Here is a 144,179-nt window from a genome sequence, read left to right as displayed (position 1 = left end):
TTCGCAGTCAATGTATAGGTCTGTTTGCAAGCAAATAGTTTTTACATGGATTTTAAGAATTATCAAATATCAAGACAGATAACTCTGTATCCCAATACAAACAATGACATTCAATTGATTAGTTTTAAAATGCTTATGTTCACCAAACAATGATTTTACATCATAAATTATATAGAAATAGCAATTACAAAGAGAGAAAAAAGTTAAATAAGCCTCAGCATAGTACAAGAAAATGCTGATTATACTGTATATTACCTGTTATAAGGATTTATTTCATATGATATGGACATTTTCTTATTTATTTACTTTTTAACTATGAATATATGAATTTTTCTTTTTTTATAGGTCTACTACATAGTTGATACTGTAGGACAGGCTACAGAAATAAGAAAACTGGTCTCTCTCATCAGCAATAGTGTGGCAATTCTAAAATTTCAACATGCGGCCTACACAGCTAGCTCATGGGGAGTAGAGATATGAGACTGATTGCGAATAAATGTACACTTAGTTTAGTGCATCATGGATCTACAAAGTGAAACATATGTACCAAAAATACTAGTTTATTCATAACTAAGCCTTTTTCAGCACTGCAGTCAACAGAACAATGGTAGTGACAAGAATTGAGACTATTTAATACCTCAAACAATGGGAAAATACTTCTTGAGATCAGTTGTAAGTGGTTTTATATCATGCATGAAACAATAAATCTAAGTAGTTTTAAAAACTGTTGGATAATTCATACACTGTACCAGAAAACTCACACAATAAAATTTATTAAATATGAACACAATCATTTTTTTATATTTTTTTTGCATTTAAAGCAGTTTGACGTCAAAAGACGCAAATAATGCTTTAAAAAATTTGGTCTTACAAAGCCTATTAATGTTTTCTTTTGTGCTGTAACCATATAAAATGCATGTATTTTTAATGGTAAATGACTATAGAACTCAATCAGACTAAAAAAATGGAAATATATTGTTTTCAATGAGTGGTTAAAGGTGGCAGGTACCAGTTTTGGTGTACCAGAGCATGTGTCCCACGCAGAAATTTTGTTATAGTTAAGTATTGAGGTATATAATTGCATCATGTGGACTGAAAAAATAAATGAATGTAAATTCTAGGCTACTGTACTACACAAGTAAGTAGTTGCATACACAGGTTGGGGATTTCCTTCACATATAGGTCCAATCAGATGTCAAAATTGTGGTCTCCTCACTTGACGGCATCCAATCAAAGTGGGGAAAAAATTCAGTTTTATGTAAACAAAAATATCTTGAGATTTTGATGGTAAGGATAGGTTCGGACAAGGCTCTAATTCACTGAATATCCTTTCTCTCTTGATTTTTGGCTAAAATTCTTGTCGGCTTTTAGCAGGATTCTGTAGGTGAGGATTAGATTGGTATCAGAGCATCACATTTTTTGCCTTATTTGCAATGCATTTATAAAATTTTAAATCTCCATGCTGGACAGACACCCAAATTTAAAGGTTTTCTATATATTTACACAAGCACGCACACATCTTAGTTCCTTGAAACCATACATTTTATTTGTATATAAGCATGAATGAATTTTCAAGAAAATAAAATCAAAAATCCATGAAATTCTAAAGATTTATTGTAAAATAACTGGTTTCTGCCACCTTAAGCCTAAACATGATTTTAATATATCACAAAATGTGCCTTTTTAAGAGTTTTACAGGTGTGTGGTATTATATTTCTTTTATTCGCAGTCAATGTATAGGTCTGTTTGCAAGCAAATAGTTTTTACATGGATTTTAAGAATTATCAAATATCAAGACAGATAACTCTGTATCCCAATACAAACAATGACATTCAATTGATTAGTTTTAAAATGCTTATGTTCACCAAACAATGATTTTACATCATAAATTATATAGAAATAGCAATTACAAAGAGAGAAAAAAGTTAAATAAGCCTCAGCATAGTACAAGAAAATGCTGATTATACTGTATATTACCTGTTATAAGGATTTATTTCATATGATATGGACATTTTCTTATTTATTTACTTTTTAACTATGAATATATGAATTTTTCTTTTTTTATAGGTCTACTACATAGTTGATACTGTAGGACAGGCTACAGAAATAAGAAAACTGGTCTCTCTCATCAGCAATAGTGTGGCAATTCTAAAATTTCAACATGCGGCCTACACAGCTAGCTCATGGGGAGTAGAGATATGAGACTGATTGCGAATAAATGTACACTTAGTTTAGTGCATCATGGATCTACAAAGTGAAACATATGTACCAAAAATACTAGTTTATTCATAACTAAGCCTTTTTCAGCACTGCAGTCAACAGAACAATGGTAGTGACAAGAATTGAGACTATTTAATACCTCAAACAATGGGAAAATACTTCTTGAGATCAGTTGTAAGTGGTTTTATATCATGCATGAAACAATAAATCTAAGTAGTTTTAAAAACTGTTGGATAATTCATACACTGTACCAGAAAACTCACACAATAAAATTTATTAAATATGAACACAATCATTTTTTTATATTTTTTTTGCATTTAAAGCAGTTTGACGTCAAAAGACGCAAATAATGCTTTAAAAAATTTGGTCTTACAAAGCCTATTAATGTTTTCTTTTGTGCTGTAACCATATAAAATGCATGTATTTTTAATGGTAAATGACTATAGAACTCAATCAGACTAAAAAAATGGAAATATATTGTTTTCAATGAGTGGTTAAAGGTGGCAGGTACCAGTTTTGGTGTACCAGAGCATGTGTCCCACGCAGAAATTTTGTTATAGTTAAGTATTGAGGTATATAATTGCATCATGTGGACTGAAAAAATAAATGAATGTAAATTCTAGGCTACTGTACTACACAAGTAAGTAGTTGCATACACAGGTTGGGGATTTCCTTCACATATAGGTCCAATCAGATGTCAAAATTGTGGTCTCCTCACTTGACGGCATCCAATCAAAGTGGGGAAAAAATTCAGTTTTATGTAAACAAAAATATCTTGAGATTTTGATGGTAAGGATAGGTTCGGACAAGGCTCTAATTCACTGAATATCCTTTCTCTCTTGATTTTTGGCTAAAATTCTTGTCGGCTTTTAGCAGGATTCTGTAGGTGAGGATTAGATTGGTATCAGAGCATCACATTTTTTGCCTTATTTGCAATGCATTTATAAAATTTTAAATCTCCATGCTGGACAGACACCCAAATTTAAAGGTTTTCTATATATTTACACAAGCACGCACACATCTTAGTTCCTTGAAACCATACATTTTATTTGTATATAAGCATGAATGAATTTTCAAGAAAATAAAATCAAAAATCCATGAAATTCTAAAGATTTATTGTAAAATAACTGGTTTCTGCCACCTTAAGCCTAAACATGATTTTAATATATCACAAAATGTGCCTTTTTAAGAGTTTTACAGGTGTGTGGTATTATATTTCTTTTATTCGCAGTCAATGTATAGGTCTGTTTGCAAGCAAATAGTTTTTACATGGATTTTAAGAATTATCAAATATCAAGACAGATAACTCTGTATCCCAATACAAACAATGACATTCAATTGATTAGTTTTAAAATGCTTATGTTCACCAAACAATGATTTTACATCATAAATTATATAGAAATAGCAATTACAAAGAGAGAAAAAAGTTAAATAAGCCTCAGCATAGTACAAGAAAATGCTGATTATACTGTATATTACCTGTTATAAGGATTTATTTCATATGATATGGACATTTTCTTATTTATTTACTTTTTAACTATGAATATATGAATTTTTCTTTTTTTATAGGTCTACTACATAGTTGATACTGTAGGACAGGCTACAGAAATAAGAAAACTGGTCTCTCTCATCAGCAATAGTGTGGCAATTCTAAAATTTCAACATGCGGCCTACACAGCTAGCTCATGGGGAGTAGAGATATGAGACTGATTGCGAATAAATGTACACTTAGTTTAGTGCATCATGGATCTACAAAGTGAAACATATGTACCAAAAATACTAGTTTATTCATAACTAAGCCTTTTTCAGCACTGCAGTCAACAGAACAATGGTAGTGACAAGAATTGAGACTATTTAATACCTCAAACAATGGGAAAATACTTCTTGAGATCAGTTGTAAGTGGTTTTATATCATGCATGAAACAATAAATCTAAGTAGTTTTAAAAACTGTTGGATAATTCATACACTGTACCAGAAAACTCACACAATAAAATTTATTAAATATGAACACAATCATTTTTTTATATTTTTTTTGCATTTAAAGCAGTTTGACGTCAAAAGACGCAAATAATGCTTTAAAAAATTTGGTCTTACAAAGCCTATTAATGTTTTCTTTTGTGCTGTAACCATATAAAATGCATGTATTTTTAATGGTAAATGACTATAGAACTCAATCAGACTAAAAAAATGGAAATATATTGTTTTCAATGAGTGGTTAAAGGTGGCAGGTACCAGTTTTGGTGTACCAGAGCATGTGTCCCACGCAGAAATTTTGTTATAGTTAAGTATTGAGGTATATAATTGCATCATGTGGACTGAAAAAATAAATGAATGTAAATTCTAGGCTACTGTACTACACAAGTAAGTAGTTGCATACACAGGTTGGGGATTTCCTTCACATATAGGTCCAATCAGATGTCAAAATTGTGGTCTCCTCACTTGACGGCATCCAATCAAAGTGGGGAAAAAATTCAGTTTTATGTAAACAAAAATATCTTGAGATTTTGATGGTAAGGATAGGTTCGGACAAGGCTCTAATTCACTGAATATCCTTTCTCTCTTGATTTTTGGCTAAAATTCTTGTCGGCTTTTAGCAGGATTCTGTAGGTGAGGATTAGATTGGTATCAGAGCATCACATTTTTTGCCTTATTTGCAATGCATTTATAAAATTTTAAATCTCCATGCTGGACAGACACCCAAATTTAAAGGTTTTCTATATATTTACACAAGCACGCACACATCTTAGTTCCTTGAAACCATACATTTTATTTGTATATAAGCATGAATGAATTTTCAAGAAAATAAAATCAAAAATCCATGAAATTCTAAAGATTTATTGTAAAATAACTGGTTTCTGCCACCTTAAGCCTAAACATGATTTTAATATATCACAAAATGTGCCTTTTTAAGAGTTTTACAGGTGTGTGGTATTATATTTCTTTTATTCGCAGTCAATGTATAGGTCTGTTTGCAAGCAAATAGTTTTTACATGGATTTTAAGAATTATCAAATATCAAGACAGATAACTCTGTATCCCAATACAAACAATGACATTCAATTGATTAGTTTTAAAATGCTTATGTTCACCAAACAATGATTTTACATCATAAATTATATAGAAATAGCAATTACAAAGAGAGAAAAAAGTTAAATAAGCCTCAGCATAGTACAAGAAAATGCTGATTATACTGTATATTACCTGTTATAAGGATTTATTTCATATGATATGGACATTTTCTTATTTATTTACTTTTTAACTATGAATATATGAATTTTTCTTTTTTTATAGGTCTACTACATAGTTGATACTGTAGGACAGGCTACAGAAATAAGAAAACTGGTCTCTCTCATCAGCAATAGTGTGGCAATTCTAAAATTTCAACATGCGGCCTACACAGCTAGCTCATGGGGAGTAGAGATATGAGACTGATTGCGAATAAATGTACACTTAGTTTAGTGCATCATGGATCTACAAAGTGAAACATATGTACCAAAAATACTAGTTTATTCATAACTAAGCCTTTTTCAGCACTGCAGTCAACAGAACAATGGTAGTGACAAGAATTGAGACTATTTAATACCTCAAACAATGGGAAAATACTTCTTGAGATCAGTTGTAAGTGGTTTTATATCATGCATGAAACAATAAATCTAAGTAGTTTTAAAAACTGTTGGATAATTCATACACTGTACCAGAAAACTCACACAATAAAATTTATTAAATATGAACACAATCATTTTTTTATATTTTTTTTGCATTTAAAGCAGTTTGACGTCAAAAGACGCAAATAATGCTTTAAAAAATTTGGTCTTACAAAGCCTATTAATGTTTTCTTTTGTGCTGTAACCATATAAAATGCATGTATTTTTAATGGTAAATGACTATAGAACTCAATCAGACTAAAAAAATGGAAATATATTGTTTTCAATGAGTGGTTAAGCCTAAACATGATTTTAATATATCACAAAATGTGCCTTTTTAAGAGTTTTACAGGTGTGTGGTATTATATTTCTTTTATTCGCAGTCAATGTATAGGTCTGTTTGCAAGCAAATAGTTTTTACATGGATTTTAAGAATTATCAAATATCAAGACAGATAACTCTGTATCCCAATACAAACAATGACATTCAATTGATTAGTTTTAAAATGCTTATGTTCACCAAACAATGATTTTACATCATAAATTATATAGAAATAGCAATTACAAAGAGAGAAAAAAGTTAAATAAGCCTCAGCATAGTACAAGAAAATGCTGATTATACTGTATATTACCTGTTATAAGGATTTATTTCATATGATATGGACATTTTCTTATTTATTTACTTTTTAACTATGAATATATGAATTTTTCTTTTTTTATAGGTCTACTACATAGTTGATACTGTAGGACAGGCTACAGAAATAAGAAAACTGGTCTCTCTCATCAGCAATAGTGTGGCAATTCTAAAATTTCAACATGCGGCCTACACAGCTAGCTCATGGGGAGTAGAGATATGAGACTGATTGCGAATAAATGTACACTTAGTTTAGTGCATCATGGATCTACAAAGTGAAACATATGTACCAAAAATACTAGTTTATTCATAACTAAGCCTTTTTCAGCACTGCAGTCAACAGAACAATGGTAGTGACAAGAATTGAGACTATTTAATACCTCAAACAATGGGAAAATACTTCTTGAGATCAGTTGTAAGTGGTTTTATATCATGCATGAAACAATAAATCTAAGTAGTTTTAAAAACTGTTGGATAATTCATACACTGTACCAGAAAACTCACACAATAAAATTTATTAAATATGAACACAATCATTTTTTTATATTTTTTTTGCATTTAAAGCAGTTTGACGTCAAAAGACGCAAATAATGCTTTAAAAAATTTGGTCTTACAAAGCCTATTAATGTTTTCTTTTGTGCTGTAACCATATAAAATGCATGTATTTTTAATGGTAAATGACTATAGAACTCAATCAGACTAAAAAAATGGAAATATATTGTTTTCAATGAGTGGTTAAAGGTGGCAGGTACCAGTTTTGGTGTACCAGAGCATGTGTCCCACGCAGAAATTTTGTTATAGTTAAGTATTGAGGTATATAATTGCATCATGTGGACTGAAAAAATAAATGAATGTAAATTCTAGGCTACTGTACTACACAAGTAAGTAGTTGCATACACAGGTTGGGGATTTCCTTCACATATAGGTCCAATCAGATGTCAAAATTGTGGTCTCCTCACTTGACGGCATCCAATCAAAGTGGGGAAAAAATTCAGTTTTATGTAAACAAAAATATCTTGAGATTTTGATGGTAAGGATAGGTTCGGACAAGGCTCTAATTCACTGAATATCCTTTCTCTCTTGATTTTTGGCTAAAATTCTTGTCGGCTTTTAGCAGGATTCTGTAGGTGAGGATTAGATTGGTATCAGAGCATCACATTTTTTGCCTTATTTGCAATGCATTTATAAAATTTTAAATCTCCATGCTGGACAGACACCCAAATTTAAAGGTTTTCTATATATTTACACAAGCACGCACACATCTTAGTTCCTTGAAACCATACATTTTATTTGTATATAAGCATGAATGAATTTTCAAGAAAATAAAATCAAAAATCCATGAAATTCTAAAGATTTATTGTAAAATAACTGGTTTCTGCCACCTTAAGCCTAAACATGATTTTAATATATCACAAAATGTGCCTTTTTAAGAGTTTTACAGGTGTGTGGTATTATATTTCTTTTATTCGCAGTCAATGTATAGGTCTGTTTGCAAGCAAATAGTTTTTACATGGATTTTAAGAATTATCAAATATCAAGACAGATAACTCTGTATCCCAATACAAACAATGACATTCAATTGATTAGTTTTAAAATGCTTATGTTCACCAAACAATGATTTTACATCATAAATTATATAGAAATAGCAATTACAAAGAGAGAAAAAAGTTAAATAAGCCTCAGCATAGTACAAGAAAATGCTGATTATACTGTATATTACCTGTTATAAGGATTTATTTCATATGATATGGACATTTTCTTATTTATTTACTTTTTAACTATGAATATATGAATTTTTCTTTTTTTATAGGTCTACTACATAGTTGATACTGTAGGACAGGCTACAGAAATAAGAAAACTGGTCTCTCTCATCAGCAATAGTGTGGCAATTCTAAAATTTCAACATGCGGCCTACACAGCTAGCTCATGGGGAGTAGAGATATGAGACTGATTGCGAATAAATGTACACTTAGTTTAGTGCATCATGGATCTACAAAGTGAAACATATGTACCAAAAATACTAGTTTATTCATAACTAAGCCTTTTTCAGCACTGCAGTCAACAGAACAATGGTAGTGACAAGAATTGAGACTATTTAATACCTCAAACAATGGGAAAATACTTCTTGAGATCAGTTGTAAGTGGTTTTATATCATGCATGAAACAATAAATCTAAGTAGTTTTAAAAACTGTTGGATAATTCATACACTGTACCAGAAAACTCACACAATAAAATTTATTAAATATGAACACAATCATTTTTTTATATTTTTTTTGCATTTAAAGCAGTTTGACGTCAAAAGACGCAAATAATGCTTTAAAAAATTTGGTCTTACAAAGCCTATTAATGTTTTCTTTTGTGCTGTAACCATATAAAATGCATGTATTTTTAATGGTAAATGACTATAGAACTCAATCAGACTAAAAAAATGGAAATATATTGTTTTCAATGAGTGGTTAAAGGTGGCAGGTACCAGTTTTGGTGTACCAGAGCATGTGTCCCACGCAGAAATTTTGTTATAGTTAAGTATTGAGGTATATAATTGCATCATGTGGACTGAAAAAATAAATGAATGTAAATTCTAGGCTACTGTACTACACAAGTAAGTAGTTGCATACACAGGTTGGGGATTTCCTTCACATATAGGTCCAATCAGATGTCAAAATTGTGGTCTCCTCACTTGACGGCATCCAATCAAAGTGGGGAAAAAATTCAGTTTTATGTAAACAAAAATATCTTGAGATTTTGATGGTAAGGATAGGTTCGGACAAGGCTCTAATTCACTGAATATCCTTTCTCTCTTGATTTTTGGCTAAAATTCTTGTCGGCTTTTAGCAGGATTCTGTAGGTGAGGATTAGATTGGTATCAGAGCATCACATTTTTTGCCTTATTTGCAATGCATTTATAAAATTTTAAATCTCCATGCTGGACAGACACCCAAATTTAAAGGTTTTCTATATATTTACACAAGCACGCACACATCTTAGTTCCTTGAAACCATACATTTTATTTGTATATAAGCATGAATGAATTTTCAAGAAAATAAAATCAAAAATCCATGAAATTCTAAAGATTTATTGTAAAATAACTGGTTTCTGCCACCTTAAGCCTAAACATGATTTTAATATATCACAAAATGTGCCTTTTTAAGAGTTTTACAGGTGTGTGGTATTATATTTCTTTTATTCGCAGTCAATGTATAGGTCTGTTTGCAAGCAAATAGTTTTTACATGGATTTTAAGAATTATCAAATATCAAGACAGATAACTCTGTATCCCAATACAAACAATGACATTCAATTGATTAGTTTTAAAATGCTTATGTTCACCAAACAATGATTTTACATCATAAATTATATAGAAATAGCAATTACAAAGAGAGAAAAAAGTTAAATAAGCCTCAGCATAGTACAAGAAAATGCTGATTATACTGTATATTACCTGTTATAAGGATTTATTTCATATGATATGGACATTTTCTTATTTATTTACTTTTTAACTATGAATATATGAATTTTTCTTTTTTTATAGGTCTACTACATAGTTGATACTGTAGGACAGGCTACAGAAATAAGAAAACTGGTCTCTCTCATCAGCAATAGTGTGGCAATTCTAAAATTTCAACATGCGGCCTACACAGCTAGCTCATGGGGAGTAGAGATATGAGACTGATTGCGAATAAATGTACACTTAGTTTAGTGCATCATGGATCTACAAAGTGAAACATATGTACCAAAAATACTAGTTTATTCATAACTAAGCCTTTTTCAGCACTGCAGTCAACAGAACAATGGTAGTGACAAGAATTGAGACTATTTAATACCTCAAACAATGGGAAAATACTTCTTGAGATCAGTTGTAAGTGGTTTTATATCATGCATGAAACAATAAATCTAAGTAGTTTTAAAAACTGTTGGATAATTCATACACTGTACCAGAAAACTCACACAATAAAATTTATTAAATATGAACACAATCATTTTTTTATATTTTTTTTGCATTTAAAGCAGTTTGACGTCAAAAGACGCAAATAATGCTTTAAAAAATTTGGTCTTACAAAGCCTATTAATGTTTTCTTTTGTGCTGTAACCATATAAAATGCATGTATTTTTAATGGTAAATGACTATAGAACTCAATCAGACTAAAAAAATGGAAATATATTGTTTTCAATGAGTGGTTAAAGGTGGCAGGTACCAGTTTTGGTGTACCAGAGCATGTGTCCCACGCAGAAATTTTGTTATAGTTAAGTATTGAGGTATATAATTGCATCATGTGGACTGAAAAAATAAATGAATGTAAATTCTAGGCTACTGTACTACACAAGTAAGTAGTTGCATACACAGGTTGGGGATTTCCTTCACATATAGGTCCAATCAGATGTCAAAATTGTGGTCTCCTCACTTGACGGCATCCAATCAAAGTGGGGAAAAAATTCAGTTTTATGTAAACAAAAATATCTTGAGATTTTGATGGTAAGGATAGGTTCGGACAAGGCTCTAATTCACTGAATATCCTTTCTCTCTTGATTTTTGGCTAAAATTCTTGTCGGCTTTTAGCAGGATTCTGTAGGTGAGGATTAGATTGGTATCAGAGCATCACATTTTTTGCCTTATTTGCAATGCATTTATAAAATTTTAAATCTCCATGCTGGACAGACACCCAAATTTAAAGGTTTTCTATATATTTACACAAGCACGCACACATCTTAGTTCCTTGAAACCATACATTTTATTTGTATATAAGCATGAATGAATTTTCAAGAAAATAAAATCAAAAATCCATGAAATTCTAAAGATTTATTGTAAAATAACTGGTTTCTGCCACCTTAAGCCTAAACATGATTTTAATATATCACAAAATGTGCCTTTTTAAGAGTTTTACAGGTGTGTGGTATTATATTTCTTTTATTCGCAGTCAATGTATAGGTCTGTTTGCAAGCAAATAGTTTTTACATGGATTTTAAGAATTATCAAATATCAAGACAGATAACTCTGTATCCCAATACAAACAATGACATTCAATTGATTAGTTTTAAAATGCTTATGTTCACCAAACAATGATTTTACATCATAAATTATATAGAAATAGCAATTACAAAGAGAGAAAAAAGTTAAATAAGCCTCAGCATAGTACAAGAAAATGCTGATTATACTGTATATTACCTGTTATAAGGATTTATTTCATATGATATGGACATTTTCTTATTTATTTACTTTTTAACTATGAATATATGAATTTTTCTTTTTTTATAGGTCTACTACATAGTTGATACTGTAGGACAGGCTACAGAAATAAGAAAACTGGTCTCTCTCATCAGCAATAGTGTGGCAATTCTAAAATTTCAACATGCGGCCTACACAGCTAGCTCATGGGGAGTAGAGATATGAGACTGATTGCGAATAAATGTACACTTAGTTTAGTGCATCATGGATCTACAAAGTGAAACATATGTACCAAAAATACTAGTTTATTCATAACTAAGCCTTTTTCAGCACTGCAGTCAACAGAACAATGGTAGTGACAAGAATTGAGACTATTTAATACCTCAAACAATGGGAAAATACTTCTTGAGATCAGTTGTAAGTGGTTTTATATCATGCATGAAACAATAAATCTAAGTAGTTTTAAAAACTGTTGGATAATTCATACACTGTACCAGAAAACTCACACAATAAAATTTATTAAATATGAACACAATCATTTTTTTATATTTTTTTTGCATTTAAAGCAGTTTGACGTCAAAAGACGCAAATAATGCTTTAAAAAATTTGGTCTTACAAAGCCTATTAATGTTTTCTTTTGTGCTGTAACCATATAAAATGCATGTATTTTTAATGGTAAATGACTATAGAACTCAATCAGACTAAAAAAATGGAAATATATTGTTTTCAATGAGTGGTTAAAGGTGGCAGGTACCAGTTTTGGTGTACCAGAGCATGTGTCCCACGCAGAAATTTTGTTATAGTTAAGTATTGAGGTATATAATTGCATCATGTGGACTGAAAAAATAAATGAATGTAAATTCTAGGCTACTGTACTACACAAGTAAGTAGTTGCATACACAGGTTGGGGATTTCCTTCACATATAGGTCCAATCAGATGTCAAAATTGTGGTCTCCTCACTTGACGGCATCCAATCAAAGTGGGGAAAAAATTCAGTTTTATGTAAACAAAAATATCTTGAGATTTTGATGGTAAGGATAGGTTCGGACAAGGCTCTAATTCACTGAATATCCTTTCTCTCTTGATTTTTGGCTAAAATTCTTGTCGGCTTTTAGCAGGATTCTGTAGGTGAGGATTAGATTGGTATCAGAGCATCACATTTTTTGCCTTATTTGCAATGCATTTATAAAATTTTAAATCTCCATGCTGGACAGACACCCAAATTTAAAGGTTTTCTATATATTTACACAAGCACGCACACATCTTAGTTCCTTGAAACCATACATTTTATTTGTATATAAGCATGAATGAATTTTCAAGAAAATAAAATCAAAAATCCATGAAATTCTAAAGATTTATTGTAAAATAACTGGTTTCTGCCACCTTAAGCCTAAACATGATTTTAATATATCACAAAATGTGCCTTTTTAAGAGTTTTACAGGTGTGTGGTATTATATTTCTTTTATTCGCAGTCAATGTATAGGTCTGTTTGCAAGCAAATAGTTTTTACATGGATTTTAAGAATTATCAAATATCAAGACAGATAACTCTGTATCCCAATACAAACAATGACATTCAATTGATTAGTTTTAAAATGCTTATGTTCACCAAACAATGATTTTACATCATAAATTATATAGAAATAGCAATTACAAAGAGAGAAAAAAGTTAAATAAGCCTCAGCATAGTACAAGAAAATGCTGATTATACTGTATATTACCTGTTATAAGGATTTATTTCATATGATATGGACATTTTCTTATTTATTTACTTTTTAACTATGAATATATGAATTTTTCTTTTTTTATAGGTCTACTACATAGTTGATACTGTAGGACAGGCTACAGAAATAAGAAAACTGGTCTCTCTCATCAGCAATAGTGTGGCAATTCTAAAATTTCAACATGCGGCCTACACAGCTAGCTCATGGGGAGTAGAGATATGAGACTGATTGCGAATAAATGTACACTTAGTTTAGTGCATCATGGATCTACAAAGTGAAACATATGTACCAAAAATACTAGTTTATTCATAACTAAGCCTTTTTCAGCACTGCAGTCAACAGAACAATGGTAGTGACAAGAATTGAGACTATTTAATACCTCAAACAATGGGAAAATACTTCTTGAGATCAGTTGTAAGTGGTTTTATATCATGCATGAAACAATAAATCTAAGTAGTTTTAAAAACTGTTGGATAATTCATACACTGTACCAGAAAACTCACACAATAAAATTTATTAAATATGAACACAATCATTTTTTTATATTTTTTTTGCATTTAAAGCAGTTTGACGTCAAAAGACGCAAATAATGCTTTAAAAAATTTGGTCTTACAAAGCCTATTAATGTTTTCTTTTGTGCTGTAACCATATAAAATGCATGTATTTTTAATGGTAAATGACTATAGAACTCAATCAGACTAAAAAAATGGAAATATATTGTTTTCAATGAGTGGTTAAAGGTGGCAGGTACCAGTTTTGGTGTACCAGAGCATGTGTCCCACGCAGAAATTTTGTTATAGTTAAGTATTGAGGTATATAATTGCATCATGTGGACTGAAAAAATAAATGAATGTAAATTCTAGGCTACTGTACTACACAAGTAAGTAGTTGCATACACAGGTTGGGGATTTCCTTCACATATAGGTCCAATCAGATGTCAAAATTGTGGTCTCCTCACTTGACGGCATCCAATCAAAGTGGGGAAAAAATTCAGTTTTATGTAAACAAAAATATCTTGAGATTTTGATGGTAAGGATAGGTTCGGACAAGGCTCTAATTCACTGAATATCCTTTCTCTCTTGATTTTTGGCTAAAATTCTTGTCGGCTTTTAGCAGGATTCTGTAGGTGAGGATTAGATTGGTATCAGAGCATCACATTTTTTGCCTTATTTGCAATGCATTTATAAAATTTTAAATCTCCATGCTGGACAGACACCCAAATTTAAAGGTTTTCTATATATTTACACAAGCACGCACACATCTTAGTTCCTTGAAACCATACATTTTATTTGTATATAAGCATGAATGAATTTTCAAGAAAATAAAATCAAAAATCCATGAAATTCTAAAGATTTATTGTAAAATAACTGGTTTCTGCCACCTTAAGCCTAAACATGATTTTAATATATCACAAAATGTGCCTTTTTAAGAGTTTTACAGGTGTGTGGTATTATATTTCTTTTATTCGCAGTCAATGTATAGGTCTGTTTGCAAGCAAATAGTTTTTACATGGATTTTAAGAATTATCAAATATCAAGACAGATAACTCTGTATCCCAATACAAACAATGACATTCAATTGATTAGTTTTAAAATGCTTATGTTCACCAAACAATGATTTTACATCATAAATTATATAGAAATAGCAATTACAAAGAGAGAAAAAAGTTAAATAAGCCTCAGCATAGTACAAGAAAATGCTGATTATACTGTATATTACCTGTTATAAGGATTTATTTCATATGATATGGACATTTTCTTATTTATTTACTTTTTAACTATGAATATATGAATTTTTCTTTTTTTATAGGTCTACTACATAGTTGATACTGTAGGACAGGCTACAGAAATAAGAAAACTGGTCTCTCTCATCAGCAATAGTGTGGCAATTCTAAAATTTCAACATGCGGCCTACACAGCTAGCTCATGGGGAGTAGAGATATGAGACTGATTGCGAATAAATGTACACTTAGTTTAGTGCATCATGGATCTACAAAGTGAAACATATGTACCAAAAATACTAGTTTATTCATAACTAAGCCTTTTTCAGCACTGCAGTCAACAGAACAATGGTAGTGACAAGAATTGAGACTATTTAATACCTCAAACAATGGGAAAATACTTCTTGAGATCAGTTGTAAGTGGTTTTATATCATGCATGAAACAATAAATCTAAGTAGTTTTAAAAACTGTTGGATAATTCATACACTGTACCAGAAAACTCACACAATAAAATTTATTAAATATGAACACAATCATTTTTTTATATTTTTTTTGCATTTAAAGCAGTTTGACGTCAAAAGACGCAAATAATGCTTTAAAAAATTTGGTCTTACAAAGCCTATTAATGTTTTCTTTTGTGCTGTAACCATATAAAATGCATGTATTTTTAATGGTAAATGACTATAGAACTCAATCAGACTAAAAAAATGGAAATATATTGTTTTCAATGAGTGGTTAAAGGTGGCAGGTACCAGTTTTGGTGTACCAGAGCATGTGTCCCACGCAGAAATTTTGTTATAGTTAAGTATTGAGGTATATAATTGCATCATGTGGACTGAAAAAATAAATGAATGTAAATTCTAGGCTACTGTACTACACAAGTAAGTAGTTGCATACACAGGTTGGGGATTTCCTTCACATATAGGTCCAATCAGATGTCAAAATTGTGGTCTCCTCACTTGACGGCATCCAATCAAAGTGGGGAAAAAATTCAGTTTTATGTAAACAAAAATATCTTGAGATTTTGATGGTAAGGATAGGTTCGGACAAGGCTCTAATTCACTGAATATCCTTTCTCTCTTGATTTTTGGCTAAAATTCTTGTCGGCTTTTAGCAGGATTCTGTAGGTGAGGATTAGATTGGTATCAGAGCATCACATTTTTTGCCTTATTTGCAATGCATTTATAAAATTTTAAATCTCCATGCTGGACAGACACCCAAATTTAAAGGTTTTCTATATATTTACACAAGCACGCACACATCTTAGTTCCTTGAAACCATACATTTTATTTGTATATAAGCATGAATGAATTTTCAAGAAAATAAAATCAAAAATCCATGAAATTCTAAAGATTTATTGTAAAATAACTGGTTTCTGCCACCTTAAGCCTAAACATGATTTTAATATATCACAAAATGTGCCTTTTTAAGAGTTTTACAGGTGTGTGGTATTATATTTCTTTTATTCGCAGTCAATGTATAGGTCTGTTTGCAAGCAAATAGTTTTTACATGGATTTTAAGAATTATCAAATATCAAGACAGATAACTCTGTATCCCAATACAAACAATGACATTCAATTGATTAGTTTTAAAATGCTTATGTTCACCAAACAATGATTTTACATCATAAATTATATAGAAATAGCAATTACAAAGAGAGAAAAAAGTTAAATAAGCCTCAGCATAGTACAAGAAAATGCTGATTATACTGTATATTACCTGTTATAAGGATTTATTTCATATGATATGGACATTTTCTTATTTATTTACTTTTTAACTATGAATATATGAATTTTTCTTTTTTTATAGGTCTACTACATAGTTGATACTGTAGGACAGGCTACAGAAATAAGAAAACTGGTCTCTCTCATCAGCAATAGTGTGGCAATTCTAAAATTTCAACATGCGGCCTACACAGCTAGCTCATGGGGAGTAGAGATATGAGACTGATTGCGAATAAATGTACACTTAGTTTAGTGCATCATGGATCTACAAAGTGAAACATATGTACCAAAAATACTAGTTTATTCATAACTAAGCCTTTTTCAGCACTGCAGTCAACAGAACAATGGTAGTGACAAGAATTGAGACTATTTAATACCTCAAACAATGGGAAAATACTTCTTGAGATCAGTTGTAAGTGGTTTTATATCATGCATGAAACAATAAATCTAAGTAGTTTTAAAAACTGTTGGATAATTCATACACTGTACCAGAAAACTCACACAATAAAATTTATTAAATATGAACACAATCATTTTTTTATATTTTTTTTGCATTTAAAGCAGTTTGACGTCAAAAGACGCAAATAATGCTTTAAAAAATTTGGTCTTACAAAGCCTATTAATGTTTTCTTTTGTGCTGTAACCATATAAAATGCATGTATTTTTAATGGTAAATGACTATAGAACTCAATCAGACTAAAAAAATGGAAATATATTGTTTTCAATGAGTGGTTAAAGGTGGCAGGTACCAGTTTTGGTGTACCAGAGCATGTGTCCCACGCAGAAATTTTGTTATAGTTAAGTATTGAGGTATATAATTGCATCATGTGGACTGAAAAAATAAATGAATGTAAATTCTAGGCTACTGTACTACACAAGTAAGTAGTTGCATACACAGGTTGGGGATTTCCTTCACATATAGGTCCAATCAGATGTCAAAATTGTGGTCTCCTCACTTGACGGCATCCAATCAAAGTGGGGAAAAAATTCAGTTTTATGTAAACAAAAATATCTTGAGATTTTGATGGTAAGGATAGGTTCGGACAAGGCTCTAATTCACTGAATATCCTTTCTCTCTTGATTTTTGGCTAAAATTCTTGTCGGCTTTTAGCAGGATTCTGTAGGTGAGGATTAGATTGGTATCAGAGCATCACATTTTTTGCCTTATTTGCAATGCATTTATAAAATTTTAAATCTCCATGCTGGACAGACACCCAAATTTAAAGGTTTTCTATATATTTACACAAGCACGCACACATCTTAGTTCCTTGAAACCATACATTTTATTTGTATATAAGCATGAATGAATTTTCAAGAAAATAAAATCAAAAATCCATGAAATTCTAAAGATTTATTGTAAAATAACTGGTTTCTGCCACCTTAAGCCTAAACATGATTTTAATATATCACAAAATGTGCCTTTTTAAGAGTTTTACAGGTGTGTGGTATTATATTTCTTTTATTCGCAGTCAATGTATAGGTCTGTTTGCAAGCAAATAGTTTTTACATGGATTTTAAGAATTATCAAATATCAAGACAGATAACTCTGTATCCCAATACAAACAATGACATTCAATTGATTAGTTTTAAAATGCTTATGTTCACCAAACAATGATTTTACATCATAAATTATATAGAAATAGCAATTACAAAGAGAGAAAAAAGTTAAATAAGCCTCAGCATAGTACAAGAAAATGCTGATTATACTGTATATTACCTGTTATAAGGATTTATTTCATATGATATGGACATTTTCTTATTTATTTACTTTTTAACTATGAATATATGAATTTTTCTTTTTTTATAGGTCTACTACATAGTTGATACTGTAGGACAGGCTACAGAAATAAGAAAACTGGTCTCTCTCATCAGCAATAGTGTGGCAATTCTAAAATTTCAACATGCGGCCTACACAGCTAGCTCATGGGGAGTAGAGATATGAGACTGATTGCGAATAAATGTACACTTAGTTTAGTGCATCATGGATCTACAAAGTGAAACATATGTACCAAAAATACTAGTTTATTCATAACTAAGCCTTTTTCAGCACTGCAGTCAACAGAACAATGGTAGTGACAAGAATTGAGACTATTTAATACCTCAAACAATGGGAAAATACTTCTTGAGATCAGTTGTAAGTGGTTTTATATCATGCATGAAACAATAAATCTAAGTAGTTTTAAAAACTGTTGGATAATTCATACACTGTACCAGAAAACTCACACAATAAAATTTATTAAATATGAACACAATCATTTTTTTATATTTTTTTTGCATTTAAAGCAGTTTGACGTCAAAAGACGCAAATAATGCTTTAAAAAATTTGGTCTTACAAAGCCTATTAATGTTTTCTTTTGTGCTGTAACCATATAAAATGCATGTATTTTTAATGGTAAATGACTATAGAACTCAATCAGACTAAAAAAATGGAAATATATTGTTTTCAATGAGTGGTTAAAGGTGGCAGGTACCAGTTTTGGTGTACCAGAGCATGTGTCCCACGCAGAAATTTTGTTATAGTTAAGTATTGAGGTATATAATTGCATCATGTGGACTGAAAAAATAAATGAATGTAAATTCTAGGCTACTGTACTACACAAGTAAGTAGTTGCATACACAGGTTGGGGATTTCCTTCACATATAGGTCCAATCAGATGTCAAAATTGTGGTCTCCTCACTTGACGGCATCCAATCAAAGTGGGGAAAAAATTCAGTTTTATGTAAACAAAAATATCTTGAGATTTTGATGGTAAGGATAGGTTCGGACAAGGCTCTAATTCACTGAATATCCTTTCTCTCTTGATTTTTGGCTAAAATTCTTGTCGGCTTTTAGCAGGATTCTGTAGGTGAGGATTAGATTGGTATCAGAGCATCACATTTTTTGCCTTATTTGCAATGCATTTATAAAATTTTAAATCTCCATGCTGGACAGACACCCAAATTTAAAGGTTTTCTATATATTTACACAAGCACGCACACATCTTAGTTCCTTGAAACCATACATTTTATTTGTATATAAGCATGAATGAATTTTCAAGAAAATAAAATCAAAAATCCATGAAATTCTAAAGATTTATTGTAAAATAACTGGTTTCTGCCACCTTAAGCCTAAACATGATTTTAATATATCACAAAATGTGCCTTTTTAAGAGTTTTACAGGTGTGTGGTATTATATTTCTTTTATTCGCAGTCAATGTATAGGTCTGTTTGCAAGCAAATAGTTTTTACATGGATTTTAAGAATTATCAAATATCAAGACAGATAACTCTGTATCCCAATACAAACAATGACATTCAATTGATTAGTTTTAAAATGCTTATGTTCACCAAACAATGATTTTACATCATAAATTATATAGAAATAGCAATTACAAAGAGAGAAAAAAGTTAAATAAGCCTCAGCATAGTACAAGAAAATGCTGATTATACTGTATATTACCTGTTATAAGGATTTATTTCATATGATATGGACATTTTCTTATTTATTTACTTTTTAACTATGAATATATGAATTTTTCTTTTTTTATAGGTCTACTACATAGTTGATACTGTAGGACAGGCTACAGAAATAAGAAAACTGGTCTCTCTCATCAGCAATAGTGTGGCAATTCTAAAATTTCAACATGCGGCCTACACAGCTAGCTCATGGGGAGTAGAGATATGAGACTGATTGCGAATAAATGTACACTTAGTTTAGTGCATCATGGATCTACAAAGTGAAACATATGTACCAAAAATACTAGTTTATTCATAACTAAGCCTTTTTCAGCACTGCAGTCAACAGAACAATGGTAGTGACAAGAATTGAGACTATTTAATACCTCAAACAATGGGAAAATACTTCTTGAGATCAGTTGTAAGTGGTTTTATATCATGCATGAAACAATAAATCTAAGTAGTTTTAAAAACTGTTGGATAATTCATACACTGTACCAGAAAACTCACACAATAAAATTTATTAAATATGAACACAATCATTTTTTTATATTTTTTTTGCATTTAAAGCAGTTTGACGTCAAAAGACGCAAATAATGCTTTAAAAAATTTGGTCTTACAAAGCCTATTAATGTTTTCTTTTGTGCTGTAACCATATAAAATGCATGTATTTTTAATGGTAAATGACTATAGAACTCAATCAGACTAAAAAAATGGAAATATATTGTTTTCAATGAGTGGTTAAAGGTGGCAGGTACCAGTTTTGGTGTACCAGAGCATGTGTCCCACGCAGAAATTTTGTTATAGTTAAGTATTGAGGTATATAATTGCATCATGTGGACTGAAAAAATAAATGAATGTAAATTCTAGGCTACTGTACTACACAAGTAAGTAGTTGCATACACAGGTTGGGGATTTCCTTCACATATAGGTCCAATCAGATGTCAAAATTGTGGTCTCCTCACTTGACGGCATCCAATCAAAGTGGGGAAAAAATTCAGTTTTATGTAAACAAAAATATCTTGAGATTTTGATGGTAAGGATAGGTTCGGACAAGGCTCTAATTCACTGAATATCCTTTCTCTCTTGATTTTTGGCTAAAATTCTTGTCGGCTTTTAGCAGGATTCTGTAGGTGAGGATTAGATTGGTATCAGAGCATCACATTTTTTGCCTTATTTGCAATGCATTTATAAAATTTTAAATCTCCATGCTGGACAGACACCCAAATTTAAAGGTTTTCTATATATTTACACAAGCACGCACACATCTTAGTTCCTTGAAACCATACATTTTATTTGTATATAAGCATGAATGAATTTTCAAGAAAATAAAATCAAAAATCCATGAAATTCTAAAGATTTATTGTAAAATAACTGGTTTCTGCCACCTTAAGCCTAAACATGATTTTAATATATCACAAAATGTGCCTTTTTAAGAGTTTTACAGGTGTGTGGTATTATATTTCTTTTATTCGCAGTCAATGTATAGGTCTGTTTGCAAGCAAATAGTTTTTACATGGATTTTAAGAATTATCAAATATCAAGACAGATAACTCTGTATCCCAATACAAACAATGACATTCAATTGATTAGTTTTAAAATGCTTATGTTCACCAAACAATGATTTTACATCATAAATTATATAGAAATAGCAATTACAAAGAGAGAAAAAAGTTAAATAAGCCTCAGCATAGTACAAGAAAATGCTGATTATACTGTATATTACCTGTTATAAGGATTTATTTCATATGATATGGACATTTTCTTATTTATTTACTTTTTAACTATGAATATATGAATTTTTCTTTTTTTATAGGTCTACTACATAGTTGATACTGTAGGACAGGCTACAGAAATAAGAAAACTGGTCTCTCTCATCAGCAATAGTGTGGCAATTCTAAAATTTCAACATGCGGCCTACACAGCTAGCTCATGGGGAGTAGAGATATGAGACTGATTGCGAATAAATGTACACTTAGTTTAGTGCATCATGGATCTACAAAGTGAAACATATGTACCAAAAATACTAGTTTATTCATAACTAAGCCTTTTTCAGCACTGCAGTCAACAGAACAATGGTAGTGACAAGAATTGAGACTATTTAATACCTCAAACAATGGGAAAATACTTCTTGAGATCAGTTGTAAGTGGTTTTATATCATGCATGAAACAATAAATCTAAGTAGTTTTAAAAACTGTTGGATAATTCATACACTGTACCAGAAAACTCACACAATAAAATTTATTAAATATGAACACAATCATTTTTTTATATTTTTTTTGCATTTAAAGCAGTTTGACGTCAAAAGACGCAAATAATGCTTTAAAAAATTTGGTCTTACAAAGCCTATTAATGTTTTCTTTTGTGCTGTAACCATATAAAATGCATGTATTTTTAATGGTAAATGACTATAGAACTCAATCAGACTAAAAAAATGGAAATATATTGTTTTCAATGAGTGGTTAAAGGTGGCAGGTACCAGTTTTGGTGTACCAGAGCATGTGTCCCACGCAGAAATTTTGTTATAGTTAAGTATTGAGGTATATAATTGCATCATGTGGACTGAAAAAATAAATGAATGTAAATTCTAGGCTACTGTACTACACAAGTAAGTAGTTGCATACACAGGTTGGGGATTTCCTTCACATATAGGTCCAATCAGATGTCAAAATTGTGGTCTCCTCACTTGACGGCATCCAATCAAAGTGGGGAAAAAATTCAGTTTTATGTAAACAAAAATATCTTGAGATTTTGATGGTAAGGATAGGTTCGGACAAGGCTCTAATTCACTGAATATCCTTTCTCTCTTGATTTTTGGCTAAAATTCTTGTCGGCTTTTAGCAGGATTCTGTAGGTGAGGATTAGATTGGTATCAGAGCATCACATTTTTTGCCTTATTTGCAATGCATTTATAAAATTTTAAATCTCCATGCTGGACAGACACCCAAATTTAAAGGTTTTCTATATATTTACACAAGCACGCACACATCTTAGTTCCTTGAAACCATACATTTTATTTGTATATAAGCATGAATGAATTTTCAAGAAAATAAAATCAAAAATCCATGAAATTCTAAAGATTTATTGTAAAATAACTGGTTTCTGCCACCTGAAGAATCGAGAAACGCCTAATAATAAACACCGAGAATCCGAATACTCTAGTCGTTTCGAGTTATCCCGTACATTATCGATCGCTCAAGTTCTAATGTATTAGTAGATTTCAATACGTGTAGGAAGTTGACAATTTAAACTATTTGTTTACAAACAGAAATGTCGCGTGTTTGTGTGTCACTATATATATGATTCAACGCTTTTTTTTTTATAATAGTACATATTTTTAATTTGTTAATACTTTAGTATTAAAAAATAACGTCGGTTGAATCGTTACTAATATTATTACAACTATCAATCAGATATTAACTGTAGAGTAAAGTTTTATAAAGTATATATATACAATGTTCACTGCTCAGATCTGTTCAGCCGAAATACTTGTCAACACAATTATATATCAACATCCTCTTCGTACATTACAATCTTAAATAATTTTAATCTTTTGCAAAACTATTTAAAACTAGTATGTGTTCTCAGAGCCAGGACATGACAATTGTTTTAGCCCTCCCCCTTTTTTCCAAAATCAATTCTATTAATTTCAATCTTTTGAATTTGTATCATATGAAAATAATTTAATTTTGGATGTAACGCGTCTTCTGATTGGCTGACGTTATTTTGTTATGAGCCCATAGACATAATTTAGTCATGTGACCGTGACGTCATCAACGTTTTTTCACGGTTTAAAATGGAATTTAGAATTAAATTATAAGAAATGACTGTAATATTTCTTCTGTCTATTCGAAATAACATAAAAAAAAATGTGGTGCACACTGTTAAATTACCCGCTACGCGTTATTCAGTGTGCACCAATTTTTTTATGTTATTTCTTCATAGACAGAAAAAAATATTACAGTCATTCCTTAAATGAATTTTAGTCAAGGAAATAACTTGAATTGTATCAACACCCGTCAATCTCTATATGATATATCAATGACAGCTGTTTATAAACATAGTAAAATTGGAGTTGATAAAAATTTTTTAGCAAACACAACTTATTTCTAATACATTTATTGCAACAGACTCAGTGGTGTTACAGTACAAGATAATTATTATAAGAGCAAACTAGATGGATAAGAGTACTTAGTATGTATATCCACACAAACACACAACAGAAAGACAATAAGTGCAGATCTTGAGAGTACTCAAAGTTACCGACAGGTACATGTAGTTCAATGAATACCATAAATAAACAGGAGTTGAAAGTGGTAAAGTAATATATGTGAAGAATAGTAGGAAATTTCTGAATTAATTTTACTTGATTAATTGCTCTTTCTAGGGATCCACTCAAACCTTTTGATTTGAGAAACGATTTCTATGTAAATGTTGGTTAACCAAAAATAAACAAAAATATGAATAGAATAACCGTCGATGGACATGTGTGTTTATAAGAGAAGCTATCTATATTTATAGATTGTGATCAATATAAATATCGATCAAGATTTCTATTGGATTACCTTGCATTGTGCAATAACACTTCGATATATTAAATGTTTATAACTATAAAGATTATGTAGGATCCCTGAAATTTTTAGGGATTACGTTTTTCAACTGCAATTTTATTGATTATGTTTATATATAATCACTCAGATTTTCAGGAATTCAGCTAAATTTCTAGAAATCATGTCAGGGAGTACACATAATAGCTGGAATTATGAGACAATGTAACTCTTTCCATAAAACCCTGTTTAAACAACCATTTAACTTTCAGGTAGGGGGATTCTTTTTGGTAAACAAATTTATTCTAATCCCCATTTTGTTGGAAAAGAAATATTCTGGCTACCCCCCCCCCCTCTTTTGTAGAGTTAACTATTGGAAAAAAAATCTGATTGTTAGTATCGAAAAACTTTGTTTGCACCATGCGGGGGAAACTTAAACCCCAAACCCATTAAAAAGTTAAATGGTTGCTCCCTAAACATAATTATTAAAATTTTAATCACAATTATACTCTAAAACATATCACTTCTTTTCACAAACTGTAAAGGAGTAGGTCCGGTAAGGGCCGGTTTTGGCCTCCAAGATCATCTGAGGAGATATTTTGGACACTTTTTAAACGCTTAAATGTCTATTTCAATTGATTCAATTATTTTTTGTGAAATATTTTAACTGATTCACTCATTAAAAACGCTCCGATTCAAGTTTAAATATGAAAAATATATCAAATATGCCAAAAAATGTCACTTTTCACATGGTTTTTGTCAAAAATAAAAGTGGCCGCATCCGTGTTCATCCTCGACCTTTATATATCTTATGTATTATCATTAAACACAACTTACATTTCAATATCAAGAATGAACACGAATGCGGTCACATTCATTTAAGACGGAAACCGTCTGAAATTTAACTAAAATGCTGAAATTGTGAAGATTTCAGTAATTTAGTATGGCTTATTGATGCAAGTAGCTAGGCGATATATGTGCATTGTAATGCCAAAAACAAACCATATTTATGTAGCAAAGGCATTATACCTTCCAAAAAATAACTAAACGTTTACATTTAAACAATTTTGTAAAACTGCTTTATTTTGGGGTATGGGTTAAACTCATCACCATAGGTCGTACAGTTGTTAATTTCTGTGTCATATAGTCTCCTGCGGAGAATGGTCTTATTGGCAATCATACCACTTTTGAATCTTATATTGAACAACAAACATGCATGCAAATCCAAAAATTATCATTAAAGTCTACTTATATTAATCAAATAAGAACTTAAGTTACACTTAATGAATTATTAACTGACGGAAACATGAATTTCAATTCTTTGAAATAATTAGTTAATAATCAAGAAATTTAATTTTACAAGTGTTTTTTTTCCGGTGAAATCAGCCCACTATCGTCGACAATCCTATACAGTTATGTATTTGCAGGATTTTTGTTTCGTTTTGTATTCAATACGTGAAAATTTTAAACCCTCGTATTTTTTAGTAAAACTAATTGACTGCTATTTTATGCGATATTCAAAATTTACAAAATAAGGGAGAGGCTGCTGATGTTAATATGCTTAATGCACTAATATAAAGGTAACTTGTGACACATGAAGCAGGAAAACATATTTAAATAGCTTAAGGTGGTACCTAACACTTTTACTAAAATTAATTTGGCTCGTTTAATTTTCATAAAATTTTGACAAAGTATTTACTTTTGACCATTTAACAAAAATATCAAAATATCAAAAATTTTGAACCAACCATTTTATCAGAAAAATTACACTGGTTATATAGCAGTTTGACAAATACCAATTTTGATCATTGAGAAACTTAATGTTCCCTTTACAACGCAACGTAATAAAAACGTTTAGCTGACTTTACAGAGTTATCTCCCTGTAGTGTTAGGTACCACCTTAAGCAGACAATTTACACAATGAAATTTATTTTCCAAGAAACAACCTAAAGATGAAATTTTAAAACGGCCTTGCACGGTCGGTATAGTTTTTTAAAAGACGTTTAGATGAATTTGGCTATCAATTTTAGGTATTTTTGTCATATAGCTCTTCAACGGTTTCGGTACTTATATATCCTCGGATTTTAAATGTTTTGGCTTTGAGCGTTCCTGTTGAAAAAAAGCGCGTCAGACGCATTCAAATTATTATACGTGTTGTTTTTAATTTTTTAGCATCTTTTAAATTTACAACTTCAACAGCGTCATTAGATCTCTGTAGCCATTTTAGTCGACTTTTCTAGATTTGCAACAATTTATTAAGAAGTCAATCTATGTATGTTATCGTTTTGTGTCTACGGAACAGAGAAAAATGGGGAAATAAAGGTGCAGAATATCACTGGGGGGTCTCTTCCTATATAAAGGTATATACATATGTGCCGCTGGAATGGGTCCCTTTTTTGATCCGTCAAATATATCAATGGGGTGCAATTTTACCGAGGAAATATATCAATAGGTAGTAATTGACCGATTGTGGGTAATATTTGAGCTGATAAATATATGAATGGGTTATGATTTCGCTGTGAAATATATGTATAGGTAGGGATTTCACAATTATTCAATATATGAATGGGGGGTGTTTTTAAAATCCCAGCTGCACACCTGTACCCAAAATCCCATGTTGAGACCCCCCTGTGCAGAATAAAGGGCAAAAAAATAGAGAAAAAGGAACTAAATATGAAGAATACAGAATAATTGTATTTGGAAAAAAAGAATGATAAAAATTGCTATTCATTAGTATTATCTAGTACTTACTTGTCTAAGATAAGAAATACATTTGAAAATTGATAAGCTTTCCTAGAAAACCACTTTCAATTGATAATTTTCGATTTACATTTGCTAAACATAAAGCGACAATTTTTCAAGTATAATTAATCAAGACAAGACTTTCCGGGAAAGTTTGGACTGGAAACAAATTGCACGAGGATTAAAAAGAAACCCTACAAATTTTGCCCTGACAACTTTACTCGTTTTCCAACCAAAAAAATTTGGAAAAATAGTTCTCTTGTCCGTTAAAGAAAAAAAAACAGTTATATCAGATTGTTCATTTGTTGATCAATTATTATCAGATATTTGACTAATGAATTCCATGTATCTCTTTCAGCTGGTGCCTAGTTTTTTTTAAAGTATCTTATCTCTAATACATGTCCTACGATGGTCTTAGGACATGACATTTAACAGAATTCTTCATGATATTGGTGCCTTGTTTTTTTAAATGAAGTGGCGCAGATAAAGCATAGGCGCAAAAAAGTTGTGGTTTAAATGAGTTCAAATAAAAGATTTTTCAGTATACGGATATGGATAATAAACTGCACATTACTAGAAAACAAAGAAATAGTGATGGCATCAGGCCAATGTTAAATACGATAATAATGTAATAAAAACCACGGCCGACACTCGGCTAACCGAGAGATTGGTCGGTTAATCTATATTGAGTATGCGGCTATATGGGCGATTGGTCTGTTAATCGGGTTGGTTATACGTCTGTTAAGAGTAAAACGCTTTATTTAATGTTAAACTCTATTAAATATACAGATTTTTGGCATGTTATAAGAACCAAATCAAAAAAAGAAAAGTGTCTGACAAAATGATATCTATCATAGAACATTTTGCATTTGTAAAAACATTTCTTAGTCTGCGCAGTTTTCAGTAAAACCAAAAGGCGTCGCGCAAGTATGTAGTATTTATGCTTATACGCATAGCAATTTTTTGAATAAAAGGCGAAACAAACAAATTTAGATATCATTTAAAGGACAAAAAATAGTATTGTGGTTCTAAAAAATAAATTGACATTAGTAAATATTTCATAATTGTAAAATAATGTGAATAATACCACGTTTTAGTGTAAATTATGGGAATAAAGTCTGTTAATGGGTTGGACAATTGAAATTGTGTCAGTTAAGAGTTATTTAGCCACGACAAATTAAAGAATGAGATGTTCCTGAGTAAACACAAATGACAATACGGTGCCACAGTATCCTAGAAAGAGCATTTTTATTTTGACTTTCTTTGAATTTTATTGAAGGATGTGTCACTTCAATATAGCGTGATATGTATTGGCCTCTGGAATATGCATGAATTTTTTTATTGACGTTTTCAATCAGCCTTAATTTTTGTGTCTGTTTGAAGTAGCACGTTCTCAATTCCGACTGAAAGTGTCTTTCTAATACAACACAGGGTACATATAACGTGTTCTCGTTCACATATGAACATGATATTTGTTACTGGACGTTAAACCCTAATTTGTCAGCATCATCCAATTGGTTCTTTTCTTCTATTACTTAATCATATGTTGTTTACAAATCACTCTAAAGAAGTAAACGGAAAGCTACATTTGGTTATTTTAAGTTTCAATTAATTTTATTCCGTTTAGTTCCTTTCTACATAAGTGCAGAGGAGAACTACAGTTATCTATGGTGGCCGGGGAAGTCTATTTCGCGTTTTCGCGATTTCGCCTTTCATATTCTATAGGGCGAAAATGCGAAATAGCGAAAAGGCGAAATCGCAAAGTCGAAAACGCGAAAACGCGAAGTCGAAAACGAGAAATCGGTTTCGCATTTTCGCGTTTTCGACTTCGCAATTTCGCGTTTCCGCCATATAGAATATGTAAGGCGAAAACGCTAAAGCGCTAAACGCAAAATGGCATTAACCTGCCACCATAGTTGTCCGCATGTAAACTTCTAGAATTTGTCACCAATATAAGTACATCGCAATCCGTTACTGTTTCAATAGCCATCGGTGTTTCATGTATTGCAAGTATTATTTTTCTCTCGTTTTTAGCAATGTATCACTCTCTACTGTCCTTATATATTATTCTATATTCTGCGTTTCCATCCAGATCCTCGTGTATACCATGAGGGTCCGGATTGGGATTTTTGTTGATTTCTGTACTCTTTAAATTGTTATGTCATTTTTTTCTACATTTTGTTTATCTTACTCATTATTCTTTCTTTCTTTTCATATTTTGTCATCCCAATATATTTTACTTACTGATGTTTAGTTACATTACGACGTTTATCTCTGATTTATGTATATTGGTTACCAATGTAGATGACAAATTTGTGTCATGCATGACAATTAAGCAGAATCAACATGATATATGCGATCATTCTTGGATGAAATTAATATTACTTTAATATTACACTTTTTGAAACCATTTTTATAAATTTTCAATTTCATGTGTTGTTTCCGTATTTGCTATGTTTCATTGCTCATGTGGTGTTTTCGTATATTTTAGCCGCTCGTCTTGAGCCTACTCATTTGATCCGATAACACCCCATATAGCAATAAAATTATACTTTTATTGCCATTCATAACTCTTAACAGACCAATTAACAGACCGAGTTTTATACATCCGACCCATTAACAGACCAGGTTTTAAATAAAGATTGATTTATGTCACCAAAATACAGATTTTCGTGTAGATTTTTCACACAATGATATCAATATGGTTAACAAACATAATGCCTTTCTTTTTTCGATGTTCAAAATATTGAATGGAAGTAAATTTAACCAATGTGTCATTTTGTGTACATTTTATGTGTGTAAAATGTGTATAAATTTATTGATGAGTAACCCGCCTTTTCATTTTATAGATCGTACATCGAAGCTAGAAAAATAATAATTACACCACTGAATTCAGTACATTGAATTGTTTTGTTAGACATGAATACTTGTTATGATGAAAATATATTTAGAAAGTTATACTATGAAACATGCTGAACTTTCAATGATTTTCTCGATAACACCTGATTAACAGACTTTAGCCAACCCGATTAACAGACCAACCGCCGATATAGCCGCATACTCAATGTATATTAACAGACCAATCTCTCGGTTAGCCGAGTGTCGGCCGTGAAAACGGACAGAAAATACGAAACAAATATTTAAAAAACATAGATAAACAAAATGTTCATTTTCTAACCGAGTCCCTGTGTTTATTACAACCTCTTTATTTCAGAAAAGTGTTATCTCGATTCGTTGAAAATCCCTTGGTGGACTTTGGCAGTTATCTACACTTTAGTCGGGTTGTAGTCTCTTTGACATTTTCCCCATTTTCATTCTCAATTTCATATACTAGTGTACATGTGTATTATTACATGTTACACAGGTGAATGACCTAGTTTGTAATGCAGTTTGTTTACAAAACTTGAACTTAGGTAAGAGATTGTCGTATCATTTACATTTATTATACATGTTTTATTTTCTTAACATAAAGTAAATCTGGATAAAGGTGATTGACAAACTGAATTTGTATATACGTCAAGTTAAAACGTTTTAGGGGTAAGTCAATACCTCAGGTACACTTAAATAAGTAAAGTCAATGGTGCATGAGGACATGATTTTGATATTTATAAGATACCCATAGTCCCTCCCCCTTTTTGTCATAAATTCTAGATGTTGGCTTAAAAAGACAATACGACGGACGACTGACGGCAAGTGATGATATAAGCTCGCTTGGCCAGGTGAACTTTTCTAATCAATTGTCGTCCGTCGTCGTCGACCGCTGTTAACTTTTACAAACATTTTCTCTTCTGAAACTACTTGGCCAAATTTTACCAAACTTTGCAAAAATAAAAATAGGCAGATTGCAATTTATGTACAAAAGAAAAGTCAGGATAAACTAATAAAAAAGGCTGGTCTGAGGATAGAATAGAGTAAAAAAGTAAAAAGGCAAGACAAAGATAACAACTAAAATAAAAAGCAAGTATTCATCCTAGACCCCCCCCCCCCCCCCCTAAAACAAATTGTAACTCCATTCTATCATATAACATAACCTTTCGTGTGACATTAACGTATCATAAGACCCTAGTGGAGCAGGATCTACGTGGTTCTACACTTTCAGAACATTTCAGTTCAACCATGTCCATGGTGGAGTCCGTTTTTACTTTAGTATTAGTTATATGTTAAGTGGACTGATGTTTCTCTTTTCATCTGTTTTATTTTAGTTATGGTTATGTCTGTGTTAGACTTACTTTAAAGCGGGTATTTTCTTGAAGTTTGAATTTTGCGATTTTTCTGACTACATGTACACCCGTTTGTTTCATTTAAAACATTTCGCGTTTTTTCCTGTCGCTGAATCATCATACCGTGAGATTAAAACTTTGCAATTGAAAATAAGTCCTTCGCACAGCTTTTCCAGTTTACAATATGATTTGCCACTGCTTCTTTTGTATCTTTTATTATAATGTGAATTTCCGCAGTCTGGCCCACCATTTAGCAGTCTTTATTACTCACGAAACATGCAATATGATTAGGAAGCTACCATTTGATTTTTATGGGGAAGGGCTAGGGTGAAAAATGATATCCTGCATTTTGTTTTGCAAAGTGTTTCTCATCCTGTCTTTTTATTTGCTGAAAACCCCTCACCTCAAAATCGTCATTCTTGAACCCCCCCCCCCCCCTAAAAAGCAAATGGTAACTCCCTTATATTCTTTTCTTCAACAGAATAATGAGCTCAGACAGAACTGATGGACTGTTTCCTGTTCGGAGGTACCAGTATAAGAACGGTGACCTCGAGATCGATAATCCATGTGTGGACAAAATAGCACTACACCCCTTTATGACATTCTGGGGAGATAACTCAAAAATTGCTGAAAGGTTACAATCCATTCGGAACATGGAATTAAAAGAAGATGACATTTTGATAGCAGCTTATCCTAAATGTGGTGAGATTTCTTTTTTACCACTTTATATGCGTTACGCACGTTATTGCGTCAATACCGTGTAATCAACCAGTCCATACTAATAAACAGCTTTTCTATAAAATCATAACAGTTAAGTTATATAAAATTTATATATCCATAGACGTCACTAGACAAGTAAATACTATTCTGAAAAAAATAAAAATTGTTTTATCATATTTTACAATTCTAAAATAAGGACATCACATTGACAAAACGTCAAAAATATGCGTGTCAGACATAACAGACTATACGCATAAAAATTTTAGCAGGGGTGTTTGTGTTCTTCAAAACAGTGTTATAACCGCGAAAATTTGAATGAATGATATGCTTTTTATATAAAGAATTACAATATTATAAAAATATAGCCTTTGTATGAGGTCGATACAAGGATATATTGACCTGAAAGAAGTATATTGACTGAGGACGAATTTCGAGGTCGAAATACTTCTTTTGGTCGATATATCCTGTATTGACCTCATACAAAGGCTATACTTCAACAGGTTAATTTCCGCCCATATTTGTATTAAAATCGTCATTTGATTTTGTTGGAATTTTATAGATATCATATTGTTTCCTTGACAATAACAACATATTAGTTGTTATTTCAAATGCTTTTTTGTTTGTTTGTTTGTCCTCCTATGATTTGGAGATTCATGTTTTCGTCAAATAATTGATCACAGATATCATTTGTTTCAAAACGACAATACCCTGAAATTCATTACATGACGTCACACAAAGTATATCGGTTTTTAAAATAACCGTGCAATATGCTTTTTGCTATCCGCCGTTTTCTCTCTACTTTCGAAAATATAGTTTAAATTGTGACTACATGTATCCCTAAACGAATAACATTTGTTAAAATATACGAATTAATAATATTACTGAATATGCGTTCCTGTAACGACCAACGCTATTGTGCCTGAATAAAAAAAAGTGTTCATGATGGTCAGATTTAGGAAAATGTTACGTTATCAAAATTTATTGGTTTTAAAATTCTTAGATTATATGAAATTTCGTTTGTGTAAATATGCTTACAAATTAAAGTACATAGATAGACTATATCAACATCGAATGTTTCCAGCACTCAAACCACATATACAAATGCAACGTTCGGCTTCTGGCAAATGTTTTGCAAGATGTCCAATGTCGGATTTCGCCGCTTTTTACAAATAAACTGTCATTTGCGACGTAATGTATTGAAAATTTAGAGCATGTCAATGGGGAAAGATACTAGAGTGACATTCAAACTCATAGATCAAACACAAACTGACAACGCCATGCTTTAAAAACAAAAATGACAAACAGACAAATAATACTTCAAAAGACACAACAAAGAAAACTAAAGACTATATGTATATAAGCAGAGCGAATGTTACCAAAAACTGTGGGTGATCTTAACAAGTGCTTCGGAATGGTAGATCCTGCTGCACACGTGGCACCCGTCGTTATTAATTAAGAATTGAATGCTTCTTTTTGTATATTCATTGGGGTGTAAAAGCGTTGACCGAAGTACATGTTTTGGCTATGATCATGAAAAAACGATTACTTTCAAGATTTTCTAATATTTACCTGTACACTTTATTGTAGAAGCTCGTGTCATCATGTATATATGTTACAATTAATTTTGAAATGAAGGTTGATTTCAGAATGACGCGAGATTACTGTTAGCCAATCAGAATAACGTATTAAAATGAAACATTCATCTAATGTAATTATTCAGGCACACACTGGGTTTGGGAGATTGTGAGCATGCTAATGAAAGGAAAGGCCGATTACCAAAGAGATATAAAAGAAGAATTAATGATTGAAGGGAAAATTGACCTGAGTTCAGTTAGCAGGAGTGAATCTTCGCGGATACTGAATACTCATTTCCCATACAGATTTTTACCACGAAAGCTGATTGAAAATGGCGGGAAAATTATCCATGTTACTCGGAATCCTAAAGATATGTATGTTTCACTGTACCACCATGCTATCAATTCGGGACTCTTCGGACCAAAATGTGAAAATCTTACATGGAACCAATACTTTAGCGATTACGTTTTCGGCGAAGGTATGATTTTATTATCATGATAATGATTCCGTGCATGCCTCTTTTAAAATAGTCCTTGTAATGTGAACATACACGATTTGGGAAATAGGGCATGTCAGCTACTGAGAAAGGAAAGTTGATAATGGGAAAGCTGCATATTTTGCCATGTGTAGTCTATGATCTTTCTCGGGGTTTACCATTTCTCGACCAGTAGGATCGGTCGCCTTCTTGATATCTTAAAAGTGTTTTAAAAAATTATGTAATTGGTATATAGTCATGTCTCAGTATTTCAAAAATAATTTCTAGGACTCTATATTTCTTTTTTAATTTAATTATGGTATTGTATAGTTGTTACCTTAATTTGATATCCACAATGTTATATTATCAACTTGAAAGATTAAACACACAGGTCATATTTATTTCTATGTGCAAATGTTTAAATGAATGCCAAATAAAAGTTTGCCCTATATTTCACGGTTCACAGAACATAGAAATGGAGGTTAATCGGGGCGTTATTCAATCTGGTTTGTTGTTACTAGAATTGGTTAAAGAAACATATTTGATATGACTGTGTAATTTTAATAAAAGACATTGATTTGCACATTGCTTTATATTTAGGCCAAATAAAAAAGTATGTGTGGTTCCAGTTACATCTGAAAAAAAGTTAGGGTAGGTAGGTAGGGATTTTTTTTTATTTTATGTTTTTTTTTTACATTGAGTCTATGGAAGCAACATTCTGACTTTAACAGTGCTTAATGAAAAATGACAATAAAATCTTTAGGGTAGGCTATTTTTAAGCCGAAAAAGTAGGGACGGTAGGGTTACTGGAACCACTCATATATTTTTATTTGGCCTTACAGTACAGTTTTATGGTACATGGTTTGCTTATGAGAGGGAAATGTCGAGGGCGAAGAAAGAAAACAATAACATTCTCACTGTACATTTTGAAAAATTAAAATCGGTAAGTGACGTTCTTTAATATGCTAGTGTCTACTCTTTTTTATCGACTGTCCGAAAATATATGAACACTATTGAAATGACGCAAACGAGTGCATGAATCCTGGCAATTTTATTTCTGTTTTGTCATTACAATTTCAGCAAATATGCTGGAATATGACGAAATAAACATCGATTGATTTCAGTGCGTTACTTTGTTCTTTGAATTTCCAATGACATCAATGTGTTTTCTCGTATAATCTTTTATTATCAACCAAATTTTTCACAGAAAAGGGGGGGGGGTGCGGCCTCTGGGCCCCCTCTAAACCGCCTCTGGTAAGATGTCTTAGAGTCTTGCAATTCCGAAGAGTTTTGTTTTAACGTCAATTAACTAACTATTAATTCGTGTGTTGAAATCTTCTATTAACCCCCCGTAGTAACTAATACACATTTAACACGTTAAGACCATATTATAAACTAATAATGAATATAAATTTTTAACTTAAATTTTAACAGGATCCGGCTACAGAAATACACAGAATAGCAGATTTTCTTAATATTCACGTGACTGACAATTTAGTAAAAGACATTGTTAACAAATGTGATTTTAAAAACCTAAAAAAGGCGGACAAAGATGTAAAAACAATGGGCCATGAAATGAAAGTCCTACTAGAGTCTTCAACCAAAGAGAATCCGAGTATCAAACTTCCAGAAATTTACAGGAAAGGTAATGATCTTTATTTTCAATTTTATCAGGTATACTTATACATACTTGTTTTTCGTTCATTTTTTTATATAAATACGGCCGTTCATTTTTCGTTTGAATTGTTTTACATTGTCATTTCGGGGCCTTTTATAGCTGACTATGCGGTATGAGCTTTGCTCATTGTTGAAGGCAAATACGATGACCTATAGTTGTTAATTTCTTTTTAGTTTCATTTTGGTCTCTTGTGGAAAGTTGTCTCATTGGCAATCATACCACATCATTTTTTTTATATTTAGTAAAGGATAGTTGATATTCTTTTTACAGCCGATTTCAATGAGTATGTAGCTAAAGGTTATATATTTGGTTAGCATGCTTTCTAGCTATTAAAACCATGAAGTCACTGTTAGGTAAGGAATACTTCCCTCCTTTCAAAGTAGCCTAGTCCTATACAGACAGATAGATTGGTTATCTGTCGGACTAGTCTACTCTTAAAAAATGGTAGTTTACCTAACCTAACAATGATTTCACGGTTCAGCTAGCAAGCACGCTAATCAAAGATATTACCTTAAGCTACATACTCATTGAAATCGGCTGTAAAAGTAATAAGATTTTAAACGACTGTTATAAATTGATAGGGCATATAACTAAACTAAGAAAGCAGGACAAAATTAAGGTCTGTGTTCTTGTTTTTGAGATGTACGCCGTTGTTAATTTGGCGGGAACAGATTTTCTCTTGACTTTCCATACATGTAATACTAACATATTAAAGGAGTTCATGGACCCCTTTTTTAAAAATGACATTTGATTTGATTACGTATGAAGATTATTTGTACCAATTTTCATGAAAAAGTCAACAATGCATTTTTTTTTTAAATTTGATAAATATACAGCAAAAAATGAAGTTTTTTTCTACATTCATTTAACATTTGATAAAAATGAGTTATTTGTAAAACTAATGCATAAATTTATAGGACAATCATATGAAACAGAAATTATAAATAACTTAACAAAAAGCAGCTTGTGTTTATCTTTTAAAACAAAAAGTTATGTAATTCTATCGAAAGGACAAAAAATACGACCACAAATCCAAATTTGAGAAAATGAATGAAAATTTAGACCTCATTTATCCCAAAAAGTAGCACACGAAGGTATATTTGTATTGCATATTTGATTTTATCAGGTAAAAAATACCCTGTATGCAATTTTCATCAAAATTTCGTAATGTAATCAAAACTGTATCGTATGTCCAAATAGTATCATTTTAAATTTAAAGTTAATGATAGTACTTTACTTTTTCTAGGTTCCGTTGCTGACTGGAAGAATCATTTTACAGTGGCGCAGAATGAAAAGTTTGATGCCTTAATTGAGACCGAGATGAAAGATATTGACTTAGATGTTTTCTATGAGATTACAACTACGTAGCATTTGTCAGAATATACTTTTTTGTCGTAAATTTTCAATAAATAAAACATCTATGTCCAATAAGCATCCAACTCAGTCATTTTCGTGCATCATATTGGTAATTTTTATTTTACTTATTTGCATGTTTGCAGCTCATTTATACCAGTATATCATGTTTCGTGTAAATTGTTGTAATGCAAACTGTAAGCTTTTTTTTTATTTTTCGTTTATGTTAAAATTATTAATTTATTTCCCGTCCGTCCGTGTACGATTTATTTTGAAACACAATTTCAGATAAAATGAGATAAAAATTGAAAATAGAAATAGGGAATGTGTCAAAGAGACAATAACCAGACCAAAGAGCAAAATGTATAACAGCCGAAGTCCACCAATGAGTCTTCAATGCAGCGAAAAAATTCCGCACCCGGGGGTGTGCTTCAGCAGGCCCCTAAAAAAGGTATACTAGTTAAGTGATAATGGACGTCAAACATAACTCCAGAGGCTCCTGACTTGGGACAGGCGCGAAAATGTGGCAACAATTTAATAATTAATTAATTTTATTTTGTAAAAAAAATCTTATACATCCCGTTATTGTGATATAGTAAAAAAAAATATATTCTTGTCTTTCATTTGTGCTTATGTGCTTTGTCTATATATGCCTTTTTATGTAGCCTTATACATATATGACGTGGCCATGTACTTATACATCACGTCATTGTGTCACTGTACTATTGTAAATTTTTGTATTATTGTATTTAACTTTTGCTAATATACTTGGTTTATATGCCATTTTGTGCTTCTTTCTAAAGAAAGCTTTCAAAATACAGTTATAAAAATATATAAGCGTGTTTTTTGAAACTTTTAACCAAGACACTTCTTTGCAACTACCAAAATTAAACTTGTTTGTTTTCCATTTAAGGAATGACTGTAATATTTTTTCTTTCTATGACGAAATAACATCAAAAATGTGGTGCGTACTTAATAACCCGCATAACGGGTTATTTTACAGTGTGCACCACTTTTTTGATGTTATTTCGAATAGACATCAAGTTGATTGACGTTTTCATCTTACTCCGGGTTTAAAAGTATCTTTTGTTAATGGATTAATTTCCCTGAAACTGCTTCATGACCAGCGGCAAATATTACAGTCATAATGAAAAGGATATAGTAACAAGTATGTGATGCAAAACATTGTTCCAAACAAAATAGATCCTTGTTATCCGAACACATCTGAAATAAACTATGATGGATTTATTGATTTTTAAGTGTCTTAAATGTCACTTTTCATCAGTATTAACTTCCGCATGCGAACAGTAATTTTTATTATCGGAAAATACCAAAAAATTGAGAAAAAAAATAAATATTTGTAGCATGAGTCAAGTGCGTAGTTCATTCATACATATATTTTGTCGCTGGGATGCTGTCTAATTGAGGGAACCTCACATCTCTTTTTAACGTCAAATTTGCACATGTCTTTTGGTTATATTTGTCGCCAAATGTATGAAGCCAAAAAAATGTCTTCACTGGGAACTCCAGAGCTGAAACATGAAGACTTCAGTTTAGCAGGGACTTAACTCTAATGCTAGTTTCGGAAGATTACCCTCAATTTTATACATTAGGTTTTTTTCAGATGGCATTGTGGATTTAAGTGTCAGATTTGTATGGATGGCAAATCTGTCTATTTAACAAATGAAATAGAACATCGTAGGTTAAAAATTTGCGACTTTTTCAATGTGTCTATTGACGCCATTTAAATATTTAAGCAGTTCAAATATGTTAACAGTCGAGCATATGTCAATATGTTCCAGAGATTTTCATCTTTTTCATCATTCAGTAACTGTATACCTCAAATGTATGAAGCCAAAAAAATGTCTTCACTGGGAACTCCAGAGCTGAAACATAAAGACTTCAGTTTAGCAGGGACTTAACTCTAATGCTAGTTTTGGTCAATTTTGCCCATATTAACTTTACAGAAACAGTTAGTGTAAAACAGTTGTGCTACACGACGACATGTCTTCTTAACTACAGAATGATGCATTGAAATAGAGACTGCGCGATACATTCACAGAATTTTGGAAATTCTTTGACATATAAAATACCCTGTCATTTTGAAAATAAAAATTCTATATATAATGGTGTCGACCTGAAGTTGTATGACAAGTTTACTTTAACTTACAAAAAGTTTAACATAGTATAGACTTACAAACAAAAGGTCACCACACATTATTTGTGATGGACACAAAGACCTTAAAAATCAGATCCTACCTATATTGTTTTATTCTTCCAACCCTTTATACTTTTTTCTTCATATATCCTTTTTTTTTCTTTCCATAAAGTTGATTGACGTGTTCATCATACTCCGGGTTTAAAAGTATCTTTCGTTAGAAATATACAAGACATCGTTGATTTCCACGAAACTGCTTCATGACCAGCGGCAAATATTACAGTCATAATGCAAAAGTGAAGTGACAAGTATGTGATGCAAAACATTGCTCTAGTGAAATAACAATTCCAGTTAATAGATTCTTGTTTACCAAACCAATGATCGGTGTAGAACACGTCTGAAATAAACAATGATGGATTTATCGATTTGAAGTGTTTAATGCCACTTTTCATCAGTATTAACTATTGCATGCGAACAGTAATTTTAATTATTGGAAAATACCAAACAATTGAGAGAGAAAACAAATATTTGTAGCATGAGTCAAGTGAATAGTTCATTCATACATATATTTTGTCGCTGGGATGCTGTCTTATTGAGGGAAACTCACATCTCTTTTTAACGTCAAACTTGCACATGTCTTTTGGTTATATTTGTCGCTAGGTTGCGGCTCATTGACGTTTACACCAAACTTGTTTTTGATGGACATTGTCCATTTTCAAACATGCAGTTCAAGCTAGTGTTATTTCGTATCTGATAAAAGATGAAGAGAAGATAAAAAGACCTTATACAAAAAAGAAGAAATGGTCTTATTTAAAAAAATGAAAAAAAGAATGACTTGTTTTGTCGCTCGTATTTCGGTTGTCTATAAATATAGTTCCTGTCATGTTTATGAATGTAAACTATAAGTACTGTGTCTTTTAGGGGGACACCAATGGCTTAAAATGATTAGTTATACTATTTCTTTTATAGGGAAGATTACCCTCAATTTTAAACATTAGCTTTTTTTTCAGATGGCATTGTGGATTCAAGTGTCAGATTTGTATGGATGGCAAATCTGACTATTTAACAAATGAAATAGAACATCGTAGGTTAAAAATTTGCGACTTTTCCAATGTGTCTATTGACGCCATTTAAATATTTAAGCAGTTCAAATATGTTAACAGTCGAGTATATGTCAATATGTTCCAGAGATTTTCATCTTTTTCTTCATTCGGTAACTGTATACCTCAAATGTATGAAGCCAAAAAAATGTCTTCACTGGGAACTCCAGAGCTGAAACATAAAGACTTCAGTTTAGCAGGGACTTAACTCTAATGCTAGTTTTGGTCAATTTTGCCCATATTAACTTTACAGAAACAGTTAGTGTAAAACAGTTGTGTTACACGACGACATTTCTTACCTACAGAATGATGCATTGAAATAGAGACTGCGCGATACATTCACAGAATTTTGGAAATTCTTTGACATATAAAATACCCTGTCATTTTGAAAATAAAAATTCTATATATAATGGTGTCGACCTGAAGTTGTATGACAAGATGACATTGTGGATTTAAGTGTCAGATTTGTAAGGATAGCAAATCTTTATTTCATTCAAAACAATTAGTTTTTCGTTAAAAATGAATAAATCAGTGCAAACGATAACGGGTATTTGGCATGTGTGATCTAATTTATTCATCTCGCTTTCAAAGACGAGACCTATTTTCCTTGTTAGGGGTAGACAGTATTCGTTGATAATATCTATAGTATTCCGTAAGACCAGTTTTATTATATATATACACAAATTACCTGCGCCTGTTGACGTTTCTTTGGGCTGCTCCATCCTAAATTGCCATTTTATTTCGAATAGCAACCGTAAAAGTTTCGGATAGCAACAGTGGACGCGTTTTTTTTTCGAATAGCAACCGTCAACGTACTACACCGTGAAATCTGTTTATTTAACATGTTTAACAAATGAAATAGAAAATCGTAGGTTAATCATTTGCCATATCTACAACGTATCTATTGACTCCATTTAAATATTTAAGCAGTTCAAATATGTTAACAGTCGAGTATATGTCAATATGCTCCAGAGATTTTCATCTTTTTCATCATTTAGTAACTGTATACCTCAGATGTATGAAGCCAAAAGAATGTCTTCACTGGGGACTCCAGAGCTGAAAATCAGTTAAACAGGGACTGAACTCTAATACTAGTTTTTGGTCATTTTAGCCCGTAGGGACTTTACAGAGGCAGTAAGTGTGAAATAGTTGTGCTACACGACGACATGTCTTCTTAATTACAGAATGATGCATTGAAATAGAGACTGCGCGATACATTCACAGAATTTTGGAAATTCTTCGACATATAAATCACCCTTTCAATTGGAAAATAAAAATTCTATATATAATGGTGTCGACCTGAAGTTGTATGACAAGTTTACTTTAACTTACAAAAAGTTTAACATAGTATAGACTTACAAACAAAAGGTCACCACACATTCATTGTGATGGACACAAAGACCTTAAAAAGCAGGCCCTACCTATATTGTGTTTTTCTTGCCACCCTTTATACTTTTTTTTTATGTACTGTTTTTTTCTTTATAGAAAGTTGATTGACGTTTACATCATACTCCGGGTTTTAAAGTATCTTTTGTTAGAGGTTTGAAGAAATCATTAATTTCAATGAAACTGCTTCGTGACCAGCGGCAAATATTACAGTCATAGTGCAAACCACAGAGTAACAAGTGTGTGATGAAAAACATTGCTCTAGTGAAATAACAATTGCAGGTAATAGATTCTTGTTTACCACTGGTACGATTTTCTAGTGACCTGACACGATATATATTGGTTTAGTAAATTCCAGACAGCAAAGTAATACGATATGTATGAAGTCATTGAATGCAATATGGGGTGAGAGCAAAGCTAGAATTTCATATGGAATTTACTGATCCCATATTTATCGTGTCAGTTTTAGGAAATTAATACACTGTGAATATTGCTATTTTTAAATCTGTTCATAAATATATCAGTGACACTCAACGTTTTGTTTGAAACTAACTTATTTTTTGTTTCATTTAGTTTTATTTTTTTATTTTTTTTCCTCCACTTAAACATTAATTCATTTAATCCACTAAGCAAGTTTTCGATTTTAACGAGAGAACTTTATGTATTACTGAAAAATTATTACACCAGGGTTTTCGATATCACAAACTAGTCAAAACATTTACTAAATTTTATCATCGGTATAAAGACATCATTCGTAAATATAGCTCAACATGCAGACTTCTAATACGTTCAGGTATTTCACATCCAATTTTTTATGGTAATATTCTTTATAAAGCACAAAGGTGTCAGTATTCACCTCAGAAACTTACAAAACCTTTGAATAGACTTATTAAGAAGGGATATAATTACGATACTGTTGTCAAGTCATTAAAGATTGCATATTTTGGCGTTAATATTGAGTCACTGATAAGGTCTTTGCATCGGAACTAACCACATTTATTCTAAAAACAGTTGTTGGCATGACACGGGTGATGTTCTTCTCATATATGTTATGATGGTATGATACTAAACCCCTAACGGGAAGGATTGTGCCTGATGTTCATATGATGAAATCATAATCTTTCAGTCAGTTTAATTGAAGTCTGGAGCTGGCATGTCAGTTAACTGCTAGTAGTCTGTTGTTATTTATGTATTATTGTCATTTTGTTTATTTTCTTTGGTTACATCTTCTGACATCAGACTCGGATTTCTCTTGAACTGAATTTTAATGTGCGTATTGTTATGCGTTTACTTTACTACATTGGTTAGAGGTATAGGGGGAGGGTTGAGATCTCACAAACATGTTTAACCCCGCCGCATTTTTGCGCCTGTCCCAAGTCAGGAGCCTCTGGCCTTTGTTAGTCTTGTATTATTTCAATTTTAGTTTCTTGTGTACAATTTGGAAATTAGTATGGCGTTCATTATCACTGGACTAGTATATATTTGTTTAGGGGCCAGCTGAAGGACGCCTCCGGGTGCGGGAATTTCTCGCTACATTGAAGACCTGTTGGTGACCCTCTGCTGTTGTTTTTTTATTTGGTCGGGTTGTTGTCTCTTTGACACATTCCCCATTTCCATTCTCAATTTTATTAGTGTCTCTTTCAAGCCATATATATATATTTCTAATGACTTATAAAGGATATTTACATGTTTCAAGGTTCTTAAATACATGATGAGTAATTGCCTATATACTTAAATATACTTTGCATTTAGTAAGTAACACTGTAAACATATATTTGCTCGTGTGTGCTCATAAGTAGCATGCATGTTCCACTACATGTATATTGCATTATTTTAATACAGTTGTTATAATTCAATTATACCTTGAACATGTAATATGGAGAGAGCTTTTATAGGCTGTGCCTGTTGCTCAATCCTTTTCATATCTTAATGAATAAAATATGTTTAAAATCAAAAACACTGTGAACATGGTGAAACAAATTGATCTAATTGTCTGTCTTAATAAGTGATATTTTATACTAGGGGCGTAACAAAGTGATCATGTCTTCAATATTAAATATCATGTTACTTCCTTTGGTTTATAAAAAAAAATAAATGCCAACAATAACAACTTGTTAGCTTTTATGTGTTTTCTGCATTTATTCAACAGCGGTACGGTATATTTGGAAACATGGTCGATCAACATTACATACCTAATTTGTTATCGTCCTGAATATGCATGCTACTTGACGTTATGTATTGAAAATGGGTCCAATTAAATATGTCATACATTTGCACAAGTGAAAAAAGTAAATCTAATTAAAATCAAATCCTTGAATTGCTCCCGTTCTGGTATGATGCGCGACGGGAGCAGTTCAGAGATTTGATTTTAATTAGATTGAAAAAATGGAAATCTGTAAAAAAAAATGTTTTTTTTTAAAATAGACAAGAGCATTGTTTTTAATAACCTTTAGTTTGTAAATCTTTGGTGAGGCTTGAATTAGTAAATGTGTCTTTTTAGTTTTATATTAGAATTCTTTGATATTTCCCTAAGTTGAATTGGTTCTGACATGAATCATTAAATTTACGTTTTAGGCATAATATAACATATATATATCGAAATTCTGGTGTTAGCATGCCAAAAGTGCCATGTTCCTGGCTTCTATAAACGTGATAAATTTAAAATGTTTAAGTGACAATTATTTTTTGTAAGTTCCAAATTTAAAATTCAAAACAAATACAAAAGATCGGAGATAAAAAAAAATTGATTTTAAAAAACTATATTTATGATTTAAATTACCTGAAACTATAAAAAGCTATTATTAGTGCATGCGCATTAAATTGAAAAGTTCACATTCAGGAAGTAGTGATAACCTATTTATATAGTGACCGTTCTGTAACAAGCGAATTGAAGTGTAATACAAGCCTATGGTAAGCTCTTCTTGTATTGTATTGTTTTAATAGAACGTAAAGCTGAAAGTATACTATATATATATACAATGTATATTTAATAAAACATGTCTAAATTTAAATTTAGATAAGAAATAATGTACTCCATTTATCATGTGATCGTCTGTTCTTTTCCAACCCTAGGGTTCACTATGATCAAAAAGGCTTCTCCCATCCGGCAGTTCTACCAACATTTTGACCAATACAAAGATAGTCATCCGTTTGACTACGCAGGATGTATAAATTCACATTCACTTAATTGCTTTTATAATAATGACGTTTAACGGCAGAAACTTCTTGAAACATGTGTAACTTTCTACAAATCAGCAGTAATCTGTATATCAATGGTCAGTTGCAAAAACAAAATACATGTCCTTACCCAACGACTCATAAGTGGCTGTCTGAATTATCGCCATTTTAAAGACGTACATAATGTCTATTCGTTCTTACTCGGAATAGTATTGCCATCGGATTCAGAGTAAACAGAAAGAAATTTCTTTGATATGATTATTAATCGTTGATCCAAACATCTTTGGAGAAGAATTTGGATGGATACATTTTATATTTTTGATTCACGACGGAAGGAATAGTGCTTACACACGTACAAGAAAAAGAGTGGGTACTCACACATATACATGAAAAAGAGTGGGTACTCACACATATACATGCATGAGAATGGACGCTTGCACAAATACACGAATGAGAGTTAGTAAACACATATACATGAAAAAGAGTGGGTACTCACACATATACATGAATGAGATTTAGTTCTCACACATATACATGACAAAGAATGAGTACTCACACAAATACGTGCATGAGAATGGACGCTTGCACATATACATGAATGAGAGTTAGTGCACACATACATATGAATGATGTGGTGCTCACACATCGAATGAATGAGAATAGGTGCTCTCACATATACATGAATAAGAATTTGTGAGCAAACCAATCATGACTAAACGTTAGTGATCACACATCTAATGAATTGGAATTGGTGCGCACACATATGCTTAAATGATAATTGGTGCTCACACATTTATAATTAATGAGAATTGGTGCTCACACATATACATGAATGAGAGTTTGTGCTCACACATATACATGAATGAGAGTTTTCGCTCACACAAATGCATGAATGAGAATTGGTGCTCACACATATACTAAGAATTGCATTTTTATCTTGAAAAGGTACCATTTAATTGTTTCTCTGATGACTATTTCAAATTCAAATTTCAGGGTTGAAAGAAAAAAATCTTCACCACGAACAGAAAACATGTCGTCAGAACCGTCAGAACCGCAATCTAAACCAAGAGAGACATTCATGATGAAGATCAGTGATTTAGAAATATTTCTCAAATTTCATGCTGATACACATAACACAGTTTTGAATTTCCAGAATATTACTCCAGAAAACTTCGACTTAAAGAAACAAGCGCAATGTGAAAAAATATTCTCAAACAAATTTCGGAATGCTCTACAAAAAGTTGCCGAAGAAAGTAAAATGAAAGATGAGCTTCATTCGTTTGTTACGAAAATCCGAAAGAAAATAAGAACACGTGACATGCATACTGTCAGTACAAAAAAATGGCGCCCATGGCTAAGGATACAAGAAGACGAAGCGACCGCCGAAAAAAAGATTAAAGATGACAATGCTTGCACAGACGACACCAGTGTTTTATTGCTGTACTCACGAACCTCTACATCAGATATTAATGATAAAAGTCGTCTTGAAGAAATGAACCTGTCTAAGGAAGAAATACCTAGATCTTCAGATACAGGTTTAAGCGACGACTCGCGTGTTTGGCTAACTGTTCCATTGAACGCTGTTCGCCAAAACAGATTAGACGTCTTAGATTTGTGCATTAATACAGGAATAGATATAGGAATATTTCGCGACATTCGTGGTTTATCACTTTTACACGAAGCCTTATTAAGTGCCACAGACAATGAGATGATAGAAAAGCTATTAACGCATATCAATAAGAGTTCTTTATCTGACAGCAATTTTCCTCCAATGAAAGTGCTTTTGTCCAATGAAAAGTTATCTTGTAAGCAAAAAATAGAACTAATGAGAAAACTCATTTCGTATGGTGTGCCACTGCTTTATGACAATTCTACTGAGGGAGGTGCCGTTCAAAATATCATCTCAGCGATGAGTAGTGTTCGTGACGAGTCAATGATTGAAGACTGGAAATTATTGTTAGATGAAATTTTGTCACTCGGAGTTAGCATAAATAGTACAGACTGGTTTAAACACACGGCTCTGTTGGTTGCCATCAACAGCATTCCACCTCATGGGTTTGAAGACATGCATGATGAAGACAATTCAGTTCAAAATTTGAAAGTTATACGAAAGCACAAAATGAAAATAGTCGAATATTTGCTAGAAAATGGAGCTAATCCTGATATAACCGATGCATCCGGTAGAACATGCCTACACAATGCGGCTCTGTCTCAGAACGTGGATGTGGTCGACTTGATAATCAAACATGGCGCATGCGTTAATTCCTTAAATCATTTAGGAATGACTCCTATTTACTGTATGTGTACTCAGGGTGATTGGACTGAGGAGGAGGATGACGTCAATGACATACTGTTCCCTATTCTACGCTTACTGATAAAATCTGGTTGTGACGTCAACACACAAGGAAAAGATCTTTCAAGCGTCCTTCATTTTTCAGCAGCAAAACTGAATTATGTCATTTGCAACTTTTTATTAGAATCGGGAGCCGATGTAGCAGTTTGTGATCACTTAAGGCGTACGCCATTACATCTTTCAGTTCGAAATAATGACACGTCTGTAATAGATTTACTACTTCAATATGGCGCCAATTTAAATGCAAGAGACATCCATACTGATTCCCCGTTACACCACGCATGTTTGTTTGAAAACACAACAGCTGTTCAAGTCCTTCTAGACAAGGGTGCTGATGTATCAATAGTAGGGGATTTAGGGATCCAGCCTATTCATATTGCCGCAGAAAATGGTAACTTTTCCATGATTAAATTATTTATCGAGAGTAATGCAGATTTCAATGTCAAAGATAATGTTGGCGCTACTCCACTACATTATGCAGCGGCAGACGGAAATCCCGATTCTATTCCATGTCTGCTCGATAATGGAGCCGATAAAATGATCGCCGACAACATGGGGAGAAAGCCTCTTGATCTTGCAAAAAAAATGGGACAGTTCAAAGCATCATCCTTACTAGCTGAAAACGAGTCTGATGTTAAATTTGGCTATTTTCCAGAAGGATTATTTCCGAACAGACCTCTTGTTAAAATGTCGAATGTAGATGAATATTTCAATAACCTTGTAAGTAAACTACAAGCTATGCGAAATAGTGAACGAGACATAGGAGAAACTATTCTAAATACTCCAGGACTCGGCAAAGTCGATTTTGCTAAGGGAGAGAATGCAGACATTTTTAAGCTCATTCAACAATTTATAGACAAGGTACTAGTAAGAGTCGGTGAATTAGATCCATTATTTAAAGGTTGCTTGCTAAATGCGGGAAGTACATTAGAAGGCGTTAAGATAGGATATCCGGATGAATTCGATTTTCTAGTCCATCTTGAACATTTCAGTTCTATTGTAGAGAGAATTGAAACATCTGACATTCCTGGATTTTCAAAAATATTCGTGAAGTCACCACTGCCAAAAGAGTATGATACGTTTTGTGAGCGTTCGAGTAATTATTTAAACGCGGGTTGTATCCTGAGGCGCTTCAATCAGCTTCTAAGAATGGCTAAGTATGATGTTCTTCAAGAACATGTTGAACATATATATACTGGATATATGATTCTACGGGATAGTGAAACCGTCATGAGTACCCTTCCCATTCCACTCGGTAATCTTGTTGCTTTGTCCGTAACATGGAGAGGTAGAGAGTTTAAGTTTTTGGACATATCCATTGATGTCAATCCTGTAGTGTTCACAACAAATTGGCCACGTGATGTAGTTAATGGCTGTTCCTTGATGCAAAATCTCACAGACAAAGGAATGTACTTGATTCCTAAAATGTGTGAAGCAGTTTCTAGTTGGCCAGGAGAACTGAGTTCCGAAAGCACTGATTTATGGCGGTTTTCGTTTGCGCATATAGAGTCTGAAATTATTCAGTCACTTCCGCCGGAAGGTAGGGATTGTTATATGTTGTGTAAGACCTTCCGAATGGAACCTCTTTGCTGTAGTGTCGAACTTGAAAGAAAGGGTATAAATGACCCGGAGTCTGCATTCTTCTCCCGTTTTAACCAAAATGTTTCTTCATCCGACGACAACCCGAATGTCGATGATGAAGACGAAGATGATGAAGATGACGATGATGACGACGACGACGATGATGATGATGATGATGATGATGATGATGATGATGATGATCAAATGAAGCAAAATTTTGAAACCGCAATGAAAAATAATGAGCTGGATCTAAATGAAATGATGGACTATGAAGAAGAATTTGGGAAAGATGACATGACAGCAGAAAAGTTAGTTCCTTCATACTATATCAAGACCATTTTTCTGAAAGAGGTTGAACTCATTTATAAGGAAAATAAGAAACTTTCGAAAAAAGATCTAAAAACAATGCCAAGGAAAGTGTATGACAAAATGCTAACTGCCATAGAAACTGAGTATCTATCAACATTGTTTGTTCCAAAGCAGAATATTTACCACTCAGCAAAACATCATGAAAACGAAGATGGCGCAGTGGAATTGAGACATAAGTTCTGTGAAAACATAGTGAAACTCTTAGACAACCTTGATTTTAAGGCCTATTAAATATTGAACTTATATTATGGCAAACTTACATAGAAAAAATTGAAGGAGATAACTTCAATAACCTTTTGGTAAAATTGTGTTTTAATTTTTTTGTGGCAGATTTTGATGAAAATCGTGAATTGCATTTTATTTGGTATTACAACAAAACAAATGTTTATATACATTGTAACTAGATTGCTGTTAATAATTTGTTGTCGAGGTAATATACTACATACATGACAGAAAGAGATATTCACCGAAAAGCAACAGAAATCTAATTTAGTCAAAGTTGAATATATAGATGATTATGCTATGGTTTTTATGTCCTTTGTGGTACATGTATAAGAACTTCGGTTCGTATGCATTCTTGACTTTCAATTTTTGGCTTTAACCCTTTATGATGATGGCTAATCATTGTATCTATAGCCTCGTTAGTGGAGAACAAAACAGGTTAAATACAATTTCAAATGAAGAGCATTAAGTTTATAAGAATCGTTGGTTTTATAGCTAACAAATCTATTCTTAGGGTAGAAAATCGGTAGTGTTTCGAAAAATTCGAAGTGTTTGGTATAAAAAATACACTAAGAATATCTTTGAGTTTAAGATCAACCATGGGTAATTGAGATCGATCAATTTTAGACATCGCATTTGAAAATGGTCTTCATGTCTTCAGAATGAACTTACAATTGTACTATCAAGTTAGGTGTCGTATGATTGACAAATACGAAAGAACGGTGAGAATACTGGCAAGTAATTGTACGGGCAAATTCAATGAGCAAAACAGTACCGTAAAGACTAGTAGGCTAATTTATACCGCAGTATACGGAAACCTAATGAACTAATTTATACCGCAGTATACGGAAACAGTTATTGCAGACACCATCATAACCTGGATTCGACTACTTGCCTTGGGCATGGATTTAGAATAAAATTGTGTTAAACATGTTTATGAGGTATCTGTTTCCCCAAATATATTTGAATAGCAGTGTTGTACTTAACATACGAACAAACAGAGACAGCGAGGAATGGCTTAACTATATAAAATCGATACTTAGCATAAAATGAATTCCAAAAAGACGCTAAAGAGAGACAAAAGATACCGAATGAACACTAACAACGCCATGGCTAAACAAGAAAGGGCCTTTATCAGAGGGGTGAAAGATGCCAGAGGTACATTCAAACTAATAAAACGAAAATAAACTGAGAAAGCTATGGCTAAAAAGGAAAAAAAACAAACAATAGTACACAAAGTGAAACATAGAAAAATAAAGACTAAGCAACACTGGGTACACTCTTATGTACTCCGGAAAGGTACTCAAATCCTGCTCCACGTGCGGAACCCGTCATGTTGCTTATATTAGTACAAACCAAGTAAAGTATATATCTAAACGTATTAGCAGTTTCTTGAATATGCCTTTTTGTGTTTCTTTGCTACATATGACACTTCTCTGTACCCATGCATCCCGTCATTGTTTTATTTTGTTGTTGTAGATATTTGTATTCCTGTTTTTCATTTTTGCTTATGTGATTTAATTTTGTTTTTGTTTTGTTCACACATCCTAGTCAATAGTGGAATTTGATGCGACTAGTATATAGTTGAGAGGTTCAGCTAGCTACAAAACCAGGTTTAACCCACCATTTTCTACATAAGAAAATGCCTGTGTCAAGTTAGGAATATGACACTTGTAACCAATTCGTGTAATGTGTTTGTGCTTTTGATTTTGCCATTTAATTAGGAACTTTCCGTTTTGAAGTTTCGGTATTTTTGTGATTTTACTTTTTAACTATCTCAAAGCCTCATTGGAACTAATTATTTTCGAAGAATAAAATATCAACCAGTATACCTCCGATGGATAAAGTATAAAGACGCCATAAGCAGTGTGCAAAACATATGAGTATCGATAGGATGTGCACGCATGTCCAAAAGTGAAAATATGTATTGAAAGCAACATATAAGTACCAGAAAAATACCAATATGTATTGCATGTTTTATGGGGTTTTCTTGGAAATTCGTCAGATAAACCATACCAATAAAGTATAATTCAATTCTGAATTAACGAATAATTCCATTTTGCCATTTATATATATATTGTTATTGAAATGACATAATCGTGTTGAAATACCAACAAGAAAAAGAGTATACACGCTGAAATGTCTCGCCTTATTTACTGATAATTTATGACCGAAGTTATAAAGATTGATTTTTTTCTACAAGTATTACACGTACGTTACACTCACTTTATCAATTCAATTCAAATAAGACAGAAATGAAGCCTACCAAACAGACAGTTATAATGTACAATCATTTCATGGACCAAATTTAAGTTACCCATTGATATTACAGTATCTATGGAAAAAAGAGAGTTCATCATGAACGCTTTTAAAACAGTTATTGTTTGGTTGATTGCGTGGTGTTTAACGTCACTTTCATCACTAGTATGCTATTTTGTCGCGGTCGGCTTTTATTGGAGAAGGCCGGTGTGCCATGGAGAGAACCACCGACCTTCGTTAGAAAATCTAACAATCCTAGTCAATTAACATTAGAGACAATTGCACTTACCACGTGCAGGATTCAAACTTACAATAGTTGATTAATCGGACCACTAGGCCTCTTTCACAATAATTAATTTCTCATAGTAGATGACATATGGTAACATGACCTTACCGAGAAATAAAATTGAGAATGGAAATGGGGAATGTGTCAAAGAGACAACAACCCGACCATAGAGAAGACAACAGCAGAAAGTCACCAACAGGTCTTCAATGCAGCGAGAAATTCCCGTACCCGGAGGCGGTCTTCAGCTGACCCCTAAACAAATATATATACTAGTTCAGTGATAATGAACGCCATACTAAACTCCAAATTGTACACAAGAAACTAAAATTAAAAATAATACAAGACTAACAAAGACCAGAGGCTCCTGACTTGGGACAGGCGCAAAAATGCGGCGGGGTTAAACATGTTTATGAGATCTCAATCCTCTCCCTATACCTCTAGCCAATGCAGAAAAGTAAACGCATAAAAAACCTTTATTCCTGATACATGAAATTAGAACAACGTCAGTTTAATCCCGTTTTGAAGACATGAAAACCTTGCAAGGATTCTATCCACCAATTATTATAACTTGCAATTTGTTTAGATAAATAAAGGCAACAGTAGTATACCCATGTTTAATAGTCATAATTCGATTGAGCGAAAACATAACACGTAATTTCGATTTTGTTGTATGTTTCAATAATATACTTTCCACAGGAAAGATGCCTTACCACATGTACAATGCATAATGAACACATATTTGTTGAGATAAAACCAGGCATTGTCTACAACAAAAGGAGACGGATCTTAGTCTGTAGGGAAAGTTATGTAAGCAAATTTAGTTTGTCTTTATTGTTTAAGCATAAATCATGCCTTAAATGTTTTATCGTTTAAATTGTTTTACATCTCGTCATGTCATGGTCTCCTACAGTTGACTATATAGTATGATTTTTTTCTGTTGTTTATTTTTTTGACGTTAGGTGACCTATAGTTGCTTAAATCCACACCATCTAGACTCTTATTCGCAATCATTCCATGGACATCTGATGTTTTAAATGAAGGGAAACAACTTTTACTTTAAATGGTATAATATATGAAGCAAGGCAATATCTTGTAATTATGGTTTCAGAAGCCTCAAATTTGATTTATTAATAATTTACAAATATATTGGAGGCTTTTACTGTGACCTGTGTAAATCTATATAAAATATATGGTGTCCCTTCTAAGAGAAGAAAGGATGTTAGAGGGATATAAAGAAAACACAAATCCCATGAAATGATTGAAATATATTATGTATCATATATACGATCCGTACATTTATTGTCATTAGACAATTGCTGAATGACATCGACGGGTACCATATATGTGCAGGAGGTCTGCTTACCTTTTCGTAACACCTGAAATCACCGCCAGTTATTGGTAGAATTCTTGCTAAGGATGAAGTTTTCTATGTTGAGTTTTATGTATACTATATATAAGTTTGAATGAGCCTCTGGTATCTTTCGCACCTCTTCTACAGGCAAACAAAAGATTTCAAACCTTATAAACGAATACATTAGCAAAACTGGATGAATTTTAATTCTAGTTTGTGCCCTTCCAAAGAATTTAAAGGAATCATATGGTATTAAGTTGTAAACATATCCGAGATTATCCAACATACAGGACAAATAAAAAACTATTTAAAAAGAGGAAATAACTAATATATATTATTCTCTTCTTATATTATAGCATTTTAAATAACTCTTTTATATAAGTGCTATAAATAACACTGAAACCTATGGCTCTTTAAAGTAAAGAGCAAGGACAAAATAAAACAGATTCTAAAGTAGAGCAACATTTTAAAAATATCTTAATATACTTTTACCTTTTAAATTCCTACTGATTAAATACTTTCAATAGTTCTACAAATTATAAGTCATTTTCTTCAAAACACTATGCTTTAGATATAATTTACTTGAAGTAGACTTTACTTAATATGAAATAAACTTTGTGCAACTTGAAGTACATAATGTGTATAACTTAAAGTAGAATATGTGTAACTTAAAGAAGACTCTGTATAACTTGAAGTAGACTATTTGTAACTTGAAGTAGAGTATGCGTAACTTGCAGTAGACTATGTACAACTTAAAGTATGCTATGTGTAACTCAGAGAAAACTGTGCAACTCATAGACTGAGTGAATTACCAAACATGACTCTACAAAGAACAATAGGTACATCATGGAGTCTTATGATAGGTATGTATATGATCTATTTTCATGGGGCAAGACTCTCCATTCAGGGCCGTAACTAGCCCCTTTTAATATTGAGGCAAAATATATTCGCCGAGCGTAGCGAGGCGAAAAAAATTTTGGCGAGGGGTCTTAGGGCCGCTTAAGGCCCCAGAAGCTCTGAAAAAAATAACGCAAAATCGTGCATTCTGAGAGTTTCCCAGACTCTTTCTTACATAGAAACACAAATCATTTTTAGCTTTTTTTTCGACAATATTCTGGTCTAAAAGCAAAAACATAGTTCATTGTTATTTAAGACTTCAAAATTTTAGGGAAATTCAAAACATTAAAAGACCGATATGTAGGATAAAGCAAAAATCGTAATTCTCATAATCATTAATACCGGATCTGTCTGTCTAGCTGTTCTTGTCTTGTATTGTGCTGACTTGAGATTTTTTATGACTAGATTTAAATATAGTGACAGTCATTAGTGCAGTAATATACGTTAAATACTAGTACTGCTCAAGTCGACACTAGGGACCATATTACCTTTGTTTTACGGTATTTATGATTCTTTCATTATTGAAGACCCTCCAGCAACTATCAAGATGAAGAACAGGAATAAAAACTTTTACCATTGATCATTTGTATTTTTAGCTCACCTGGCCCGAAGGGCCAAGTGAGCTTTTCTCATCACTTGGCGTCCGGCGTCCGGCGTCCGTCGTCCGTCGTCGTTAACTTTTACAAAAATCTTCTCCTCTGAAACTACTGGGCCAAATTTAACCAAACTTGGTCACAATCATCATTGGAGTATCTAGTTTAAAAAATGTGTTCGGTTACCCGGCCAACCAACCAAGATGGCCGCCATGGCTAAAAATAGAACATAGGGGTCAAATGCAGTTTTTGGCTTATAACTCTGAAACCGAAGCATTTAGAGCAAATATGACATGGGGTTAAATTCTTTATCAAGTCAAAATCTATCTGCCTTGAAATTTTCAGACGAATCGGACAACCGGTTGTTGGGTTGCTGCCCCTGAATTGGCAATTTTAAGGAAATTTTGCCGTTATATGGTTATTATCTTGAATATTATTATAGATAGAGATAAACTGTAAACAGCAATAATGTTCAGCAAAGTAAGATTTACAAATAAGTTAACATGACCGAAATGGTCAGTTGACCCCTTTAGGAGTTATTGCCCTTTATAGTCAATTTTTAACCATTTTTCGTAAATCTTAGTAATCTTTTACAAAAATCTTCTCCCCTGAAACTACTGGGCCAAATTAATCCAACCTTGGCCACAATCATCATTGGGGTATTTAGTTTTAAAAATGTGTCCGTTGACCCGGCCATCCAACCAAGATGGCTGCCATGGCTAAAAATAGAACATAGGGGTAACATGCAGTTTTTGGCTTATAACTCAAACACCAAAGCATTAAGAGCAAATCTGACATGAGTAAAATTGTTTATCAGGTCAGGATCTATCTGCCCTGAAACTTTCAGATGAATCGGACAACCCGTTGTTAGGTTGCTGCCCCTAAATTGGTAATTTTAAGGAAATTTTACTGTTTTTGGTTATTATCTTGAATATTATTGTAGATAGAGATAAACTGTAAACAGCAATAATGTTCAGCAAAGTTAGATTTACAAATAAGTCAACATGACCAAAATGGTCAGTTGACCCCTTTAGGCGTTATTGCCCTTTATAGTCAATTTTTAACCATTTTTCGTAAATCTTAGTAATCTTTTACAAAAATCTAATCCTCTGAAACTACTAGACCAAATTAATCCAAACTTGGCCACAATCATCTTTGGGGTATCTAGTTTAAAAAATGTGTCCGTTGACCCGGCCATCCAACCAAGATGGCTGCCATGGCTAAAAATAGAACATAGGGGTAAAATGCAGTTTTTGGCTTATAACTCAAAAACCAAAGCATTTAGAGCAAATCTGTCATTGGTAAAATTGTTTATCAGGTCAAGATCTATCTGCCCTGAAATTTTCAGATGAATCGGACAACCCGTTGTTAGGTTGCTGCCCCTAAATTGGTAATTTTAAGGGAATTTTACTGTTTTGGGTTATTATCTTGAATATTATTATAGATAGACATAAACTTTAAACAGCAATAATGTACAGCAAAGTAAGATTTACAAATAAGTCAACATGACTGAAATGGTCAATTGACCCCCTAAGGAGTTATTGTCCTTTATAGTCAATTTTTAACAATTTTTATAAAATTTGTAAATTTTTACTAACATTTTCCACTGAAACTACTGGGCAAAGTTCATTATAGATAGAGATAACTGTAAGCAGCAAGAATGTTCAGTAAAGTAAGACGTACAAACACATCACCATCACCAAATCACAATTTTGTCATGAATCCATCTGCTTCCTTTGTTTAATATTCACATAGACCAAGGTGAGCGACACAGGCTCTTTAGAGCCTCTAGTTTTTTCTATACATTGACATGTGTGCAATTAGCTCCCGTGCACGTGTACTTCATATTCCTTTATTTTCTGTTAAAGCGTCTGAACACGACTTAATCATTGTTAATGCAAATTTAACCCTTGAATGTAAAAGGTCATATGGCAATACATTGATGTTTTTTCAACAAATGATTTGATACCGGGAAATTGGTGGTCTTACTTTAATTTAAACCATGTCAGTTCTGAGCATGTCAGCTATCTAGTTTTATCCACTGGCGCTTGGGTATATGATGCAGTTATTTTTTTTATTTTTTTTGTTGATTAAGATATTCAATTTTCTATATTTATAATACATATCTATCACTTCTGTGCATATCTCACCTACAGAAAATACCTAATTTTGCAATCCATACTAAGAAAAATTGGGTATGGTTTTATATAGAAGGAAGGCAGTTTCGTATTCTTTGATATCAAGTTCAATTCTCTATGCAGAAACGACCACTTTTTTCTGTGTCCAGTAGCATCGTATATTCTTAAAATATTTTCTCGTATAATGCCTAGACATCGGTGGACATGCAACATTACACAGTGTGACACGTTTACAAACGAAAATCAACACTCAGACTAATCATTAAGTAGGACAATAAATGAACAAAAGACAAAGCCAGGACACAGAAGTACAAACAATAGACCATCAACTCTGAAAACCAACAGTAAAATAGAAACATGGATTACGAAAAATATGCAGGGGCGACATCAGAGAGTGAAGAGAACTTGCTTCTTGCAAGACACTTTCAGTGAAAACAATTTGATATGAGGACAATCATATGAAGACAATCTTTTTTTTAATTTTTTTAAAATTTAAAACATGAGGCATTTGCCTCAATGTAGTTACGGCCCTGGCATTGACTCCCTTTGTAGACTAACAACTGGGCTAACTAAATCAGAAGTGTCACTTTGACTCACTAGGTGGTCAAATGTAAAAGGAATCCTTGTACATTGCTCCTAAAATGATACTGTATGTTGAAGTTTTCAGTAAGGCAAGCTATCACTGAGGGGGGCAAGGGGTTTAACTGTTATGCTGTTATGGGGCATTTTAATTCTTTGTTATCTGTTATTCTGAAAATATATTTACTGTTAGCTGTTATTGTCTTATTCTTTGTTAGCTGTTATAGGACTATTATCTATTTTGTTATCTGTTATTGTGAGAATCTATTTGCTGTTAACTGTTATTGAAAATTGGAATATTAGCATTTTGACAGCCAATCTTCCGTCGAAATTGAAGATAATTGAAAATTGTGATTTGAATGGATAATAGTCTCATTGGCACGCTTACCGCATCTTCTTACAATGTATATCTATTGGGGTCTTTCTACCGGTTATATCGGGTGGCCCTGTATTTGCAGAAAAATTTCAGTATTATACATCACATAAACATATAAAATCAATTAGACCCAGGACCATTCCAGTATATATTATTATTATCCTTTGTAATAAATTACATTGTCTGTGAACATGTAGCAGTTTGTACAAATTATAATTCACTTATTACTTGTACAATAACTTATAGTATGGATTTTGTTATAAAAAAGGCATTGGTACACCCTATAGACTGTTTTATTCAATGACCACATAATAATCTTTATGTTGTACTATTACACCACTGTCCCTGATTAGGGGAGGATTGGACACCAACTAGCATGCTAAAGTTGACGCAGTCACATTCTGTATGTGCCTATTTCCAAGTCAGGAGCCTGGATTCAGTGGTTGTAGTTTGTTACTGTTGTTACTAAGTTTCTCGTTCACTATTTTGTGGATAAATTAGGCAGTTAGCTTTCTCCTTTGAATTGTTTTATATTACTAAGTGGTGTGGGTTTGAATTATGGCTTTTGGAATTACACAACATCTTTTTCTTTTAGCATTTATATTATAAGTGTTACTCCCTCTCTTTTCATTTACATGAAAGAGAACCCTGATCACCATATTTTTAAAAGCTTTTTAGCTGCTTCACATGGCGAAAGTGAAGCTCAGAAACCATTGATGCAAATACAGATGTGTCTTCAGTTTAATTTTTCGACAAATACCCTTTTTAAAATCCTACAGCTTCTCCAATGCTGTACCCAAATTTTCCATATTCTATAATTTCACATAAGATACATGATTGGTGTTTCACTTGGTGTCATCCAAATTTTCACTAGGTCCAATTTCTATTATACTATCAGAATTCTCACTTGAGTCAATTTCTATTATCAGAATAACCACAACTGGCATACGTGTTTCAGTTACAAGTCCTGTTTCCAATGATCTGGGTATTTTTGTATTTTATAAGTAAGTTTTATCATGAGGTCATTAAATTAAAAAAATATATTGTGCATCAATGTATTTTTTATTACTTGTAAAGTATATATTGCTTTTCAGAATTTTTTTTATCTAAAAATCAAATTGATAATAAAGTGTCACTGGCTGCAATACTTTCAAAAATTAAATAAAAAAACCTAAATCATTAAAAATTGATCCCTCAAATGCCCTAGATTAAAAATATCCCTATATCAAAAACAGAAACTAGTAATTTCGTTCAGAAAAATTCAACATCCATACTATAACTTATTGTACAAGTTACGGAAAAAAATAGACCAAGGCAGAACTGCCTCAACGGCCGAAACGTCTTGTTTATACAAATTTTCTAGGTCCATACCACAAGTTATATACTAAGATCTACGAGTCATCTACTGGATTGGTCCTGGACAGATTCATTTTCATATTTCATTACTGTTATCTGTTATTATCCCTTTTCAATTCCTTGTTATCTGTTTTTCACCAAACCAATTCACTGTTTTGCTGTTATGGGGCCCCCCTTGCCCCCCCTCATCACTACGTTTGCAGTGGTAATTTTTCCCCACATATACTACACAGAAATGTATAAAAGAGGGACGAACGATATCAGAGAGGTAGTCAAACTCATAGATCGAAAATAAATTGACAACGCCATGGCTTAAAATGAAAAGACAAACAGACAAATAATAGTACAGAAAACACAACATAGTAAACTAAAGACTAAGCAACACGAACCCCACCAAAAACTGTGGGTGATCTCAGGTGCTCCGGAAGGGTAAGCAGATCCTGCTCCACATGTGGCATCCATGTATACCTTATATTTCAAGAATTAATACTGTTTCAATACTGGGTACATGGTATTGAGACAGAAATTCTGATATCCAATTAAGAAAAAAAGACTTTTTTTATTGCCTTTTCCCTCAGGTTGAGTATTTAGATGACTAAATAACAATATTACTTGTTTGACTGATCCAAAGACAACACTACTTTTTACAATGTATCGACATTACATGTATAAAATATTTTTTGTCTTAGACATTCAGTGCTCCTTTAAGAGCAGGGAAACGGCAAACACCAATTTTCTTATTTTTGATTTGAACTGGTCTGAGATAGCACCCATCACTTCGTGCACTTGAGTGTGAGAAAACGTTATCCACTGAAGCAGTTAACATTTATTTAAAATAAAGTTGACTAAAATAGTCTTTTAAATCAACTCAATTATTTTCAAAGGTTTAATTCTTGTATACATGTATTTTCTGCACATATCTAAAATATATAAATAAAAACACATTTTAATTTACAAATTGAAAGCACCTTACAATAAATATCACAAATATCATCCATTTATACAATACTGAGGGCCACAATTTGTAATGTGGCCAGTTATGGTCATGATGTAACTCTTAGCAATCTTTTACTCAAATGTACAACATCTGGACAACACAAAATCTTAAATATTTATAAAAATCAACAAACAATATCATAAGGCATAGTTTTTAACACATGTTTTTGTGTAATTTACATTGTGGAGAAAAAAAGAGGAATAAAAATCATGATTTTTTTTCTTTAAATGCAAATCAGAATGAGTTCTTATATATATTATAATAAGATACATGTTATGACAAACTACATGATATTGATCTTCTCTAAATCTTACCCACTTTATCCTTTTCCTTAACATGTGATTTCTTTGATCTCAGTTCCTCATTGGTCAAAATTTGATTATGACATCAGGTTTTCTTGCCTTTCTCTGAAAATCCTATTGTGCTGTCATGAAAAAAAGGTGACCATACCTGATTAAGTCACATATTAAGAGTGTTGGCAGATCATTCCAATCAAAGGATCAAGTTTGTCTGCATGATGTCTAACTATTATTAGAGAAACTGATTACACCACCATATATCATGCAATACGATATTTATACGAGCCTTACGCTTAAAATTAGAAATTTAACTATCTCGACTGGATAAATATTGTATCACACTTGATGCAGTGATCTTTATTTTATACATCTCTGTATACATAACTTTGCTTTAGACTCTTTATTACATTCAATCAAAGAAAAACATTGAATTGCAATACAAGAAAAAAAATAGGTTTATCGAAAATATCAAAACAAACCTGACAAGTCTTTTATAAAAATTAAAAATCTATTTTGATGAGTTAAAATTTTTCAGAAACAATAAATTATGAGTAAAAAATGTTTATAAGCTATAATATTCATATTTTCCTCATATACATTGATATAATCTTTTCTACTATTCCCATCCCTAGATTTTCCATGCAGTTCAACTTTTTCCATGATAAAATGATGGAAAATGATGGAAATTTCGTTTTTTTCCATGAATTTCCATGGAATTTCATGGAAAAATAATTCATCTCAGATGGAAAACTTATATGTGTTACTTATTCCATCATTTTCCATGATAAGATGGAAAACTTTCCATGGAATTCCATGGAAAAAATACTTTTTGGATGGAAAATGGGATGGAAAGTAGACTAATAAAACTTTGTAGATGGAAAAGAGGATGGAAAGTGGACTTAAAATATTTTTGAGATGGAAAAGAGGATGGAATCTTGACTTAGAATATTTTTAACATGGAAAAATTATAGAATCTTAACTTAGAATATTTTTGAGATGGAAAGTCATGGAAAAAATGTACACACATTACATACATTAATTCTTTATCATCAATTAGACAGTGAAAGAAATGTAAAGTGCCATCTGGTTTTCAATTTTCTTTGTGTAGAAGACAGGAAACGATATGACCATACAGTGTGAGGCCAAATGTAGGGTAGAACATGGATTTATACATTTTTGTGCAATTATTATTACTAAAAACATAAAAATGGTAAATAAACAATAATTGGACAATCTTTTATTAAAATATATATAAAATATCCAAGATTTTGGTAAATAACAGTATTCAATTGTGGCTCTTTGAAAAGAAATCAGATAACTCCTCATACATCCCCCAACACATTGAAAATTTGAACTTGCAATGGATATGCAGGCAACAAATAAAGATGTCTTCTCTCCTGGACAAAATGCAAAATTTATATTGGACTTAGATTAAATAGTTCCAAATAGTTCTTGACATCGAATAGTGCAGATTTATTCTCTGATGACTTGCATTGACTGTTGGATTTAGGAGCATATTTTTTGGTAAGTACACTGAATTAGATTCTACCATTTTAAGTGTGTGCAAGCTCCTTTAGTTCAACATAACAACATCATGAAAACACCTATAGTAGATTTTTCACTTATAATTATAAATTTATAATGATTGGGTATTAAGACAAGACAAACTGTATATGGTGTTTTATAATAACTAATAATCCACTAATGAATTAATTTGGTTATAAAATTTAAGATCCTTTGAAATTGGCCATGGTTGCCAATGAAAAATAGATCCATAAAAGTAAAAAAAAAAGTGTATCTTTACAGCAAACTGCAGATCAACACTAAGTTCTAAATATATGGAAAATACCAATGAAGACATTTATATATAATAATTATGAAAAAAAATATTTAGGACAAGACTAAAGTTGTTAACCATTATTAATAATGTCATTAATTAAAGAATATCTCTTTATTTATAACAGTAAAATTATTTTCAGGTATCATGAGGAAGAAATGAAACACCAAACTAATGGTTAATGCTGTTCTACAAGATGGATCTACTGAAGCCTGGTGCTGACATAAGTGACATTTATAACCTTAATTTCTTGATATAAAGGCAGTGCAAACATATACCAGTATGGAAAGTTTTTTCTTGTTTGTTGTATTTATTATAATACATCAAATGAGTTTGAATTAAAGGTTAAAATGATGTTTGAGTCTATTGCTTATTACTGACCATTGTAAGACTCAAAAGACCTTACCAAACCGAAAAAAGCATGGCACCTAGTTTTTATTATCTTCATTATTACAGATATTGTTAAACAGGGTATATTGTCAAAAGGTTAATTTGAGCAATTCATTTTAAATGGAAATGATGGAAATATTTCCATGGAATTCCATGGAAAAAGAAATTCTATGTAATATATTTCCATGGAATTCCATGGAAAAACATCATGGAAAATATTTTCCATGGAATTCCATGGAAAATGTTTCAGATGGAAATATTATTAATTCCTTTTTTTCTCTTTTTATTTTCCATGGATTTCCATGGAAAACAGGTTCCAATACTCCATGGAATTCCATGGAAAAATATTCCATGAAATTCCATGAAGTTTTCCATGATAGATGATGGAAAATCTAGGGATGGGTTATCTTATTTAAAAAAATAATATTCAGACTAGTTGAAATCTACTTAAAGTACTTTTACAAATACAATTTGATAAATTAGCAATGTTTAATGACAATGATTGTTTTCTTTGAAAGAATACATTATAATTTACAACCTTTAAACTCTGAAAATAACAAATTAAATAATCAACTTTTGTTGCCACTTTCTAGACTACTGTGAATTCATTCATTTTCTTAGGTAACAATTTCTATGGATTGAGACACGTTCAGAAAAAAATTGTATTTTCATTGATTTTTGATTTATAGATTTAACTAAAATATATGAAAGATCATGTTAGCCTACACAATAAAATATTAAGTGTGCCTTTGTTGAAAATTTAAATTTTGTGGTTCATGTCCCACAAAATTCACAGAAATTAGTTTCCCATGAATAATAATGAATTCAGTTTTATAAATGACTATATTGACTTAATTATAGATAACAATCACTATTTCAATGAATAATGCCCAAAAAATATACAACAAAATTTAAATTGTGAAAGCTTGGTCCTTTTACAGGCTTACAATGAACAAAGTATCTCATTTTCATTCGTTTTTCTTTCATTTCATTTATCCCCAATGAAAAGAGAAGTCCTGCTAAAAAAAAAAACACTGTAAAATCTGTTTGTACTTAGCTATGCACAATGCAGTTCACATACAAAACAATAAAATAGCGGTATACATTGTACATCATTGTCAATGTACACAAACACAAAGTATTGAAAATCATGATCCACATATATCCTCGCAACTAGAGTGGATTTGGTGGATATGAAGTAAAATCCCCACAGTCCTTGTGTGTGAATACAATTTTCATGGACTGAAAAATGGTTTTTGGGTCCTAAATGCTCCGCAACTTTATTCATAATTTGGCCTATTAATTTTTTTGGGTTTAAAGCGTCATTAATAAGTTTTTTAAAGACAAAACACAATATGTTTCTATCCTACATAATTTTAAAGTATATTGATATAAAATTAAGGAGATGTTTTATGAATGCCTTATAAAGACAAATATCATAATTTCTAGTTAATCACTAACCCTAGTTTTCATATGCATAAATAGTTGCAATATTGTGAAGCCTTAACATATATTTCAAAGGAGAATCTTTTTTCCCTTCATCACACTAAACCAAACTATACCTTTTTTTTTATTTTTATCTAAATTTCAGTAGACCTTTCAACATGTTCAAAGGCTTTGGAATGATATATGTATTTTAACATTTCTTCAAAGATTCTCAATTTTTTTTGCATAAAAAAATAGTCACTCTAATAATAGAATGTATTTAATAATGAGATGAATCAATTTGCAATGTGTCCTTGTGAATTCTTTATATCGTTTCGCATATATGAGGGTAGTAATGCCATTTATCATCAGTCTTCAAATGGTCATTTTCGACTACCATAAGCTTCAAATTGGTTAAGATTTTACAGTGAAAATCAAACTATCCTTCTTGTGATTGGTCAGAGGTCTCAAATAATTATTGTTATTGTTACTTTTCATGTTTTTGGAGAAAAAAAAATTTGATTTGTCAAAATTAGCCCATATTTTTATCAACTAAAAAAGTTGTACATTATAATCGTCATGCACTACAAATTACCCTTAACGTCAATAAGAATAAATTTTTACTGTTATTCTTCATGAAGGTACCCCCTTACAACTCTCATATATTCTCTAGAGCTATCAAGGAATCATTTGATTCAAGATAGATTTTACACAAATATTCATTTTCTAAAATTACATGTGAATCAAATATCTATTCATGTTATTCAAATGAAATTCATTGGTCCTATAATAATAGTAATACATGATAATAAAATCAAGTTCTTTCAATCATTCATTCTATTCACGAATACAAATATAAACATGATAACTATTCTTCAATTAACTTTCCTCATCTCAATGTATGTGATCCATTAAATATGCACTGATAATTTGTCCAAAGCTAATGATTGACAAAATGATTGATAAAAAGACTAGTTGCTCCTTCTTCCCGCCATAATGAAACATCGTAATGAAGTACTAACCACCTAGTGGCCAACAACTAATAATATCACATGTTAAAAGATCTAGATGGGCACAAAATGTATTCATAATCACATTTCTAAGGTGGACAGAGATCAATGGGCATAAAACGTTGTGTTGACCGTCAATAGAAATAAATCTGGGTCCCATGACCAATACTCGTTACTCTCGTAAAAGTCCAAAAATGAATACTGTGATTCTCTCTCTTCTATATATTGCTGTAGTAGCTGCAAAATGAACAGAAAATAAAATAGAAAGATTGCTATCTTATTTAGGGATGACATCAAAAAATCAATGAAGGATAAAAAACTTAATTCAAATAGTTTTTTTTTTTTTTTTTTTGGGGGGGGGGGGGGGGGGGGCAAAATTGCTGAAAGCTTTGTTTAATTGACATCGCTTTTATATATATATATTCTTATTGGTCAATCAATTTTTCCCAAATTAAGTTAAGAGGGGGGTAGGGGCCTGGGGGGTCAGTGAAAAAAGTATATGAACTAAGTTTTTTTATCCTACATTGAACTTTTGATGTCCTCCCTTAATGCCTTACACATCATTTAAAATAGAAATGATATTGTGTTCTCGATTTAAATATAATTTCTGTTTTAGAACCCATTCTGGTTTTGTCAGATCAATACACACCATCAATTAATTGGTGGGATTAAATTTCATTGACCCATGTTATAAAAACCAGACATGCCAGAACAGCATTTAAAAGTAACTAGAGGCTCTAAAGAGCCTGTGTCGCTCACCTTGGTCTATGTGAATATTAAACAAAGGACACAGATGGATTCATGACAAAATTGTGTTTTGGTGATGTGCTTGTAGATCTTACTTTTCTAAACATTCTTGCTGCTTACAATTATCTGTATCTATAATGAACTTGGCCCAGTAGTTTCAGTGGAAAATGTTAGTGAAAATATATACATAAATTTTATGAAAATTATTAAAAATTGACTATGAAGGACAATAACTCCTTAGAGGGTCAATTGATCATTTTGGGCATGTTGACTTATTTTTAGGTCTTACTTTGCTGTACATTATTGTTGTTTACAGTTTATCTCTATCTATAATAATATTCAAGATAATAACAAAAAAACAGCAAAATATCCTTAAAATTACCAATCCAGGGGCAGCAACCTAACAACCAGTTATCTGATTCATCTGAAAATTTCAGGGCAGATAGATCTTGGCCTGATCAACAATTTCACCTCCTGTCAGATTTGCTCTAAATGCTTTGATTTTTGAGTTATAAGCCAAAAACTGCATTTTACCCCTATGTTCTATTTTTATCCATGGTGGCCATCTTGGTTGGTTGGCCGGGTCACTGGACACATTTTTTTAAACTAGATACCCCAATGATGATTGTGGCCAAGTTTGGTTAAATTTGACCCAGTACTTTCAGAGGAGAAGATTTTTGTAAAAGTTAACAATGACGGACGACGACGACGACAGACGCCAAGTGATGAGAAAAGCTCACATGGCCCTTCAGACCAGGTGAGCTAAAAAGTGCTTTCATATCCTTGTAACACATGCAAAATCTGTATCTTAATCAGAATGTATTATCTTTCATCTTTCTTTGTGATACAATGCTGTATCAAGCTACTCTTGCCTCTTAGATAATTTATTCAGTTGTCTTAAGAATTAAAATACAATCACGTCAGTTATCATGTTTATAAGCAAACGTCATTGAAATGGCCAGGGAAATAAAAAAAAAACTAGCTATGGTCTCATAAACCTGAGGAAATCATACTTTTGTGGCAAATTAAGTGAGGTTAACCCTTTCATCCCCAATAATCTTAGGCATTGCCTGTTCATCTAATGTAATTGGACCATATAAAGAGAGATAACTCTATATTATGTTTGAACAATAACTGGTTTGCTGTTGGGGTTATCTATCCTCTTCCTGTTAATGGTGAACTGTGTAACATGTGCTTATAGTTATTAAAGTATTTAAACTTATTGATGTCCTTCTAAGTGTCTGACGGTTTTTTAAACAAAAGAGAATCTACAATTAAGAAATATTTCTTTTTCTTTGTTCTAACCTCATATGATCTAAGTGATGTACCAATCTGAAGAAAGAACATGGCAAAACAAAATGTCATTCCACATACTGCAAATAGTCGTAGTAAAATAAAATCATCTCGTAAAATTCTGAAAAAAAAATCATAAATTGTCATTTCACATACATGTAACATTTATAAATATTAAACGTGTTAAATGGTAGTCCATTTATTTCAATAGGTAAAGTGTTATTAGTTAAGTTAAAAATGTCCTGAAAGTAAAACAAATTTTGAAAATACCATCTAATTAAACATTAACCTTAAGTCCTTCTACTACTACCATAAATCTGCCATAAATGGACATTTATGACGAAATTTGTATACATACGTCAAATTTCTAACATTAGGCCAACTAAAAATTAATATGTAGAATTTTGTCCCACTTGCATGACTCGAAAAACATTTTTGAACTTCTAGTTTTCTTTCTTTTGAAATTCTTCTGTAGTGTGTTTTTCATATATATTTGTTCATGATGTTAAATTGTTATGGTGCAGGTGTGGATCCAGCCATTTATAAAAAAACAAGGTTAAAAGGGGGAGGGGTGTGCTCCAAGAATGTAGGACAGAAAGCATGGAAAGTCACAGGACAAAAAGTCACGGACAAAAAGTCACAGGACAAAAAGTCACAATTTATTTTTTCTGATTATTTTCTTTGAATAAAAAACACTCATTTCTACAAAAAAAAATTGCATTTTTCTTAAACTATTCAGGGATGATTCCAGGTGTTTTCCAATGGGTCCCTTGAACATCAAATTGGGAATTTTTATCCCAATTGGGAATTTTTTATGCATACAATCTAAAACGAAATAATATCATTTTCCTGACCTGTAAAAACGGAAAATGTATATTAGGTTTCACCTGAACATTGCTTGAAGAAGTTATTGGATTCAGACCAGGGAAGTTGTAATATATGAATACCATGAATACCATTGCACATGATGCACTATCATCTTAACTTTGGTAAACAAGGCATATATACCAGCTAACATAAACCTATGGCACTTAAGCAGTTTAGCTATTTATTCGAATTTCAAATTATCTCAAATTATCTCATAATATATAAGATATCTTATATAACATATTAGATTTTTATAAGATATCTCATTTAATATATGAGATATCTTATATAATTTTTTTTTTTAAAGCTATGTGAGATATCTTATATATTAAATAAGATATCTTATAAAGTTTAAAAACTTTATAAGATATCTTATATACTTTATACTTAGATATCTTATATACTTTATAAGATATCTTAGAAAGTTTATAAGATATCTCATTAAGTATACGAAATATCTTATAAATATTTTTTATACAAGATATCTTATATAGTTTATTGGATATCATCTTAAGAAAATTATATAAGATATATTATATGAATTATCTTATAATTTCTATACGATGTCTCTAATAATATATCTTATATAATATATATAGATTCTACCACTTCATCGAGTGTAATACGATATTTATCCACTCGAGACAGTTAAATTTTCAAATTTAAAACGCAAGCCTTGCCCGAGCATTTTAAATATTTAAAATGTAACTGTCAAGAGTGGATAAATATCGTATTACACGAGATTTAGTGGTGGAATCTGTTTCTCTAATGATTTTCTAACATTATGCAGGCACACTTATTCCTTCTTTTCAAATAATCTGCAAAAAGATGTGTTCTTTCTATGTGACGTCATCAGACATGGTCGCCTTTTTTCATGCCGTCACAATAGGAAATTCAGAGGAAAGCAAGAACATTCGATGTCATAATCGGATTTTAACCAATGAAGTACTGAGATCAAACGAACCACATATTGATTAAATTTTGTTTATACAATGGGTGCAGAAAGGGATAAATTGACGAAGAATTAGAGAAATAAGATATATCTTAAATAATCTTTTTTTTTTGAAATCTTATATAAATAGATATCTTATATAATAAAGAAGATATCTAATATCAATTTTAAGATATCTTATATAAGATATCTTATAAATATACTTTATATAAGATATCTTTTATATAGTTTATAAGATATCTTATACAATTTATAAGATTTCTGATAAAGAAAACTATATGAGATATCTTATAAACTATAAAAGATATCTCATAAATTTTATAACATATGCATGTAAGATATCTTATAAACTTTATAAGGTATCTTACAAACTATATAAGATATCTAATTAACTATTATATAAGATATCTTATAAAGTTTATGAGATATCTTGAAGTTAGAGTAAATAACAAAACGGATTGCCATATTAACCACTGAAAAAAATCATCCATTCGGTATTTTTTCAACAGATCATCTTTATAAGCTTACCTTGATTCAAATGGATTTCAAATTGAACTGGTCAATTGTCGAATTCAGAAAAGCAATTACAAAAGGTTATATACTTATATTTAAAGCAATTGCACCAGGCACCAGTGAAATTTAAAATTATTTGGATCATTTTTATATCTTTTGAAACAGTTCCATAATGATGACATCATATTTCAGGGGGGGGGGGCTCATTTCATGAATGGTCCATCGTCAACATTATTTTCAAAAACGCTCAAACTTTTGTCTTTTGAGGAAATAGAGTAAAATATAAAATAATTTCTTTTACAAAACAGGATTTAAGCAAGTTACATAAATGGCTCTGCTGGGCGATCTGCTTTTATAAGATCGGCGCCCATTAAAATTTATTCATCAATGATATATCAAAATTTGAATTTTTTCTTTGCTGAGGTCTGCTTTGACACCAATTTTGACAAAAAGCATGTTTTTGATCAACCTGCTAAGCGATCTACTTTTGCGATTCAAATACTCCCATAAAATTTTATTCAATTGAATCCGGTTGCTAAAATTGATTACCTCACGTTGATATAATTAAATCGTTGTTAATAAAACGCAATCGTAGTCAGCATTCTTTTCCGGATTTTACTACATTTTGACGAAAATTATAGTTGCGGTAATAGGTGACTGAAACTTTTTCGGAAATACCGATTTTTATTTTATTTTCCTGAATTGGAAATTTATATTCACTAACATTTTTTTGGGGCCGCTGGCAGATTTAAGGGCCGCTAAGCGGCCCTAAACTATATAGTGGAATCATCCCTGCTATTGTATATAAATCAACCGGCGTTTTGCATTTGCGCCGATCTGCATTTCATTTGCGCCGATTTTTTCTTTCATTTGCGCCGATCTTTGTTTTCATTTGCGCCGATTTTTTACAGGTAAATTACAGGTTAATTACAGGTGAATAGATATTAGAAGATGTGGTATGAGTGCAAATGAGACAACTCTCCATCCAAGTCATGTTATTTTTCATTTATCATTATAGACCTCTTCCGTCTTCAAGTTGTACACTATATTCACATACTTTAAAATCAAGAAGTAAAAACCTTAGATAAAAGCACTCTGGTTTATACTAAAATGACGAATTGAAAATCTATTTACAGCACTTAAATCCATAAAAACGGAATACATTAAAATCATAAATCTGTTATTGCTGAGTATTTATAGGCAACATATCTAATATATTCCTTTCTTGTGATTTCGTCTCTTCTATATTTGTTGTAATTGTCAATAACGAAATCCATCTTTTCTTTGTCTTGCTATTAACGTACTTATGTGTATGGCCGTCGATGGTTATAAAAATTGACTCCTAGGATAGTTGCAGTGTGCAATATGTCCATCAATTACAGCAAAGTTCAGAACAATATGAATCAAAATTAACTAAAACCTTTGTTTATAAACAGATTTTACCAATATACCTGCACGGTATAGTATATGTACAAGTATTAACTTACCTGTAAATCCAATTAGGAGCAAATGAAAGAATCATTTTTTTTTAAATCGGCGCAAATGTCATACGCCCAAATCAACTTTGCAATTGTTTACAAAATTTATCAAAAAAATATCAAAGATGATCAAATAATTGTTAAATAAACAAAATGTCAAAGTGGATTGGCACTTAAATGGTTTCATGGTGCCAATAAATTTATATCCTTTGCATGATTAAAATTATTTAAATCTTCCTTTTTCAAGTATAACATTTGTATAATGACATATTTCCTAAACTTTTGTATGAATATATATGTATTAAAAAGTAAATATTTCTGTGACTTTTTGTCCTGTGACTTTTTGTCCTATCAAATCTGTGACTTTATGTCCTGTGACTTTTTTTCCTGTGACTTGTAGGATGTAGGACAGAAAGTCACAGGACAAAAAGTCACGGACAAAAAGTCACAGACAAAAAGTCACAGGACAAATAGTCACAATTCAGTTTCGAGATTATTTTTCTTTGAACAAGAAAACACTAAATTTGAAAATATCTTTTTGTATTTTTATTAAAGTTTAATATATAAAGCAACTTTGTAATTAAAATTTATTCAATAAATATTAATAATGATTAAATAATTGTTATGAAAACAATGTCAAAGTAGCATGGTACTAAAATGGCTTCATTTTGCGAATAAATACATCCTTTGCATGTTTAAAATTTAATACATTTTTATTTATCAAGGTTTATGAGCTATTTCCTTAACTTAAAAATGAATATAGATTATAAAAAGTAAATATTTCAAAATATATTAAAACAATTGTCAAAAAATTATTTGCGACTTTTTGTCCTATCAAATTTGTGACTATGTCCTGTGACTTTTTGGTCCTGTGACTTTCTGTCTGTTTACCGTTTAATGTCACCTGGTTGCTTTTGGTTTGCATGTCTACCTGACAATATATTGTTATGTAACATTCCAACCCAAGTCAGAGTTCACCTGTTCGTCAAGTGATGGGATTTGAAGGTATAGAATATTTATCTATAACAATTGTTGGGAATTTTTTTCTTGGGACTTTAATATTATTGTTCTAAAAGGAATGTATAAACAGTGATCTTGGAGGATTTTTTCTCTATGGGCCCAGGGCCCCTCTAAAATAAATTTAATGGGCCATTTAATAAAAATATGGGCCATGTTGTCAAATGAGTGGGCCATTTGCATGATTTGAATTGACTACAGTGAAGAAAAAAAATGATGGTGTATATTTTGCCAAAGAGGTGGTGGTACATTTTTTGTACTAACCTTACAGATTCTAAATCATAATATCATGGATATTGTTGCTGTGAATGAAATGTAATGAATATTAAATAAGTTCTTCTAAACCAGACAATATTTAAGATTTAACCTTTTTTTACAATGTTTAAACTGGTACTGTTGTCTTGTTCATGTTCATGTTTTTTTTACATTAAATTTGGGTCGTCGTCGATACCATACTTATTCCAACGTTCCGTATTAGAGGACGTTTCTAGCATATCCTCTGCACTTTTTGTATTATTATTACTTCATCACAATGACAACAATAACAGTAGAGAGTATCATTAAATGATTATGAACAAAACAACAATTCTTTGAACATGTTGAAGGCATGTTTACAAAATGTCAAAACGAGCCAAAGACCAAAAAGTGACAAGGACAATTAAGCGCCTTTTATGGAGACAAAACATATATTCATAAAAAAGCTTTGGGTTTTTTTAATCGAAATAATAGCAAGCTCAACTAATTTAAAAGATTATAATTAGAGATAAGTCTCGTCTGTACTAGCCAAATTTCACAAATTTACAGTTGTTTATGAAAAATCATACCATGAATGATGGTTAATAACGTTTTTTGGGTAATCAGTTGTACCACATGGTTCTATTATTACCATATGAAAACACCAGAGACGTCCCAAAAATATATAGGTGCTCCTATCATCTAGTCCAAATAATTATGACGTCTGGCAAGGCTAATTAAATAGCCTTGCCAGACGTCATAATTATTTGGACTACCTATCATCATGATCATTGGAGGAACATTACACAGTTGTGCACACACATGGCAGCACGGAATATGATCGTTAATCCATTTTGATGATATTTAAACGTTTTGAAACGAAATGAAAAATATTATGCGGCACGTGGGCACTTACATAAGTCACTCTATGCGCCATTTCTGGTCGATATGCGCTATTTTTATTGTTAACTATTTAATAGTTAAAGTATAGTCTGTCAAAATAAAATGTTCCCGTGTCACATTTAAAATATATTTCTTTTTTTTCTCAAGAAATATTGAAATCAATCATATCGAAATATCACCAAAGAAAATCACAGAAACATCCAAGATTCTACATGAAAAATTAACATGATTAAATTTAATCAAGGAAAATTCTTACTATACAAATCCTTGATTTGATGCAACATTTCCATATACATGTACATGTACATCATCAGTCATTTTGAAAAATCCTGAAATATTCACTTTTTTAAATCAATTTTTGACAGAAATTGACCAGAAATTAAACTGTTTTAAAAAGTATTTTTTGCCAGATACATATTTGAATATATATTAATCAATATGCAAAGTTTTATTCTTATTAACGGAATTTCTTTATTTGTTGCAAAAGAAGACATGGGTATCTGTACATTTAGCATTGAGTCAACGGAGAAATAACGACTAAAAGTTCACGTTTTACGATTCTCAATTGACAGACTTTTAACTGTTAGGACCAACATTATTAAATAGAAATATGATTGAATATCAAGGAATAATTTGCAAAAGTTAAAAAACAGGTCAGGTTAAGGAGAAAATTAAACTTTATCGAAACACCTAAGCATTTTTGTTGGGCAGTAAAATACAAAATGGCTTTAAAATTGATTTAAAAATAGCTGTATGGGCCCGGGCCCCCCCTTATGTGGAAAAAATTTGGTCGATTACATAGGGAAAGCATGACCTGAGTGGGCCCCCCTTAGGTCAGTCAGCGGGCCCCCTTTAGGAAAAGTTCTGGATCCGCCACTGATATCTTTCAAATTATTTATCCTATAGATAGTGTTATAATATTTCTCAAACATGTGAAAGGGTCTCCAAATTAATGTCATTAGGGTGTAAAATCAATAGTATATTCCTATTTAACATTTTCATATAAATTTACTCAACAAGTTCAAAGTTGTTCTGTTCAGTGTGTTGGTTCCTGGTTAAAACGTCAAATGACGTCATGAAGACATTTCGCGGGAAATATGTCACATGACTTTAAAAATGGACGTGGATACTATTGATACTGGCACTGTTTTGCTGACAGGTATAAATTGTTTCTTCAAAAAAACATTAATACATAAATAAGTGTCACATATGATCTGGATGTCAGAGGGCAGTGCAAGTGTTTGACTTTTCGAAGGGAAGCTGCAATTTGAATCTGTCTGCATGATGTTTATAGCGAGATAAGCTCACCGCCAATCCTTTTTTAACAATGACCAAATTCCGAATCCGTTTCTTGTCTCTGCATCCGACTCTTTTTCGTCCTCACTGCTGGCCACATCGTCCATAATTTCTTTACAACTTCAATTATCGCCCTTTGAAAACAATATTCTCTGGCTTTTTCCCAATGGAGATTGAAAGTTTACGTTGTCCCCCGAAGGTGATTTAAGGTCATGAACTCCTCTGTGGTTCATTTCAGACACAACATGTCGGGAGATCACAGGCAATTTTCCACGGTCCTGGGAAAGGAACAGAATGGAGTTATACAGCCTATTCTTACTGGTAAACATGCACATATATGCTGCAATTTTCAGATTTGACATTTTTTTGATATTTTTGTTTTTGTTATGACAACCTTTATTTAGATCAATAACTGCTAAATTATGTCAATTTCCATTTTCACTTCTGTTTTTTATTTTATAGTTTCACTTTCGATTTTGTAGGAAATAAAAGCAATTCTTAAATTTATTTAACATTTTGCAAATAAGCATAATCATTTTAATTTATTTGAGGTACATGCATACCAAACATTTGCTTGTCATGATATTTATATTGACATTATGTTCAACATGTTCAACAATGCCAAAAAACAATAAACCTTGATTTCAGGTTGTGATAATTTTCAAAAAATTAGTTGGAAATTAGAAGTATTTTCTTAAAATGAAAACAAGAAGTATTTTCTTAAAGTGTGTTTTCTGGACGTGCTGGATAGTCACAAAAGTTTTTGATAATGAGTTGATTTTTAAAAATTTCTGATTTACAGAAATGCATGGTTGTTGTGAAAAAAAAATAATTCTATAACACTGTGACACACTTTTTTTTATAATTTGTCATCAATATATTTATTATCCTTCACCTTGTTATCTAATATAATACTAATAACCATAGCTCTAGGGTTTGTCACTCAACTGGTCAAGTTTTATGAGAAACTTCCTAACCTGTTAGCAGCAGTATTTTTCCTGATAATTTAACTTCTATATTTTAACTTTGAGATTATATTTATTAATTAAACTGATAAAGATGGTCATGATGCATGATGACAGGATGTTTATTGTGTATACCATGTATACTCTACATACACAGAAATTAAATGCATATTAAGCAAGAAAACATGACACGAGTCATATACTTAAGCAGGGGGGGGGATTGGAACCCCCCTTTTTTTGGCCGATCAATGCATTTGAATGGGGATATACAGTTGGACACCCCCCTTTGTCCTGGGTTGGGAACCCCCTTTTTAAAATGGCAGGATCAGCATGTCATGGAATGAAACCCAAACATTTTGCTCTTGATGTTCATGAGCAGCTTAGCCATGTTAGCAGTGTTTGTTCAAAAGTGAAAGTTAAACATGTTCAATAATGATGAGATTTTAAATATTTTTTTGGCTGCTAATTTGTCAAACAGCATTTGTCATGATCATGTTTACATTCATATGAGGAAAAGATATACATGATATATAGGAATGAATTACATTCATGATTAATACTTTGACCTACTACCATTATTACACATTTGACATACAATGTATAACAAGGACGTTTAGACATTTATGAATAAGTAAAGTGGTTATGAAAATTAGAAGGATGGACTGGTTTTAAGTTAAACCATGTTGAAATTACATGAATTAAGATACTGCAGGGGAGTGTAGGTATTAATTGAGATTTGAATAAGAGTAAGAAATGTATAAGGCCAAATAAAAATATATGTGTGGTTCCAGTAACCCGACCGACCCTAGTTAAAACCCCGACCCTAGAACTTTTTTTTTCATTTCTGAAAACTTAATTTTCAAACGATCAAATTTTGAGGATTGTGAATTAAAATGATTAAATTCATAGATTTCTGTCATCTGAATTTCCATCACAAGTATCTGTTAGCAATTCATAACAGAATGCAACAAAATTAACTAAAAACGTATCATGACTGTTTATTTTACAACCAAACACATGTAAAAATGGTGGACTTCCGTTTGGGGCGTGTATAATACCGGAAACAATTTCGGTAAACACACGATTTTTTTTCCGGATTTTGACATTCAAAAATAAAAATTAAAAAAAAAAAAACATTTTGTCGACCTACCGACCCAATTTTTTAAAAGTATGTAACTGGAACCACACATATATTTTTATTTGGCCTAATCATGAAAATATTTGGGGAAAACCAAGTGGAAAAGTGGATGGGGTCTGTGATAGGAATATAACTTTAGCTTGTAATCTACATTTTTAAGTATGATTTTTCAGGACTCTTTTAGGATTGAAATTTAATGATGGAACAAACTTTACCAGTGCCAAAATTTTGTCACATAGATGGCCTTGAAAGTAAGCATATCTATGTGGTAATGTTCTCCCAGATACTGAGTATCAGTGTTTGTTTGCCTTGGTTACGCTTGCTGCTACACTTTTATTTTCTACAAAATACTTACATTTAGTACCTATTTTTTCACACAATGTGCTGGCATCGCTATAGTCCTTTCATTTAGTACTTTATCCATGTTCACTATATTAGTTTACATATATATATGTACTATGGCACTCTTTCTGCACATACACCGACATAATAGTACTATAATAACTTTTAGGGGGCCATAGGTTATAACCCTATTATACACTGTTATCGTTATATGATATGTGAAGGTCAGCATCTGTGCTCTAAACATGACCAATTACACATTTCGTACTCTCCTTTTAAAAGTTGAAGCCTAGTGCCCGTACACATTTCGTACTCTCCTTTTAAAAGTTGAAGCCTAGTGCCCGTACACATTTTGTACTTTCCTTTTAAAAGTTGAAACCTAGTGGCTGACACATTTTGTACTCTCCTTTTAAAAGTTGAAACCTAGTGCCCGTACACATTTTGTACTCACCTTTTAAAAGTTGAAACCTAGTGCCCGTACACATTTTGTACTCACCTTTTAAAAGTTGAAGCCTAGTGCCCGTACACATTTTTTACTCTCCTTTTTAAAGTTGAAGCCTAGTGCCCGTACACATTTTGTACTCTCCTTTTAAAAGTTGAAGCCTAGTGCCCGTACACATTTTGTACTCACCTTTTAAAAGTTGAAACCTAGTGCCCGTACACATTTTGTACTCACCTTTTAAAAGTTGAAGCCTAGTGCCCGTACACATTTTTTACTCTCCTTTTTAAAGTTGAAGCCTAGTGCCCGTACACATTTTGTACTCACCTTTTAAAAGTTGAAGCCTAGTGCCCGTACACATTTTGTACTCACCTTTTAAAAGTTGAAAACCTAGTGCCCGTACACATTTTGTACTCTCCTTTTAAAAGTTGAAACCTAGTGCCTGTACACATTTCGTACTCTCCTTTTAAAAGTTGAAGCCTAGTGCCCGTACACATTTTGTACTCACCTTTTAAAAGTTGAAACCTAGTGCCCGTACACATTTTGTACTCACCTTTTAAAAGTTGAAGCCTAGTGCCCGTACACATTTCGTACTCTCCTTTTAAAAGTTGAAACCTAGTGCCCGTACACATTTTGTACTCTCCTTTTAAAAGTTGAAGCCTAGTGCCCGTACACATTTCGTACTCTCCTTTTAAAAGTTGAAACCTAGTGCCCGTACACATTTTGTACTCTCCTTTTAAAAGTTGAAACCTAGTGCCCGTACACATTTTGTACTCTCCTTTTAAAAGTTTAAGCCTAGTGCCCGTACACATTTCGTACTCTCCTTTTAAAAGTTGAAACCTAGTGCCCGTACACATTTTGTACTCTCCTTTTAAAAATTTAAGCCTAGTGCCCGTCACCTTGAACAACCCCACCACATCACAGAATAAATCTAGTTATAGGTATATCATATGCAGGGTTTCCCCTGGGTCAATTATTTTTTTCGCCACCTCTTTCGCCAAAAAAATACATTTTTCACCACTTTATTATTTTTTTCGCCAAGTAACATATATAAGATTTTTGTTTAAATTTTCCTTTTTTTCCACAACCCCCCTAAATAAGATGACTTTGCCCAATTGTTGTCTATGATTATTCTCTTAAACTTATCTTAGAGTCTACATTGTAATGAATAAACACTAAACATTTACTTTTAAAAAGAAGAACTTTATTTTTAACTTAAAAGGGGGAAAGTTTATTATATTTTGAACAACTTTAAAAGAAGGGGGCCACTTACTTTAAAAAAAAAAGAAGATATTAATCCCAGAATATCACAAAATTCTTGGACATGTTTTAACCATATAATACCGAAAAGGTGTACAATTTTTTGGGAAAGTTTCTTCAAAATAAAAATATTTGCCCTTTTGTACTTAGATGTGGTTTTTACAACAAAACAAAAGTTTTGATCACTAGAAATTGATCCCTCATTTAAGGTGTAGTCATTACATTGAACATGTTGAAGGGTTACTTTCAATCAAGGGGTACGTTGTTCCCCGATCTTCCCAACCTTTTGAATGCATTTCTTCATAACGACAGTTTTCTTTTCTAGTTGTAAATGAAAAAGTTGAGAAGTAAATCTACGCTTAAAACACGTGTGTCACTGAAACGACTTTAAAGCACCCACTCCAATCAATTATCTATATCAAAGTCAAAAGATAAAGTTTTAAATCTTGCTTTTAAAAGAAGGAGAGGAGACGTCAAAAGTTTGCTTCAAACACGTGCGCCGCAAAGTGGTTAATAAATCCTATATGTGACATGTGACGGACGCCATTTACCCATATCAGTTTGTCAAACAATACATGTACAATCAACACTTTTATTAATTAGTCCTTTGTTATCGATAGCTTGAAAATGCAATCAGCTGATTATTGATTTTCTGTCAAAATCTTAACGAGTTCAAGGTGAATTTTGAGTATTTTCCGATCAGGTAAAGTCCGAGAAACCCGAAAAAAGGAAATAAACAAGATGGTTGAAAATTAATCGTTATATATTTCTTTCGCCAAATTTTTTCGCCAATGACAAATTTTAATCGCCACAATTATTATTTTTTCGCAAATTGCGAAAATGGCGACCGCCAGCGGAAACCCTGATCATATGCATGAACATATTAAAATCTCTGACATAGAGGAACCCCTCCCCTTTTTCTCTCTTATAAGCCAGGGACATTGGTCATGCTGATAATTCTGTCTCAGGGGGGCCACTTCAACACTTAATGGATAGGGTGTGCCTTTTTTCATATAATTTAGATTTAAAAAAATGTATACCTTTTCATATATTGCGTAGGTGAAATTGTAACCTTTTCCCCATATTGTTTGGGTTTCATGTGGTGTGTAATCTGATAATGTAAGAATGGAATACCCTAGTGTAAAAATAGAGAAATTGGTTGATAAAAAAAACAGTCGGGAACACCAAGAAAGATGACAGATGAAGAAGTTATGGGAACTTTATTGACCTAGTCATATATTTCTTATTGTTTTCCATCATTCCATACCTATTCACATATATTTACAAGCTTGAAAATGTGACCTTTTTCTGCGGCAAATCCTATCACCTTGTATGTAGGATGTGCTAACTGCCTTCAGAAGTGAATTCAAATTAAATTAACAAATAATTTACTTAGTTCATTTTAATTTTCCTACAACATGTACAAGTGTTTAATAGTAAATCTTTTATTGACAGTTGGTCAACAAGACCTAATTTCATTTGTATTGAGCGCATAAAGATAATGACGATCTACATATAATATAGATATATAAAATGTGATAAACTTTGATTCATTTCACAAATGTATGAGTGGTACAATACCGAATTGCCCCACATATATATATGTCAATTTTATGAAGTTATGTGCTTGTTGCTTGCTATCAGTTAGGGTCATTACTTGACCGTGTTAATTTTCAAATTTTTTTATTAAACAGAATTTTAAAGAAAAAAACATAAATAAAGCAATTTAAAATAGAGAATAAATGGGCACAATGAATAAAGAATATATAGAGAACAGTGGTCTAAAAAAAAATGAAAAAAAAAGAAACAAAGGACCCCTACCAAGTCCTACATAGCAGTTATACTGTAACCATGTATTTATATTGTTAATGTTTTTGATTTTATACATAAATTGATTCCGAGAGAATGCATTTATCAAGACTTACAAGAGGTGCTATAATACACCTAGGATCCATAGAAAAATATTATTGATTTATCAATTCTTTGTTAGAACTTCTCTAAAACTGTTCACAACATGCTGCTTACTCTGTGATTTTATCAATACATGTAATTAATGCATTACACAATAATGTTTATATGGAACTCAAGATTTTACAAACCAGACCATTTGGGTCCCTACTCTCTAAAGGAAAAAAGATGTCTGTTTCTTATTATGGTACCCGTATAATTTTTTATTAGCCCACGCTAAAAAAAATTGTCACTCTTCATTTAGCAAGTGTTAAATTTAAAATGTTCCTCCTATAAACTCAATTTAAAAAAAAAGTAAAATAAAAAAAAATCCCTGCCTACTTACCCTTTTTTTCAAAAATGAGGGGGATAGGACCTTAATTGGACTCTGGAGTTGGGTTTTTAAGCTCTGGATTTTTGGATTGACCCTTTCACTTTCAGGATCCGGGAATTCTTTTTTCCAATTTTGGGATGACGGGATTTAACATTTATTTAAATTTGGTACCTCAGGATTTTGTGGTTTTAAGTTCAGGATCAGGACCCCTGCTAACACCCCCCCTCAATAGAATACAGATCCTCTGTCCAAGCTTTGTTTACAAAGATCTAAGTAGTACACGTTCAACTTGCATAAGATGAGACTTAATCATGTTAATTAAAACAAGACATGTGAATATGGAAAATAGCTTAGAAGATGAGGGCAAGGTCAAAGCCTGAAAGGTCAAGGTCAATGAATATCGTGTTCTCAATTTTGTATTTTACCTATTGCATTTTCTCGGACACTTTAAAGATATGTTAAACAAATTTTGCAAAATGTTTGCTTTATTGTGATGAAGATATGATAACTTGGTATGAAACAATCTAGTAATGACATCTTACAAAAATGTCTTATAGGAGTTATTGCCCCCTGAACTGTTTAATCTAAGGTTATAATTGATTATTACTTTATCATGTTTATATTGGTTCATAATAAAGCCATATAGACTAATGATAGAATACAGCAAAATGTAAGGTGACAATATGACCTTGAAAATGTCAATCGGAAGTGAAATAAGTAAAATTTGAAGTAGTTATATCTGCAATTTTTCATTTTTCATGGAAACTTAGAAACCATTTTTTTTAATAGGCTTGCATAAACATATCATGTGAGACTTGAAGCGACTTTAATGAACTAGAAATAGCTAATTATCTCCCTTTTATAGACAGAAGTATATCGAAACCATATTTCTATCAGAATTCATGTAAACATGCATGGTAAATACAGTTATCATATATCATGTATATACTGATATATGTACATGTACCATGTGTATATGATATATGAGACTCGGTAAAAGAGACATTTTCTAAACCAAAAGTTGCAAATTATCTCCCTTATTTAAACAAAATTCTTTTATTCAGAAAGTAGTGTCATGTTTTTTGTTGAATTTCCATTGTTAAAGTTGTTGTTCTCCAATCACAACAAATATTCATTTTTCTGAATATATATTTCTGAAATCAGCAAATTCAAGTCAAACAAACCTAGTCATTTTCCAGGTATATGAAATAAAGGCTCAAGATGAAGAACAGCCATATAAGTGGTGATACTTTGCTTTTTTTGTTTTTGCTGTGTATATCCTGATTTTGTGTCATGGATGGACACCTCATATTCTTTCATCATATATATATTAAATATATATCATTGTATACAAATGGTATACATGGTATATGACTTGATAAGTTTGAAACATTTAGTTTAGATTTAAAAAGTTTTTGAAGGCTAAGACATAATCAATCATTTATTTTTTCAGATCTTTACCAGATCACCATGGCGTATGCCTACTGGAAGAGTGGAAAGATGAACGATGTGGCTGTGTTTGATTTGTACTTTAGACGTAATCCATTTAAAGGAGAGTTCACTGTGTTTGCTGGTTTGGAGGAATGTGTCAAATTTATTCAGAATTTCAAGTTTACAGAAAGTGGTGAGAATTTTTATTGTTGCTAGGCAATATCAGTATTATTTATTTACCATTAAACAGTGTTAAAAAAGAATGTGTATTTTGAATGTTATATTTCTGCCATTAAATTTTTAAAGTCTTCATAGTTAACTCATAGCCACAGCATGCGCAGTGGCTGTTGCTAGGTATGCTTTGCAAACTACATTTGTTGCAGTAATTTATAATTCATTCGTCTAACAACAATGAACAATGTAAAAATTTTGCGATTTGTAATTCGAATTTGAATACTCAATCTAATTGATTTGACACTAAAATCATGTTATCATTTTTTGGTTGATGGTGGATACATAGCTGTCACAGTTGGATCATACTACAATTTATTTTGTTTCTAATCTAAGTTCTCTCTGAAGTTTAAGAACAGTTTACCATACTGTTTATAGTCTTCACTGTGTTGGCAACAGGCCCACCAGCCAAGGTTGTAAAATTAATACTGGGCATATAAGAATTTCTACTATCAGCCAATAAAACTGTACAAAACTATTATTGGGCTTGTGGCTGCAAAATTATATCTTGATCACTATATATATATTTTTTTGCAGATATAAAGTACCTGAAATCAGTGATGCCAACTTCTGTAGAAGAAGAATTTTTTGAATATTTGAAAGAATTGAACACGAAAACTGTAACATTATTTGCTATCGAGGAGGGGACAGTCGTGTTCCCTAAAATTCCACTATTGACAGTGAAAGGGCCACTACCTGTCGTACAGTTGATGGAGACACCATTGTTAAATTTAGTTAATTATGCCAGGTCAGTCTTATAATTTTTTTCAGGAATTTAAAAAAAAGGGGGGAGGGTCAGTTTGAACACATAATTTTCAATTCTCAAAATAAATAAAAAATTGTCAGAAAGTGCACATAACTTTTAAATTCTTAAACTTAACTCTCTGAGAAAAATAAGGTAAAAGTATACTAACATGACTAAGATGGATATTAACATGTCATTAGTCAAATAAACATAATAAAGGCAAGTATTAATTATAAGTATTTAATATATAATTTTCATAAATTAATTAGGTAATAAAATCAAGGTCACAACAAACTAAAACTGAGGGAATACTGTTTATATCTTCTGCTATGCATGAATCTCCCACCATGTGATCTACACTCAAAGAAAGTCAGTGAATGACTGAGCCATGGGTAATGAAAAAACGAATAACAATCCACACAGAAGACCAAGTATTGATGGAATCCAGCTTACCAAAATTCAAGGATGAACTTTGAAAAGTTATGGCTGGAGTTAAAGCTAAGACTTTTTAAACACCAACAAAAAATAGTAAAAGTTGTATGTCTTATCTTTGGACAATATATAGCGATTTGTAAACCATTTATGAATGTAAATACATACATATTGTAATCCTAGTACATAATAGTCATGACCATATATATGTATGTAAAATTATGAATTGAGTTGTACATAAAATGATTGATTGTTTAATTACAGTTTAGTGGCAACAAATGGCATGAGGTTTCGTATTGCTGCAGGGTCAGAGAGTATATTATTAGAGTTTGGATTACGGAGAGCCCAGGGACCTGATGGTGCTTTATCAGCCTCTAGATATTGTTATTTAGGAGGTACTGTAACTGTATATATATTCAAATAATGGTAGACCAATGATGTAATGAATATAAGACTTTTTAACCATCTAGATATTATTGTTTATAAAAAATGAATATTCAACCGCATAATTTATAAACAATGTAACACTGCGATGGCAAAAAACAGTATACAATACACAACCTAGAAAACTAAAGATTAAGCAACACAAACCCAATCAAAAACCTCAGGTGCTCCTGATGAAAAATCAGATCATGCTCCACATGTGGCACCCATTGTGTTGCGCCAAACCATTTTAAGGAGTTTTAATAAAAATCTTAATCGAGATAAATGACATCAGGATTGTGGTTAGGACAATAGGACCATATTTGTTGTCATATATTTGTGAAACAGAAATATTCCCTTCTTTTAATCAACTCATGATTGCATCTGTTTAACTTTTGAAAATGATGATTTCAATTTCACCACTTCAAAACCTTGGTCTAATATATAGCGTCCTTGTAGCTCTGTTATGAGATGATGTAGCAGATTCTATAATCAATATTTATCTGTAAATAAAGAATAACAACAACACAATGATGTATCAATATTTATTGACAACTTAACCTTTCCTTTACACTTCTTTATTGAAAGAAATTAAATTTTATGTCTTTTCTATAAAAATCTAGTTCCGTGTTCGCCAGAACTACAAAGATAAAGGTAAAAATCATTAAAACGTACAGATCTAACCACATCTATTAAGTTTTATCACTCGGAGAGATAATTAACTGATTATTAATTAGAATACTTTAACTAAAAGATCTAATTAATTATTGATTGGTGTATCGATTTGGGGAATATTAACAATATTAACAATTGTGAGAAGTATTGTGATGAACAAATTTGTTTTTGAATTAAAACTATTTCTATTGAATGTAATGAGTTATATATGATGTAATCGAATTGAAAAACTAATAAGGGGGTCTCATTTGGGGGTTCTGATCTCGGATCCCACTTACTGTTTTGTCAGACCTGTATCCCCCTTACACTATGTACGTAAGCAATTCTCAATTTTTTTTGTAATTTCCTATGTCCCGCTAGACTTCATTTTCCAATTTCACGACACAATAATTTTACTGTCACGCTTACAGAAAAATCAGCAATCCCGTGTCACGCTTAGACCCAAATGAGACCCACTTGTGAATTTTTCAATTCAATTACATCATAACTTATTACATTCAATAAAAATAGTTTTAATTCTGTCATTTACAGAAGAAAATTTGTTATGCTAAATTCTAAAAGATCTGACCTTGCAGTCATATTTCAAGGACAGTTAACTTAATGATCCTTAAAACTAAGACTCAGAAATTCACCAATCAAAAACTAGATTTCAGTTTCAACACAAATTTCATTCTTGGAGTATTGCATACAAAGTAAAGATTTTTTTACCAAGATCCCTTGTCTTATTTCTATATGTTGTGTTTCCAAGATATTATGGTTGGTCATAGAGATATGTTTTCCCCAATTGGTTATATGGCCTCTAGCTCTGACAAATACACTGTGACCTTGACAGCTTCATTAGATCTTTATATGAAGCTTCACATGAAGACTTTGATAATTTTTATCTGGTATACAGTCAGATGTCTTGGGTCTTAGGTGTTTGTCTGGCATATTAAGATATCATTTACTTTAGATAATTGGACACAAGTTTTGATTTGGTATATAAATACATTTCATTTTAGTGTTTATGTGTTGCAATAAGTAGTATTTGTCTCTCATCTATAAGCAGGAATATACTTATGTGAGTTTAAGTTTTGCACACAACCAGAAAAATCTCTTCCGAAGGAACTGTGAGCTTGGCGTCTGTCGTCGTTGTTGTCCGTCTGGTGTAATCTATTTCAAACATCTTCTCCTCTGAAACTATTGAACCAATTCCAACCAAACTTAAGTTGAATGATCCTTAGGGTATCTAGAATAAAGTTTGTGTTTTATTTTCTGTTGAGTGAAAAAACAAGGCCGCCATGGATAAAAATAGAACATGGGGGTAAAATGCAGTTTTTGGCTTATATCTCAAAAACCAAAGCATTTAGAGCAAAACTGACATGGGAAAGTGTTTAAGGTCAAGTTCTATCCTCCCTGAAGATAAATCTAATAACTCATTGTTGGGTTGCTGCCACTAAATTGGTAATTTTAAGGAAATCTTGCAGTTTTTTGTTATCATCTTGAGTATTATTAATGATAAAGATAAACTGTAAACAACAAAAATTTTCAGCAAAGTAACATCTCAAAAATTAAAATTAAGCTTTGTTTGATTTCATCAAAAATTTAATTCTTAAGGTTCTTTGATATGCTGAATCTAACCAAAACAACAAACTACGATGAAATTGGACACTTAAACTCTTAAACGAAAGATAAATGCCAAAAAATCAAGGTGAGCGATTCAGGCTCTTGAGAGCCTCTTGTTTAATTTATGCATGTATTATTTATTTTGTAGGTTTTGATGGAACCAGTAATGTATTGGCAGGTAAACTTTATACATGTATTATTTATTTTGTAGGTTTTGACGGAACCAGTAATGTATTGGCAGGTAAACTTTACGGCATTCCAGTAAGAGGTACACACGCTCATGCCTTCATCACATCATTCTCAGGCTTATCAGAGTTACACAATCGGGTAAATTAAATATTTCTTGTTTCATGGAAAATTTGTCATTTGGTATAAGTGCTTGTTCATTGTGTTGGCTTTATATGGCATGGTGACACATAATTGCCTATTTTGTTGAGCTTGAGTTGTTGGATTGCCTTATTATTTGTTATTCTTTATCTGCTTCCACTGTGGATTCATTTATTTTCGTGGATTACAGAAAACTTGCATGTTCGTGGATATTTAATTTTATGGTTTGGTCAAAGTCTGCATACAAACCTTTAGAAATTTGTTATTTGTTGAACATTCAATTTCGTTGTTCCCCTGTACCCATGAAAGCCACAAAAATTGGTATCCGAGGAATAATTATCAATCTACAGTATTCCTATACTATGACAGCTACATTTATTTTGCTTTGCATCTTTTTTTAATTAAACATAATCAGATTGAAAGGTTTTTTTGCATGCCCCATTTGCAAGTATCAAGTAGTGATTTATGTATCTACATGTACGTACACAACACACTATAAACAAATGTTATCCATCTTCCACTCATATAAATTGGCTTAGTTGACATTCAATTTCTTCATCATTAAACAAGTGTTAAAGAAACCTTTTTACCTGAAGGAGTCAAGCTATTCTTTATATTTTATGTTCAAAAGTCATAAAAGTACTGATATGTAACTTTAATGACAAAAAATTGTCATGAAATTTTTTTCAGAAAATGCATAGTGAAATGCATGGCATTTTGGCTTATTTAGTGTTTGTAACATCACAATTCTATTGTTTACCATGATAATAATCTGTTATCTTATTATTGCAGCAACTGGTTAGGAAAGGTACTGATGAGATGGTTGATTTCATTCCACTTTGTCAAAAATGGCTGAAACAGTTAGCTCCGGTACTAGGTTAGTTATAAAGTCAAATGTAAACTCTAAAAAGGGGCGGGATGGTAGGACCTGTATTGGGTATTTTTAAACTAGGGATTTCAGAATTGATCCTTTTGGGATCTGGGAATTCTTTTTTTTTTAATTTCAGGATGTCGGGATTTAAATTTCTTTAAATTCAGGACCTCAGAATTCCATGTTTATAAGCCGGGATTTCGAGATCAAGATCCCTCAAACCTCCGCACTCTAAAAGCTCAAGATTTGCTTTAAGCTTTTCCGTAAAGATTGAATGTAGGTGATTGGGATTGAAAATTGTATTGAGAAAATTAATCCTGACGAAGATATGAAACTATGATGTTCTCTCATATCAATACATCAACAGTATAAGAAAATAACAGAAATATGTCACAAATTAAAGTGGGTAGAGCTATAGGTAAACAAGAATGTGTCCCCAGTACACGGATGCCCCATCCGCATTATCATTTTCTATGTTCAGTGGACCGTGAAAATGAGGGAAAATATCTAATTTGGCATTACAATTAGAAAGATCATATCATAGGGAACATCTATAATACTAAAATTACGAGGTCCAATTTGTCATCACGTAAAAACGACGAATCAAAGAATTCAACTTTATATATATAACTAATATAGTACAAAGGTGTAGATTAAAAATTACACCACTCCAGGTCCGTTTGTTTTCCACGTAATTAATATTGCCAATAATTAAGAAGTTCCGGGTCGAGTCCGATACCGATACCAATAGTATATTCACCTGTTACCTATTACCTTATCTGTACGTTCCACATCTGACAGGCGCACCAACAAACGGTGTATTCAGGATTAATATGCTATATACACGGGTCATAATCACAGGGTTGACACTACTAAATTGTCAAATTGTTAGCTATTGTAGTATTTCAAAGAATTCAACTTTATATATAACTAATATATTAGTACAAAGGTGTAGATTAAAAATTACACCACTCCAGGCCCTTTTGTTTTCCACTTATTAATTAATATTGCCAATAATTAAGAAGTTCCGGGTCAAGTCCGATACCAATACCAATAGTATATTTACCTGGTACCTATTACCTTATCTGTACGTTCTGCATCTGACAGGCGCACCAACAAACGGTGTATTCAGGATTAATATGCTATATATAGGGGTCATAATCACAGGGTTGACACTAATACATTGTCAAATTGTTACCTGTTGTAGTATTTTAATCAGTAAGACTTTCTAAGATAACAATACATATACTAAAAATCTATACTAAAAATAAGGCGTATAGGTACAGTTTTCAATTTGTTAACTGGCATGACGTAAAACAATGAATCAAAGAATTCAACTTTATTTATAACTAATATAGGACAATGCTGTTGATTAAAAAATACCCCATTCCAGGACCTTTTGTTTTCCAAATAATTAATATTACCAATAATTGATAAGTTCCAGTTCGACGGGTTCAAACAGAAAGATTTGAAAGCAGAAAAAACTGTGTATCTTATAATCGGCATGACTTTATCAGATGACAATACTAATACTAAAATAAGGCTTGCGCATAGTTTTAATTCAGTCACAGACCCGCGATATCACGGGTGTGTTCTAGTGTGTACTAAGTTTCAAGTTGATTTGACTTCACCTTCATCAAAAATTACCTCAACCAAAAACTTTAACCCTGAAGCGGGACAGACAATCGGACACACATAAATGGGGCATAATGAAAATAAGTTTTTTTTACTTTATTAGGCAGTGCCTTTCTATCCTTTTAAAAGTAATTTTATAAACCTTTTAATTGCAGGATTTTTAGATGACCAAGTATCAAAAAGTGAGCTGGCAGCCTTCATAGCCTATGCTACTGCATTCCCTGATGGTTTCTTAGCACTTATAGATACATATGACGTTGTAAGGTGAGATATTCAGAGTTGACAAAAATAGAGTTAGGAAAAAAATTGTGTTTTTTATAAAGTTTCTATTAATATTGAATGTAAATTTCTGTGTCATTTTGGTTTCTTGTAGAGATTTTTCTCATTGGCAATCATACATCTTTTTATATAACTATGGTAATAAATTACACCTATACCAAGCTTTAAAATTTTATGTTTGAATTTCGTCTCCTCAAAACTTCTAGGTGGCAATCAAAATTTTTTTGAAAAGAACTTTATTCTGAAGTTGAGCACAACCTAAATTAATATATTGCTTGTTTCCCCAATCCCTACCCTTCAAGCCAGGTGTGAGAAGGTAGGTATGGAAATAATTTTACTTTTTCTAAAAAGCTGGAACAATATCAATCGATCTGGCAAGCCTGAAAAACGGAAATGAAAAAAGATATTTGACTTTGTTTTGACAATAAAATTTTATGCAGCGGACGGGATTGGGGAAACAAACAATATTTTAATTTAGGCCCAATCAGTAATATTATAAGTTGAATTTGTGCACATATACCTCCAAAATGGTGACTTTCATATACAGTCAGGGGACTTACTTAAACAAGTGATTTTCTAAATCACTGATTCAAGTAACATTATTTCCATAAAGGTTGGAAGTTAGAGTTGTCTTTCTTTAATAATCACCTATTTAAGTAGTACAAATTAATCACTAGAAGAAGTGATTTAATTTTATTGTAGCTTTAAATATAGAATACTAATGATCCAGGGACTTATTATGTTTCTAAACTTATCAGAACCAACATCTGTGTTGTCTAGGATGACCAGGTCATTTCAGGTGATGACCTTGTACTGAATCTAGGATAATGACATAAAAATCACTTGTTTAAGTATCAGACCTCAATTTCCTTCCCAAAAATCACTTCTTTAAGTATCATTCTGTTAATAACCCCTTAATAATTTCAACACCCCCGAACAGTGAAATTTTTATCGCGAATAGTAGAATTTTATTACATAATCTGAAAGATGAAACCTTGAACTTCACAGGAAAAATACTCCCACTGCTGTGAAAAATCTTTGAAGAAAGTATCAGTTCATTATGTAAAGCCATTATTATAGCATTTTTTCAACTAAAATAGAATTTTCAGCTAAATGATAGCATCAAAGGCATAAACCTTGCTACTTAAAAGAAGCAAAAAGTTCATATTTTTTTAATTTTACTAATTAAAAGATATTATTTAAACCTATTTGTTTAAAATTTTGAAAAAACTACAAAATCCCAATTTGTGACAAAACATCGAATTTGCTACTCAAATAAGTGATTTAAAAATCACTTATTTCAGTAAGTCCCCTGACTGATATATATTGTGTCAATAAAAACATTTTTTTTTGGTAACATTTCTGATTTTATAATTACAGAACTGGTTTACCAAGTTTTTGTACAGTTGCTATGGCTCTACATGAGTGTGGGTACCAGCCTCGAGGTATCCGGTTGGACAGTGGTGATTTAGCTTACCTTTCAAACCTGGTCAGACAGTCTTTTGAAAAAGTGGCCAGAAGGTAAAAATATAATGTTTGAAGTGTTTCCCTTGAATACCTTAATTTTTGTTAGCTTCAATAGACTGCACATTTATTTAAGAATTGAATGCTTCTTTTTGTAACTTCATTGGGGTGTAAAAGCATGGACCGAGGTACATTTTGTATAAAGCGCGGAAGCGCTTCATTCAAAAAATTGTGCGCATAGTCAACGCTTTTACAACCCTATGAAATTACAAAAAGAAGCATTCAATACTTATAATTACATTTTTTAAACTAGGATAATGAAAACACAATTTTTATCAAGTTTTTATTAAAAGTACCTGTGGCTGTGCACTTTATTGTGGGACCTCATGTCATCAGGAATGATTAATTTTATTGTGTAATGAAATTGATTAAGGAATAACACGAGATTGCAGTGTAGCCAAACAGAATAACGTATTATAATGAAACATACATCTAATGTAATTATTCTCATATGTTTAAAATGAAAAATCAAGATACAACTGATTTTAAATGTCTTCAATCAAACATTAATTTGAAGGACACAAATTTTTAAACACAACAGTTGAGTTGCTACATAGGAAATAAAACAACATCTGCTATGGAAGAATGGGAGATAACTTTACAAGAAAGTAAATCCTATTTTACACATAAAAAAGTTGCCATACTAATGAATAAAAACAATTCATTTTCTCTATACATTAAATAATAGAAACAGGGTAAGCCTCACAGATTTTTTTGATAAAATTCATAAAAAAATGTTAAATGATAAAAAAAACCCTCTTGCTTAAAGAATAGTTTATTAATATACGGCATGTAGGGTAAGCCTTTTATATATATTTTTCAGTTTTAACGTGCCTTAGTTTTCATCGTTGACCATTAGAGCCAGTAATAATATCAGCCCTATATATATTTTTCAGTTTTAACGTGCCTTGGTTCTCATCATTAACCATTGTAGCCAGTAATGATATCCGTCCTATGTATATTTTTCAGTTTTAACGTGCCTTGGTTTTCATCATTGACCATTGTAGCTAGTAATGATATTAATGAAGACACCATACATTCCTTAAATCAACAGGTAAGTACTGGATTCATTATTTTCGTGGGTGAAGGCAAACTTGTATGTTCATGGACATTTAATTTGGTGGTTTTGCTGAAGTGTTCATACAATCTTTTACAAAACAATGATCTGATTAATTTCATAGTTCACCTTTACCTATGAAATCCATGAAAATTGGTATCAGATGAATAATAATGAATCAACAGTACTGGTAATTTATTTATTTTCATGCATACCAATATTCTTGAGGGAGGGTAGGAGGGGTCCTGATCCCGAAATCCCGGGCTTAAAAACACGAAATCCTGAGGTCCCGAATTAAAATAAATTGAAATCCCAAATCCTGAAATTCGAAAAAAAAGAATTCCCGGAACCTGAAAGGGTCAATCCCGAAATCCCAAACTTAAAAACACTTGATCCCGGAGTCCCTATAAAGGTCCTATCAGGTCCTATTGGTATCCCCCCTCATTCTTGTTTTCAGAGAAATTTTGAATTTGGAGGATATTTGAATTATTAGTTTTGTAAAAGTCTGCATGCAAGCCAGTAGAAAATTGGGTCTTGAACATTTAAATTTGTGGTTAACCTGATGCCATGAAATCTATGACAATTGCATGGTATTGGATGAATAATTATGAATTCATTTTTTTTTCAAGAAATTACTGAAAAGTAAGTTTTTAAATCACCCCACTCTCACATGAATTACTGTAAATTAAGAAATTTAGGTGTGCATTTATTATTGCGATTTTGTCTTTTTTCACTAAAATGTGAGTTTAAATTATTGCGAATACCGGTATTACCCTGTCACATTTTTTGCAATATTAAAAACATCGCAATAATTTCTGAATTTACAGTATTAAGTTTGCTTAAATGTTTCAATTTATCAAATAACTTCATCTTTAAAGTGTGTTAAGGTCTAATTTATTATGGAAAAGTGTTCTTAATTGACCTTTTAAAATGCATGAAAGTTGCATATGCTCTAGATATAGTGTGTTTGAATGTATTCTACATGTTTTGATATACATATGTTTTGATATACATATGTTGTGTACAAATTGTAAGTTTGTACAAATTATAATTTGTATAGGTTTTTTTTGACACATACCTTTTTGCACCAGGTGATAAAATTTTATCTTCTAAAATTAATCAGACTAATGTCTTAAATTAAAATCTGTATACTTCAACTTTTCTTTTAATGCTAATCTCCTTGTCTATAAACTGATATTTCGGACACCTGAATGGTTTAAAAAATTTTTTATGATTCTCCTATTAAATACAAAAATCATATCCATAAAAAGTCTTGTTGTGTTCTTTTGATTCTTTTTGTATCAATGCTCAATACAAAACTGTATCATGTAGTTGTGGAAATATGACAGAAATGTATCATCAATTTGTGTTCAGTGGTTCATAAAACACTTACAACATTTACATTACAATTTGTACACAACATATATACTATAAATTCAAAAATTATTATGAGGTTTTTTATAATGTGAATAATGCGACTGAGTGAGTATCCCATTAATAAGAACCTGTATTCTGATATCGGATACATATATTTGTATGCAGAGATTCTGGTATTGCAATATTTAATTAAACTGGCATTTTTCACAACTCTTCAAAAAATGATAAAATAAATGCAAGCAATAATTTCTGAATTTATATTTGAATTATCTCCCTTTAAATGCTAAATTTACTCATTGCGCAGTTCTGTCCTCAATAATTGGCTTGTTATAGAAAATTATAATGTTATAAATGAAGTTAGAATAAACAAATTTCATTAAGTTTAATGAATATTTTAAAACAAAATGATAGAAAAGAATGCATTAATAGAAAAAATATATATATTCCCTCTAAATGCATTACAAAATGTATATTCCTAATTCTTAAAGGTACAATGTAATATGGTACTGAAGCAACATTTCGGTATTTTTGTTATGAAAAAAATAAGATATATACATCTGCAAATTTAACTTGACCAATGAAATAGTTTGTTTCACCTGGTTATTTTTTCTTCAGGGACACAGTATAAACAGTTTTGGGATTGGTACACATCTGGTAACATGTCAGAAACAACCAGCACTAGGTGGTGTATATAAAGTAAGTATTGACAAGGTTATCAGAAAACATGTCTATTTCGGAGTTTAGTATGACGTCCATTATCACTGAACTAGTATAATTTTGTTTAGGGGCCAGCTGAAGCTCAACTCGCAGTGCGTGAGTTTCTCGCTGCATTGAAGATCCACTGGTGGCCTTCCACTGGTGTCTGCTCTTTGGTTGGGTTGTTGATTTTTGACACATTCCCCATTTCCATTTTCAATTTTTTACTATATAACCAAACCATTTAAAAGGCATGTATATTAAACTGAAATCTTTATTATGAGCTCAATATAGAAATAAGGAGGTGTGGTATATATGATTGCCAATGAGTCATTTATCCACCAAAGTTCAAATAAAGTGCATGTAAGCAATTAAAGGCAACAGTATTGCCTTCAACAATGAGAAAAACTATATGATATAGTTTGCTATAAAAGTTCCCAACATAATAAATATAATATAATTCAATTGAGAAAACTAACGGCTTATTTATAACAAAACATTTTATGAAAAACAAAAATTAAAGATCTGAACCAACAACAACCACTTAAGGGGGTAGACCTTGGTTCAGGGAGATAACTCTTTAAATCAGTTAAGCGTTTGTAAAAGTCAAGTTCATCAATGTTTTTTAAGCATTTACCTGAAACAGATTAAAAATAATCTATGTAACCTAGAAGCTTACAATATGTTTTTGAAAATGGTTGACACAAACGTATTGATGATTTTAAGAGTTATTTCCCTTAACCTAGGTCTACCTCCTTAACAACAAGCTCCTGACTTGGGATAGGCACATAAGGAATATGGCAGTGTTAAACATGTTCCTGACAACATAAGCAGTTATATGTTTGCATATATCAAGTGCCTCAACCTCAATATTGACAAAACAAGCAAATCAGTAATCACTGCAATATTCACGCTTTCTGTTTAAAATCACGAGGTTATTGAGGCATTTAATTTGAAACACATGGAGGTGTAGTATCGTGGTCATTAAAATTGTATGTTAACAATTGTGAGACGATTTATCAAAAACCAACAGAAAAAACAATATTTTTTATCGAAGCTTTTTTTTTTAAATTTCACGCGTGTATTTTATTCTTGAGATTGGTTTATTTCTACAGTTAGTTGAAGTTAACGGTAAACCAAGAATAAAACTGAGTGAGGATGTAGAAAAGGTCACTATACCAGGCAGGAAGATAGCGTACCGACTCTTCGGCCATGATGGTGAGTATAAAATATGTATTTATAAAGTTTATTCAGAATTGTAGCCTCAAATATGAAAATGAACAGGTTGCAGAAGACCACATTAAACAAAATGGAAGATGGCAAAACATTTCAGTCAAAATTTAGTAATTTGGAAAAAAATCCTGGACATTTTGAAAACCCTACAGAATAAAGAATGGAATATGATTTTTTTTTTCATTCCTTTTTCAATCTTTAAAAAGGGGCCTCCATGGTTGAGTGGTCTAAGTAGTTACTACTGTAATCACTAGCCAGACAACACTGAGGTTTTGAGTTGGAACCCTGCTCAAGTAGGTGCACTCGACTCCAATCTTAATTGACTAGGATTGTCAGTTTTCCTATCGAAGGTTTTGGTTTTCTCCACGCAATTCAGCTTCCTCCAACAATAAAAACTGGCTGCCAAGAAATAACCTAAAAGTGGTGCTTAAAAATGGTGTTAAAACACAAAAATCAAAAAATCAAACCAATCTCTTAAACTTCAAAACTATTTCTACTTTCAGGAAATGCCTTGGTAGACCTGATGTTGAAACCAGATGATGAGCCACCTAAAAGTAATGAGCGAGTTCTTTGTAGACATCCTTTCATAGTAAGTGTTGATATCATTTACAGCTGATTGCATTGATTGTGTAGGTAAAGGTAATATCTTCGGTTAGCTAGCTTGCTAGCTGAACCAGGTCAGGAATACTACTCTCTTTTTGAAGTAGCTTAGTTCTACAGACAGATAGATTAGTTACTGTTGGACTAGTCTACTCTTAAAGGAGGGTAGTTTACCTAACCTAATTATTATTTCATGGTTCAGTTTAAAATAGCAAGCAAGCTAAGCAGATATTACCTTTACCTGCATACCTCTTAAAAGTTATATTTAAAATATGAAAAAGTAAAATTATAAAAATACTGAACAAAAGTTCATAAAAGGAAAGTTGGTTATGAAATTGCAAAATCAAAAGCTCAAACATATCAAACAAATAAAAAACAACTGTCAAATTTCTAGCTTTGTACAGGGATATCCATCTGATTTCCTTGTGTAAAAAATGCTGGATTCAACCTAAGAATAAGGAGTTATCTTCCTTTGTTTAACATTGTTGATCTGATTCATTTAAATTTTTGGTTCCCACTGTAAAATAAATTGAATTTTTACCCTTCACTGCTCAAAACCACTTTGATTAGATCAAACTTTTTTGAAGAATTTTGAAGAAGATGATGAAGAAAATATCAATGAATATCAACTGCTACAAAAGAAAATATTGATTTGAATTAGTGTGAATTGCCAAATGCCAAATGAAGAAATTAAGTATCCACATAATACAATGTTTTCAAACAGAAGAAAATCTATACAGGTGTAATAGCATCACATCATATTCAGTTTTATACAAAAAAAAAGAGAAAAAAAAAATTCCCTTGAATTTAACAGTTGATTGGTTAACTTATGTTGATTGTTATTAGCTTATATGCGATGAATGCACTTTGAATGTTTTAGTACTGAAACATAGATACCTATAGATAGAAAGTCTAAATTTAACAAAGACTTATAGGGGGAAAACAATGGTGGTAACACTCATACAGAAGAATATAATAGCATATGAATAAATGTTTTTAGATACATGTGACATAGAACCTGAAGATTTTATTGAATTTGAGACATTTTTTGGAAAATATTGATAAGTTTGTATATATTGATTAAATTTTTTTTTTTTTAGGAGTCCAAAAGGGCTTATGTATGTCCTGCTAAGATAGAGAGATTACATAAAGTGTTTATAGAAAATGGAGAGGTATTACAACTTATACACTTTATATGAACACAGAACAATAACAATATAAATACAAATATGTAATAATATTACCAATGAAACAAACTTCCAGAGTTCATGTGGATGTTAACAATGAGCAAAACCTTTACTAAAATTGAGAATGTGTCAAAACGACAACAACCCGACCATAAAGCAGACAACAGCCCGAGGCCACCAATGGGTCTTCAATGTAGTGAGAAACTCCCGCACTCTGAAGTGTCCTTCACCTGGCCCCTATATTATACTGTGTAGTAAGCTTAAATAGGACCCGCATTACAAATTCAAAAGTGTTAAATTTCTACATATGGAGAAAATAAATGTAGACAATAACAAATTTTATGAACCACCAAATGAATAAGCAAAGGTTTTAAGGATGTTCGCTACTCTGTTAAAAAATAACAAGCTTTTTAAAAGACTAATATGAATTGATAGTATATTAATAAAGAAACTCAAAAAGTAGAAAAAATGGAGGGTCCGTGTACTCATTTTCGAGATATAAGCCATTGAAAATTTGGCGGGAAATAATTATACCCCCGCTTTAAAAAAGGGGGGGGTATACTGTTTTACCTCTGTCTGTCCGTCCGTCCGTCCCATGAAACTTTCGTCACATTTTTCTCAGGAACTACACATCCACCCTTTCTGTAATTTGGTATCAACATTTATATATGTCAGCCATACCGTGTGATGCGTTTTCAGATTCATCACTTGACAACTTCCGTTTTACCGAACACTTGTATGATTTTACACATGATAGCCAAGTTGAAAATTTTCGTCACATTTTTCTCAGGAACTACAATACAAGGATTTCTGAAATTTGGTTTCAGGGTTTATCTAAGTCAGCTATACCGTGTGATGCTTTTCAGATTGATAACTTGACAACTTCCTGTTTACCGAACACTTGTATGATTTTACACATGATAGCCAAGTTGAAAATTTTCGTCACATTTTTTCAGGAACTACACATCCACCCTTTCTGTAATTTGGTATCAAGATTTATATATGTCAGCCATACTGTGTGATGCGTTTTCAGATTCATCACTAGACAACTTCCTGTTTACCGAACACTTGTATGATTTTACACATGACAGCCAAGTTGAAAATTTTCGTCACATTTTTCTCAGGAACTACAATACATTGTACAAGGATTTCTGAAATTTGGTTTCAGGATTTATATAAGTCAGCTATATCGTGTGATGCGTTTTCAGATTCATCACTCGACAACTTCCTGTTTACCGAACACTTAAAATTGAGAAAGGAAACGGTGAATATGTCAAAGCGACAACCACCCGACCATAGAGCAAACAACAGCCGAAGGCAACCAATGGGTCTTCAATGTAGCGAGAATTCCCGCACCCGTAGGTGTCCTTCAGCTGGCCCCTAAAATATGCATAATAGTACAGTGATAATGGACGTCATACTAAACTCCGAATTATACACAAGAAACTAAAATTTAAAATCATACAAGACTAACAAAGGCCAGAGGCTCCTGACTTGGGACAGGCGCAAAATTGCGGCGGGGTTAAACATGTTTATGAGATCTCAACCCTCCCCCTATACCTCTAGCCAATGTAGAAAAGTAAAACAATAACAATACGCACATTAAAATTCAGTTCAAGAGAAGTCCGAGTCTGATGTCAAAAGATGTAACAAAAGAAAATAAATAAAATGACAATAATACATAAATAACAACAGACTACTAGCAGTTAACTGACATGCCAGCTCCAGACCTCAATTAAACTGATTGAAAGATTATGTCTTCATCATATGAATATCAGGTACAATCCCTCCCGTTAGGGGTTTAGTATCATACTATCATAAAATATATGAGAAGAACATAACCCGTGTCATGCCAACAACTGTTTTTTTAGAAATAAATGTGTTTAGTTCCGATGCAAAGACCCTATCAGTGAATCAATGTTAAAGCCAAAATATGCAATCTTTAATGACCTGACAACAGTATCGTAACTATATCCCCTTTTAATAAGTCTATTTAAAGGTTTTGTTAGTTTCTGAGGAGAATACTGACATTTTTGTGCTTTATAAAGAATATTTCCATAAAATTTTGGATGTGAAATACCTGAACGTATAAGATGTCTGCATGTTGAGTTATATTTACGAATTATTTCCTTATACCGGTGATAAAATTTAGTAAATGTTTTGACCAGTTTGTGATATCGAAAACCCTGGTGTAATAATTTTTCAGTAATACATAAATTTCTCTCACGAGCGAATCGTACAAGTTGAGATATATAAACACCATAAGATGGTGACAAGGGAACGTCACCATCTAAAAATGGATAATTAACAATAGGAAATGAAAAATCATCTCTTTTATCATAAATTTTTGTATTAAGCTTCCCGTTTATGATATAGATATCAAGATCGAGGAAAGGGCAGTGGTCATTGTTATCATTAGCTTTATTTAAAGTAAGTTCTACAGGATAAATTTCTTTAGTATACATACTGAAGTCGTCATTATTTAGAGCCAATATATCATCCAAATATCTAAAAGTATTGTTAAATTTTTGTATCAAATGTTGTTTTGATGGGTCTTTGCTAATTTTAGTCATAAATTGTAACTCATAACAATACAAAAACAGGTCCGCAATAAGTGGTGCACAGTTAGTTCCCATTGGAATTCCAATAACTTGACGATATACGGAATCTCCAAAGCGAACAAAAATGTTATCAAGTAAAAATTCAAGTGCATAAATAGTATCAAAGCATGTCCAATTGACATAGTTCTTTTGTTTATTGCTACTAAAAAATGATCTAAAAGAGTTTGAACATATGTACTCGCGTTCCGACTTTTTAAATGCCCAGTTAATTAGGGATGTGAATTTTTTCTTAATAAGAATATGAGGCAAAGTGGTATATAGGGTAGAAAAATCAAAACTTTGAACAGATTCAAAATCACCAATATATGCATGCAATTATCAAGTACTTCCAACGAGTTTTTGACACTCCAAAAGTAATTAATTCCACTATTTTCAAAGGCCTTATTTGAACAATTTATTATCAGGTTTTTTATTGTACCAAGTGTACTAGTAAGTAAAACAGACAATTTAGTAGTTGAACAATGGCTGGAAGATGAAATAAATCTATATTTGTAAGGTTTTTTGTGCAGCTTCGGAAGCCAGTACATAGTTGGGACTTTCATTGTGTTTGGTTCTGCTTGTAAAGAAGTAGCTAAAAGTTTATGTTTGTTACAGATGTCGTTTTCTGAAAATGAAGTCAGTTGGAATGTTGGTGAATTCGTGATTTCCTTTTGCAGAACCTCTATATAAAATTTACGTCAAACAATAATGATATTATTAGCAGCTTTATCAGCCGGGACAAAAACAAATTCCTTGGCTAGTTCTGTTAGTTTATTTTTGATACGTGAAATAGGGTTTTTATAGTTTTTGTTGAGGGTAAAATGTTCTTTAAAATGTTGTATTCGAATATCAACTATCTTCATTACTGAATTAAAAAAAGAGTCCAAAGATTTTTTGTCAGCTTTTTCCCGTTTTACCCATTTCAAACAGTAGGCGCGGAGTGAGTCGTTGATGATATTACGACACTCATTCCAGTTAACAGTTGACGGGGGACGATATTTAGGTCCTTTACTGAGGAATGATTTTAACTCTCGGTCGCGAACGATGTTAAGGTCTCCTGTTATAACATGGGAAATTGGTCCATAGGTGTATTCTGAATTACTGCAATTACACGACATAGGTGTATTTTCAGTGATATTTACATCTTTACACAATTGGCTATAATTAAACACATATTTTCGGGTAGATTTCTTGTAAATATAACAAATGAGAGGGAGTTCAGTATTATCAAAACTTGCATATTTTTACACTATTACTATTATCCACTTGCGGCGGGGGTATCATCAGTGAGCAGTAGCTCGCAGTTTCACTTGTTCTCTCTAGATTTTTCATATATTTAACATTGGCACCTTATTTGTTTCAAAAACTATGAAAAAATAACAAGAATTTTATAAAATTTTGAAATATGGCTTTTTAAACTTTATGTAATAAAATTATGAAAAGAAAAGTAGGGGTTAGTGGGCAAATTTTTTTAATGACAATACATGGATAAAACCAGAGGATTCCGAAAATCTGGCAAAAAATCAAAAAAAAGGAGGAGCAAACATCCTTAAAGCAGTTACATAGTCAATTGAGAAGGAGACTTGTTGAGCTTCCTTTTATTATAAAAAAGTTGTATATATTGATATATAGGAAGATGTGGTATGAGTGCCAATGAGACAACTCTCCATTCAAGTATGTATACAAGTAAACCATTATAGGTCAAAGTACGGCCTTCAAAACAGAGCTTTTGCTCACACCAAACAGCAAGCTATAAAGGGCCCAAAAAATTACTAGTGTATTAACCATTCAAACGAGAAAACCAACAGTCTAATCTATATAAAAACAAAACACAAGAAGCGCTTATGAACCACATAAACAGACAACAACCACTGAACATAAGATTTCTGACTTAGGACAGGTGCAAACAATTGCAGCCAGAATAAACGTTTTAAGGGTACCAAACCTTCACCCTTTTCTGATAAAGTAAAATAACTAGCGTTGATTAAAGTATTTTCAATACAAAAAGATGGATAGCTATACCACAATTGTTTTATATAAGCAGACTGATTTGCTCATTGTTAAGGGCTGTACAGTGACCTATAGTTGTTAATTTCTGTGTCATTTTGGTCTCTTGTGGAGAGTTGTCTCATTGACAATCATACCACATCTTCTTTTTTATATGCACATACTGAGTTTTAATTTGTTCCTGTATTATTTTTAGGTTAAGCAACCTTTACCTACATTAACAGAACTGAGGTCTAAAGCCTTATGCTCTCTGAAGAGTCTTAGAATTGATCATCGACGAGCCTTAAATCCTACACCTTACAAGGTAAGTCCAAAACAATCATAATCGTGTTATCATCAAGTCTTATAAGGCTGTGCTTTATCAGCATTATTGTTTGTTTTGGCTGTTGAAATTATGGCTCTTAAGTTAAGGAACAGCAACGAAGTAAAAGGAATCACTATTAAGTTAGATGAGAAAAGTCACAGCATTAAAATTTCACAACTAGCAGATGACACAACATTATTTTGTAAAGATAAAAACGATGTTATATCTGCAATGAATATAATCGAAATTTTTGGCTCATTTTCAGGACTATTGGTAAATAGAAATAAAACAGAAGGATTGTGGATCGGGAAATTGAAATCATGTAAAGATAAAATTGCGGGGATTAATTGGGGAGATAAACCCATTAAAGCATTAGGGGTGTTTTTTGGACATGATAAAGATGAATGCGAAAAATTAAATTGGAATTGTAAAATAGAGAAAATGATGAAATTATTCAAGACATGGGAAAAAAGGAATCTTTCAATTTTAGGGAAAATACTAATTATTAAAGCATTAATTTTGCCGTTATTTACGTTTTTGGGAAGTGTCTGCTTAACACCTGAAAACTATCTTAAAGAAATAGAAACAAGAAGCTTTAAATATATTTGGGATGGGAAGCCAGACAAAGTAAAAAGAAACCTGATAACACTTCCTTATGAAAAAGGAGGCCTACAAATGGTCGATTTTAAAAGTTATTTTATAGCGCTTAAAGCATCATGGGTATATAGACTAGTTAATGGTAAATTTTCCAACTGGAAGCTAATACCTTTTAAATATTTAAAAGTGTCTAATAATATTTTAGTTATATTTAATATGAATTTAAATGATATAAAACATTTAGAATATTTTAAACGTGTTCCAGAATTTTATAGAGAAGTAATAAAGTCCTGGATTTTGACTGGGGGTGGGCAAACAAAACAAGCAGTGACATATGCTGGTATAAGAAAACAAACAATTTGGGGAAATAAATTTATTGCATTTCATAAGAAACCAATTATATTTGAAAACTGGATTAAAAGTGATATAATATACTTGAATGACATTCTAGATGACACTATGTCACTATCAGAAAATTATATTTTGAACAAATTAAAGTGTAAAGTAAACTGGATTGCTGAATTTCATAAATTGAAACAATCCATTCCACAAAATTGGATTAACATAGTTAAACAAGAAAATTCTGTCCAAAGTAAAGTAAATATCCAGAGAAATATGATCATATGGAAAGATCGTTATTTTGAGACTACATTTTTTTCAAATAAAATGTTATATGACTCTCTAGTGAATAGTAAAAAAGAAACGTCAATAGGGATAAACAGATGGCTCAATATTTTACCATTGCAAGAAGAATCAAATATGAATTCATTATATAACTTTATTTTCAAATACTTAACTGAAAATAAATTAAAAATATACAGATGGAAACTACTACAGTTTATTGTACCAACCAAAAAGCATTTATTACAATGGAAAATAGCTAATAACAGTCTTTGCAATTTTTGTAACTTAGAAGAAGACTATGCTCATTATTTTTTCAATTGCTCTTATTTAACAAGATTTTGGCAACAATTTAACGAACTTTTAAAAAAGAGTAATTTACATTTTTCAATAAAATTACAACACATGATATTTGGATACAAAATTACAGACAGCAAGTATTACCCGATAAATTTTTTGATTACAATTATTAGTTTTTCAATATACAAGTCGTACTGTGTATCTGAACAGAAAACAAAAAACATAGACGTATTCAAAATGTTTATTAACGAATACACAAAGAGAGTAGATACCAATCTTAATGGACATAAGGCAATAAGTCCAATGTTACTTTCAATAAAAAGACACATAGTCAATGAATAATATTTTTAAATTGTTAATATAGAGATTTGTAAAAAATGTATGTCAATTAATTTAATCAGCTGACTATTCCCTGGGTAGTCAGTGGATTGTAACAGGGTACGTCAAGAGAAGCTTGGAATCTTGATGGTTTATGTAACAAGCAATATTTGATGAATAAAATTATTATGTAGTTAAAAAAAAAAAAAAAAAAAGTCTTATATAATACTTGTGCCTTATATCTTACACCTTACAAAAAGTGTCATCATCAAGCCTTCAATCATAAATGTTAACATATATACCGTTTACATACATGCATTACTGGGTACAGTTTTGAAAACTGATTACCATGGAATCATTATTATTCGTTGGACACCAATTTTCGTGGATTTCGTGGGTACAGGTGAACTACGAAATTAAATGTTTTAAGAATGGCAAATTTTCTATAGGCTTGTATGCAGACCTCGGCAAAACCACAAAATTAAATATCCACGAACATACAAGTTTTCCTTTATCCACAAAAATTAATGAATCCACAGTATTTAAATTAATTTTGTAAGTCCAAGGAACATAACTGTGTACAAAATCATTAAACTGGAACAAAATGCAAACTTGATCTGAAACATGTCAAGATAAAACTATTTCCTATATCCAAATCAGTTTCTTTAGGCATGAAGTAAAAAAGTGTGGAAAGCAGACAAGACAGACAGGCGGATGGATGGAATGCAAACCTAAAGTCATCTTTGACTTCGTCAGTAGGGGACTTATAAATACATTTTTAGATATTCTGGTTTGTTTAATCAAATTATTGATATATAAAAAAAATAATAGTTGAGGGTTCGATATACATGTATATAATTAGTGAGTCTGACCAATAATTGGCAGTGAGAATGTTTGTTTATTTTTGCTTTAGTTATATTTTTTTCTTCTTTTACAGGTGTCGGTCAGTAGTAATCTGTATTCATTCATGCATGACCTATGGTTAGATAATGCACCAATAGGAGAGCTGTCATAAATCATGTGATCTAGTCAAATTTACACCATATTGAATATTGTGATATCAATCAGAAAACACACACATTTCCAATCTACCAGTGGGATTTTATGTTGTATGCGAGTAGAACATGTTATTTTGATGTTATGTTAGATTGCACCTGATTGAGTATGCTGTACATGAATATTTGCTACTGTCAGTCATTGAATTTACTGCTGCAAATTGTGATTTATAGCAGTTAGCTTTTTAAAACAAACCTTTTCTAGACTGTGATATTTAACCATAGACATAATCATGTCCATGTAGAGATTTATTATTATAATTTCTTTAATTTTTGTGGTATTTTCACAATTTTTTAGCATTGTGAGAAAAATATTTCTCCTAACTAGTGAATGAATTATCAGTTCTCAGCATATGATTGGACTTAATTTTGTTATGACGTTAAATTTTCTTGATTTCTTCTGAATTTCTTATTGTGACGTCCTGAAAAAATATTGCCATGCCTGATGACTTCACAACATTAAGAAACACACAACTTTCTGCAAATCTTTGAAAAGCAAGGGGATAAAAAAATCGTTAGGGAAACAGATTCCACGATAACTTGTGTGTTACAAAAAACTCTACCATTGAAACGAATTTATATAAAAATGAGTTTGTATTCCCTTAATTTTTAAAAAGACACAAATTGAGAGAGATGCCCATAAAAGCACTTAAAAACTTAAATCTTGTAATTCACATCAAATCTGGATAACTAGAGTTGTCTCCCATTGTTAAGAATCAATATTCTCTTACTTTTCAAATGTGACCATGCTGATGTTATTTTTTCACAGACACCATTTACACTGAAAGGCTGTGGGTCAACTGGCCATGGTGTAACTCATTCATAAAAGACAACTTGAGATTGGTGTATAAAACCCTAACCGGAAACAGATTGAAAATTGAATTCTGGCTGTTAATTATAAGAATGCTTCTTCTACCTTTTCTGTACTTTACACAACTGTTTTTGTTAGAGTTTTATTTTATTAATGTAATTGTTAATCTGTTTTGTACATATTATATTATACCATGAAATTTTAAGGTAATATGTATGACATTGGTGAATATATTTTCTATGAATTTCAAGGCATGAGAATTGAAAGAACAAACCAAATAATTTCAAAATTTTCTAATCCTTCTTGTAAGTCATGGAGGTGGACTTCTTTATTATGATTCAAAAAAAGTTTGAGATAAAAAAATTAAGTCAAAATGAGACGGTATTTATAGGTTATCTGTGGTTCAGAAATTAGAAGGAGTTTCTTGCGTTGTCATCTATAAACCCCATCTTCGACTAATAACTTAAGATGAAAAATAATCACAAAATAGAAAATTTGAAAAAAATAGATGCAAAAGAGAAAATCAAAATAAAAGCAAACCATTGCTTCACATTAGTCAACATCTGACCATAAAAATGTTGGTATTTAGATGAATTTCACAAATCACTTTCGCATTAATATTTAAACTTTCCATCTAATGGCAATTTTTTATTCTAAATTAATATTACAAAATAAATGATTGATGTGTTTTGGTTCTTTTTTCTTCTTATTTAAGATAGTATTGAATATTTGTATGACTGATGCATTTACTGTTTTATATATCTGAACAGTTTGAAAGTAGGCCAGTTTATTATTTTTTTATTTATCCATTTGGATTATTTGTGGGATCTGCCTTTATTTATAAGTAAGGTTTTTATATATTTGAAATAAATAACTAAATCTCTTACCCATATGAAGATAATATAAAAAAATATTTTACATTCTGTTTTTTGACTTCTAAAACATGTAAACGTAAAAGCAATTGTAAAATTTTACCCCAAAATAAAATCATTTCCTTGTAGGAATTATGAATACAACTTTAATATTGCAGCTGCTGACTTCGAAAAAAAATCTAGAAAAAACTATAAAATTTTAATAGTTGCTAGCTTGCACACTTTTTTGTTACAAACTTTCATGTTTTTATTATACATGAACTGGGATTCGCAGAATAAATATAATGAGCAAAAATATACCTACCCCACCCCAAAAAAAACTTCAAAAATAATACAAAAATGTCATTAGAAAGTAAAAACTCAAGCCCCCACTTAACTCAAATTTTGGATCATTTAGAAACATAATATTTTTTTCAATGTTTTCACTGTGTCATTTTTACATGAGGGACTTCTGTCGAGATTAATTTTTTTGAAAAAAGCTACATGGGTAAACACACTTTTCAATTCACATATATATGAAAAACACTTTTGTTCTCACTTTTTTTTTTAAAGCAATTAACTAAAACATCACTTAACATTCATAAACCCTCCCCAAGTTTCACTTATGTTAAAAAAAATAGAAAAGTAATATAGTGCCATAAGTTAATTATCAATAAAATTAGTTAAACCTATATATATATATACACGTAAACACAAAACCATTGACCCGGTGTATAAACCCTAGCCTTAATATATGCACAATACATGTTCTTAAGTTAAAAAAGTGTATTTATTTTATTAAATTTGTTAGAAGATGGAAGTTTTTAACGACTTTGACTGGCTATACCGTCCTTGCACAGTTGGCTAATTTGTAAAAAGTATGATGCATTTATTTATGAAATATTAAAAGCTATGTTATAATTTGGATGATATTTTATTCGTTACTTTACAAAATCCTGAATTTAAAATTAAAATTAAAAATGTCTATTTCATATTGGACATGTATGTTTTGAGAATACACCTCTGTTTTTGTTCGAATGTTAAAAATAAAACCTTTTTTTTTCTCTGAAAGCATGATTTATAATTTTTCGCCATGACAGAGAAACAGGTCAGCTTTCCATGAGGGGAAATAAATCTTGTCAAATTCAAGCTTTCAAAAATTGAACTACTGTAAATTTAGAAATATTGCGTGTATTCATTATTGCAATTTTGTCATTTTTGTCCAAAAATGCGATTTTATTTTTTGCGATATCGAGGAAAATTTAATCCTGTTCAATTCCTATAAAAATAATAAAAAATGCGAGTTTAAATTAATGCGATTATGACCCTGTCAATTTTTCGCAATAATTTCTGAACAAACAGTTTATAGAATACAGGTTCTATCAAAGTCACATGACATGTGTCTAAAGTCATATCAAAATAAACTGCTGATAATTATATTAATTATGAAATTTATAATTAATTTTATGTATTTTAGTTGTAAATTATGTACTTGTTCATTAGATGATTTTTACAAGACAAAAAGTAATGTATTTTAATATTTGTTGTAAATTAAATAGATTTGATGATTTTGAGAGAAATAAAAGAAAGTGCAATACCTTTTGCATAAAATCTGTTTATCTTTTATCACAAATACACCAAGCTTAAAAATACCTTATCAAGTTAAATAGAATTGATAATGGAAACAGAGAATATGTCAAAGGCCACAAATGGGTCTTCAACACAGCAAGAAAATTCCACACCCAGAGGTGGTCCTCAGGTGGCCCCTAAAAAAGATTGTGAATTAGTTCATTGAAAATGAACGTCACACTCAACTCCAAAATAGCTATCATCTTATACAATACCCAGACTGTGCTTCTTATATATATATATATCTTTATCTCTTTGAAAGAATATACATTACTGATTTTATATTGATGTGTTGATTTCTCTGAACATTTTTAGTTTATGGATTTGTTTAGCATGAAGTCCTGATTGCTTCAACTTGAAACCTAGATCATAATTATTTACATGTTCATATGATATACTAAAAAAGAAGACATAATATGAATTATGCCAATGACATAAGTCACACAACTCATCAGCTCTAAAACATAGTAAAGCAAATCAAACAAGAAAACTAACAGCCTGATTTATGTACAAAACAATGAAGGAAAAACAAATATGATATACACCAACAAATGACAAACACTGAATTACATTTGAACAGGCATAAACAGGGGCGAGGTTGATGGAAAAAAAATCATGGCATAAAATCGTCCCACATGAAGACATGGTAGATAATGTTTTTTTTGGGGTAATTATAACCTATTTCAAAACTGAATCCAACCCTGAAAATGATAGGTGTTGTAAAGTTTAATTTAAACAGAGTGAGAATTTGACAAGTGTGAGGCAGAGACATATATACACATATATGTCTCTGGATGATGTGCCCAGTGGTATTCAACTTGACCCTGATCATTGGTTTACTGTGGGATCGATTAGCAGACACATGGTAGAGTCGACAAATCACTTGGTTGGTGGTCAAGGTTTGCCTAGCTGTGGTGGTCATCATTAAGCTTAAGTATATTAAAACAGTGCATGTTCTATTGTATTTTAATGTTGAGTTATTTTTATGCCCAACCTACGATAGTAGAGGGGCATTATGTTTTCTGGTCTGTGCGTCCGTCCTTCCGTCCGTTGGTTCAGGTTAAAGTTTTTGGTCAAGGTAGTTTTTGATGAAGTTGAAGTCCAATCAGCTTGAAACTTAGTACATATGTGTCCTATGATATGATCTTTCTAATTTTAATGCCAAATTAGAGTTTTAACCCCAATTTCAGGGTTCACTGAACATAGAAAATGAAAGTGCAAATTTCAGGTTAAAGTTTTTGGTCGAGGTAGTTTTTGATAAAGTTGAAATCCAATCAACTTGAAACTTAGTATACATGTTCTCTATGATATGATCTTTCTAATTTTAATGCCAAATTAGAGTGCTAACCCTAATTTCACGGTTCACTGAACATAGAAAAATGATAGTGCACATTTTAGGTTAAAGTTTTTGGTCAAGGTAGTTTTTGATGAAGTTGAAGTCCAATCAACTTGAAACTTAGTACATATGTGTCCTATGATATGATCTTTCTAATTTTAATGCCAAATTAGAGTTTTAACCCCAATTTCACGGTTCACTGAACATAGAAAAATGATAGTGCAAATTTTAGGTTAAAGTTTTTGGTCAAGGTAGTTTTTGATGAAGTTGAAATCCAATCAACTTGAAACTTAGTATACATGTTCCCTAAAAAAATTGATATGATCTTTCTAATTTCAATGCCAAATTATAGTTTTTACCCCAATTTCAGGGTCCACTAAACATAGAAAATGATAGTTGCGAGTGGGGCATCCGTGTACTATGGACACATTCTTGTTAGATTCAAATATTATGTACATACATAATCTCACAATTACAGTTCTTGCATTTGTATTTAACCATTAATTTTAAGTTCATCACCTCAATAATACCTCAATTAGCTTCAATTCTCTTGTTTTCTTTATTTGAGATCTAATTAGTCTTTCTTTTTAAATTGCTTGACCTGACATTTAAATCACAAAATAAAATTTTTAAAATCAGATATAGTCTTCAATAAAAGACGCTTTTCAATCCACCTGTAGATAACATAAAATTTTTTGGGTTACCAAATATAAATTTCAAACATATAAACATTACATAATTAAATCATTTTTCACCTAATCGTTAATGAAAATAACGGTTTTAAATTAACAATGAGGTGCTAATTAAACTTATCTTTTATTAAGTAATTTCAAACTTAGTATACACAAGGAATTGTATATTTCCTTTGTATTAAAGACTATAATACTTGGATAAAATAATTACAACATTTCTTAGTCCTTAATCTGAGAAATTAGAAATTACATGGAAATAAGTTGAAATAATTTAGATATCTTGAAATTTGGGTTTAAAAATGAATATAAATGAATATCTATCTATATTATATAAATAAGGAATATAATTATTATGATAAAATTGCCAGTGAAACGTGTGTCACTTTATGACAAAATATGGTCATTTAGTTTAAGTCTAAACTCTGTCTCATAATTAAAAATTGGATTTTTTTTGACACAAAACGTAAATCCGGTAATTGAAACTTATGGAAATTTATTCCAAGTAATTGCATTTCATCTTTACACCAAAAAAATCGTATGAATCACTGATGTATGTCAGCTGATTTAAATATATGAATATAATGATATATCTAGATAATGTGTCTATGACGTCAAACAAACAAACTATGCAATCCGACTGGAGGAAAACTAGGTCATTAAACATGTTTTAAAAACTGTCACAGTTGTGTTGTCATAGGTAAAAATAAATACTTTAGTGTACTAATGAAGGAATTGTCTGACTAAGGTAAGATTTTTCATGCTTTATCAGTTTAAAAAATAGTTTTAAATGTTTTATCATTATCCTTGGTACAGTTGAAGTGATTGCAAAATGCCATATATTTGTCTTCCGCATACCGGCGAATTTTGTATATAAACATGAGGCCTTTATGGGTTTTTAGTTTAAATCAAATGGGATTTGTGTCGATGGTTTGTTATCATACTGAATTTTACTTCTTCTGAAAACATGGAAAATGAAGATAAAATATTATCGCGTTTTTTTCTATGAATTAACATGATTAATGAATTGATTAATTTATAGTACTGTAAACTCGGGGACTAATTATACATTCAGCTATAAAACAGACATAGCACGAAGGATTTATACTAATATTGAATTTAACAATTTTGAAAATTAAATGTGCAAATGTACAAAAAATAAAGCACAAGAAATTTAAACCCTTACAAACTGTCTGTAACTTTATAAATACAAATATAAGGATGTTTGGTATGATTGCCAATGAGACAATTATCAGTTCTGAATCGTCTATAATTGATTGATTGATTGTTGTTTGCTAAACGTCCGATGACAAATATTTCATACCTCATACCATAGGTTAATATTTAATTGTTAAAACCTCGGGGGGCCACTTCAAACTTTTTTTGGTAGGGGTGAGCAGCTGAGACATCAAGTACCCCACCCTTATCATATATTTTGTCAATCAAAAATATATACCTTGTCATATATTAATTAACAAAAAACAGACCTATAGTCCTAGATGCATGATTTTTTTATTAGTTGTTAGTGGCTTTGAACTACCTGTCAGATAACTGCGAGTACTCTCAAATCTGTTCATTGCGTCTTTTTTGTGTCGGGATGTATAAGTACCCGGCCACGTCCACTTGTATTTTTGTCCATCTGATGAGTTAAGCCTTTTTCAACTGATTTTTATAGTTCGTTCTTATGTTGTACTGTTATACCACTGTCCCAGGTTAGGGGGAGGGTTGGGATCCCGCTAACATGTTTAACCCCGCCACATTATTTATGTAGGCATGTTCCTGTCCCAAGTCAGGAGCCTGTAGTTCAGTGGTTGTCGTTTGTTTGTGTGTTATATATTTGTTTTTCTTTCATTTTTTGACATAAATAAGGCCGTTAGTTTTCTCGTTTGAATTGTTTTACATTGTCTTATCGGGGCCTATAATAGCTGACTATGCGGTATGGGCTTTGCTCATTGTTGAAGGCCGTACGGTGACCTATAGTTGTTAATGTCTGTGTCATTTTGGTCTTTTGTGGATAGTTGTCTCATTGGCAATCATACCACATCTTCTTTTTTATACTATAGATATATATTTCAATATTTTCCCCGCTCATCATCTTGTTAAGAAGCAAAATAGTCGCAATAATATCACCTTCTTTTCAAATCAGGTGCTTTATCGGTTTAGAATTTTATGAACAAGAATAAGTTTATGATATGAAATTCTAGATTTGAAATTCAACCACTTTAGCTCTTTAAATAAATTTATACTAGGTGTTAGTATTGGTGCATCAAGTATAATCCTTGCAGCTTACGACTCAAACCATTTTATTGAATTATTTATTATTCCAGTTTTTAGTTGAAACCCCTGACCTACAATTGTCTTAACCCGCGTAGTTTTGATATGCTCATGGTTAAACGTACCGTACTTGAGAATTGGCATAAAATGTTTTTTCTGCTATGCACGCAACTTTGAGTAAAAAAAAATAGGAGCCTTTACTAATTTAGTAGGATTGATAAGGAGACATGTTTTCCTCTGAAGTTTACCATGTGAGTTTGCACATTAAAATCCGGTAGATCTATTACAAATAACAGTATCATATTCATAATTTATGCTGACGTCTCTATGTGGTTATCCAAGCACAAAACCTAAACTCGACACATTGATTTATGAATACGTCATATATCAACATCGTATCGTATTTAATATGCATGTAATGTTTGACACTGGACGATAAGGAACCATCTATCAGACAGTCAGCTTGAAATACAAAATTTATTTGGAAATTTCATACTTTGTTGTTAATCAATCAGAAAACCAAAAACTCGACACATTTATACATGTTATAATACGTAATATATAGCAACATACATATGCATCATATTTGATATGCATGTAATGTTCGACACTGGACAATAAGCATATAAGGAGTCACATATCAGACAGTAAGATTAAAAGGCTAGTATACTCTATTTGGAAAGTTGGATTCGAAAAAAAGGTTTCTAATGTGTATATAGTAGCAATATTGTGTGACTGGAAATTGTTTTTATGTCGGTCAATTAGAATACAGGAAGATCATGAAGATGATAATTTTAGAGCAGTACATTTCTGAATATTTGGATAAACAAGATTTTCTGTCAGTAAAAGAAATTCTAAGTACACGTGTTTCAAATTAAAACTTAGCCACTCAAGTGTTTAAAACCTATTCATCTTTTTAAATTGTAAGTATCATATTACTTTAAGTCAGGAAATTCGTTACCATAAATTACTTAAACATTTTACTAAAAAAAATGGGATATCACTTCCTATATTGTTTACAATTATGTTGTTTATTAAATACGTATAATGGCGAAAAACGATCCATGTAGACTTATTGGTCCTTTAAATATCATTTTAACATCGTAGAAAGATGTTGGAATTTTATTTTTTACTGATCCGGAATGAAAGTAATATGGAGTTCTTTACATATATATGGCAAGTTTATATGGTGTTACACCCTATCAAACTAAAACCCTAATGTAACGGCATTTACGGCAGTTTGGACGATTACTTAAAAGAGCTTGTGACGATATTGTATAGATAGTATGACCATATTGTAAAGACACCAGTCTATTGTAGAAGAGATAAACGTAACAGTTTTTTTTTTGTCGTTTGTATCATTTGATAATTTATCCAAGGATTTGTATAGTATAGTAATAACTGTATTTCTATACAAATCCTTGATTGATCCAACATCTATTATTTGTGTATACATTTACGATGATCCACCATGACGTTAATAAAATATTTGTTTTTCGTGTTTCAGATTGTTGCCAGTGAGAGAGAGTAAACAAATCATGCAAAAAACAAAGTGAAAGAAAGACGGTGAAAAAAGAACAATGAAGCACTGCAGTTCAATACAAAATGGAGGTCGAAGACCGTTTCCGCTGCCCGACGGGAAAACATATCACGTGTTCATATCATACGCAACAATGGAACCAGACCGACAGATCGCACATGCTTTATTTGCGAAACTAAGTGAAAGTAACTTTACATGTTGTTTACACGAAATTGAGTTTCAAGCTGGACATCTCATAGAGGACAACATAAAAACATACATGAAAAAGTCTCTGAAAACAATTGTCCTTTTATCAGAAAATTTCAAAAACAGTTATTGGTGCCATATTGAAATGACTGAAATTGTTCAACTACACATGGACAACAAAGGTTTCCCGCCAATTGTTTTAAAATTAGACAGTTGTGAGGTACCTGAAGCACTGAAGCCATACACGTATATGTTGTTGCAAGCTGGACTTGACAAAAAGATGCCGGAAATTGTGGATGTTATTAATGAAATGGAAGTTACAGGTAATTTTAATTTCTTTATTGAAAAGCACTTTATGCCCATATTGGCCAAAGCACTTTATGCCCATATGGGCCAATGGCTTAAAACATTATACATGATATACAGTATATTTATAGATTATCGTTGATCATCTCAACGAGATTGATTTTCTTGCTTGAGCCGGTATGGTTCAGATGACCAATGATAATCTGTTTATCGCTATTTTACCTATGACGATGTCGTCAATTTCATAAGCAACGCCACGTGCCTCTTTTGTTTCTAGCGACAATTTTCATATCACTCGACTCCGCTGAGAAAGGAAATTTTTAGTCAGCATGGTCAGTAAGATCATATATATAAAGAAGAGGTATATATACAGCACTATGCTCTGAGACATATGAGCGGTTGCATATTTCTTTTTTCTTTTTTTCTATTCTTTGATTTTGTAGGAAAGTCTCAATGGCACCTTCAGATTATACCACACCTCTCTGCAAATTGAAGCCACTTGTCCCTATAGTAACGGCTTGATATGAAATCTTTTCTGGATGTAGATAAATATGTGTCTTTTATATACACTTGATTCTTTTTTTCGGGAAAGTTTTAAGAATGAGTTCAGCTGTATAAAAATGTTCATGAAACATATGCATTCCTGTTTTCCATCTCTTCAAATTGATGTTCATCTCAGATGGGATATTTTAACATTCGTTTACAATAGATCATGTACCACAGCGCCATCTTTTAAATAATGTTTTAATTTTTATCTTTTTCAGAATTTCCAGGATCGATGCTTACCATATCATTTGTGCCATTACCTTGCATTAATTATAACCAAGATACACCTCATTCACCATGTATTTGGCCTCATGTTTGTGCTAAATTTATTTTATCAGACGATGGATGCAAAGACACGTGCACTAAACATCACGTGCTCAATCAAGAATCATTAGAAAAACTTAAAAAATGTGGATTTCCGGTTGAGAAACAGTACTCTCGTCTGTCAAAACTTTATAAGGAAAAGTGTAGTAAATGGCTCAAAGACTTTCCTTCTAAAACGATATCAGGACCGTGCTATTATTACAATGACGAAGGATGTTTTGTAGCAGACGACGCATGCCCGTTCCCTCACATTTGTAAAGACTGGTTTGCTGGGAAATGTGCGCGTTCGAGTTGTAAATTCTCTCATGATATTCTTAACCAACAGACAAAATTGTTATTGCAAAAATTCGGATTTAACATTGACCATCCAGATGATATCATATTATGGCAGTACCGAGAAAAATGTCAAAATTATTTGGAACTGAAAACAAAACAAAATATAAGTTTCAACGTGAATTCCCGTTCTAGCGGCGATGATTCGAAAACTACAGCGGGTAAATGTGTTTTATATTTAGCTTTTGCGGCTATGTCCTTAAATTGTCTGTTTAACATTTTTAATAAATATGTCTTAACATATTTCTAGAATGTCTGTTATAGTGGAATGATTCAGCTGGTATTTAACATTGAATGTATTGTACATAAATCAAGAAAATCTTTCTGATCACTCCAATGTTTACGAGTTAATCAAATGAAAAAATAATATCCTAAGATATGTCCGTGAATTTGTGCGGATTGAGTTTGAATAATTATTTCATGTTTATAACACATACTCATTCCAAAAAAAAAAACACGATTTAAACAACAAAAGACATAACACATATATACTAATAAAAAATAAAACAAACAATAATGTGTCCAAAGTCCACGGATGCCCCACTCTCATTTCCCATGTTCAATGGACCGTGAAATTGGGTGAAAAATCTAATTTGGCATTAAAATTAGAAAGATCATACCATAGGGAACATGTGTACTAAGTTTCAAGTTGATTGGACTTCAACTTCCTCAAAAACTACCGTGACCAAAAAACTTTAACCTGAAACTCTCACTTTCATTTTCTATGTTCATTGGACCGTGAAATTGGGGTCAAAAGTCTAATTTGGCTTTGATATTAGAAAGATCATATCGCAAGGAACATGTGTACTAGTTTCAAGTTCATTGGACTTCAGCTTCATCAAAAACTATCTTGACCACAAACCTTAACCTGAAGCGGGACAGACGGACGAACGAACGGACGCACAGACCAGAAAACATAATGCCCCTCTACTATCGTAGGTGGGACATAAATACTTAATCTCCAAAGAAAATCATTGTTGAAGAATATTCATTTTCATGTTTATTTTTGCAGCTCCTACTAGACAAGGATATTCGTTTTGAAAATTGAGTAAATATTAGAAATTAGTCTTAAACAAGAGAAAAGAGAGGCGAAATATATCAGAGGTACATTCAAACTCGAAATTGTCGACAATAAACTGACAACGCCAAGGCTAAAACAGAAAAAGACAAATAGAAGTGCAAAAACAATAACAATAAAAAGTTATAATTTCTAAGGGAAATATTTTTGAAGGATATATTGATTAGAACATTTGTTTTTCATGAATAATTTGCTATGATTTTCTAGATAATTAACTTTTCCGGGATATAATGATTTGAGTTTTTATTTTTTTACGAATATCATACTAGTATTATACCAAACTAGATACAAATGTTCAACTGTTGGACACCGTAAATATTCTATATCATAACGTATCTGGTAACGACCGACGTTTTAAACGCACCCCTTTACTTGCAGGAAAAAACTAGTTGGTTCTTCAGCATGCATGCCTCACTATTCAAAATCCGAACCGAGTACGTAAATGTAACTCATGATTGTTGTCACCGATTGAAACTTACATCAATACATACAAGAAAGAAATTAATACGTTTTTCTTCAGTGTGCATTAGCGTGTTAAATCCCTTTTTTTAAATAAGTGAATATAATAATAGATAGTTATTGTTGTTGATGGAAAGATTGATTCAACAGTGCATTAATTGTGAGGAGTGGATTGATGTTTAATGTTCGGTGGCAAATTTCACATGTACAAAGTAACGAGAACAATGTATTTAATCCAGTCATGATACCCAACATTCAGCTATACAATCAAATGAATTATAAAATACACAGCATTGAATGATTAGAATGATTAAAAGTACATTAAAAAACATGTATACACATTTTAACAAAGTAACATAATTATGAATAATTTCATTGTCAAATAATTAAAGTTATTATGAAAGCCACTACGACCTGGAGAACTTACATTTATTTGTCTTTGCATACTTTGAACGACAAAATTATTTTATTCCTTGCCTGTGTGACTTTTGTAGACAAAACGCAAATCTGGCGTATATATAAAATTTAGTCCTGATATTTATGATGAGTTTATTTACATTCTGACGTCAATTGGTCCCAGAACTTTGAATCTTTCAATCCTTTAAGGATGGATTTAGCATACTAGTACATAAATAAAATGAGCAATGAATATTATATTGTTTATTTTGATATATATGCCTTTTTGTACATGTGCTCTTTTGTTAAATACATTTTTTTTGTTTTTATTGTGATTAAGATTATAACACAATGTTGAATGCTGTACCCATATTTTTACGTATTATGTCTGTTTTTGTGGTTCACGCATCGTTGTCAATATAATGTAATGTGATCCGACTGTCACAAAAGTGAGAGTTGTAGCTAGCTATCAAACCAGGTTCAGTCCACCATTTTCTACATAAGAAAATGCCTGTACAAAGTCAGGAATATGACAGTTAAAATCAATTCGTAAGATGTGTTTGAACTTTTGATTTTGCCATTTGATTAGGGACTTTCCGTTTTAAATTTTCCTCGGAGTTCAGTATTTTTGTGATTTCACTGTTTATAGACCAATACCTATGGGAGACAACTCCTTATCGATGTCTTGTAAATCATAATGAGAACGTTTCAAATATGAATTTTATAAGTGATTAGATCTTGCCATTTGGAAATATACAAATATTTGTTAAATGTGACTCTTTTAATCACTGCACTTGAATTTGATGATAAAAGTTCTTCCTGTTGCAGTCAATATTATTCATGTTATTAAACATTTCCTAATACTAAAATTTGAAATGCTTGCAGTTAACTTTCCAGTTACAGATTTTTTTTGTTCCGGTCGCATTCAGTATTAGTATATGTAAAGTTTAAGCGCAAACGAATACTCTTAAATGTCAAATCATCTTAATTTTTACAATCACGGATTTATTAAGGTATATAAGGTTATAAAAGAAAGTTGAAAGTAAAATGAAATATATTGATAATTCAATATGTAATAATATGTGTAAATGCTATTATCCTGATTTAGAGTAACTTCTCGCAATTTGATTGGCTGATATTGTCCTAATAAATTTCAGTACAATTTTTTATTACGTCAATAGGAATTATCTCCCTTATTTATTACGTCAATTGGGATTATCTCCCTTATACCATTGACCTAATAAAAAAATGAGTTGCTTCAGAGTCCTAATATTTTATTTTTTCACAGTTTTAGATTAAATATCTAAAATATAATTGGTGATATTGTCCTTACATTGAATTTAAATATAATAATAGTTAATATAACAAAATCAGGATAAATTCGTTACACAGTGTTCAATTGTCCTAATACGGAATTTATCGGGTCAATAAAATTCATATCAGGTTTGGCTTCGCCTCACCCGATATGAATTTTATTGACCCGATAAATTCTCGTATTAGGACAATTACACACTGTGTAACTAATATTATTATACGACAAATCTGGATTATCTATTTTATATTTTTTCTCAATTTTCCATTTAGTTTTGTTAACAAGACCTGAATAAGTGATTAACATCCAGGCTGATTTTTGATTAGCATTCAATTACTGATTCTGAGTACTACATACCTGAGTAGGCAATACAAATACTCAAATCATTGCTTTTTAATAGTTTTTATTTGCAGTCCATAATTAGGCCATTTTGATTTTCGATGTTTCAAGCATTTAACTATCATGGATATCCATATTTAAGGACATCATCAGCACACTTTGTTGTCGTTTCATCAGAAACACCATATTTGACGTTTTACATTGTGAGAAATCAATTTACAATCAGAAAACAATGAAATACTTCCCCTGATAAAAGTATTGTTTGTTATCTATTTTATCGACATGGAATGCTTGAAGTGGCAACGAATAAGAAAATAATAAACACTATTTACATGTCTTATCAGATATGGCAAGCTGATATATCACAACCTTGACCTTAAACTGAATGAGTATCTTTGTTGTATCTTTTTATCTTACTAATAATAAATGATATCCAATAATAATTACTATAAAACATATCATAAGAAAAAGTTATCTTTTTATTATCAAAGAGTAAATCACATAACTGAAGATTGTATAGATCATTGTGAAGTAGAAATCAAGAAACATTTGAAAATAGAGGAAAGTATTCTTATTCTATTTTTTCTACTTCACTTGAATTGAAAACAAATCGGATTCAACATTAAATATCCTCATAATATTATCTATACTACTAAACGAAGAGACTGAGTTCATTGAGCCGCAACTCCTCAGAAACCATACACAATTGGTAATATTTATGATTCGATGTTTAAATGAAGGGTCTAATTTGTTTTCTTCCGGTCGCATTTAGTTCAGTAAACATGGTAAAGACACACAACATATCAAGGATTTACTATGTAATATAAGGTTATAAAAAAGCTTGAAAATTAGATGAATATTTTGGTAGTTCAATATATGTCTGCCTGTCTGTCTGTTTGTCTGTCTGTCCGTCCGTTAGATCGGCAAATCAATTTTTCACACCTTTTTCTTCATGCTTGAAGAGTTTTATTAGATATTTGGTATATTGTTTTATATTGGCAAGTTACTGTTCAAGTTTGAATTTTGTTCCGTTATGTTGATTTTTGATCGTTCAACTTGAAACATTATCAGTTTTCTACACCTTTTTTCGTCATGCTTGGGGATGTTAACAAATGGTACACTGTTTTATCATGACAAATTATAGTTTAAATTTGAATTTTGTTCCGGTTGTGTTGTTCATGGTTTTAACAGATTATATAATGAGTCTCATCCGGAGAGATCACAATCGTTAAAAAGATAATGCGATGGTGGATACGACAATTTAAAAATAAATAATAGATGCGATAAAAGAGGGACGAAAGATACCAGAGGGACAGTCAAACTCATAAATCGAAAATTAACTGAAATAGCCATGGCTAAATATGAAAACAGACAAACAGAAAAACAAAAGTACTCATGAAACAACATAGAAAACTAAAGAATAAGCAACACGAACCCCATCAAAAACTAGGGGTGTTCTTAGATGCTTCGGAAAGGATAAGCAGATCCTGCTCCACATGTGGCACCCGTTGTGTTGCTTATGTGATAACATATCCGGTAAGTAGTCTAATTCGGTAGGTCACATTCATGAAAAGGAAGGGGATTGTAGTTACGACGTAAGGAACATATCCGATATCATGTGTGAAACTATCAATAAAGACCGTACAACTGTCAAAGGGACAAATTTGACTCTTGGAAGTCTTTCTTTAAAAGATTCTTTGAAAGCAGCAATCCTATATTGAAGAGAAAGTGATTTAGAACGAAAGCTGTGAAATTGTGAAATATTGTTAATGATTTGGAAATATGTATCGTATCCGGCTATGCTAGAATTCTGCCACAGAAAAGTTGGAAGTTTTACAGCTGTAAATCTTAACAAACAAAGGCAACAGTTGTATACAGCTGTTCGAAATTCATAAACCGATTGAGAAGAAACAAATCCGGGTTATACAATAAAACTGAAAGGCCTACTTCGATTCGTCCAACTCGAGTTAACTCTAGTTGAAATGTCAGTGCTAATGCGCATGTGCGCAACCGTTCTGAATCGAAGTCAAAACTCTACCATCGAGTTGACTATTATAAGGGAGAAGAAAATAATGTTTCTGCTGAGCATTAAAATAAAAAAAAAATATTACATAGTGTTTCACAAAGAAAAGTCCTGATCCTGTTTGCTTTTGAAAAATAGTTTGTTAGTGAGTTAAAAAACAGTTGAAAAAAAATCGTTCAAAGAAAAAAATTCATTTCTATTTCATTTCTAACCAGCACCACAGCTGATATACACAGGAACAATATCGGCTGATTCCGAAATACAGGCAATAATCAATTCCCCTTGTCAGCGTATTCTTCGGCTGTATTTTGTCAAATACCAGTTTATTTGTATCACTTGTATTTGTTGCAACTACTTGACGCAATCTTGAAACTCGACTAAACCTGCCCCGACCCAGGCTTGATGTCGAGTTAACTCGGGTAGGTTCAAAAGGTCAAACTGGGGGGGGGGGGGATTCGGTTGTCAGTCGAGTAAATTCGATAGACTCTACTAACCCGAGTTGGACGAATCGAAGTAGGCCAGGGGAACACATCAAATGTAAGTGAAGAACAACGACACAACAGAAACATTAAAATGAAACACACACAGAAACATTAAAATGCAACACACACAGAAACGAATAATAAGATATCAATAGTAATTTTCCTGACTAAGCTGTGTCTTCAACTAACCCTCATTGCTAATTACTATATGTATTTCAAGAATTCATACATATCTTACTGTTTGTGCAATATCATGTCGTTGAAATTCAGATGGATAGATGCAATACAAATATTAGTAGATCATTGCATCATTTAGTGAGAGGACATAGTTTATAGCACAACGTGAAAGAATGCAACAATTCAGTTTTAACATTTACTGTCCCAATGATATAACACTATGGCAGTACCGAGAAAAAAAGCAAAACTATTTGGAACTGAAAAAAAGTATAAGTTCCAAAAGTATAAGTATATTGACTGTTGTACCCCTATTTTTGACATTTTTACTCTTTGAGTATGTTTGTTTTGTTCATGCATCGTTGACAATGTAATGGAATTTGATGCGACTGTCATACAAGTGAGAGGTTAAGCTAGCTATAAAACCAGGTTCAATCCACCATTTTCTACATTAGAAAATGCCTGTACCAAGTCAGGAATATGACAGTTGTTATCCATTCGTTTGATGTGTTTGAACTTTTGATTTTTGATTTTCCTTTTTGAATTTTCCTCGGAGTTCAGTATTTTTGTGTTTTTACTTTTTTTCCAACGTGAATTCCCGCTGAAACAAGGATTCGAAAACTACAGCGGCTAAATGTGTTCTATATTTAGCTATGTTATAAATTGTCTGTATAACATTTTTAATAAATATGTTTTAACATATTTTCAGGATTATAAAGTGAAATGATCCTATTGGTACTTTACATTAAATGCCTTGTAAATAAATCAAGAAAATCATTCTGAACACTCCAATGTGTTAACGAGTAACGAAAATTAAAAAATATCCATCTTAGGATTTTCGCGTGAAATTGTGTTGATTTGAGTTTGAACGAATATTCATGGTTTTAACACATACCGATTAAAAAAAGCTACTAAAACAACGCCAAACATTACAAAAACATTAAAACCTTAAATTAATCCTCGAAAAAAAATATGTTACAGAATATTCATTTTCATCTTATCTTATGCAACATTAGTTTTTGCAGCTCTTACTAGACTATAAAATTCATTTTCAAAATCGGGTGAATATCCGAAATAAGTGTTAAACGAGTTATGAGAGGCGCAAGATTTCAGAGGGCTTTCAAACCCATAAGTCGAAAATTAACTGACAACGCAATGGCTAAAAAAGAACAAAAGAGCAACAGACAAACAATAGTACGCATCATAGACTGAACAACACAATTAAAAGTTATGATTTCCTAGGTAGATAACTTTTCCAGGAAATAACGATTTGAGCGTAATAGTATTATTATACCAAACTTGTTGAGGATGTATAAATAAAGACAACAGTAGTATACCGCTGTTCAAACTCATAAATCCATGGAAAAAAAACAAACTCGGGGAAAACGTAAATTCTTGGTACAGGCATTTTCACATGTAGAAAATGGTAAATTGAATATGTCTTTATGAAGACAAACAAGTACAAAGTTGAGGAGCAATAACGACCCAAAATTCCAAAAGAAAATGTGCCAAATACGTCTTAGGTAATCTATGCTTGGGATAAGAAAATTTTTAGTATTTCTAAAAAAATCAATCTTTTGTAAACAGGAAATTAATATAAATAACCATACAATTGATATTTAAGTCAACACCGATGTTCTGAGTACTGGGCTGGTGATATCCTCGGCCAAGCCATGATTAAAAAGGAAATACACAAACATGTGAATGAAACACCAAATTTAAATAAAATTTGAGTAACTCAAAACCGACAAAACTTATAGGTGGTCTCAGACGTCCCCAAGTGGTAGGAAGTTCCTATTCAATCAATGGCGCCTGTTGTGGTGTTCAATAGTTATTTAACAGATAATGTAATGCATCTCATCTCGAGATATCACAATAGTAAATAAGATAGATTGTGACCGTACAACTGTGAAAGTGACAAATTTGTCCTTTGGAAGCCTTGCTTCAAACGATAAATTGAAAGCAGCAATCCTATATTATGAAGGTCGTGATTTGGAACGCAAGCTCCGGAATATTGTTACTAATTTGAAATACATATTTATTATCCGGCGATGCACTAGTTCTGCTCCAAAAAAAAACATGAAAATTTCACGACCGGAAACTGTTATAATATCTTTTGTCGGGAGGCTTTGTTATCAACAAACCCTCTTTGTCAATTTTGAGATGTATTTAAATAATTCATACAGATCTTACTGTTTCCTTTAGTTGAAATTCTAAGGTGTATTTTATTTAGTTCTTGGTCCATCTGCAGCTTTAAGAGATGTGACTGGTTATTTTTGTTTATCAATATTGGCATATTTTAGGAATCAATCTCTCCTTATTCAGGTTTCTGAAATGAAAAAGCGAGTAAAGAATATATAACTGTTCATATATATGAAAGGAAAGCAACAAATATAGACAATAATCAAAGTCAGAGAAATAAGTCGGATTTCCAACGACATTACTTGTTAGGAATAGGAACGATTCCCAATGTTAGTTATCCCTTATAGGAAATACATCAATAATCTCCACTTGATGCTAATGTCCTTATAAATATTTATCATAATTTCAGGTCTATTTGACAAACACCAAGTTAACTAGATATTTTTTTTAATTTACCAAATTATGGATCAGGATGCGTGTGTGATGAGAGACATTAACAAATAATAAGTAAATATCTAAATGCTACATTCATATACCATCATCGATTTACAAATTCTTCGAATTGTCTGCATGTTATAAACAAATGATAAAATTTGCCCAGTAACACAAAATTAGCATTTGTTTTCTTCAGCATGTTCAGTAAAGTAATATTATATAATCCGCAGTGGAATTTGCTTAGTTAGATCAAGGTCACTTCTATCTTGATTTAAGTGTTTCAAGTGTTTATACAATAATAAAATCTTCAGTTTTATAAATGCTTTACTCTTCAGACATGCAAAGTGGAAATAACACTTTATTTTATATATCCGTTTCATACCTAAAAACTATGAGAAGTTGTATCAAAACACATGTATTTAAATGGCCTTGATAATGTTCATGGCGTAGCATATTATTGTGTCCCTCCACTTTGTATTTTTACTTTACATCACATCACAATGTTTTAGTCAACATGTCAGATCAGGTATATATTCCTTCCATTTTAGCAAATTTAACGAAATGAGAAAAACGTGGTATGATTGTCAATGCACCAACTATTGATAATGACCAAACATATGAAGATATTTGTTTTAATGTTCGGGATTGTATAAATATGATAAATACACAGTCACGTCTGGTCGGGTGGTTACTTGAAATAACTCTTGCAACAACTCTTTGCGGGGTATGTAGGTGGCTTTTCCTATCAAACATATCCTTATTTCTGGTGAGATTTTCCGCACTTAATACCTTAAGAATTCTAATACAGGACCAAACTATTGTATGAACTCTTTTTTTTCCATCCTGAACATGGCTGAAATATTAGCCACTGAACATGAAGCAAACACAAAATTAATCGAGTAATTATCGTATTTCAATCGAATGAAGTTTTAGACAATCAGATTTTTCAATTGATAATCCATTCAAGAATTTTGTTTATAATTGTAGTATAAGAATTAAATAGGTCGTAATATGGCACATCAAGTCAATGTTAAGGTCTTGCATGTATGATGTTTTCGAACTTAACCCCCTCGGTGTGAACGACAACAACAAAGAACTACCTTTCGTGCTACAAATTGTATATCAACAGTCGCAACTGCAGTAATTTCAAAACTGAATTGGCAACAGGATGTTCCGAGCAAATCACTGAAGCCAATGACCTATACATGTTAAGCATGCATGTTCAATCTATGTACCATGTTTCAAATTGGAATGTTTGTTTATTTTTTTCTACGAAAATAATACAATTAAAAAAACATCGGTAGTTTAAAAATTATGCGATCAGCTATTAAAGGCCCCGACAAGAACAATAGTAAAACAATCAAAACGAAAAAACTAATTGTGTCATTTAAACAGATACAACATACAGCGACTAACGAAAACCACTAAATTGCAGGCTCCTGATTTTGTACAGGTTCGTACATAATTTGGCGGTGTTAAACATGATTATGATCCTTCGACCCTTCCTCTTTCATAGACAATGGTATACTAACACAACATAAGAACACTTTGCTAAAACAATTTAAAATGGCTTGACTCAATAAATCGGCATGAAGCACAAAAACAACTAAAATCAAGACAAAAAAACACAAAGTACCGATCTAATAGTACTCGCGGAAAATGGGGGCGCGGCTAGCGCTGTCGACAGTATTATTGTTTTTCGATTGACCATTTTATTTTATCTGTTAATACGCATTTTATTTTTATGCCCCACCTACGATAGTAGAGGGGCATTATGTTTTCTGGTCTGTGCCTCCGTTCGTCCGTCCGTCTGTGTGTCCGTTCGTTCGTCCGTCTGTGCGTCCGTTCGTCCGTCGGTGCGTCCGTTCGTTTCAGGTTAAAGTTTTTGGTCAAGGTAGTTTTTGAAGAAGTTGAAATCTAATCAACTTGAAACTTAGTACACTTGTTCCCTATGATATGATCTTCCTAATTTTAATTCCAAATTAAAGTTTTGACCCCAATTTTTACGGTCCACTGAATATAGAAAATGATAGTGCGAGTGGGGCATCCGTGTACTTGGGACACATTCTTGTTTTTCGCTGCTTTGCTGCTATTGATTGGACGTAATCAATAGTCTGAGACAAGTATGATCATAAACATTCATATCGTAAAAGCTTGGATTCTACGTGCTGCCGCCATAAACCTTTTCAGTTCACTGGTGGGTAGTTAGCTTATTGACAATCATATCACATCTCCTTTTAAAAATGAATATAGCGTTGACCATTCAAGGGCGATTTCACAGAGCATTAGTGGTTGTGTTACCAACACGAAATTTCTAAACGTTTTTTTTTTAAAGGCCAAGAAGAGACATTTAGCTACACACCAAAATGAGAACACATGATTGAAAAAAATTGATCTGATCTAAAAGAAAATGTATGTCTACATGCATAAAAGCAACAGTAGTACAGCGCTGTTCGAATTCATAAATCGATTGAGAAAAAAAAGCCAAATCCGGATTACAAGGTAAAACTGAGGGAAACACAACCAATATTAGAGGATAACTACGACACAACAGAAACACAACATTAAAATGTAACACACACATACACTAGCTATAATATAACAATGGCCATTTACCTAACTTTGTTATGAGCGCAAATGTCAAAGATAACTTCCAGTGCGCCTAAGGTCACCCCCAGCTTTTATAGGGATTCTTGTGGTTTGGTCTTTTATTTTCAATGTGGTGCTTTGTAGACTGTTGTTTGACTTTCTGCACTTTTTGTGTTATACCATGATATTGTCGGGTTCTTTTTATTTTATGAATTTTTACTGTCCCTTCTTTATTTTCTGCATTTTTTAATTTTTTTTCCAAACTTTGTGTTAGAAGTGTACCAGATGACGGTGTTGTGACCCGGATTTGCTTCAGTTAAATTGATTGATGACTATTGACCAACGGTAAACTACTATTGCTGTTATTGTGTAGAAACACATACAGCATGGAAATGCTATTTTTAAGTACTGCTACATTCAGACTATCAGTCTCTTACAGTGCCATTTGTCCATTGCCCAATGCCAGGATTTGAATGACATGACACACGTTGTTTAAAAAATCACATAAATACACAAAAACGTAAGTGTCAACGCTGACTGTACTTGTGAAGATCATATATGGTATTTGGCATTATGATTTGTCGACAAAATTTGGATATCCACCGATAAACTACTATAGCCTCTAATTGATAAGAAGGCATTGCTGTGGCTGATGTATGCACTACTATGGTTGAGCATTTGATTTTGCCATTCGATAAGGGACATTCCGTTTTGAATTTTCATTGGAGTTCGGTATTTTTGTAATTTTACTGTTAATAAGGAAACATAGCTTTGCACGAGGGAGATGTATTCTTCTAAATTCAAAATTATGTAACAGCAAATTTTAATAACACGATACCCGTATTTTTATCCCAGGACCAAAGTACTTGCTACTGGGCTGGTGAAATCCTTGAGGGCTAAAAGTCAACCTGCAACTGTATCAACCCAAATGTAGACATAGAAGTAACGTTATCAATTTCACGGCACCAATTGTCCATTTCGTCAATTAATGTATCTTAAGTGATGTTCGTGGCTAAACTAATTGAACATTGTTTGTTTATCAAAACACGAAGAGTCTATAAACCAAAAAAGACAAAAAGGATAACCAAAAGCCGGGCATGGATTCATAGCTTGACATGGGAAATATATATTACTTTATCTAGATAATTTCCAAAATTTAGTAATAACTAATTTTGATAACACAATATCCGTATTAACATGCTATTACCGAGGTACTGACTACTAGGCTAGTGATAACTTCGGTGGTCATATCCTATTCAACCCTTCATTTCACTGATATACATTATATTCTATGGATTCCTTCTTAAGCTGATTAACAATAGTCAATGTCTTCGATTAAACGTTTCGGTTCACGATAAATCTGAAAAATATATCTTCAATTATCTATATAGCTTAAGTTAAAACCAGACTTTCTATCCTTTTTTATGCTGCATTGTTGATTTCAAATTCAACTACGGAGTTCTTAATAAAGAGTATTATAAATTCGAAACAGTACTAGTATACGTATATGAATTTGAAATATTGAAAGCTTACATATGACAAAGTCTTAAATGACAAACTGTTTTGTTCAAAATTGATATACACTCTCTGATACAAGTTGAAAAAGGTAAATTTTCATGGCGTCATACTAAATTATTTTTAGTGATATATATACTTAGTACGCAACGTTTTATTTTGAAAAACTTGGCATCTAAACGATATTTCCGGATTTGGAACAATTTTATAAATTTAAAGCTCAGCTTCTTTAATACATATAGAAGTTACAAGAACACCAGTTAACGTCGATGCAGACGAAGTCCTCACTGAAAACTAACGTCTGGGCAGAACGAACACCCTAAGTGCCATGAGGTCTCCCGATTGGTTAATCAAACGAAAAAAAAAATATTACTTCTTACTTTTAAATAATTCTACTGCAGACATATTTGCTTCTACATAAAACTTAAACATGCATGTAATATGATATATGAATGGAACCCTTTAGTCTTTTTTCCAATATATATATACAACTCGTCTAAACATCAACCCAACAAAGTTAGATCTGTAAATTTGCTTTCGCAAATTTTTGGTTCTTCCCTCGCCGGGATTCGAACCCATGCTACTGTGATATCGTGACACCAAATCGCCTGCACTGCAGCCGTCCCGCTAGACCACACGACCACCTGGGCTCTCAAAAAAAGAGCTTTCGCTGGCCGTGTGTTACCTTTCCTCGTCAGTTTTAATCTAGCGGCGTACTACAGTACATGATATATAAGGCATGAAGATGTTATTGTTACAGATGAGCTAAATTATCTATAGTAAAGGATCCTACAAATTAATGTAATATACAGTCACAGAAAATAATTATATTTATAAGTACGTCTGAGTCAGTGACAACTCTACAACAGATGTATCCATCGAATCGCCATCAATGATGGTGATACATGGCTGTGTACATAATGTACATCTTTAATACATCAATGATGGTGATACATGGCTCTTTTTTTGAGAGCCCAGGTGGTCATGTGGTCTAGCGGGACGGCTGCAGTGGAGGCGATTTGGTGTCACGATATCACAGTAGCATGGGTTCGAATCCCGGTGAGGGAAGAACCAAAAATTTGCGAAAGCAAATTTACAGATCTAACATTGTTGGGTTGATGTTTAGACGAGTTGTATATACATTATGTACACAGCCATGTATCACCATCATTGATGGCGATCCGATGGATACATCTGTTGTAGAGTTGTCACTGACTCAGACGTACTTATATATATATATATATAGTATTACCACTGACAAAAATACAGCTGGTGGCCTCAAATCACAATTAATTCACTTTGTTTGTTGTCTAGGAATATAGTTTCCAATTATATGGGGTATATCTTCCTAAGTATTCTGACTACTGTTTTCTCTAAGTGGTCCTATAAGTTGCATTTATATTGAGATAAGTAAAACATGAGAAATAGAAATATTGTTGAAAGTAGTGATTTGACCATAATGAAAGTAGGATAGAAATTAGCCTTCGTCATTTATTTAAGATGCAAATCCCACCATTGGCATGTTAATATAGCTCTGAAAAGAAAAAAAAGCACTAATTGTTTGTCCTGGGACAAACATATTTTATTCACATATTAATGGTCTATAAGCAGTTACATTTATATTATGTTTGACACGGTTCAAATTTTTTGATTTAATTTTACTTTATCAAAAAATGCATTGCAACCAATGGGGGAAGTAATTGTGTTCTGAGGACTAGAAAATGAGTTTAGACAAAACACAATTATTGTGAATAAAAGATCTTACAGGTACAAAAGGATCTTTGTGAAACTACCTTTCAAGAAAGAAAAAAGAAATCATAAAAAATCTATCAAAATAAGACATTTTGATCAGATTTGGGCATTACAGACCGAGTGGTTGTTCAGAGTTATTTGGTATGAATAAAGGCAACAGTAGTATACCGCTGTTCAAACTCATAATCCATGGACAAAAAACAAAATCGGGGTAACAAACTAAAACTGAGGGAAACACATTAAATATAAGAGGAGAACAACGACACAACACTACAATGTAACACACACAGAAACGGACCAAGCTTCAGACAAAATCCCACGAGAATAACAAATATACAGTAACATCAAAACCAAATACATGAATATGGGATAGACAAGTACCGTTACACGTCTTATCGCAATGTGAATTTACACTCAAAAATAAGAGAAAACAAACGACGCAACGTTAAAACATGGTTAAAATGTAACACACATAGACACGAACTATAATATAACAATGGCCATATTCCTGACTTGGTACAGGACATTTTTAAAGGAAACAATGGCATGTTTGTGGCATGCCAAACCTCCCCTTTTATAGCCATGTGAAATATAACATTAAAACGACAACTCAACACCACAGAACTACAATATAAATAAATTGGAGAATACAATTGACAAAGAAACACACGAACAACAGCCAACAAAAGGCAACAAGTTGAAAAAGGGGAACTGCAGACAATAATAAAAAAAAAAATATTCCTAAAATTTTTTCAGTATTTCGGATATAATTGGGATATCCCCAAACCATTTGGTCCTGTTGTATTTGATCTGAAGTTGTCAAATAGAAGCGGTATTATAACAAATTTGTAAAATAGTCCACAGAACGCTGTGTCTCGACTGAAATTGCTGCTTTCGGTGTAAAAGCGTAATGTTGATCGGCTGTACATTAATCGGTCAAAAAAAATTCAAAAAAATGTTTTTCTGTAAATGCTTTTTCTTGATATGGAGGAAAAACTCCTTTACAAGCTTTAAGACACTTCATGGAGGTAATAAATTTATCATTTCAAAACAGTCTAATTCGCTTTCATTTAACTAAAACAAAACTGTATGGTTGGCAACAATGAGCAAAACCCATACCCCATAGTAAGCTATAAAAGGTCCCGAAATGACGCCACTTTCGACGACGTTCCGCGATAGAAAATTTAATTACGAACTCAAAAAGACATAAAATAGCTCGAATTTCAATTCGAAATCTTAATTAATCTAAATGAGACTTAAATATGAATCTTACTCAAACTCTACCTCAAGAAGTGACTCAAAATCAAAGTTGTAACTAGAACTCTTCCTATAAATGTGACTCAAACTCGAAGTCCAACTCGAAACTCAATGCTAACTAGAACTTTAATTCTAAGCATGACTTGAATTCGAAAACAAACTCAAAGTTTAACTCAAACTGTAACCCGAACTTTAATTTGAACACTAATTAGATGGATGGCCACACGCATTCAAGGCACATAAACCATGGAAATCTATCTAAAAATAGAACATGTTTTTCCGAATTGGTTTAACCTAATTAAGTAAAGGGATAACCACATCAAAGAATGACAGGACCACATCAAAGAATGACAAGACCACATCAAATAATGAAACAAACACATCAAGTAGTGTAAAATCGTCAAATTTTGAAACATCATTACGTAATGTTAAAACCATATAAAGAATAAACAAATCATCATTACGAAATAACAAAACCACATCATGTAATGAAACAACTACATTATGTTAAGTCACATACACATCAAGTAATATTAAAACCACATTGACTAATGACACAACTATATCAAATCATGGTGAAACCACATCGAGTAATGACAAAACCATGTTGAGTAATGACAAAACTTTATCAAGTCAATACGAAACCATATCGTGTAATATCGAAATATCATTAAGTAATGACTATTCCATATTGAGTTATATTAAAACATCATTACGTAATGTCAAAACCATATTAAGTAAAGACAAAATATCATTAAGTAATAATAAACAACATAAAGTAATATCAGAGTTCCACATAAGACAGCTGTGGCGTTCCATAGAAAATGTTACAATTTCACCTACACAATATATGAAAATGTATACATTTTTTATTCAAATTATAGGATAAGGGTGAGTAACAGAACAGAACCCCAGCGACACCCCTATCAATCAAGTATTGAAGAGATGGACACAAGACTATTATCTAATTTTAAAAGAGAGGTTGCTAAGTGCAAAATGCATTCGTACTATTTTTTTTAATTAATTTTTACTCATAAATTATTACGACACGTTAAGTTAAAAATAGATCAAAGTGAGGCATATAAAAGCGTAGGGATTTTTGTATTTTTCACTTAATATTATGACCGCCTTCCATGATGAAGTAAGTAATGTAATCTTATAACATAATAATTTAATTAAATTTCTTTTTTTTCAAAATTCTAAGTTTGATTGCCTTTAATAATTCAACTGGTTTTTCATTTAAAGTGTGAAAGTCAGTATGCACTAAAAGGGTACACAATGACTTATATTTTACGTAACTTTATTGAAGATATGATAATAGCATCATATTCATATATTTTGGTCAAATAAAAATTAAGCATTCATCCTTCAATTTCCTTTGTTTATGGCATTCAAATATAAAAAAAAACTTATTTAAATAAAATTGTGTTAGAAACTTTTAGAAAAGAGAAGGTTTGATAAGGCCAATTGTAGGCACCTGGATGTCAACTGAGAAAATAATATAACATATTGATAAGATATACAGTTTTGTAATGCGCCAGTACTTTTTTGTCGTATATAATTGCGTACAGGCTTCAAATTTCTCGAACTACCAGATATAAACCAAGACTTTACCTATACTTTACAAACGTGTTAATGCGCACAGATTATCTTATTGCGTGCGGCAATTGCTAATATTTGTATGTCTAACAACTGGATAACATTATTAGTGTAGGAGTAGTATAGCACTTTAACGAGTCCAGCGCACCCCCCAAAAAAAAATTTGACCCCTAAAAAATTACCTTCATTTCAAGTAAAAAAAGCCCTAAATTTTCATAAAAAAAGCAAAAAACACGCAAAAACACCAAAATTTTCTTACTCCCAAAAATTTTTTTTTTTACTTTGGAAAAAAAAACGTTATTAAAAACACCCAAAAAACAACAATTTTTTTTTCCAAAAACAAAAATAAAAAAAAGCCGGGAGAACTGGCAGAGAAAAAATTCTGTGGGATTTGAGAGAAAAATAATTTCCCCAGTGCGCCCCAACCTTGATTTTTAATTAATTTTATCAATATAGTCTACTAATAAAACGGATCAATACGACTACAACTTAAATTGCTTTTTACATTTGTGAAGTGCTATAGACTAAATCGATCATTGGAAATATTTACATGGTTGTCAAGAGTGTGTTTACATGTTGCCCGGATGATGTAAACATATAGCAGAACGTTTATTAACAGTGGAGAGAAGACGTGTTTTTATTAAAGTCGCAAGAAAGTTTAATTTTACCTTCAAATCAGTGTATTCCAGGGATGTGGTCAACGGAACAGTCTGTTATTATTACTGAACATTCGAACTATTATGAACAAATGACATTAGTTGTAAAACAAATTAAAGAAAGCGGACCTGATGCATCTAAACCTTCTTTGCCAAAACGGCCAAAGTCGAAATTGGATTCATTATTCACACATGCAAAAAAGAAAAAAAACATTTGACCCCCAGGAACTCCATGATTATCTTCGTTCCAATTTTGTGGATCAGTGTGGAATAAATAAACAGTTTATCGTTGAGGACATGTGGAAATCGGGGGTAATACCAAAAGAAGAACTCCTGGAAATATTAAAACGTGCAACAAGACAAATAAAGAGGTGTAAGGCACAAATGCCTGGCCTGTTTGGTTAAAAACAAATGCAGATTATTCAGATAGACATGCAAGAAGGCTACGAAATCTCTCTAGGGTTCTTAAAGTTTATCCCTTGTTCGGTTTGGTTGGATTGCCAGTTTCCTATTCCACCACTGGTAAATTAAAAGATATTACAGAAATGCTTTCCATTCAAAGATATGCTGAATACTGGATACAACCACTGCCTGCGACAACCAACGAAATGCCCCAATCACAAGACAGTTATTGATCAACGGACATGCATGTCCGCCGAACAAAAGGTGATGCATGATGTATGAACTATTGATGAAATATTGATCAGACTGTTACTAGATCTCTTAGCGGACATGCATGTCCGCCGAACAAAAGGTAATTTTTCTTACGGTTGTAAAGGATTTGCTCCGTGTTGACTAGAAACCTAATTAACAACCAACACATACCAGTTGTTTAGATACATTATTGTGTGTATATTCAACATTATATTTTTAAGCAACGTAACGGTGACACTGCAGTAGTGCCGTTGCTAAGGATTATGTGTTGACTATTAACTGATAATGGATTTTGTATTTCTACATACCTGAGTGACTGTTATAAGTACATGGATGATAATGTGTAATTTTGAAAATACTTTATCTTGTGTTTAAGTTTTTACAAATGAGTGTTATAATAAAGATTTAAAACTTAGTCATTTGTAATTCTTGTTCATAGAAAGCACCTGTTATTTCTTCGCCTTTTAAATCAATTATTTTATAAGTAAAAGGAATTGTATTTAAAACTTTTTCAATTACAAAGATTTCTTTAGTCCAACGAGTAGTATAACCCTTTTCAAATTTACCCTTTTTTTTGTTATTCTTACTCTAGTACCTGCTTCGAATTTAGGTTTTTTAATTTTCTCTTCCTTTTCTGGATATAAATTTTTATACACTGTTAATTCATTTTTTGATTTACTTGCTTCAACAGGTGTCATTTTAATTGAAGAATGTACTGTATTATTATAATTTTTAACTAATTTATCTAATATATCATAATATTTTAAAGTTTCATTAGCAGTAAAGTATTTATACATATGTTGTTTCATTGTTCCTATCCATCGTTCCACTACACTGGATTTTTCTTCATTCTCAGTTGAATATAACTTTATGTTATTATCTTTTAACAATTCTTTTACTTGTCGATTATAAAATTCGGATCCTTTATCTGACCAAATATATATTGGTTTTCTTTCTTTAAATAATGTTTTAAAAGCTTCACTGACTGTTACTCCTGTTTTATTTTTCAAAGGGATTAACCAACCATATTTACTTAAAACATCTATAACTGCTAATAAATATTTATAGTGTTTATTTTGTTTTGAATATGGTTGCATATCTATTAAATCAACTGCCCATGTTTGATCTATTGAATGAACATAAACACGTCTTTTAGGAAAAGATTTTACAACTCTATGATGTAGTTCATCTGCTAATTTATTTGTTAGAATTGTTTTAGACATTTTTAAGTAACTAAAATGTTTTCTTAAAAAATGGAAATGAGAAAACATTGTTCAATTTGTAATGAATACAAGTTATTAAGTAAATATTATAAATCAAAAGACAAACCACTGGGAGTTAAATCTGCATGTAAAGAATGTTTAAAACCTTCAAAACAAAATCATTATCAAAATAACAAAGAAAAATATGAACAAGCTTATGATGAATTTATGTTTAGAAATCCTACTTATTGGAATTTATATCCAAGAAAATAATATAATTAAAATTTAATATTACAAAATGGGATCTAAAAAATCCTTTAAAGATCTTATTACTGAAACTACTATTGATGATATAGAAGAAATCAATGCAACTAAATACATAAACTTATTAAAAGATAAAATAGTTATTAATCAATTTCCTTTGAAAATAAAGATAATAATAACAAGTGAATTTACAACTCCTATGGCATTTGATAGAATAGAAAGTCATTACTCTCATCCTGTTGAAGTTGTCCTAACACAAAACAATTCATCTACATTTTACAATAATTTGTTAGATAAATTTAAAGCTTGGGTAGATAAATTTCAAGAAAGAGGATCTGGTTTTGTTTTCGATGGTATCAAAAGTGTAAAAGTAAAACTATATAAATATGAATATCAAAGAGCTTCGTCTTATATTCCCCTTCAATTTAAATCAAGTAATATTATTAATGTCCAAAATAAAAAGGATAATAAGTGTTTTCTTTGGTCAATATTAGCAAGTTTATTTCCAGCCAATAAAGACAAACAAAAAGTAACTAAATATAAAGAATATGAAAATGAAATTAACATGAAAGGAATTGAATATCCTGTATCAATAAAAGATATCCCAAAAGTAGAGAAACAAAATAATGTAAGTATAAATGTATTTGCTTTAGAGGATCAAACAAATAAACAATCTTTACATCCAGTTTATATATCAAATGTAGAAAGTAAAAACGTAATTGATCTCTTATACATTGAAAGTAACGAAAATACTCATTATTGTCTAATTAAAGATTTAAATAGTTTTATGTGTGATAAGAATAGAAATAAATCGTTTATATATAGAAATTGTTTGCAAGGATTTCAAAGAGAAGAAACACTAATAAAACATAAAAAAATATGTTATGATAACGAACATTGTAAAACCATAATGCCAAAACCAGGAAAAAATATTCTTGAATTCAATAATCATCATTTTAAAAATAAATTACCATTTGTTATATATTGTGATTTCGAAGCATATAATATACCCATGCAATCATGTACTCCAGATCCTAATAAATCTTATATAAAACCAATAAGTAAACAAGAAATAAATAGTTATGGTATGTATGTTCATTCTGATTATCCAGAAATATATAAACCACAATACTTTTCTATGTTGGTGATGATGCAGTAGAAAAATATGTGGAAAAAGTAATGAAGATATACAAAGAAATAACTTATAAGATTTACCTTAACGAAAAGAAAAAAACAATATTAAATAATCATGAAGAAGATGAATTTCAAGAAGCAACTGGATGTTATATTTGTGGAGAAGAATTTAAAGAAAGCGAAAAAGTAAGAGAACATAATCATCTTTCAGGTAAATATAGAGGAGCAGCGTGTCAATCGTGAAACACAAAAGAAGGTAAAGCAACAAAATTAATACCCGTGTTCTTTCATAATGGATCGAATTATGATTTCCACTTTTTAATCGAAGAATTAATGAAATATGAAGATGAATATAATAAAGTAAAACTTCTTTCTAAAAACTCAGAAAATTATATTTCTATAGATTATGGATCAAATTATAAAAAATTAAGATTCCTAGATTCATATAGATTTATGTTAAAAGGCTTATCAGATATTGCCAAATCAATGGAAGAGTTTCCTATTTTAGAAAAAGAGTTTAAAGGTAATATAGCTCTTTTAAAACAAAAAGGATTCTATCCATATGAATACATAGATTCTATAAAAAAATTTGAAGATAAAAAACTTCCTGAAATAGAAAATTTTTATTCTAAATTAAAAAAAGAAACAATTACAAAAGAAGAGTACAAACATGCACAAAGAGTCTGGGAACATTATAATTGTAAAACTTTATTAGACTATCATAATTTATATCTCAAAACAGATGTTCTTATCTTAGCCGATGCATTCGAAAAATTTAGAAAATTCTTTATAAAATATCATGAAATAGACCCATGGTATTGTTATTCTGCTCCAGGTTTAATATGGCAATGTGGATTAAAATATACAGGAATAAAATTAGAATTGTTGACTGATGTTGATATGTTACAAATGTTTGAGAAAGGAATAAGAGGAGGATTTTCTGGAGTATTAGGTCCTAGACATGTAAAAGCTTACAATAAATATACTTCAAATTATGATAAAGATTATAGAATAATAGATGAACATGAAAAAAAAAGAATGTTTAAAAAGATTAAAAAAAGGAAAAAACTTAAATAAATTTTTTGAAGAAAAAATTTTGTTATATCTAGATGCAAATAATTTATATGGTTGGGCAATGTCACAAAAACTTCCTACAGGAGATTTTAAATGGGAAAAAAATCCAAATTATTATAAAAAAATTCCAAAAGGAAGAGGATGTTTAATTGAATGTGATTTACAATATACAAAAAAATGTGAAAAGAAAACATATAAATATCCTTTAGCACCAGAAAAGATGAAAATAAAAAAAGAAGAATTATCTGATTACCAATTAAATCTATTGGGAGACAAACCATTAGGTAATGAAGAAAAATTATTTTTAACATTGAGAGATAAAAAAAAAATATATAATTCACGATAGCATTTTAAAAAAATATATAAAACTTGGAATGATAGTAACAAAAGTTTACAGAACAATTTCATTTAAAGAATCAAATTGGTTAGCAAAATACATAAATTTCAATACAGAACAAAGAACTAAAGCAAAATCAGATTTTGAAAAAGATCTTTGGAAACTGATGAACAATAGTTTCTATGGCAAAACATTAGAAAATATCAGAGGAAGAAGTGAAATAAAATTATTTACAGACAGGGAAGAAGTAAAAAAATATATAAAAAAACCAAATTTTAAAGACTCAATAATATTTAATGATAACTTTGTTGCAATTGAAAATAATGTTACTTCTGTTAAATTTAATAAACCTATTTATTTAGGACAGGCTATATTGGATTACTCAAAACAATTAATGTATAGCTTTTATTATGATGTTGCTAATGAATTATGGGAAAAGAATGAATTAGTTGCAAGTGATACTGATAGTATGATTTTGAGTGTAAAAACCAAAGATATTTATAAAGACATGGAAGAAATAATAGATGAACTTGATACGTCTGGTTATCCAAAAGATCACCCTTTATATTCAGAAAAAAATAAAAAAAGTAATTGGTAAATTTAAAGATGAACTTAATGGGAAAATTATGAATGAAATAGTTTTTTTAAAAAGTAAAGCATATTCTTTTACATTAACAGATTTAAGTGAAGAAAACAAATTAAAAGGAATTGGAAAAACTACAATAAATAAAGATATTAAATTTGATGATTATAAAGATTGTTTGTTCAATAATAAAACCAAAATGAATAAAATGTGTACAATGAACTCTAGCAAACACAAAATGTTTGTTAATGAAGTAAATAAAATAAGTATGTCTCCATTCGACGACAAAAGATATATTTTAGATAATGGAATAGATACTCAACCTTTTGGATTTTAATTTATTTTAATTTCCAAACAATAAAACCAGTTAATGCCATACCACCAACAACAAATGCAATCTCTCTATTTTTCTGGTCTTCTGATGGAGTATAAAAATCACTTAATGTAGGTTTAGGTGATAATGAAGTTAATTTTTTATTCGTGACACGATAGTATAGTTTCATTGCCTGGTCAACATCATCAAAAGTCTGAACCGCATGATGTTCCTTTTGTAATTGTTCATTTATAAAATCTAATCTTTGTATTCTTTTTTTATTCCATTCTGATTGTGCTTTTTCTAATTTTTCTATAGCTTTATCATGTCTTATTTTCTCTTCATTTGCATTACTACCAATATGTGAAAATAAATAATTACTCCCTGAAAATGCAAAAGCATTTGTTATTGCCCCACCAAGCATCATTGTTAAAGCACTTGCCATTTTATAAAAACAAAAATTACTTCATAATATCAGCAGGTATAATACCTTGCTTAATCAACATATCTTTTGTTGCCATTGCAAGTAATATATCAATGGATAACATTACAACATCATTCATATTAAAATCCACTTTTGGTGCTGGCCTCCTTAATACCTTTTTACCTATTTCTGCATATCCAACTGTTAACAATGTTTCCACTCCAGCATGATATAACATATTTGCTATTTGTTTTCCGTCTTTTTGAGTTGTCATTTTAATGTACTAAATTTAATTAAATTCAAAAGGATCAATTTCTTCCTTTTGTTTTTCTGGTTTTGTTATTTCCTTACCCACCACAGTTTCTTTAATCATTCTTTCTGGTTTCTAACTTTGGTTGTAAAAAAACAATCCCAATCCAACAATACTTATAGGAAAAAGTACAAATTTGTAATCAACTAGGGAACTGGAGTGTTTCTTGACAGAAGGGATATGTTCGTTTGATTCATAATCTGTTTCTGTATCAGAATCTTTTGTTATTTGTTTGATTTTTGAATTTTCTTTTTTGAATTTTTCCACTTCTTTTTTTCTCAATTCTGCATTTCTTATTCTTACTTCTGCACCTTTCTTACAAGCAGCTACTTTTTTTTGGTCTTTTGGTTTGGGTTTTTTAAATACTTCTTTTTTTCTTCTTTGTTTTCTATTTGTTCAGGAGTTTCATTCATCATTTTTTATGTCATTATTTTCATCTTTTTTTTTGGAAATCGAGCGAAGCGAGTGGCTCGATATGTCTTGCTGTTGTTAATATTGCAGTAAAAGGAGCAAGATACATTCCATATCTATAGTACAGTTCACAACATGTATTAGTTAAAGCATTATTGATAAAAGGATCTTCCTCTAAGTCTTGTATCAAAATTGGTGGATTAACAACTTTGAAATACTTTGATATACCCATGACATATAAATTTATAAAAGAGTTTCCTAATGTCTTGGTCATACTAGCTCCCAATCTTGGTTCATATTTACAGTATAGTTTGTTTATTTGTTCTGTTGTCATTTTATCAATATCTGACAGTTGTAATTCTTTACCCAGATATTGTTTACTACTCCCACCAGCAACAACAGCTGATAATCTTTCGCGTTTTTTTTCTTGAAGGGAACCGTTCACTTCGCTCGCTTGTTTATCATCATCAATATTTATGTTTTCCACAATTTGCTCGCTTAATAATTCTTCAGCATTCATTTTATACGTTTCAAAAAACGGATATAATTTATTTTTAACTTTAAAAAAATTAAATACAACATATCCAACCAATGACAAGACTGCAGTGTTTGTTGCAATTGTTAGTATTTCCAACAGCATTGCTTTTTTTATTGCTTATTTTTGGTTAAATTACTTAAGAATTACTTAAGCATTACTTAAGCATTACTTAAGCATTACTTGAGAATTGCTAAAACAATCAATTAAGTAACCAATAATCAGTAGGTTGATCTGTCTTTAATATTAATTTACGATGTTTCTTTTTTTTAAGTTCTTCCTTTATTCTTTGTCTTTCTTCCAAAGTAGGAATAACATCAATTTCTCTTAGACAATTATCAAAACTATCTCTATCTTTTGTGTAGAACATGCATAACCATTTTGTTTGTTCTCTTAAATCTTTTAAAACAGAGTTGCATCTCTGTGAAATGACCCACACTGATTGTTCCGCATGTCTTCCTGAAAATGCAAGCTCGGACAGCATATCTTTTTTCTTTGTTAGTTCTTTTGTTGCACTGCAGTCATTAATGATATATAATGTTGGATGACCAGCATATTTTTTAAAGAACATTCTTAGTAGTTCTTGTAGCTTCTCTTCTTTATAAAGGGAACCGTTCGCTTCTCTCACTTCAACAATAGGATTAACAATTATTAGATTTTTTGTTTTTGGTTTTCTAACATCACCAATCCATTCACGATTTTTGTATGCTTTGTTCCATTGGATGGTTGGACAAAGTATGACTATATATTTGAACACTTCACTATATTCTTTTTCTAATAAATCAAGAACAAACTCTGTTTTTCCACATCCAGTTTGACCACATATAATAGCACAATGGGGATATTTTGGTAATTCATAAAGGGAATCGGAGTGTATCTCGCTCCGCTCGTTTGTTTCCATTTTTTAAGGGGAACCGTTGCTTTGCTCGCTTACTAGTAATTAACTTCTTTAAATCTTCCATCTTCAAAATTAATTTGTGCATCTTGTATAACAAACATTTATTAATTTATTTGCTCCTGCTGTTTTAGTTATTTGGATAGTAATACCTTCAGAAGCATTTTCAATTCTTCTACCTGAACCGTGTAACGAATTGTCATCTGTTGAACGTAGATCTAACCATAATGCATAATTAGTTGTAAGATATTTTTCTAATGTTGTATAGGATAAATTTAAATCCTTTAAAACTTCTTCTGTTGTTTTATTTCTTTTTGAATTTAAAGCAAAGAATTTATTTATTTCATCCCATTGTTGATATGCTTTCATTCCTTGACTGTATAGTTGATTTGGAACACCTTCTATTGTCATTTCTACTTTTGTTATGTTAGGATTATAATAAGTTTCGGTACTTGTTCTTTCAGGATCTTCGAACAACATTAGAATTCCTTTCATACTTCTAGCTGGAACATTTAAATTAATATTCCACAATGTCTCAGATTTGTTTTTGGTTATTTTTCTATGTCTTAGTATTATATCGTACAAAATAACCATTTTACCATCAACTTGTTGTCTTATCTGTCTTGCTAATTCTGCATCAGTAACCATATCAAATTATAAACAAATGTTTTTGATTGTATAACTTGCAGATGTATCTGTTGATTTAATAACATTGCTATAATTATTAAATGTAAGTTCATATTCAAGTCTATCACCAAGACCTGCTTGATAAAAAGGCATATGAGTTTCTAATAGTTCAAAATCAAGTGGGATACAAAATCCTGCACCATATGCAGTTGCAATTGCTTCATCGCCTATGTCTGATGATTTATCATCTGCGCCAACTCTGTGTTTTAACATGTTTGTTTCACCAATACCTTGGTATGCCATATTTAAACGTTCAGATGTAGATTTCCATAAATCAACATAACAATGATAAATATCACTATCATCAATTGACATAATTTCATTTCCACTTATACGAATTGTTGTTTTTTTAACTATTGCTCTTCCTATGTTTTGATATATAGTTGCATTGTCGTCTGTAGATGTGAGTTCTATTTCAAATGCCAATCTGGTTGTTCCAGGAACAATAACATCATTATTGCTTAGATTGGGGAATCTCACTAATAGCTGTTGATTTTGATTAATAGTTGAAGGATTATTTGTTATTGATACACTTTGACGAATACCTTTCACACCACGGGGTTCTCTTATTTTTCTGTAAGGATTTAATTTGTTTCCATATGCCGACATTTTTAAGGATTAAATTTGTTATAAAAATAATTCAATTACCGCTGTTACTTGAGTATTGATACATGTAGAATTATTACTCATACTAATAAAACCTATTAAATCTCCAGCCTTAATTTTTATAGGTGGAGGTGTACTATAGTTA

The 144,179-nt window shown here is 31.5% G+C and overlaps 5 protein-coding genes across 9 annotated transcripts; 4 read left to right on the top strand and 1 right to left on the bottom strand.

Moving 5' to 3' along the window:
- Window positions 1-30,833: 30,833 nt before the first annotated feature.
- LOC143054547 (sulfotransferase 1B1-like) lies at window positions 30,834-37,657 on the top strand. 2 transcript variants are annotated; one of them, XM_076227569.1, is made up of 6 exons: window positions 30,834-30,970; window positions 32,259-32,479; window positions 34,218-34,550; window positions 35,390-35,490; window positions 35,982-36,192; window positions 37,472-37,657. In XM_076227569.1, exons 2-6 carry the CDS (start codon window positions 32,263-32,265, stop codon window positions 37,591-37,593), a joined length of 984 nt encoding a protein of 327 aa, XP_076083684.1. In that variant the 5' UTR covers window positions 30,834-30,970; window positions 32,259-32,262; the 3' UTR covers window positions 37,594-37,657. The 2 variants fall into 2 exon arrangements, with proteins under 2 accessions (XP_076083684.1, XP_076083685.1); XM_076227570.1 differs by lacking the exon at window positions 30,834-30,970 and adding an exon at window positions 30,976-31,094.
- Window positions 37,658-45,062: 7,405 nt separating this feature from the next.
- On the top strand, window positions 45,063-50,102 carry LOC143054544 (uncharacterized). The gene is made up of 2 exons (XM_076227567.1): window positions 45,063-45,132; window positions 46,393-50,102. The coding sequence occupies exon 2, from the start codon at window positions 46,430-46,432 to the stop codon at window positions 49,931-49,933; it is 3,504 nt and encodes a 1,167-aa protein (XP_076083682.1). The 5' UTR covers window positions 45,063-45,132; window positions 46,393-46,429; the 3' UTR covers window positions 49,934-50,102.
- Window positions 50,103-63,691: 13,589 nt separating this feature from the next.
- LOC143054543 (uncharacterized) lies at window positions 63,692-75,178 on the bottom strand. The gene is made up of 3 exons (XM_076227566.1): window positions 75,030-75,178; window positions 67,770-67,878; window positions 63,692-65,954 (listed from the first exon to the last, which is right to left on the bottom strand). Exons 1-3 carry the CDS (start codon window positions 75,122-75,124, stop codon window positions 65,823-65,825), a joined length of 336 nt encoding a protein of 111 aa, XP_076083681.1. The 5' UTR covers window positions 75,125-75,178; the 3' UTR covers window positions 63,692-65,822.
- Window positions 75,179-75,210: 32 nt separating this feature from the next.
- Window positions 75,211-108,845, top strand: LOC143054542 (nicotinate phosphoribosyltransferase-like). 3 transcript variants are annotated; one of them, XM_076227563.1, is made up of 16 exons: window positions 75,211-75,338; window positions 82,896-83,066; window positions 83,642-83,852; window positions 84,546-84,676; window positions 87,133-87,162; window positions 87,226-87,311; window positions 88,104-88,188; window positions 89,973-90,081; window positions 91,477-91,617; window positions 92,590-92,674; window positions 94,670-94,750; window positions 95,866-95,968; window positions 96,487-96,572; window positions 97,684-97,755; window positions 102,574-102,681; window positions 105,455-108,845. In XM_076227563.1, the coding sequence occupies exons 1-16, from the start codon at window positions 75,230-75,232 to the stop codon at window positions 105,530-105,532; spliced, it is 1,686 nt and encodes a 561-aa protein (XP_076083678.1). In that variant the 5' UTR covers window positions 75,211-75,229; the 3' UTR covers window positions 105,533-108,845. The 3 variants fall into 3 exon arrangements, with proteins under 3 accessions (XP_076083678.1, XP_076083677.1, XP_076083680.1); XM_076227565.1 differs by lacking the exon at window positions 87,133-87,162 and adding an exon at window positions 77,294-77,371 and having other exon boundaries at window positions 75,235-75,338; window positions 87,196-87,311; XM_076227562.1 differs by lacking the exon at window positions 87,133-87,162 and having other exon boundaries at window positions 87,196-87,311.
- Window positions 108,846-111,507: 2,662 nt separating this feature from the next.
- LOC143054541 (uncharacterized) lies at window positions 111,508-116,741 on the top strand. 2 transcript variants are annotated; one of them, XM_076227560.1, is made up of 3 exons: window positions 111,508-111,636; window positions 114,670-115,211; window positions 115,959-116,741. In XM_076227560.1, the coding sequence occupies exons 2-3, from the start codon at window positions 114,743-114,745 to the stop codon at window positions 116,645-116,647; spliced, it is 1,158 nt and encodes a 385-aa protein (XP_076083675.1). In that variant the 5' UTR covers window positions 111,508-111,636; window positions 114,670-114,742; the 3' UTR covers window positions 116,648-116,741. The 2 variants fall into 2 exon arrangements, with proteins under 2 accessions (XP_076083675.1, XP_076083676.1); XM_076227561.1 differs by lacking the exon at window positions 111,508-111,636 and adding an exon at window positions 114,069-114,085.
- Window positions 116,742-144,179: the final 27,438 nt, after the last annotated feature.

Source organism: Mytilus galloprovincialis, chromosome 12, assembly GCF_965363235.1.
Source record: "Mytilus galloprovincialis chromosome 12, xbMytGall1.hap1.1, whole genome shotgun sequence".
Taxonomy (NCBI): domain Eukaryota; kingdom Metazoa; phylum Mollusca; class Bivalvia; order Mytilida; family Mytilidae; genus Mytilus; species Mytilus galloprovincialis.
The sequence above is the reverse complement of the archived record's forward strand: the minus strand, read 5'-3'. Positions and strand labels throughout refer to the sequence as shown.

Coding starts and splice junctions, on each gene's coding strand:
- LOC143054543 (XM_076227566.1), bottom strand. CDS start 75,124: ATGGACGATGTGGCCAGCAGTGAGGACGAAAAAGAGTCGGATGCAGAG. Junction 67,879..75,029: donor TTGTTAAAAAAGGATTGGCG/GTGAGCTTATCT, acceptor TTTTTTTTTCAG/AATTTTACGAGATGATTTTA. Junction 65,955..67,769: donor CATCACTTAGATCATATGAG/GTTAGAACAAAG, acceptor TTCATTTTGCAG/CTACTACAGCAATATATAGA.
- LOC143054544 (XM_076227567.1), top strand. CDS start 46,430: ATGTCGTCAGAACCGTCAGAACCGCAATCTAAACCAAGAGAGACATTC.
- LOC143054542 (XM_076227562.1), top strand. CDS start 75,230: ATGAACTCCTCTGTGGTTCATTTCAGACACAACATGTCGGGAGATCAC. Junction 92,675..94,669: donor TACATTCCTTAAATCAACAG/GTAAGTACTGGA, acceptor TTTTTTCTTCAG/GGACACAGTATAAACAGTTT. Junction 97,756..102,573: donor TGTTTATAGAAAATGGAGAG/GTATTACAACTT, acceptor TATTATTTTTAG/GTTAAGCAACCTTTACCTAC.
- LOC143054547 (XM_076227569.1), top strand. CDS start 32,263: ATGAGCTCAGACAGAACTGATGGACTGTTTCCTGTTCGGAGGTACCAG. Junction 35,491..35,981: donor ATTTTGAAAAATTAAAATCG/GTAAGTGACGTT, acceptor AAATTTTAACAG/GATCCGGCTACAGAAATACA. Junction 36,193..37,471: donor TCCAGAAATTTACAGGAAAG/GTAATGATCTTT, acceptor TACTTTTTCTAG/GTTCCGTTGCTGACTGGAAG.
- LOC143054541 (XM_076227560.1), top strand. CDS start 114,743: ATGAAGCACTGCAGTTCAATACAAAATGGAGGTCGAAGACCGTTTCCG. Junction 115,212..115,958: donor TAATGAAATGGAAGTTACAG/GTAATTTTAATT, acceptor TATCTTTTTCAG/AATTTCCAGGATCGATGCTT.